This window comes from Ornithorhynchus anatinus, chromosome 21, assembly GCF_004115215.2.
Source record: "Ornithorhynchus anatinus isolate Pmale09 chromosome 21, mOrnAna1.pri.v4, whole genome shotgun sequence".
Lineage (NCBI taxonomy): Eukaryota > Metazoa > Chordata > Mammalia > Monotremata > Ornithorhynchidae > Ornithorhynchus > Ornithorhynchus anatinus.
Genome location: NC_041748.1, coordinates 386,868 through 514,389, shown reverse-complemented (window position 1 = coordinate 514,389; position 127,522 = coordinate 386,868). Strand labels below are relative to the sequence as shown.

At 66.0% G+C, this 127,522-nt stretch overlaps 7 protein-coding genes and 1 long non-coding RNA gene across 14 annotated transcripts; 4 read left to right on the top strand and 4 right to left on the bottom strand.

Moving 5' to 3' along the window:
- Positions 1–11,671: 11,671 nt before the first annotated feature.
- On the top strand, positions 11,672–30,820 carry RBM39 (RNA binding motif protein 39). Of its 2 annotated transcripts, none has more exons than XM_029049005.2 (17): positions 11,672–11,954; positions 13,275–13,338; positions 15,353–15,402; positions 18,917–19,111; positions 19,923–19,988; positions 20,083–20,133; positions 22,475–22,592; positions 22,706–22,858; positions 23,366–23,503; positions 25,569–25,634; positions 25,822–26,026; positions 26,314–26,391; positions 27,986–28,018; positions 28,486–28,567; positions 28,691–28,796; positions 29,619–29,697; positions 29,796–30,820. In XM_029049005.2, the coding sequence occupies exons 2-17, from the start codon at positions 13,288–13,290 to the stop codon at positions 29,894–29,896; spliced, it is 1,572 nt and encodes a 523-aa protein (XP_028904838.1). In that variant the 5' UTR covers positions 11,672–11,954; positions 13,275–13,287; the 3' UTR covers positions 29,897–30,820. The 2 variants fall into 2 exon arrangements, with proteins under 2 accessions (XP_028904838.1, XP_028904837.1); XM_029049004.2 differs by having other exon boundaries at positions 20,080–20,133.
- A 651-nt stretch (positions 30,821–31,471) lies between these two features.
- ROMO1 (reactive oxygen species modulator 1) lies at positions 31,472–35,907 on the bottom strand. 2 transcript variants are annotated; one of them, XM_029049459.2, is made up of 3 exons: positions 35,826–35,907; positions 34,433–34,563; positions 31,472–31,654 (listed from the first exon to the last, which is right to left on the bottom strand). In XM_029049459.2, the coding sequence occupies exons 2-3, from the start codon at positions 34,561–34,563 to the stop codon at positions 31,546–31,548; spliced, it is 240 nt and encodes a 79-aa protein (XP_028905292.1). In that variant the 5' UTR covers positions 35,826–35,907; the 3' UTR covers positions 31,472–31,545. The 2 variants fall into 2 exon arrangements, with proteins under 2 accessions (XP_028905292.1, XP_028905293.1); XM_029049460.1 differs by having other exon boundaries at positions 35,816–35,872.
- Positions 35,908–35,919: 12 nt separating this feature from the next.
- Positions 35,920–41,492, top strand: NFS1 (NFS1 cysteine desulfurase). 2 transcript variants are annotated; one of them, XR_003754236.2, is made up of 13 exons: positions 35,920–36,094; positions 36,354–36,427; positions 37,030–37,146; positions 37,291–37,374; positions 38,352–38,504; positions 38,601–38,694; positions 38,804–38,938; positions 39,041–39,198; positions 39,682–39,787; positions 40,182–40,263; positions 40,467–40,563; positions 40,681–40,770; positions 40,991–41,492. XR_003754236.2 is itself a non-coding variant. In XM_029049458.2 (13 exons), the coding sequence occupies exons 1-13, from the start codon at positions 36,016–36,018 to the stop codon at positions 41,052–41,054; spliced, it is 1,320 nt and encodes a 439-aa protein (XP_028905291.1). In that variant the 5' UTR covers positions 35,920–36,015; the 3' UTR covers positions 41,055–41,492. The 2 variants fall into 2 exon arrangements, 1 of the variants encoding a protein (XP_028905291.1); XM_029049458.2 differs by having other exon boundaries at positions 40,467–40,550.
- An 8,738-nt stretch (positions 41,493–50,230) lies between these two features.
- On the top strand, positions 50,231–78,542 carry CPNE1 (copine 1). Of its 3 annotated transcripts, XM_029049109.2 has the most exons (19): positions 50,231–50,263; positions 54,094–54,187; positions 56,128–56,505; positions 56,608–58,882; positions 73,770–73,898; positions 74,017–74,196; positions 74,382–74,456; positions 74,668–74,739; positions 75,509–75,592; positions 75,745–75,834; positions 75,977–76,075; positions 76,323–76,409; positions 76,492–76,551; positions 76,836–76,969; positions 77,068–77,122; positions 77,330–77,381; positions 77,725–77,858; positions 77,977–78,213; positions 78,312–78,542. In XM_029049109.2, the coding sequence occupies exons 3-19, from the start codon at positions 56,150–56,152 to the stop codon at positions 78,441–78,443; spliced, it is 4,251 nt and encodes a 1,416-aa protein (XP_028904942.1). In that variant the 5' UTR covers positions 50,231–50,263; positions 54,094–54,187; positions 56,128–56,149; the 3' UTR covers positions 78,444–78,542. The 3 variants fall into 3 exon arrangements, with proteins under 3 accessions (XP_028904942.1, XP_028904941.1, XP_028904940.1); XM_029049108.1 differs by lacking the exons at positions 50,231–50,263; positions 54,094–54,187; positions 56,128–56,505; positions 56,608–58,882 and adding an exon at positions 73,415–73,453 and having other exon boundaries at positions 77,980–78,213; XM_029049107.1 differs by lacking the exons at positions 50,231–50,263; positions 54,094–54,187; positions 56,128–56,505; positions 56,608–58,882 and adding an exon at positions 73,415–73,453.
- Positions 78,543–79,198: 656 nt separating this feature from the next.
- Positions 79,199–85,368, bottom strand: SPAG4 (sperm associated antigen 4). Its single transcript, XM_029048736.2, has 13 exons — positions 85,131–85,368; positions 83,827–83,909; positions 82,781–82,852; positions 82,633–82,699; positions 82,054–82,115; positions 81,722–81,765; positions 81,600–81,625; positions 81,401–81,509; positions 81,168–81,243; positions 80,164–80,279; positions 79,793–79,960; positions 79,571–79,660; positions 79,199–79,475 (listed from the first exon to the last, which is right to left on the bottom strand). Exons 1-13 carry the CDS (start codon positions 85,247–85,249, stop codon positions 79,260–79,262), a joined length of 1,248 nt encoding a protein of 415 aa, XP_028904569.1. The 5' UTR covers positions 85,250–85,368; the 3' UTR covers positions 79,199–79,259.
- A 1,407-nt stretch (positions 85,369–86,775) lies between these two features.
- LOC114806166 (CMP-N-acetylneuraminate-beta-galactosamide-alpha-2,3-sialyltransferase 2-like) lies at positions 86,776–89,714 on the top strand. The gene is made up of 6 exons (XM_029049545.1): positions 86,776–86,997; positions 87,467–87,654; positions 87,861–88,040; positions 88,234–88,279; positions 88,800–88,919; positions 89,266–89,714. Exons 1-6 carry the CDS (start codon positions 86,776–86,778, stop codon positions 89,431–89,433), a joined length of 924 nt encoding a protein of 307 aa, XP_028905378.1. The 3' UTR covers positions 89,434–89,714.
- Positions 89,715–90,503: 789 nt separating this feature from the next.
- Positions 90,504–114,481, bottom strand: CEP250 (centrosomal protein 250). The gene is made up of 27 exons (XM_039910057.1): positions 114,078–114,481; positions 113,791–113,847; positions 113,440–113,519; positions 113,169–113,334; positions 112,708–112,814; positions 111,146–111,355; positions 110,605–110,767; positions 109,655–109,845; positions 109,361–109,543; positions 109,064–109,208; positions 108,648–108,794; positions 108,325–108,555; positions 108,038–108,231; positions 107,806–107,933; positions 107,584–107,696; positions 101,207–107,258; positions 100,515–101,053; positions 98,099–98,248; positions 97,807–97,869; positions 97,148–97,416; positions 95,720–95,807; positions 95,265–95,532; positions 93,277–94,844; positions 92,565–92,702; positions 92,265–92,342; positions 91,996–92,131; positions 90,504–91,373 (listed from the first exon to the last, which is right to left on the bottom strand). The coding sequence occupies exons 1-27, from the start codon at positions 114,240–114,242 to the stop codon at positions 90,766–90,768; spliced, it is 12,237 nt and encodes a 4,078-aa protein (XP_039765991.1). The 5' UTR covers positions 114,243–114,481; the 3' UTR covers positions 90,504–90,765.
- LOC120639063 lies at positions 94,571–97,221 on the bottom strand. Of its 2 annotated transcripts, none has more exons than XR_005661237.1 (4): positions 97,148–97,221; positions 95,720–95,807; positions 94,918–95,532; positions 94,571–94,800 (listed from the first exon to the last, which is right to left on the bottom strand). It is a non-coding gene; the product is annotated as an uncharacterized LOC120639063 (long non-coding RNA). The 2 variants fall into 2 exon arrangements; XR_005661238.1 differs by lacking the exon at positions 97,148–97,221 and adding an exon at positions 96,479–96,773.
- Positions 114,482–127,522: the final 13,041 nt, after the last annotated feature.

The window sequence follows — 127,522 nt, the reverse complement described above, 5'->3', positions numbered from 1 at the left end:
CCCATCGCTTAGTGCAGTGCCGGGCACAGAGTAAGCGCTTGACGAATATCACTGTTGTTATTATCAGCAGCAGCATTATTGTCATTATTATTATTAACGAGCTTTCAGTCTACAGGGGGAGGCAGGCATTAAAATAAATGACAGCTGGGGGAAATGGCGGCGTATAGAGATAGAATAATAATGATAACATTTGTAAGTCATTCATTCAGTCGTATTTATTGAGCGCTTGCTTTGGGCAGAGCGCTGTACTAAAGTCCTTATTATGTGTCAAGCACTGTTCTAAGCGATGTGGTGATTACACGGTAATCAAGACAGACACGGTCGCGGTCCCACATGGGCTTCATAATAACGATGATAATAATAATAATGGTATTTATTAAGTATTATCCCTGCTCTGCCGCTTGTCAGCTGTGTGACTGTGGGCAAGTCACTTCACTTCTCTGGGCCTCAGTTACCTCATCTGTAAAACGGGGATGAAGACTGTGAGCCTCCCGTGGGACCACCTGATGACCCTGTATCTCCCCCAGCGCTTAGAACAGTGCTCTGCACATGGTAAGCGCTTAACAAATACCAACATTATTATTATTATGAAGTGCTTACTCTGGGCCAGGCACTCTTCTAAGCACTGAGGTGGATTCAAGGTGATGGAGTTTGACACAGTCCCTCGCTCACGTGGGGCTCTCGGTATCAATCTCCATTTTACAGATGAGGGGACCGAGTCGCCGAGAAGTGAAATGACTTGCCCAAGGTCACACGGCAGACATGGGCTAAGTAGGCGAGAGAACAGCACGTGTATGTAAGTGCCAGGGTACAGAGGGGAGGGTGGGGAGGAGATATGAGAAGCAGCGTGGCTCAGTGAAAAGAGGCCGGGCTTGGGAGTCCGAGGTCATGGGTTCGAAACCCGGATCTGCCACTTGTCAGCCGTGTGACTGTGCCTCAGTTACCTCATCTGTAAAATGGGGATGAAGACTGTGAGCCTCATGGGGGACAACCTGATTGCCCTGTATCTCCCCCAGCGCTTAGAACAGTGCCCTGCACATAGTAAGTGCTTAACAAATACCAACATTATTATTATTATCATTGTTATCATATGAGTGCTTAGGGAAGGCCTCTTGGAGGAGGTGGGATTTGAGGAGGGTTTTGAAGGTAGTCATCCGTCAGATATCGAGGGGGACGGAATTCCGGGCCCGAGGGAGGATGTGGGGAAGATTGAGAAGCGCAGCATGACTCAGTGGAAAGAGCCCGGGCTTAGGAGTCAGAGGTCGTGGGTTCTAATCCCAGCTCTGCCACTTGTCAGCTGTGTGACTTTGGGCAAGTCACTTCACTTCTCTTGGCCTCAGTTCCCTCATCTGTAAAGTGGGGATGAAAACTGTGAGCCTCCCGTGGGACAATCTGATTAGCCTTTATCGACCCCGGCGCTGAGAACGGTGCTCGGCACATAGTAAGCGCTTAACAAATACCAACGTTATTATTATTATTTTGTTGGCCACAAGAGAGAGGAGATGGAGGTACAGAGTGAGCTGGTGTTCTAGAAGCCAAGGGGGAAGGTTGGGTTGTAGTAGGAGAACTGTGAAGACCCGGAAAAGGATACAAACGGTCAGAAAAGCCTCGTTTGCCCCCCACCCCCCACTTCCACCCCAGGGAGGAACCCCCCTTCCCCAGGCCGACCTCCAAACCCCGGCCCTGGGGACTAATGACGGTCATCTCTGTTGCGGTCATCTCCCCACTTGTTTTGCTGTCTCTCTCCCCCTTTTATTAGTAATAATAATAATAATGTTGGTTTTGTTAAGCGCTTACTATGTGCAGGGCACTGTTCTAAGCGCTGGGGTAGACACAGGGGAATCAGGTGGTCCCACGTGGGGCTCCCGGTCTTAATTCCCATTTTACAGATGAGGTCACTGAGGCCCAGAGAAGTGAAGTGACTTGCCCACAGTCACACAGCTGACAAGTGTCACAGAGAAGCAGCGTGGCTCACTGGAAAGAGCACGGGCTTTGGAGTCAGAGGTCATGGGTTCGAACCCCGGCTCTACCACTTGTCAGCTGTGTGACTGTGGGCAAGTCACTTCACTTCTCGGTGCCTCAGTTACCTCATCTGTAAAATGGGGATGAAGCCTGTGAGCCCCACGTGGGACAACCTGATTCCCCTGTGTCTACCCCAGCGCTTAGAACAGTGCTCGGCACATAGTGAGCGCTTAACAAATACCAACATTATTATTATTATTATTATTAAGTGGCAGAGCCGGGATTCAAACCCGTGACCTCTGACTCCCAAGCTCGGGCTCTTTCCACTGAGCCACGCTGCTTCAAATATAATAATAATAATATGAGTAAGATACCATCAGCACCTTCATTCATTCATTGTCATATTTATTGAGCGCTTACTGTGGGCAGAGCACTGTACTAAGCGCTTGGAATGTACAATTCGGCCACAGATAGAGACAGTCCTCTGCCCAACAACGGGCTCACAGTCCAAAAGGGATATAAGGATGGCATTTGTTAAGCGCTTACTATGCGCCAAGCTCTGTTCTAAGCGCTGGGGGCGATACAAGGTCCTCGGTTTGTCTCCCGTGCGGTCCACGGTCTTCATCCCCATTTGACTGATGAGGTCACTGAGGCCCGGAGAAGTGAAGCGACTCGCCCAAGCTCACACAGCAGACAGGTGGCGGAGTGGGGATTAGAACTCACGACCTCTGACTCCCAAGCCCGGGCTCTTTCCGCTGAGCCGCGCCGCTTCTACTGCGTTGTACTTTCCTAAGCGCTTAGTACAGCGCTCCGGACATAATGTCCAATGAAGACCACTGGTTGAGTGTGAGTCTCCAAGGGATCCACCCTAATCCTCCTCAGCCTCTCATCCCACCTCTGCCACTCGTCAGCTGTGTGACTTTGGGCGAGTCACTTCGCTTCTCTGGGCCTCAGTTCCCTCATCTGTAAAATGGGGATTAAGACTGTGAGCCTCCCCTGGGACAACCTGATGACCCTGTGTCTACCCCAGCGCCTAGGACAGTGCTCTGCACCTAGTAAGCGCTTACCAAATGCCAACATCATTATTATCTGCCTTCGACCCTACTGACCACCCCCTTCTCCCGGAAAAATGATCCAACCTCGGCTTGACCGACGCTGTCCTCCGGGGATTCTCCTCCTATCTCTCTCTCCGCTCCTTCCCGGTCTCCTTCTCCGGCTCCCCCTCTGCCTCCCGTCCCCTTTCTGTGGGATTTCTTCCAGCCTCAGTCCTGGGTTCCACCTCCCCCCACTCTCTTGGAGAACGCATTCCCTTCCCCAACCGACTGACCGTGTGCTGAGCGTCCCGGTGGGAAAACGATCCGGGCAGCAGAGTGAAGCGTGGACCGGAGCGGGGAGAGGCTGGAGGCTGGGAGGTCAGCGAGGAGGCTGACGCGCTCGTCCCGGCGGGAGAGGATGAGTCGCGGTAATGATGTGGGAACGGTTTGGATGGAGAGGAAAGCGCGGATTTTAGCGACGGCGTGTGGGTGGGACTGACGGGATTACGCCCATGTCCGTAATTTCTCTCTCTTAATGTCTGTCTGCCCCTCTGGGCTGTAAACTCTGTAGACTGTAGAGAAGCAGCGTGGCTCAGTGGAAAGAGGCCGGGCTTTGGAATCAGAGGTCATGGGTTCGAATCCCCGCTCTGCCCCTTGTCAGCTGGGTGACTGTGGGCGAGTCACTTCACTTCTCTGGGCCTCAGTGACCTCATCTGTCAAATGGGGATGAAGACTGTGAGCCCCACGTGGGACAACCTGATTCCCTTGTGTCTACCCCAGCGCTTAGAACAGTGCTCTGCACGTCGTAAGCGCTTAACAAATACCAACATTATTATTATTATTATTAACTCGTTGTGGGCAGGGAACCCAAACCATTCCGTTCCCAAACGCTTAGACCAGGGCTCCCCACAGAGTGCGCTCAATAAATACCGTTGACAGATTGATTGATTTCATCTTGACCACTCTATAGCCTCCTCACTGACCTCCCTGCCTCCTCTTCTCTCCCTTCAACGGCCCTTTCTCCGCTCTGCCGCCCAGAGTATTTTTCAAATTAAAAAAGACAAAGGTTCAGTCCATTATCTCTCCACTCCTCAAGACCCTCCAGTGGTCGCTCATCCCCCTCCACATCACCTCCACAGAGGAGCGGCGTGGCTCAGTGGGAAGAGCCCGGGCTTCGGGGGTCGTGGGTTCCGATCCCGGCCCCCCACCTGTCTGCTGTGTGACCTTGGGCAAGTCACTTTACTTCTCTGGGCCTCGGTTCCCTCGTCTGTCAAATGGGAATGAAGACTGTGAGCCCCACGTGGGACAACCTGATGACCCTGCGTCTACCCCGCCGCCTCGAACAGTGCTCGGCACATAGTAAGCGCTTAACAAATACCAACCTTATTATAATCAAACAGAAACTCCTTACCTTTGGCTTTAAGGCACTCAATCAGTTCTCCTCCTCCTACCTCACTCCCTAATCTTCTACAATCCAACCCACACCCTTCGCTCCTCTAATGCCAACCTTGTAACTGAGGCCTAGAGAACTGAAGGTCACACAGGAGACATGTGGTGGAGTCGGAATTAGAACCCAGGTCCTTCTGACTCCGAGGCTCCCGCTCTATCTGTAATAATAATAATTATGGTACTTGTTCATGCAATAGTATTTATTGAGCGCTTACTATGTCTAGAGCACTGTACTAAGCTCTTGGAATGGACAAGTCGGCAACAGAGAGAGACGGTCCCTGCCCTCTGACGGGTTTACGGTCTAATCGGGGGAGACGGCCGGACAAGAACGATGGCAATAAATCGAGTCGAGGGGAAGAACATCTCATAAAAACAGTGGCAACCAAATAGAATCAGGGTGATGTACATCTCATTAAACAAAATAAATAAGGTGATAAAGATATATACAGTTGTATATATGTACTTGTTCAGCGCTTACGACGGGCCAAGCACTCTTCTGAGTGCTGAGGGTAGATACAAATTAATCAGGTTGGACGCCGTCCCTGTCCCCGACGGGGCTCTCGCTCTCAGTCCCCATTTTTTTACAGAGGCAGGTGACTGAGGCCCAGAGAAGTGAAGTGACCTGCCCCAGGTCACACGGCAGATAAGCCGGGATTAGAACCCACGACCTCTGACTCCCGGGCCCGTGCTCTAGCCACTACGCCGCGCTGCTTCTCATCTGTAATTCATGCGATCGTATTTATTGAGCGCTTACTGTGTGCCGAGCGCTGTACTGAGCGCTTATCTAATCTGTACCCCTCAAACCCTTGATAGTCACTCCTCCCCCCCGCACTTCTGTCCACGTCCTTGTACTCTGCCATTTCTCCTAGCTGTAATTAATTTTAATTTCTCTCTCCTCCTGTCACTTCCTTGTGGGCAGGGATCATGCCTACCCACCCGAATTTACTCTCCGGTTCCAAAGTGCGTCGCCTAGTGGGTAGAGCCCAGGTCTGGGAGTCAGAAGGACCTGGGTTCTCAGCTCCGCCACCTTTCTGCTGTGTGACTGTGGGCGAGTCACTTCACTTCTCTGGGCCTCGGTTCCCTCATCTGTAAAATGGGGATGAAGACGGTGGGCCCCATGCGGGACAGAGACTGTGTCCGACCTCGTTAGCTTGTATCTACCCCAGCGCTTAGGACGGTGCCTGGCCCGTGGTATTTAACAAATGCCATAAAGAAAATCTCTTAGTCCAGTGCTCTGCACGCGGTAAGGGCTCAATAAATACCCCTGATGGATCGATGGAAGGGAACGGCCCCTCTCAGCCCCACGGCACTTACGTACATCTCTGTAATTTATTTAGATTAACGTCCGTCACCTCAGACTCTAATGACGCTGTTTGTTAAGCGCTTACTATGTGCCGAGCACTGTTCTAAGCGCTGCCGGGTAATCAGATTGTCCCGCGTGGGGCTAGGCTGTCAACTCCTTGTGGGCAGGGAATGTGTGGGTTTATTATTATATCGTACTCTCCCAAGCGCTCAGTAAACACTGCGGGCAGGGAATACGTCTGTTTATTTATTTTTGTATTGTTCTCTCCCAAGTGCTTAGTGCCGTTCTGTGCGCACAGGAAGCGCTCAATAAATGCGACTGAACGAAATGGAAAACCTGCTTCTTTCCTAACCACAAGGCTCATTACGTGTCCCGTCCACCCTCCTGAAACCCATCTGTGACGGCTGCCTATTGAACTTCTTTCGTTTTGCTGTCTGTCTCCCCTTTTTAGACCGTGAGCCCGTGGTTGGGCAGGGACGGTCGCTATCTGTTGCTGAATTCCAAGCGCTTAGCACAGTGCTCTGCACACGGTAAATACGATTGAATGAATCAGAGCATTGGTGATCTCTTCTGGGTAGGAGTCCAATTCAATTCCCAAGTCCATATGTATGGAAAATTGGCCCCGACACTGAAATCTCCCTATGTATGCATTTTGGGGGGCTATTTGTTAAGCAGTTATTTATCATATTTGTATATATTCTTCATCACTCTATTTATTTTGTTAATGATGCATGTGTATCTATGATTCTATTTATTTGGATGCTATTGACGTCAAACTACTTGTTTTGTTTTATTTTGCTGTTCTGTCTCCCCCTTGTAGACTGTGAGCCCGTCGTTGGGCAGGGATGGTCTCCATCTGTTGCCGAATTGTCCTTTCCAAGCGCTTAGTACAGTGCTCTGCACATGGTAAGCGCTCAATAAATACGATTGAATGAATGAATGAATGGACCAGGCACTGTACTATTGCTTGGCACATAGTAAGTGCTTTATATTTTCCCTAGCGCTTATTACAGTGCCTGGCACGTAGTATGCGCTTAACGAATACCACAAAAAAATAAAACTTGTCTGCTGTGTGACCTCGGGCAAGTCACTTCATTTCTCTGGGCCTCAGTCGCCTCATCTGTAAAATGGGGATTAAGACTGTGAGTTCTAGGTGGGACGTGAGCCCGCCATTGGGCAGGGATGGTCTCTATCTGTGGCCGAATTGTACATTCCAAGGGCTTAGTCCAGTGCTCTGCACATAGTAAGCGCTCAATAAATACTATTGAGTGAATGCATCCGTTTACCTTGTATCTACCCCAGCGCCCAGAACAGTGCCCGGCACATAGTGAGCGCTTAACAAATACCATTAAACACAGAACAAAACCAAAAAACAAGCTTACAATCGAGAGGGGGGAAATGATAATAGTGAGCAGCTACCGTGTGCAGGGCACCGTATCGTAATAATGTTGGTATTTGCTAAGCGCTTACTATGTGCAGAGCACTGTTCTAAGCGCTGGGGGAGATACAGGGTCATCGGGTTGTCCCCCGTGAGGCTCACAGTCTTAATCCCCATTTTACAGATGAGGTAACTGAGGCACAGAGAAGTTAGGTGACTTGCCCATAGTCACACCGCGTCATCGTCACTGGTATTTATTAAGAGCTTACCATGTGCAGAACACTGTACTGAGTGTTTGGGAGAGTACAGGGCAAAAGAGTTGGCAGATACCTTCCCTGCCTACAAGGAGGTTGGAGTCTAGAGGGGGAGACAGACATTATTAGAAATAATTTATAAGGTATTTATTTTATAGATATGTACCTAAGGGCCGTGGGGTGAGTATCAAATGCCCAAAAAGGCCAAAGATCCGCTGAACTGAACGCTTTGCTTTAGTGGTATTTGTCAAGGGCTTACACTGTTCTAAGCACTGGGGTAGATACTAGTTCATCAGTTCAAATTCATTCATTCAGTCGTATTTATTGAGCGCTTACTGTGTTCAGAGCAGTGGGCTAAGCGCTTGCCATTGTTCTCGTCTGCCCGTCTCCCCCGATTAGCCCGTAAGCCCGTCAAACGGCAGGGACCGTCTCGATCTGTTGCCGACTTGTTCATTCCAAGCGCTTAGTACAGTGCTCTGCACCTAGTAAGCGCTCAATAAATACTATTGAATGAATGAATGAACGCTTGGGAAGTACAATTCAGTGACAAAAAGAGACAATCCCTTGTCCCACCCGGCTGACCGTCCAAGTAGGAGCGAGCACGGGGATTGAATTCCCATTTTGCCGATAATATTAATAATTGTGGTATTTGTTAAGCGCTTACTATGAGAGGTAGCGCGGCTCAATGGAAAGGACCCGGGCTTGGGAGTCGGAGGCCACGGGTTCTAATCCTGGCTCCGCCGCTTGCCTGCTGTGTGATGTTGGGCAAGTCACTTCACTTCTCTGTGCCTCAGTGACCTCATCTGTCAAATGGGAATTAAGACTGTGAGCCCCACGTGGGACAACCTGACGGCCTTATATCTACCCCAGCGCTTAGAACAGTGCTTAACACATAGTAAGTGCTTATTTGTGATTCCATTTATCTTGACGATATCTACGCCAGACCACTTGTTTGGTTTGGTTTTGCTGTCTCCCTGTTTAGATTGGGAGCCTGGTACTGGGAAGGGATTGTCTCTATCTGTTGCCGAATTGTACATTCCTAGTGCTCAGCACAGCGCTCTGCACATAGAAAGCGCTCAATAAATACGACTGAAAGAATGAATGAACAAATGCCCTCATCATCGTCGTCGTGTGCCAAGCACTGTTCTAAGCGCTGGGGTGGATACAAGGTAATCATGCTGTCCCACGTGGGCCTCATAGGCTTCATCCCCACTTTACAGATGAGGTAAGTGAGACGGAGAAGTGAAGCGACTCGCCCAAAGTCACCCAGCTGACAAGTGGCAGAGGCGGGATTAGAACCCAGGACCTCTGCCTCCCAAGCCCGAGCTCTTTCCACCAGGCCACGCTGCTTCTCCGATGGGGGAACCGGGGCACAGATTAAAGGAAGTGACTTGGCCAAGGTCGCACGGCGGGACGCGTGTCGGGACTCGAGATCAGACCCCAGGTCCTGCTTGGTTCCCAGGCCCGGGCTCTATCTATTATAATAATCATATTAATAATGATGGCATTTAAGCGCTTACTATCTGCAGAGCACTGTTCTAAGCGCTGGGGAGGATACAAGGTGATCAGGTTGTCCCACGTGGGGCTCACGGTCTTAATCCCCATTTTACAGTTGAGGTCACTGAGGCCCAGAGAAGTGAAGTGACTTGCCCAAAGTCACCCAGCTGACAAGTGGCGGAGCAGGGATTAGAACCCGTGACCCGTGACTCAGAGGCCTGGGCTCTTTCCACTGAGCCACACCCCTTCTCTAAAAATAATGTTGGTATTTGTGCCAAACACTGTTCTAAGCGCTGGGGTAGATCCAAGGTCATCAGGTTGCCCCCCCATGGGGCTCACAGTCTTGACCCCCATTTTCCAGATGAGGTCCCTGAGGCCCAGAGAAGTCGAGTGACTCGTCCCAAGTCCCTCAGCTGATAAGTGGGGCGGGGGAGGGAGGAGGATTAGAACCCACGACCTGTGAGTCCCAAGCCGGGGCTCTTTCCACCGAGCCACGCAGCTCCTCAATTATAATGAATATTATAACTACGATGATCAATTATCTATCGATTGGCCGCTCCAACGTTCAAATGGCAAGATCGAGGGTGTTGTGTCCCCTGGTCTTGCGGTCTGGCTCCCCCGGCTTCTAGACCGTCAGCCCGTTGTTAGAGAAGCAGCGTGGCTCAGTGGAAAGCGCCCGGGCTTGGGAGTCAGAGGTCATGGGTTCGAATCCCTACTCCGCCACTTGTCAGTTGTGTGACCGTGGGCGAGTCACTTCATTTCTCTGTGCCTCACCTGCCTCATCTGGAAAATGGGGATTAACTGTGAGCCTCACCTGGGCCCACCTGATCACCTTGTATCCCCCCGCAGCGCTTCCAACAGTGCTTGGCACATGGTAAGCGCTGGAAGCAGTGTGGCTCAGTGGCAAGAGCTCGGGCTTGGGAGTCAGAGGCCATGGGTTCGAATCCCCTCCCCGCCACTTGTCAGCTGGGTGACTGTGGGCGAGTCACTTCACTTTTCTAGGCCTCCGTTTCCTCATCTGTCAAATGGGGCTGAAGACTGTGAGCCCCACGTGGGACCACCTGATCACCTTGTATCCCCCCACAGCGCTTCGAACAGTGCTTGGCACATAGTAAGCGCTGGAAGCAGTGTGGCTCAGTGGAAAGAGCTCGGGCTTGGGAGGCAGAGGTCCTGGGTTCTAATCCCGCCTCTGCCACTTGTCAGCTGGGTGACTTTGGGCGAGTCACTTCACTTTTCTAGGCCTCAGTTCCCTCGTCTGTCAAATGGGGATTAACTGGGAGCCTCACGTGGGACAACCTGATGACCCTGTATCTCCTCCAGCGCTCAGAACCGTGTAATTAATTAATGTTGGTATTTGTTAAGCGCCTACTATGTGCAGAGCACTGTTCTAAGCGCTGGGGGAGATACAGGGGAATCCCACATGAATCCCCATTTTACCGCTGAGGGAAGTGAAGTGACTCGCCCGCAGTCACTTGACCAGTGGCAGCGCTTAACGCATACCAACATTATTATCATCGTTGGATGGGGATTGTGTCTATCTGTCGCCTGGTTGAGGTTTCGAAGCGTTTGGCCCAGTGTTCTTCACAGAGTCGGGAAGCAGCGTGGCTCAGTGGAAAAGAGCCTGGGCTTCGGAGTCAGAGGTCATGAGTTCGACTCCCGGCTCTGCCACCTGTCAGCCGTGTGACTGTGGGCCAGTCACTTCACTTCTCTGTGCCTCAGTGACCTCATCTGGAAAATGGGGATTTAACTGGGAGCCTCACGTGGGACAACCTGATTCCCCCGTATCTCCTCCAGCGCTTAAAACAGTGCTCTGCACATAGTAAGCGCTTAGAACAGTGCTCTGCACATAGTAAGCGCTTAGAACAGTGCTCTGCACATAGTAAGCGCTTAGAACAGTGCTCTGCACTTAGTAAGCGCTTAGAACAGTGCTCTGCACTTAGTAAGCGCTTAGAACAGTGCTCTGCACTTAGTAAGCGCTTAGAACAGTGCTCTGCACTTAGTAAGCGCTTAAAACAGTGCTCTGCACATAGTAAGCGCTTAGAACAGTGCTCTGCACTTAGTAAGCGCTTAAAACAGTGCTCTGCACATAGTAAGCGCTTAGAACAGTGCTCTGCACTTAGTAAGCGCTTAGAACAGTGCCCTGCACTTAGTAAGCGCTTAGAACAGTGCCCTGCACATAGTAAGCGCTTAGAACAGTGCCCTGCACTTAGTAAGCGCTTAAAACAGTGCTCTGCACATAGTAAGCGCTTAGAACAGTGCCCTGCACTTAGTAAGCGCTTAAAACAGTGCTCTGCACATAGTAAGCGCTTAAAACAGTGCTCTGCACATAGTAAGCGCTTAGAACAGTGCTCTGCACATAGTAAGCGCTTAGAACAGTGCTCTGCACATAGTAAGCTTTTAACAAATACCAATTTTATTATTATTTTATTATAATTCATTATTATTATTATTATGAATGACTGGCGTGTGGGGCCTGAGGAGACTGGAGGCGGCGCGAGGCCTCTCCTCAGCGCCCCGCCCCCCCCCCCCCCGTCCCCCAGCCCAGCGGTTGGCGGCGGCTCGTCGGTCTCGCGAGACTTGGCGCCTGGGGCGGAGCCCGCGAGGCCGGGGTGCGGGTGACGCAATCCTCCCGAGCGGTTGGGCGGGGGGGGGGGGGGAGGGGGCGCCCGATCTCGCGAGATCCGCCGGGGCCGGCGCCGGCGCCGTGGTCCAGATCTCGCGAGAGCCCTTGCTGCGGGGTCGGGGCGGCCCCGTGCGCGTGTGAGGGAGTTGTGTGTGAGGGAGAGAGAGAGAGAGAGAGAGAGAGAGAGGGGGGAGCGGGGAGGCGGCGGCCGCCATTTCAGGGAGTCGCAGGCAGCGTCGCTCGGCCGGACTCCCCCTCCCTTCCCCCGCCCGGTGCGGGCTCGCCGGCCTCCTCCCGCCCGTCAGCCCGCGCCCTCCGCGCCGGCCGTGGGGCCGGCCGGTCACCGCGGCCTAGGTCGGAGCGCCCAACGCTAGCGGCGGCGGTGGCTGCACCGGACCGGACCGGACCGGGACCCCGCGCCCCGAGCTCCCCCCGCGCCTCCGAGCCCTCACAGGTGAGGTCAGCCGAGCCGACGCCCGCCCGACTGACCTCACGCCCAGGGAGGCCCGGGGCACCTCAACATGGCGCGGCCGGAACCGGGCCTCCCCGGCCCTTCCTCTTTCCCCTTTCTTTCCCCCCCTTCCCTCGTTCTCCCTCCTTCCCGGCTCCCCGGAGGGAGGGCGGCCCCCTCCGGCCCCGGGGGAGCCAAAGTCCCCTCGCCCTTGGTGGCACCTTTCCCGGCATCCTCTCCGGCCGCCGCCATGAACAACCCCGGCCTCCTTCCTGAGGGGAAAGGACCGGCCGGGGGGAGGGGGCCCCAACACCGCCCCAAACGCCCCGCCATCGGCCCGTCCCGCTGGGGGCTTCGGCCCCCTTCTCCGTCCGCCCGCCCCCCGTTGTCTCTCTACGCGCCACGCCACGATGTTGGCATTCGTTAGGCGCCGACTACGTGCCCGGCACTGCTCTGAGCGCCGGGGGAGACCCAGGGGAATCGGGTCGGCCCCCGTGGGGCTCCCAGCCTCCCCCCCCCCCCCCCCCCCATTTTCCAGATGAGGGCACTGAGGCCCAGAGGCGTGACTCGCCCACGCGGCGGACAGGTGGCCGAGCCGGGATTCGAACCCACCACCTCCGACTCCAGAGCCCGTGCTTAGGACGGTGCCCTGCACCTTGGACGCGCCCCGCCAAGGCTCTCGAATCGAGGGGCCGAGTGGGGATTAGAACCCACGTCCGGGCTCTTGCTCCTAGGCCACGATGCCCCCCCCCCCCCCCCAACCCCGTCGGTGTTGGTATTGTCCCCTCCCGAGCGCCTAGTACAGTGCTTCGCGCACTTGAGGCAGCGCGGCCCGGTGGACGGAGCTTCGGAGTCGGAGGCCATGGGTTCGACTCCCGGCTCTGCCCCCCCTCCCCCCGTCAGCTGGGTGACTGTGGGCGAGTCACTTCAGGCCTCGGTGACCTCCTCTGTAAAATGGGGATGAACTGGGAGCCTCACGGGGGGACGACCTGATGACCCTGCCTCTCCCCCGGCGCTTAGAACAGTGCTGTGCACATAGTAAGCGCCTAACAGATACCCACCTTATTATTACTTTGGTTTTCTCCCCCCCCCCCTTTAGATTGTGACCCCGTTGGTGGGCAGGGACAGTCCCTCCCTGGCGCCCAGTTGTCCAAGCGCTCAGGACAGTGCTGCGCACACAGGAAGCGCCCAATAAATACCAAACGAACGGGGCGCCCTCCACCCCCCCCCCCCCCCCCAAACCCCACCGACGGATTGGACGGTCGCCCGCCCCCTTCCCCCCAACTAACGGTCCGCTCGGACCCCTCTCCGTCCCCCCCGCAGGTGCGCCGCCGGGATGGCCGACGACATCGACATCGAAGCGATGCTCGAGGCCCCCTACAAGAAGGTGAGAAACCCAACGTCGGTGAGGTTCGGTCTCGTGCCCTAAATTTAGCATTATTCATGAAACTACTGCTGAGTTGTAAGCTAACGTCCCCGGAGCCCTGATGATTGATCTTATCGGAGATGCATTACGTGTAAACTTGCAAAGTAAAATATTTGCTGTTGATGTAAATAATATTGTGCAGTAGTTTCACTTCAGCGTGATGAATAAATGCCCATCTATCTCTCTTTGTAGACTTGCCTAACGATATCTCACCTCTACTCCCATGAATTCACCTTTGATTCCAGTGTGAACTGTCAATCATAAGGTAGTAATTGAGTGACGTATCGCTGTACCGTGGTCCCCTAGGGAAAAAAAAAAATTAAAATTAGAAAAAAAAAATGATTAAGACCTACCTAGCTCCAGTTTGGTAGAGAGAGAGAGAGAGAGAGAGCAACAAGGCGAAACCAGTGGTTTGGGAAAATCGCAGGGGTCCAAGAATAAACCTGGTTCATCCAGTCCCGTGGCAGTTAAAACCTTTTGGAAAGGAGAGCCTTCTCAGCTCAAGAAATGAGTGAGATTTGGACCCTTTTTTCTGTTGTGGTGGTGGACGAAGACCGGTGGTGGCCCATCTTTAAACAGGGCAGGTGGCCATCAGCTGCTGGGTGTTTTTTGGTTTTTTTTTTCTTTTTGGCTTTTTTTCGTTCTCGTTTTTGTGGTTTTTTTAAAAATCCAAAGCACGTACCCGAAATTCTTGGATCCCTGAGAAGCAGTATAGCGAGTTGGAGAGAGGCAGGCTCACGGTGGGCAGTGTCACGTGATAGCCGTTTCCCCCCCCCCTCTTTATTTGATTTAATTTTTTTTAACCGGACGTAGCCTTGTCGTTTGGGATCTGCCGTAACCCCTCGATCCCGCAACCCTCTCCCGAGAACCGTTTCCGCGGAAGCCGGCCAGGGCGGTAGCCCCGGACGGAGAGCCAGTCGGTCCTCTGGCCCGTCCCTCCCCGTTGACGGCAGACGTAGAGCATTCTCTCCCCAGACGGCGGTGAGAGCGTTAACCGAAATTGCATGCGTGGGCACTGGTTTCACAAGTCGTGAACGTTTAGCCTTGTCTCCAGGGGATAACTGGCGTGATGAAAAGTAAAAAAGAAAAAAATCAATAAATAATAATGGAAAAGCAGCTATTTATTTTGGCGCGTAGAGCCTGACCATGTGGTACCAGTTTTGGATGAGTACTTGCTAGCTGTAAACACTGTCTTATTTCGTTTTATGGCCTACTTAAATCTCGAAGAACTACTGTCTTAATTTGTAAATGTTAAGATTCTTGTGCTGTAGATTAACATGGATATTTTCCATGTAAACAGGTATGGAAATAGGGAATGTTTAGGCTGGACTGGTGGATTACCGATGGCTTTCTTGGGAGTCGACGTTACTAAAGCAGTGTGAATCCCTGTTTGCTTCAGGGCGAGATGTGTGACAGAGGTGGCTTCAAGCTCTTACAGTCCCAACCCTGCAACGGAAATGGGCGAAGATCTCAGGACTGGCATCGGTCACAGGAAAATCGATAGTGGCTGGCTGCTAGCGGGCGGGGCCGCTTGGGGCTTAGGCAGAAATAGAGCCGGGGGTGCTGGCCGAAAGAGACCAGAGCACGTGGAACACAAAACACAAACCATAACCCGGAAGCTTCTCTTGTGTTGCGTAGACATTACCCCTAACCGCTCCACCGCTGTAAACCGACAGGATAAACTTAATATCTCGACTGTGTAAGAAAAGCACCTCACACTCCAATTGCCTTACATGCTCCGTGTCATTCCTGCACTTTGTTATTACTGTCCGACCTAACTGTTAAAAACAGCCAAGCGGTTGAACGGACACCCACCTCCATTTTTTTTTTCCCATAGCCCGACACATTAAACCGTAAAGAAGTAATTTAGTTTTAAAATTGTCTTGTATTCTCTTATTCCTGTTCCCTTTACCCTTTGACAACTTGAAATGTTTCCACTTCGTCCTCACGATGTTCTTCTATCGACCCCGCTTAGGATGAGAACAAGTTGAGCAGTGCTAACGGACACGAAGAGCGCAGCAAGAAGTAAGTGTGGGGGTGGGGGTGGGGGGGGAGCGGGTCCCCGGCGGCCTCGAGTAAGACCCCCCTCCCCGAGCAGCGTCCGCAGCGACGCGCGGCCCAGCTCGCCCGGAGACCGTCGGCCCTGAGCGTCGACGCGCCCGAGTTGCGGATCTTGGCTTAGCCGGGTGTGGTTTTTGTTTTTCCACCCCGCCCCCCCCCCCCCGCCCGTCGCGTTCTTTGCCTCTCGTCTAACGCGATCCGTGTGTCGCTCCGCCGTGGCCGGTGGGTCTCGGGGGCCGGGGGGCCGGCTGGTCCGTGGTGCCGGATCCTCTCCGCGTCGCTGCGGGTCCCCGGGGGCGGAGGGGACCCTCGAATTTGGTCCGAGGAGGTCAAAGGAAAGTCAAGCAAGGGCGAGCCGCCCGCTCTCCGGGGCAGCGCCGGGTCCGAGCCGGGGAGACCCGGGGAGGGTCGTCGCCCCGCCCGTACCGGGGGACGGGGGCTCTGGCCGGCGGAGGGGGAAGCGGAGGCCGGAGGGCGGCCGCCGGAGCACTTCCCGTTTCTCGGTTCCGTTGACTCACCCGCGGAAGTTGTCGAGCCCTCTCGGGCCCCGCACCCACCCCCCCGGGCAGCTGAGGTTGGCCGGTCCCCGTGTCCGGCGGGGGCGGTCTGGCATCGCGCCGTGTCACCGCCGGGCCTGCCCTTCTCTTGGTGCCTACCGCGAGGGAGACCCACGGTCGAGAGTTTAACTGGGGGCGATGTTTTTTTGCGCCAAGGGCCCCTCGGAAGCGCTTCCCGATATACGGTCACCTCGCTCTCCCTCTCGGAAGTTCTGTGAGGCAGGGAGTCGCTTCCACAGGCGATCGGCGAGGCCTCGCTGCCGTTGGCCGACGCGCTCGGATGATGGTGGTTCTTCAGCTGGGCAGAGCGGGCCGGAGGGGTGCGTCTCCGTTGCGGGGCCCCGTCTCTGGCGGCCGTGTTTTTCCCGACGGAGGTGGAGCCGGGGGTTAAAACCCCCGGCTCCCGACTCGACCCGTCAGAGCTTTCGCGGGGCAGCCGCAAACCTGGGGCGGAACGGGCGGCGGTTGGATTGACCGATGGTGACGGACCGATTGAGGGGGCCCGGCGAAATGGCGGTGGAAAAAACGGACCGGTGACTCGGGGGGGGGGGGGGGGCCGGCTCTGGCACCTTTCCTCCCCACCCCCAGAAGTCTCTTCTCCCCGGGAGGGGAGCGGAATACCTTTACCCTTGGGGCAGGCCCCTCGGCCAGCTGCTCGCCGCTCCTTCTCCCTCAGGGGCGGCGCGGCTCTGTGGGTCGGATATGGGCCCGGAGGTCGGAAGGGCCGGCCCCGCCCCTCGTCTGCTGTGTGATCTTGGGCAAGTCCCATTACTTCTCCGGGCCTCGGTCCCCTCGTCTGTCAAATGGGGATCAAGACGGGGACTGCATCCAACCCGATTTGCTTATATCCACCCCCAGGGCTTAGTAGAGCGCCTGGCCCGTAGTTGCGCTTAACGGGTGCCACGGTGGTTGTTATTGTCATCCTGTCTGTCCCCGGGAGAGGCCGGCCACCGTGACCTCACACACTCGGGGCCCGGACTGGCGTCGATGCGGCGCGGCCCAGAGGTGGTGGCCTAGCGTGCGGGTGAGCGACTTGCGCACACCGGCCTGGGGTTTCTTTCCGAGAGGAGCCAACTCGGCACGGCCGTAGCAGTAGGCGCCAAGCACTGTACGGAGCGCTGTGGTAGTCAGAGGACGATCGGAGGTTCCCGCTCGGTGCGGGGAGGGAGAGGAGGTATTTCAAACCCATCTTTATGGAGGAGGAAACCGAGGCGCAGAGTGGCTCGGCCGCGGTCACGCAGCGGCAAGGGTCTCGGGCCAGGTCCAACCCTGCCGAGGCTCTGGGGCTGATAGCCTACGTCGGAGCGACGAGAGGAGCGGCCGCCGGGGTCGGGTGTGGCTTTCCTGGGGCTAGACCTCTGTGGAGAGAGTGCGGGGAGGCCTCGTCTCTGGAAAAAATTAGGTGCGAAAATTACGCACCGAGGGGCTCTCCGGACAGAAGTCAGCCAACTCTGTTCCAGCAGATAATCACGTGGCATCTACTGGTGGTTGTTTGCTCTGTGGTATTGGTTAAGCCCTTTCTGAGTAGGTGCCAGGTACATGAAGTCCCGGGGTGGGTACAAGATAGGTTGGACTCGGTCCCTGTCCCATCCGGGGCTCTCTGGCCGAAGCGGAAGGCGGAGTGTTCGATCCTCATTCGACAGATGAGGGAACCGAAGCCCAGAGAAGTCGAGGGGCCCGAGGTCACGGAGCAGCTTGGCAAGTGGGTGGAGCTGGGATCAGAAACTGCCGCCGCACGTCATCGTGGTCCGTGGCCGTCGGACCCGGGCGAGCGCGGCGGGTAGAGGTCCCGGAGGTGGGAATCGGTTTTATGGTTCTGTTGAAACCGGGGGAGGTCACTGCAGCCCAGGCGGGTGGCCGTGCCTGCGGTCGGAGGTTTCCTGCCGCGGGCCGTTTCTCTTCCCGCCCCCCCCCCCCCAACTCGGGGCGGGTGACATTCGAGAGGGGAGGGTCAGGTGAGGCGCGGGGAGGGATGGGGCTTGCCGAGGGACACGTGGGCCCCCCGGGGCTCCTGTTGCGGTTCTACCTTTTCCCCCCCTTGAGCGAAACCCGCCTCGAGAGGCCAGGAAGAAGGGCTATCAAGGGAGTTGGCTGCCTCCCGGCACTCGAGGGGGCCACGGGGGCACCGACACCCGCCCCCCCCTTCCCCCGAGTTCTCCGTGGGCCCCGCCGGGGAGGGGGCCGGGGCTCCATTTGGCCCTATTGGACTACTCACCCCCCCGGGCCTTTGCTTCCGGCTCAGACCCACCGATCGGTCCGGGCAAGCGTCCGGTGTCACCGGCCGCCCTCCCGCTCATCCCCTCGATGACTTCTTTTAGGGGTGATGAGCGAGCGTAGCCGGGAGGTTGCCGGCCGGCGGGTGACGAGCCGCAATCGTCAGCCTCTTAGGTGCTCCCCGGCTCCCTGGAAAGCTCAGCACATCTTTGGGATCAGGGCCTGGGCATCGAGAGTCTGGAAGGTCGGCCTTCTCGCTTCCTATCTTGGGAACCTTGGGGCATCTCCCCCCCCCCCCGCCCACCCGACTCTGCTTTTAGAGTCTCGGCACATAGCAGGAGTAGGGCGCTGTACGAAGTGCTTGGGAGAGTGTAAATATAGCAGAGTCGGTAGAAACGTTCCCTCCCCTTAACGAACCGACAGTCTAGAAGGGGAGGCAGACGTTAGTATTGGATGATATACGACGTCTACCTTATAGACGTTACGTGTACAGGTGGTGCGGGCCTGGGGGGGGGCGGAGGGAGCTTTATCGGGGGATGGGCGTTTTCCCTGACCAGTCGGGCCGTCAGTTCGGGCCACCCCTTCGGTCAACCGCAGTGCGGGTCGTTAAATCGCCGAGCCCGAGAACGGGGAATGGCCCGAGAGGGACGACTGTAAAAGCGAAGCCCCCCGGACCGCGTCAGGTGACGGGTGTCCCCTCTCCTCAGGAGAAAAAAGAGCAAGAGCCGAAGCCACAGTCATGACCGGAAGAGAAGCAAAAGCAAGGAGAGGAAAAGGAGCCGGGACCGCGAGAGGAAAAAAAGCAAAAGCCGCGAAAGGAAGCGCAGTCGGAGCAAAGAACGCAGGCGCAGCCGCTCCCGGAGCCGAGAGCGCCGTTTCCGAGGCCGCTACCGGAGTCCCTAGTACGTCCTTCGGGATCCCGCTCGTCTGACCCCGGGCTGGGGCGGGGGGCGGTGACGGGCGTGCACGGGGGGCCGGTGGAGCTCCGACTGACAAAGAGCGTAACCGGCCCAGCCGTCGAGGAGCTGGCAGGCTAATTAACGGGTCAGGGGGTTTGTGGGGGAGGAGCGGGGGGGGAAGGGCAGAGGGCAGGACTATCTCGCCGCCTTCCAGGCGCATCCCGGCAGCCCCAGGAACCCACGGGCATCCTCGCCCGCCTTCCCTCGGCCCCCTCCGGCCTCTCCGGGGGGCCCGGAACCGAGTCCTGGAGACGGTCGCTTGGAGGAAATCCATATACCCGGCTCGTTTCCTTTGTGCCTTTTAATTTTATTTTACTTTTATGTTCGACGCAGTCAGTTCGACTCAGAGAAAACCAGTCGAGGGAATGAGGTGTTGTGGCTTTAGGAATGTGGATTTTCCGATGACTGACTTGGGGAGGAAAAAAAAAAAGATCCCAAGTTGAGATGTGGAAAGGCCAAAGTGGGTGAAATGCCGCCTTCACCGCGGTGGGGAAGTGACCGAGCTGGGGTTCGAACCCAGGTCTCCAGACACCTGGTCCCAGGCTGCTCTTTGGATGCCGGCCAGATGGCGGGTGCCTTTTGGGGGGGGAGGGTTACTAGGGTTACCGGGAGGGCGTGACCCTCTCCGGGTGGGACCCGAGAGCGTTTCCCTCCAGCCGGGTAATGGGTCTCGGCGGAGTCGGGCTAGAGTCTTCCACCGTCGGCGAGATCAGTTTAGCCTAATGGTTGTGTTTTCTACTTCTTGCCTTTGAAGTTCCGGGCCCAAGTTTAACAGCGCCATCCGAGGAAAGATGGGCTTGCCTCATAGCATCAAATTAAGGTTTGAAGAGACATTTCCGCCGGTTTTTCCCCGGTCTTTTAAACAAGCCGTCGCCGTCCGGTTTGGGTAACTCGGCTTCTTTCTCTTGTAGCAGACGCCGCTCCAGAAGTAAAAGTCCATTCAGAAAAGACAAGAGCCCGGTGAGGTCAGTATTCCTCTTCTTGGATGCGGTGGTCGCCTCCTGAGTTCCCTGTCGTCTCCTGGCCCCGAAAGGAAACAGAGGGAGAGATCCTAACGACTCCAGGGGTGTTGTGCGCCCGTCCCCGTCTACACGTAGGGCCAGTTGGAGGGAGGGAACGCGGGCTCCCGCCTAGGTGACGAGGCTCCGACTGGCCCGGAGACGGAGGTCTACATCCGGAGGGGCAGGGAGCGAAACCCACGTGCGTGTACAGGCCAGAGCGGGTTCCGTACGGAACAGGGCGACGGCCCCTGGCGTCCCCGAGCTCGGGAGAAGCGGGCAGGCCGTGGACCCCAAGGAAGTAGGGAGGGCCGGAGGGGGCTCGGGAGGGTCCGCGCCCTCGTGGCGCGGGAGACCCTCTCTCGCAGTTGCCCGTTGTGGGTCGGTCCGACCCCTCCGGACGATGCGGTCTCTAGGCCTCCCTCGGGCCGCCCCCCCCCCCCACCCCCCCACCCCCAGCAGTGGGGCGAGGCTGACTGGGCCAAAACATTCATTCATTCACTAGTATCTATTGAGCGCTTACTATGTGCAGAGCACTCTACCTAAGCGCTTGGAACGGACAGTTCGGAGCCGGTCGGTCGCCGGCCCGCCTCCTCGTCTCGAGGACCTCGGGCAGCCTCCTTGGCGTCTCTCCTGGAGTGAGAGGGGCTCCGGCCTTTAGCCCAACAGCTCGTGGGCACCCGTGGTTATCGGGCCTCCACCCCGCATCGGGCGCAGCTGGCCGGAGGCGGCCCGCCGCCCGCCCTTACTGACCCCCATTTTGGCCGGCCGCCCCTCCCCCGGGGGCCCGGGAATGAACGTCCTCTCTCACTCGCAGGCTAGGCTGCGCGGCCTTGGGAGGATCAGGCCACCGATGTCCGTCTTCCTTTCCCTGGGTGGGTATCGAGGCCGGGACCCTACGGAGGCCGGGCGGCCCGCCGGGCCCAGCCTCCCGTCGGAGGGTTGGACGGAGGGAGCCCCGGCTCCGCACTGGGTGTCCCTCCTCATGTTAAGGGGCAGCCCCCGGACCGCAGGACCCCCGGGGGGGGTTGGGGGCCGGAGGGCCGGGGCGCGAGTTGCCATCCAGGCTCCCGCTGAGGCTCGCAGTCGTCGTCATCGGGGGTATTTATTGAGAGCTCACTATTTGCAGAGCGCGGTACTAAGCGCTTGGGGGTCCAATAATACAATAATAATAATGATGGTATTTGTCAAGGGCTTACTATGTGCCAAGAAGATTTGGTGGACAGGAACGGGCGAGGGGCAGGCAAGGCATCCGCAGCGGTACGACCCGGCCCAGCAGGCGCTTACCGGCCAGGTTGATGGAAACGGGGAGGCCAAGCAGAGAGGCAGAAGGTGGCGGTTGAGACTCCCCAGAGGGGCTTGGCCCGGGGTCCTGTCACTCTGCCTCGTGGCGGGCCGGGAGCAGCCCGAAGCCGGCCAGGATGGGCACCGCGGACGGGGCTCCGCTGCAGGGATTCAGCGGTGGTTTTTATCGAGCGCTTACTTTGATTCATTCGTCCATTCGGTCATATTTATTAAGCGCTTACTGTGGGCAGAGCGCTCTACTAAGTGCTTGGGAGAGAGCGGTACCACAGGAAGCGGACACGTTCCCTGCCCACGATGAGCTTAGAGTCCACAGCAGGCGGAGACAGACATTAAGGAGCGTGGCTCAGTGGAAAGAGCCCGGTCCTGGGAGTCAGAGGTCATGGGTTTGAATCCCGGCTCCGCCGCTTGTCAGCTGTGGGAAAGTCACTTCACTTCTCTGGGCCTCAGTTACCTCATCTGTGAAATGGGGTTGAAGATTGTGAGCCTTACGAGGGACAACCTGATGACCCTGTATCTCCCCCAGCGCTTAGAACGGTGCTCTGCACATAGTAAGTGCTTAACAAATACCGACATTATTATTATTCTCCTCAGGGGATGGAAAGAGGGCGGGGCAGCAAAGGGCAGGAGGAGTCCTTCCCCAGCCCAGTGCCCTGATTTTCCCATCGGGCCCTTGGCTGCTGAGGGGTCCCTCTCCCTCGACAAACCCTGAAAGGAAGACACTGGGCCGGTCTTTCGGCGGCAACCGCGGTACCCCGACCTCGGCCCCGTGGGTCACCGGATAGGCAGATGGGCAGGGCGGCCGTTGGCCCTCGGATCACCCCCCGAGTGGCAGGCCGGAGTCGCTCCCTCACCCACCCGAACGGACGTGCGTCCGAGGGAGTCGGTGACCCCCCAGAGAAGGGCCGCGAGGGAGAGGAGAAGGTGGTCAAGCCTGGGCGAGGGCTGCGTGTTCCGGCCAACGTGGCGGGACTGGGATCTCAGACCGGGCCTCCTCCCTCCCCAGGGAGCCCATCGATAACCTGACTCCCGAGGAGAGAGATGCCCGCACGGTGTTCTGCATGCAGCTGGCGGCCCGCATTCGGCCGAGAGACCTGGAGGAGTTCTTCTCCACCGTTGGCAAGGTAACGGAGGCGCGCTACGGTCACCCCTCTGGGCCCCGCTCCCCGGACTCCGGAATCGGGCGGCCCGCCCGTCTCGGGCCCCGGCTCTACCGGCAGCTTCTCCGTCGCTCTAGGTCCGGGACGTGAGGATGATTTCCGACCGGAACTCGCGGCGTTCCAAAGGCATCGCGTACGTGGAGTTCGTCGACGTCAGCTCGGTGCCTCTCGCGATCGGCTTAACCGGCCAACGGGTCCTGGGGGTCCCCATCATAGTTCAAGCGTCCCAGGTAATGGTCTCGCCGGCCGGAGGGACTCTCAAAACGGGCCGCTCCCTCTGAGGCCCGGTCTCGGCGAACGGGCGTCTCGGCCGGCGTGTGGGGTTGCCTCGCCGAGCGCGGCGAGGGGGGCGGGGGTCTTACCCGCTCTGGGCTCCGAAACGTGGCCCAAGAAGTTGCCCTCGTGCCGTGGAGCTCGACGTGGCGGTCCGGGCCGTGTGGGGTGGGAGCAGAGCGGGCGGGGAGATTCTGTCCCTGTGAAGTCTTCCGTCCAAAGGCTTGTGGACTAGGTGGAAAGTCAAGGGGGTGCGGTCGGGTGGGCCTCTGTCGTCAGAGGCGCCGGGGAGTTAGCGCTCTGGTAGTCGCGAGTAAGGTTAAGAGCCCCACCAAGCGAACGCCCGCGGCCTGACGGGGGGCTGGGGGGCGAGGGAGGGTCCAGCCGGTTAACTTGGGGCCGTGGGCCTCTGCCAGTGGACGACGGTGGCTGTAACGGGGCACTCCCTCCCTCCCTCCCGCCAGGCCGAGAAGAACCGCGCGGCCGCGATGGCCAACAACCTCCAGAAGGGCAGTGCCGGGCCGATGCGGCTCTACGTGGGCTCGCTCCACTTCAACATCACGGAGGACATGCTGCGGGGCATCTTCGAGCCCTTTGGCAGGGTGAGGCGTGCCGGGGGGATCCTGGGGGACCTGGGGGGTGAAGAGAGCTTCGGCTTCCAGCCCAGCGTCAGCCTCCCGGCCTGCTCCAGTCGTATCACGGACAGGGAGCTGAAGGCCGTCTGACCCCAAGCTGTAAGAAAGCGGCGGGCCGCTGTCGCTTCCCCTCGTCTCCTTAACCTGTGGTTTTCTAAGCACTTCATACGAGCCGGGCACGGTACCGAGCGCCGGGGAAGGTAGAAAGCTAATCAGGGTGGACACAGTGTCCCAAATGGGGCTCGTAATATTACCCCCCCCCCCCCCATTTTACAGATGAGATGACCTGGCCCAGGTCTCGCGGCAGGCAAGTGGCGGAGCCGGGATTAGAACTCAGGTTCTGACTCCCGGGCCCCAGGTTCTATCCGTTAGGCCAAGCTCGCTTTCTTCAAGTGCCCTGTTCCTACTTGGGAGTGGGGGTCGGGTGGTGCTCTGTGAGTTGGTACTGTTGGTCGCCCACAGTAGCGTCCAGGTTCTGAAGCTTGGAAGCGTTCGTCAGTCTTCCTGTGCAGAGCACTGTGCCCAGCACCTAGGAGGGGCTACGCGATTGGGTAGGCCCAATCTCTAGCCTTCGGGAGATGAGTCTGGAGGTTGAGAGCAGTGCCAGAGTAGACGGGGGGCGGGGAGGGTGGGGGATAAGTGGCGGCTCCAAATCACTCTGCGGGCCAGCGGAGCCAGTTCGTCTATTGACGTACTCTCCCAAGCGCTTAGTACAGTGCTCTGCGCACAGTAAGCACTCGATAAATACGGCTGAATTTCCCTGCCCGGCTCTCAGCGCAGATTTCGATTGGTAGCAGGCCCCCTCAAAGGGTTCTTCGCCCCTTCTGCCGAACTGCGCTGCTCAGTCCTTGAACTGTGTATCAGGAAGCTTCCATTTTCCTACTGGTTCCATTTATCGAGTAGCACGGACTCCCGGGGAGCGTTGAAGCCCCAATCACCCGAGGCCCTAACTGTCTTGGAGGAAGTAGTCCTTTTTTGTCCGGCTGCTCCCTGGGGGACAGAAAGGCCTCCACAGCCCCCCCGATCCTTCTCCCCACCCCACGCGTTCTTTGGCGACGCTACCTCGTTTCTTTTCTGCCGGTCGTTAAGGCGGGACGCTGAGGGAAGCCTGCGTTGGGGAACGTAGGCGAAGTGAGGAAGGAAGCCGCGGCTGTGGAGGAGGCTGGGGCGGGGAAACCGAGGTCTGGCCCGTCCCCTTAAGCTCATCGTGGGCAGGGAATGTGCCTGTCTATGGTCGCGTTGCATTCTCCCAGGCGCTTAGTACAGTCTGCGCGCTACGGGCTCGACAGAATTGACCGTCTTGACTCCCCGTGGAGCTGTCGTCCCGGACCGAGGGTCCCCACGCTCTGTCCGTCCTGCCGCCGACCCGCCTGGTCGTTGGCGGGATCCGGCTCTGGATGCCCACTTGCGCCGAGGGAACGGTCGGGTGCCCGCGCCGGGCACCGGACTCCCGCGGAGGCTTCCTATCTCTCAGATCTGCTGCTGGGTCTGGCTGAGGGAGGACGATCAGTCGGTGGAGTTTATGGAGCGCTGCTTGTGTGCCGAGCCCTGTACTAAGCATTTGGGCGAGGGTGACGCAAGGAGCTAATAGGCTAGAAGGGAGACGTGAATATTAAATAAATTACAGATACGGATATGAGCGGCGCGCTGCTCACGGCGGGGTGAAAAGTATTTAAAGAGGGCAGATCAGAGCTGCAAGGGTGATGCAGAAGGGAGGGGGAAAATGAGGGTTTAGGCGGGAAGGGGCTCTTGGGGATGAAAGATGGGTTCCGTTTCCATCTTTAGTTTGTCCAAGGTGAATTGCAAATCCTGCCTTTTAACCCAACACATTTAGCCAGATCGGGTTGGGGGGTTTGGGAGGTGGATTGTCCAACCGGGGTGACGGGGCCTGGTTTTTTTCCACCGACTCCCCGGGCGTCCTGTGGGCCGGCGGGCGCCGCCCGACTGCCCGAGGCCGCTGCGCGCCACGAGATCCTGTGACGGGACCCTTGGCGAGCTGGCTTGTGACGGTTGTCCTGTCCTCTGACTCTAGATCGAGAGCATCCAGCTGATGATGGACAGTGAAACCGGACGTTCCAAGGGATATGGATTTATCACGGTAAGCGTTGCGGGCCGGGGAGACAGGACGGGATCTGCCGGGCGAGGAACAGGTCCCGCGTTGATTCCTGAAGGGCAGAGGGTTACCGCGGGACGTGGGAGCGGTTCCCCTGGTGGCCTCCTTGGCGTGAGTTGGTCTTCACCTGTCTGGTCCGTGTCGTTCTCCCCCCTCCCCGCCCGCCTCCCAGTTTTCCGATTCGGAGTGCGCCAAGAAAGCCCTGGAGCAGCTGAACGGATTCGAGCTGGCGGGGCGGCCCATGAAGGTGGGCCACGTGACAGAGCGCACCGACGCCTCCAGCGCCAGCTCCTTCTTGGACAGCGACGAGTTGGAGAGGACCGGGATCGACCTGGGGACGACGGGCCGCCTGCAGCTCATGGCCAGGCTGGCCGAGGGTGAGTCGGGCCCGGCCGGGAGGTGGCGGGGAGGGCCGGGGAGGGGTCGGCCTTGGCCTCCTCGGGGTGGCGGGGTGGGGGGCGGGATCGGAGAGGGTCAGGCTTCACAGGGGGTCGGGCGCGACCTGGTGGGACCGGGCCTGCGGGTTCGGGGACCCCGACGACGAGCCGAGACGGAGAGACGTGGAGTCCCGGGGGAGGCGGAGGTGGGGGTGCCCCGTGAGCGGAAGAGGGGGGCTCGTCTCGCTCGCTCTCTCACACGGGTCCGCTCTCGATCTCTTTTGCAGGTACTGGCTTACAGATTCCCCCCGCGGCCCAGCAGGCCCTGCAGATGAGCGGATCCTTAGCGTTCGGGGCCGTCGCGGGTAAGCGGTCAACCCCTCGTGTCGGAGCCTTGGATTCGAGGACCCTCCCCTCTCCCTGCCCCCCTCCGGGAGCCCCAGTGCTCCCTTGGCCCCCGGGGAGCGGTTAATCGACGGTGTCGGTCGAGCGCCCACTGCACGGAGAGCACTCTCCCGGGCGCCTGGGAGAGAGTACAGTGTAACGGGCGTAGGCAGACAAGTTCCCTTCCCACAGAGAGCTTGGAGGGAGCAAGGACGTCGAGGGGAATGTCGTGGTCGCTCGGAGACTCTGATCCCTGGCCGCGGGGCTTCCTTTCACAGGACGCTGCCCAAAACGCTTGCCTCTCTCCGAGGGGCTTCTGCCCACTTGTCTTGGATCCGGTCAACGTGGCTGGGGCTGCCCGAATGACACCCTGTAGCTCCTGGGCCCGTTAGTAAACACCGGCGGTGCGTGTTGCCGGCGAAGGACAGCAGCATCGGGAAATGGTTGCCGAGAAGCGGCCCGGCCTCGTGGAAGGAGGCCGGGCCAGGGAGTCAGAGGACCTGGGTCCTGATCCCAGCTCCGTCGCTCGGCAGCTGCGTGACCTTGGGCGAGTTCCTTCGCTTCCCTTAGGACACCAGCGTAGCCCGGCCAGAGGGGCCGCTTTACTCACGTACCTCGGTTCCCTCATCTGCTGGGGATTAGGACCGTGAGCCCTGCGCCCGACCCTGTTAGCTTGTGTCGGCGCTTAGTAGCGCTTGGCACGTAATAGAGGCCCATCAGATATATTCGAAGAAAAAGGGATGCCGTCTCTAAAGTGGCCGCCTGCGGACTGCTCTCTTCAGTAGTTGAGTGCCCAGTCTGTGCGAAACACCCAACTCGGCGTCTTAGCGATAGCAGCTGGTTCGCGGGTTCACGCCTGGGGTCCACGGAAAACAGTCGGGGTAGGGTTTGGGCCGGTGGCGGGGCGTGTTTTAGCTACCCGGTGGCACCTCGGTCATCACGGCGCCTCCCTCGGGGCCTTCCCCGAGACCGCTGAGCCCCGCGGGGGCGGGAAAGGCAGAAAGAAGAGTGGTCGGGTGGAGGCCGTTTCCCCGAGGACCCTCCCGGCTGGCACAGGAGAGTTGGGGGTGGCGAGGACGAGTTGTCAGGTGGCAGACGGGTCGGAAGGCAGAAGCGGCGGGACTAGTAAATAGAGCGCCGTTCGGGGAGTCGGGGGGATCTGGCTTCCGATCCCAGTTCCGTCACTGTCTGCCGTGTGACCTTGGGTGGGCCACTTAACTTGGGGGCCTCGGTTCCCTGGTCTGTAAAATGAGGATTCAGACGGCGAGCCCCATGTGGGACTTGGACCAGTCCCGACTTGATTGGCTTGGGTCCACCCCGGTGTTGAGCACAGTACCTGAGCGCATGACAGAGAGCGTTAAAAAAAAAAAAAAAAAAGGTCGGGTGGGTGTGGCCGGAGATGGTCTGCCATTTTGTCAGAGGTGAGAGGGCTCTGAGATCTCGACAAGAACCTCATCCCCTCGGGGAACCTATCCCTCGGAAAGCTCGGAGCGTTCGTCTCCCCTTTCCCTTAGCACTCGGGAACTGGGGGAGCCCCTGCCCCGAGCTAAATTCTTCATGTTTTCTTTGTTTTAGATTTGCAAACAAGACTCTCCCAGCAGAGTGAAGGTGATTTTTCTTTTCCTCTTCTCATTTAGCATTTCTCAATCCTGGCAATGGGATGCCTTAGCAACACACACCCGCTGGCCTCCCCCGAGGCGGATTGAGATGCGGCCTGCTTTGCCCCCCCCCCCCCCCCCCCCCCCCCCTTGAAAACAGCCCCGAACGTCCCCGTCGCGAAGCGGCCTCGCTTCGGGCTTTACCACCCTGTTGGCTGCTCGTTAGACGCTCGTGGTCGAAGCAGTCGGGGGCGGACCAAGGTCCACTGGTGGTGCGATGGGGGGCGGGGGAGGTTGGGCAGCGCAAGAAGTACAGACATCTTCACCCCGGGGATGGGGGGCCGCTGCTTGACGCCACTGGCGGGAAAGGGGAAGGGCGACGGGAGCCCACGTTTGGCACCGGGGAGACGTGGGCCCGTTGTGGGTCTCGAGAGGACTGATCTGAGTCCCGTCCCGTCCCCCCCCTTCTCTCGTCAGTCACGGCGTTGGCTGCCGCTGCCTCCGTACAACCACTTGCCACTCAGTGTTTCCAGCTGTCCAACATGTTCAACCCACAGACGTAAGTGCAGATCCGTCGTGCGTCCGCGCGTCGGGGAGGGCGGCCCGGGGCGGGCGGCGGGATCCGCCCAGCTGGGCCCCCTTGAGGAGGTGTAGCTGGAGCTCACCTCCCGGCGTCTCCCAGGGAAGACGAGCTGGGCTGGGACACGGAGATTAAGGACGACGTGATCGAAGAGTGTAACAAGCACGGAGGAGTCATCCACATTTACGTCGATAAGAACTCAGCTCAGGTACGTCGGCCCCGTCGCCGGCGGGGGGCCCTGGCACCGAAAGTTGGCGCCGCCGTGGTCCCCGCGATGCCTGCCCTCGGGGGTTTCCGGTCCAGCGGGGGAGACGGGCGCTAAGATGAGTCACCCAGGGCACCCTAAGAGGGGGGCGTCGGGGAAAACCCTCCCGCCTAGCGAGGTGGTAGGCGGGAGGCTGTCCCGAAACTTGGCCTTAAACGAGGGAAGTCACGTCGCATCTGTACCTGAGGTGGTGGTCAACCAGGGGAGCGGTGGGATTCCCCGACTTTAGTGATATACTTATCGGGCGTCGACTCTATGTCGAACACATTTCGAAGCACGCCGGTTAATTTAGGGTGGACCCGGTCCCTGTTCCTCGTGGGCCTCCCGGTGACACTGATTGGGCGCAGATAGAACAATAATAATAATGTTGGTATTGGTTAAGCGCTTACTATGTGCCGAGGACCTTTCTGAGCGCTGGGCTAGATACAGGGTACTCAGGTTGTCCCACGTGGGGCTCGCCGTCTTAATCCCCATCTTCCAGATGAAGTGATTGAGGCACAGAGAAGTTAAGTGGACTTGCCCAAAGTCACACAGCAGAGATGAGAAAGGGCGGGGTCTCGGTCTCGCCGTGAGCTCAGGTCAGAGCGGGAGACAGGGAGGTCTGCCCCATTTCACGGCCGGAGGCAGCGTGGGACCTCTCCGCCTGGGTCCGGGCCTCGAACGAGGGACTCTCGGCCGGAGGGAGGAGACGCTCCTCGCGGAGGCGGCGGGCGGCGGTCCCGGCCCAGCCTCTCCCCGGCCCTGACGGCTGTCGGTGTCCCACAGGGCAACGTGTACGTCAAGTGCCCCTCCATCGCGGCGGCCATCGCGGCGGTCAACGCGTTGCACGGAAGGTGGTTTGCAGGTGAGTCGGCCGGGCCGGCCCTTTGCGGTGGGCGGGTGAGGGGCGGATGGAAGCGGGGACCGCCCGACGCCCCCTCCTTTCCTTTCCTTTCCTTCCAGGTAAGATGATCACCGCCGCCTACGTCCCGCTCCCGACGTATCACAACCTCTTCCCCGACTCCATGACCGCCACACAGTTACTGCTTCCGGTTCGACGATGAAGGAGGAGAGCCTAGTCCCGTTTTTGTACATAGCTTTCTTTTTTTTTTTTTTTTTGGAGGAATATTCATCCCGAGTTATCTTTTATTTAGGTAAAACTAAAGAGGAAAGGGTCTCTTGTCGTTCATGTTCCACTTGCCGTTGACCACGGGAAAAAATTCAGAAACGTCAGCAGGAGCGCCGCGCCCGGGCCAGCGGCCCCGCGGCCGTGTCGCCGCCGGGCCGCGGACGGCGGGGCGGAGGAGTCCCCGGCGCTCGGAGGGGCGGCCCTTCCCCGAGAGGAAGGCGGCGGTGGGGGTGGCGAGACCTTTTTACCGTTTTGACGAGCCTGGACCTGCGGAGCGGCGGTTCCATCTGACCTCTCGACCCAAGCCGCCCGGGCCCTAGGGGCTGGCCGTCGTCCGCCCCGGGGGCCGGCGGGGGGAAGCCCCCGGAACAGGCGACGGACGGTCGGTCCGGCGGGGGCGGCGGGGGGAGACGGCGCGGGCCGGACGGCGATCCTCCCCGCGCGCGGTCCGGAGGCGGGCGCGGCGGCCGGCCGGGAAGGGGAGACGGCCAGGGCCCTGGCTCTCGGTGGTAACTTTTCAATTAACGTATCTCGTACACGTTTCTTTGTAAATACCGTGTGTTCTGGTGTGTCTCCGAGGCCCAAACAAAGCGATCCCTGCCTTTCCTCGGCTCCCGGTCTCGGCGGGCGGGCGGGGCGCCGGCCCCCCGCCCCCTCGGAGCGGGGACCAGGAAGTACAGAAAGGCGTTTTGTCTGGTTGCATATAATCTTTGCTCTTTTTAAGCTCTGTGAGCTCTGAAATCTATTTTTGGGTTACTTCAGTGTGTTGGACAAGACAGCTTGGTATTTCTATCAAATGACTTTCATATTGCAACAATCTTTGTAAGAACCACTCAAAATAAAATTCTCTTAAAAAGGCCTCGAGGAGCGCTCGGTCTCCCCAGCGCGTGGGTCGCGGCGCTCTCCTCCTCCGCCTCGGGGGGCCGGAGTCGGAGGGGAGGACCGGCCGGGGCGCTCGGTCTGGGGGTCCGGGTCGGGGGCGGCGCCAGCCCGGGCCTTGGCGCTCGGGTTTCTGCGGAGGCGGGATGGCCGGGGGCGACGAGGGGACGTCCAGAGGGATGGGGGGGCTCCCTCCCTCACTGGGTTGAGGGGGACGGGGGTCTCGGGGGCCCCCCTCCATGGGGACCGGGGGGAGCGACAGGACCGGAGACGGCCCCCCCGCTCTGCCCCACGCGCGTACACACCCACCGGACACTGGGAAGGAGAAGGGCAGGCGCTCATCTGTGGGCGCGAGCACGACGGACGCGCACGCGCAGACGCTCTCTCCGCCCCCCCCCCCCCGACCCTCCCCCCGGGGCAGGCCTAGGCGACCGAGTCGTGTTCGTGTCCTTGTGTTTGCCGGCCCAAGGTCAGGGGCCAGCGGAGGAGCCCCAGTGGGTGGGCAAAGTCGCGGCCACGTGGGACAAGACCCAAGGGCCTTCCGGCCTCTCCAGGACCTCCTCTCCCGGGGAGGCGGCCCGGTTTCCCCCGAGTCCCCGCCCCGGCCTCCACGCACCACGCGGACCCCCCCCCCGGCTAAGCAAAGACCTTTATTTCATCAGAACGCGAGAGGGGCCGGGGAAGGGGGGCAACATCTCGTTCTGGTCAACAGCGGATGCCCATGCCGATGGCCATGAAGGTGCCGAAGGTGCCGCCGCTCTGCATCATCGTCTTGCCGATCCCGCCCATCAACTCCCGGCCCCGCATGCCGATCCTGGGAGCCCGAGGGACCGGGGGTTGGCGGGGGAGAGAGGTGGAGGGGAAAGAGAGTTGGTGTGAGTTTCTAGGACGGCGGCGAGGCCCAACGCGAAGAGCCCCGACCCGGGTTCTAACCCCACTCGACCACTTGCCGCGGGACCTCGGGCGAGTCGCAAACTTGTGTGCCCCGGTGTCCTGGCCTGCAGAACGGGGATTCGGTCCCCCCCTCCCCGTTCTCCCTCCTGCTTAGATCGCGAGCTCCACGTGGGACCCGGTTATCTGGAAGTCACTCGAGCGCTCGGTACGGTGCCCGACACCTAGTAAGCGCTTAAGAAAAGCCAATTACTTGTGGCGGCCCCGCCTCCGGCAGGGATCGTGAGAAGCGGCGTGGCCCCGTGGACAGAACGCCGGCCTGGGAGTCGGGTTCGAGTCCCAGCTCTGCCACTTCCCCGCTGGGCTACCTTGGGCCAGTCACTTCTCAGTGCCTCGGTTCCCTCATCTCTAAAAGGGGAATCGGGACCGTGAGCCCCAGGTGGTGGAATACGGGCCGCGTCCGACCTCATTAGCTTGTATCCACCCCAGCTCTTGGAACGGTGTCTGGCACAGCGTAAGCGCTTGACAGATATTATTTTAAAAAAAATAAAAGGTGGCAGGAGCCCCGAGGAAAGGTGACCGTGAGCCCCATGTGGAATATGGACCGTGAAGCGGCGTGGCTCGGCGGCGAGAGCCCGGGCTTGGGAGTCCGAGGTCATGGGTTCTAATCCCCGCTCCGCCACTTTGTCAGCGGGGTGACTTTGGGCCGGTCGCTTCACTTCTCTGGGCCTCAGTGATCTCATCTGGAAAATGGGGATGAAGACCGTGAGCCCCTCGTGGGGCAACCTGATCGCCTCGTATTCACCCCGGTGCTTAGAACGGTGCTTGGCGCCTTGAAAGCGCTTGACAAATCCCACTGTAATGATCTGATTGGCCTGTATGTACCTCATAGTAAGCGCTTAAGAAATAACCATTAATATTAATAATGGTGGTATTTGTTAAGCGCTTACTATGTGCCGAGCACTGTTCTAAGCGCTGGGGTAGACATAGGGGAATCAGGTTGTCCCACGTGGGGCTCACAGTCTTAATCCCCATTTTACAGATGAGGGAACTGAGGCACAGAGAAGTTAAGTGACTCGCCCACAGTCACACAGCCGACAAGTGGCAGAGCTGGGATTCGAACTCATGAGCCCTGACTCCAAAGCCCATGCTCTTTCCACTGAGCCACGCTGCTTCTCCATACTGTTGGTATTTGTTAAGCGCTTACTATGTGCAGAGCACCGTTCTAAGCGCTGGGGTAAACACAGGGGAATCAGGTTGTCCCACGTGGGGCTCACAGTCTTCATCCCCATTTTACAGATAAGGGAACTGAGGCCCAGAGAAGTGAAGCGACTTGCCCACAGTCACACAGCTGACAAGTGGCAGAGCTGGGATTCGAACTCATGAGCCCTGACTCCAAAGGCCATGCTCTTTCCACGGCGCCACGATATTATTATCTGATTAGCTTGTACCTATCTTTCCCAGCGCTTAGAACAGAGTCCGGCACACAGTAAGCGCTTAACAAAATACCAGCATCATTATTGTTACCTGATGAGCTTGTATCTATCTCCCCCAGCGCTTAGGACAGAGTCCGGCACATAGTAAGCGCTTAACAAATGCCATCGTTATCTGATTAGCTTGCATCTATCCCAGCGCTTAGAACAGAGTCCGGCACATGGTAAGCGCTTGACCAATGCCATCATTATTATCTGATCAGCTTGTATCTGTCTACCCCAGCGCTTAGAACAGGGTCCGGCACACGGTTGAGCAGCGTGGCTCAGTGGAAAGAGCCCGGGCTTGGGAGTCAGAGGTCGTGGGTTCGAATCCCAGCTCTGCCACTTGGCAGCTGTGTGACCTTGGGCAAGTCACTTAGCTTCTCTGTGCCTCAGTGACCTTATCTGTAAAATGGGGATGAAGACTGTGAGCCTCACGTGGGACAACCTGTTTACCCTGTATCTCCCCCAGCGCTTAGAACAGCGCTCTGCACACAGTAAGCGCTTAACAAATACCAACATTATTATTATTAAGCGCTTGACTTATCCGATCAGCTTGGATCCATCTCCCCCCAGCGCTTAGGACAGAGTCCGGCACATAGTAAGCGCTTAACAAATGCCATCGTTATCTGATTAACTCGGTTCCATCTCCCCCAGCGCTTAGGATAGAGTCCGGCACATAGTAAGCGCTTAACAAATGCCATCGTTATCTGATTAACTCGGTTCCATCTCCCCCAGCGCTTAGGAGAGAGTCCGGCACATAGTAAGCGCTTAACAAATGCCATCGTTATTATCTGATTAACTCGGTTCCATCTCCCCCGGCGCTTAGGACAGAGTCCGGCACATAGTAAGCGCTTAACAACTGCCATCGTTATCTTCTTAGCTTGGATCTATCTACCCCATCGCTCAGAATAGAGTCCGGCGCATAGTAAGCGCTTAACAAATACCTTTTTTTTTTTTTTTAAAAGTTGCAGGAGCAACTCGTATTCACCGTTTCCGGCCCGGCGGGCGGGCCTGGGAGTCAGGGGTCATGGGTTCTAATCTCCGCTCCCGCCCCTTCGCTTCCCTGGGCCTGCGTGGCCTCGGCTGCAAAACGGGGGGCGAGGCTGGGGTGGAGATGGCCCGGCGGCCCCCGCCCGGCACGTAGTGAGCGCTCCCCAGAAGCCGTGAGGGTGATGAGCGTGCCTCCCCCCGGGGGGTGTCCCCCGCCGCCCCCCGGCCCCGGGCACCTGAGGCAGGAGAAGGTTCCGAAGAGGGCCCCGGCGGCCATGCCCACCGCGCAGCCCATGACGAAGCCCATCTTCACCCGGTCGAAGCAGTTGGGCTGCGACTGCCCGTAGGGACCCACGGCCACCGGCATCTACGGGGACACCGAGAACGACGCTGAGACGCGGGGCCCACCCGCCGCCCCGCCAGGCGGAGGGCTTGGGTTCGAATCCCCGCCACCTGTGACACTTCCCTTCTCTGGGCCTCAGTTCCCTCCTCTGTCGAATGGGGGTGAAGACGGGGAGCCCCAGGCGGGACCACCCGATCGATGACCCTGGATCTCCCCCGGCGCTCCGAACGGTGCTCGGCACATAGTGAGCGCTTCACAAATGCCAACATTATCACTGTTACTATCACTACCTTCTCTGGGCCTCAGTTGCCTCCTCTGTCAGATGGGGGTGAATAATAATAATAATAATAATAATGTTGGTATCTGTTAAGCGCTTACCAAGTGCCGAGCACCGTTCTAAGCGCTGGGGTAGACACAGGGGAATCAGGATGTCCCACGTGGGGCTCACAGTCTTAATCCCATTTTCCAGATGAGGGAACTGAGGCCCAGAGAAGTGAAGTGACTTGCCCAAAGTCACACAGCTGACAAATGGCCGAGCCGGGATTCGAACCCATGACCTCTGGCTCCAAAGCCCGTGCTCTTTCCACTGAGCCACGCTGCTTCCCCAAGCCTGGGGGCCTCCCGTGGGACCACCCGATGCCCCCGGATCTCCCCCGGCGCTCAGAACGGTGCTCGGCACATAGTAAGCGCCTACCAAACGCCAACATTATTACGATCCCTAACAGAGAAGCAGCGGGGCTCAGTGGAGAGAGCCCGGGCTGGGGAGTCGGCGGTCACGGGTTCGAATCCCGGCTCCGCCGCTAGTCGGCTGGGTGACCTTGGCCCAGTCACGTCACTTCTCTGGGCCTCGGTCCCCTCATCTGTCAAATGGGGATGAAAACCGTGAGCCCCACGTGGGACCACCTGAGGACCTCGTATCCCCCAGCGCTCGGAACAGTGCTCCGCACGTAGTAAGCGCTTACCAGATACTACAATTTTTCATTTTTATCGCCTCCTCTGGGCCTCACTTCCCTCCTCTGTCTAACGGGGGCGTCGAGCGAGTCCTCCGGGGGTCCCCCCCTTTGCCCCCGGGTCTCCCCCGGCGCTCCGGACGGTGCCGTGCACAGAGGGGGCGCTGAGCAAATACCGCCATCGCCGCTGGGATTATCCCCCCCCTCCTCCGGGCCTCGGTTCCCTCCTCCGTCAAAGGGGTGTGAGGCCGGGGAGCCCCCCCCCCCCCCCCCGATGAGGTCGGGTCTCCCCCGGGCGCTCGGCACCTAATGGGCGTTTAACAGACCGGTTCCCACCTCGGGCCCCCCTCGGCTCGTGCGGCGGCTGCTCGGTGGAGGAGGAGGAGGAGGAGGCGACGACGGCGAGAACCGTTTCCGGACGGGGATCAGTTCCGGGGCGGCCTCGCCTCCTCCTCCTCCTCCTCCTCCTCTTCCTCCTCTTCCTCCTCCTCCTCCCGCTCCTCCTCCCGCTCCTCCCCGCGCCGACATGTTGCGCCTCCTCCTCCTCCGGGCGGCCTCCGCCCCTTCCACCGCCCCCCGGAGCCGGCGGGGGCTGCACGGCCCCGGTACCCACCCTCCTCCCGCTCCTCCTCCTCCTCCTCCCCCCCACGAGGCCGGTGCCCCCCGGTTGCCCCCCCCCCCCCCGCCAGCCTCGGCCGGGGCGGGTCGTCGAGGCCCAGAGGGCTCGACCCACCGGCCTAAAGCGCCCCGAAGGACGATGGCGGGATTAGAACCCAGGGGCCTCCTCCCACCGACCCCCCCCCCCCGACCTCGGCCCTGCGGCCGCCTGACCCTCCTCCTCCTCCTCCTCTCTTGTCCCCGCAGGTGCGACCCCCGGTCCGGACCCCCCTCCGGCCCCGCGACCCCTCTACATGGACGTGCAGGCCACCACCCCGCTGGTGCGAAGGGACCCCGGGGGGGGCGGGGAGGGGGCACGTCGGCGATGGCATCCGTTGAGCGCTCACTACGTCCCAGGCGCCCTTCCGAGCGCCCGGGGGGGATCCGGGGGCGTCAGGTTGGCCCCCTCTGGGGCTCCCGCTCCTCATCCCCGTCCGACGGAGGAGGTCGCCGAGGCCCGGTGACCGAGTCACACTTCGGACAAGGGGCGGAGATGGGATCTCATTCATTCAGTAGTATTTATCGGGCGCTTACTACGTGCAGAGCGCTGATGATGTCGGTATTTCGCCGAGCGCTCGCTGTGCGCCGAGCACTGTTCTAAGCGCCGGGGGAGATGCGGGGCCGTCGGGTGGTCCCGCGTGAGGCTCGCAGTTAATCCCCATTTGACAGATGAGGGAAGCGAGGCACAGAGAAGTGACTCGCCCGCGGTCACACGGCTGACGAGCGGCGGGGCGGGGATCCGAACTCGTGACCTCCCGCTCCCGAGCCCGGCTCTTCGCCCTGAGCCACGCCGCCTCCGGGGGGCCTTCGAGGAGGAGGGCTTCGGGGGAGAGCGGGGCGAGGGGCGGCCGGGCCCGCGGCTGACGGTCCGCCCCGTCCCCAGGACCCCCGGGTGCTGGACGCCATGCTGCCCTACCTGGTCAACCTCTACGGGAACCCGCACTCGCGCACCCACGCCTACGGCTGGGAGAGCGAGGCCGCCGTGGAGCGCGCCCGCCAGGCAAGGACCCGCGGGGTGGGGGGCGTGGGGGGCCTCCCCGAGCGGGGCGAGGGGCGACCTCCCACTAGACGTGCGCGTGAGGGTCTCCGGGACCACCCGCCCGGGATGGGCCGGCGTTGACCGGCCGCCTCCCTCGCCTTCCAGCAAGTGGCCGCGCTGATCGGCGCCGACCCCCGCGAGATCGTCTTCACCAGCGGAGCCACCGAGTCCAACAACCTGGCCGTCAAGGTGAGCCCGGGGCGGGGGCGGAAACCCCGCCGGGGGCCGGGCCCGCGACCCCCCGCTCGGCCGAAAACGCCGTGCCAGAAACGGGCGTCGTGTCAGGCGCCCGCACCCCTCCGCGTCCACGCGTTTAGAGAAGCGCCGCGGCCTGGGAGTCGGGAGGACCCGGGTCCTCCTCCCGGCTCTGCCCCTCGTCTGGCCGCCAGACCTCGGACGAGGCGCTTCGCCTCTCTCCGCCTTAGTTCTCTCGTTCGAGGCGGATTAAGACCGTGAGCCTCGTGCGGAACCGGGACCGTGTCCGACCCGTTTGTCTCGCGCCTCCTCCGGCGGTCAACGAGCGAGCGCTTAACGGGTAGGGCGATTTTTAGCGCCCGTATGACGAGTGTCGAGGACGGGCTGAGCACGGAGGCAGCCGGCGACCTTGGAAAGGGCCGGGCAGGCGGGCGCCGGGAGGGAGAGATCTCCCAAGTGCCATCCCGAGCGGCCCCCGGCGCTGCGGCCCCGGGATTCGGCTTGGCACCGCTGCCCGCCCGCCGGTCCACTCGCCGGCCGGCGGGCCGAGCGCGGCCAACGGCCTCACCGTTTGGTGCCCGGCGCGTTGACCTGTCCGCCCTCAGCAGAGGCCCGTTGCCGGGGGGACAGGTCAGGGGCAGAGGTGAGGTTGGCCGTGACGATGACGCCGATGGCTTTGGTCACGCGCTCACCACGTAGCGGGTGGCGCCCGGGCTTGGGCCTCCGAAGGTCACGGTTTCTAATCCCGGCCGAGCCGCCGGTCTCCTCTGTGACCCCGGGCGAGTCTCTTCGCTTCTCCGGGCCTCAGGTCCCTCACCTGGAAAATGGGGATTGAGCCTCTGAGTCTCGGGTGGCAGAGGATTTGCGTCCATCCCGGTTTGCCCGTGACTAGCCCGGTGTCTTGTTGTGACCGGGGCGGGCCCCGCCCGGGCCCCCCGACCCAGCCGGGTCTCGTGGCGTGTGTCCCCCAGGGCGTGGCCAGGTTCTACAAGTCGCGGAAGAAGCACGTGGTGACCACGCAGACGGAGCACAAGTGCGTGCTGGACTCGTGCCGGGCCCTGGAGGCCGAGGGTTTCCGCGTCACCTACCTGCCCGTCCAGCGCAGCGGGATCGTCGACCTCGAGGTGCGAGGCCCGGCCCGCGGGGACCGCCGGCCCGGGGAGGGGGCGGGGGGCCGGCGCGGGGGGCCGGCCCACACGGCTCTTCCCGTCGCCCCGCAGGAGCTGGAGGCTGCCATCCAGCCCGACACCGGCCTGGTGTCCGTCATGGCCGTCAACAACGAGATCGGCGTCAAGCAGCCCGTCCGGGACATCGGTACGGCCGGCGGGGGCGGGTTCGGCCGGGGCCGCCGGGGGTCGAGGCCCGGCCCGGGGCCGCGCTCCGTCCCGCCGGGCCCGGCCCCCGACCCCCGGCCTCTCCGCAGGGCACATCTGCAGTTCCCGCAAGGTCCACTTCCACACGGACGCCGCTCAGGCGGTGGGGAAGATCCCGCTGGACGTGAACGACATGAAGATCGACCTCATGAGCATCAGCGGCCACAAGCTGTACGGCCCTAAAGGTACCCGGCCCGGGGCGGGGGCGCGGGGGGCGGGGGGGGGCGGGCGCCGGGACCCCCGGGGAGCCCCGCGCCTGAGCCCGCCCCCCGGCGGCCCCGTTTCAGGGGTGGGAGCGGTGTACATCCGGCGTCGCCCCCGGGTCCGCGTGGAGCCCCTGCAGAGCGGCGGCGGGCAAGAGCGGGGCCTGCGTTCCGGGACGGTGCCCACACCCCTCGCCGTGGGACTGGGGGCCGCCTGCGAGGTGGCGCAGCAGGAGATGGAGGTACGGGCGGCGCCCCGGGCTCGGCCGTACTCAAAGCCGGGGTTAGCGAGGGTCCGCCGTTGGCGGAGGCGGGCCCGCGGGCCAGGCTCGGGGGGCCCGGGCGGGGGGCTCCGGGCGTCGACCCGTTGGCCTCGAGCGGGGACCGAGACCCGGTGCCGGGGAGGGAGGGGCGGGGACCGGCGAGCATCCCCGGAGACGGCCCAGTGCCAGCCGTCATTCCCAAAGTGGGGGGCTGGCGCGGGCCCGCCGCGGGCGCCGGACACCCTGCTGAGCGTTCGGGGGCAGTCCGGGAGCGACGATCCCCGCCCTCCGGGAGCGGGACCGTCGCCTCTCCCTCCTCTCTTCCACCGGTCCCGGCCCGGTCGGGCCCGCCGAGGGCAGGGGCGCGGGATGGCCGGACGCGGAGGGGGCCGGTCCCCCCCGCCGGAGCGGGGCGGGCGCGGCGGACCCGGCGGCCGGTCACGGGGCCGTTTGTTCGGCCAGTACGACCACCGGAGGATCTCGACGCTGGCGGAGCGGCTGACGGGGAAGATCCTGAGCGGCCTGCCCGACGTGGTGATCAACGGGGACCCGCAACATCACTACCCAGGTACCGCCGCGAGGGCGCCCGCCCGCCCTCCCCGCCGCACCCGCCAGGCGGAGGGGGAGCAGGGTGGCTCGGTGGTCGGGGCACCGGGCCGGGAGCCGGGAGGACCGGGGTCCCGGCCCCGGCTCTGCCACTTGCCCGCTGGCCGCGTGGCCCCGGCCGGGTCGCCTCGCTTCCGGGCCTCGGATATCTCACCTGCCAAGCCCGTGAGGTGCCCGCGGGCCCCCGTCCGACCCGGTTACCTCGGATCCGTCGCCGCGTTCAGTACGGCGCTCGACCCGTAGTAAGCGCTTAGCGGACACCGCCGGCCGTGCCCGCGCTCCGCCCTCCCCGGCCGCGCACGCCGCCCCCTCGCCCGGTGCCAACGCCCCGCCCGGTCTTGTCCCCTCCCCCTAAGGCTGCATCAACCTGTCCTTCGCCTACGTGGAAGGGGAGAGCCTGCTCATGGCGCTCAAGGACGTGGCCCTGTCCTCCGGCAGGTGCGACCCTTCGCCGAGAGTCGCCGCGTGGGCCCCTCTGCCCCCGCCCGGGCTCGGGGAGGGGACCGGGCCCCCGGGGGCGGCCGGGAGGGTCGGCGGACGAGGAGGGGGTCGGCGGGGCCGACGCGGGCCGGGCCGGGAGGGGAGTCTGCGGCCCCGCCCGGCGAGCGGACGTGAGGACCGCCCGCCGCTCCTCCCCCCAGCGCCTGCACGTCCGCCTCCCTGGAGCCGTCCTACGTCCTGAGGGCCATCGGCACGGACGAGGATCTGGCCCACTCCTCCATCAGGTCCGGGCGGGGGGTGCGTACGTTTATGCGCGTGTGCGGGCCCGCTCCCGGTGGCCGTGTCTCCCCCCCGCCCCCGTCCCCGTGTGCCCCCCTCACGTGGCTCAGGGTCGGGGTCTCTCGGGGGTTGCAGGTTTGGCATCGGCCGCTTCACCACTGAGGAAGAAGTGGATTTCACCGCCGACAAGTGCATCCATCACGTGCGGCGCCTGCGGGAGATGAGGTGGCCGGGACGGGGGTCGGTGGGGAGGAGAGGCCCGGACCCCGCCCCCCGAGCCCCCCAGGTCTCCCAGCCCCTCTGCCCTCTCCTTAATCTGGCTGCCGAGACACCGAGCTCCTGGGGCCGGGGCCGGGGCGGGCGGGCCGGCCGGCGTCTCCCCGCCCCGGCCGGACCCCCTGAGCTCTCCCTCCTTCCCTCCCCCGCTCCCTCCTGCCTTCGGCAGCCCCCTGTGGGAGATGGTGCAGGACGGCGTGGACCTGAAAAGCATCAAGTGGACGCAGCACTAGAGCGGACGCGTGCCGGGGGCCCGGCCCGGGGCTCCGGCTCCTGTGGAGAAACGGACTGGCCCCGGGCGACGCCGGGTGCGGGGCCCGCGGAGAAATCCCCCCCGATCCTTGACTTCCCTCCCCAACCCCCTCCCACTCTGCTGGACAGAGCCGGCCGGGCCGCCCGGTCGGTCAGGGGCTCCGGCCTCCGGGTCCCCGCTCCGGTTCCTCGGGGCCCGGAGCAGTCGGGTCCCCGCCCGGCCGGGCCCCCGCCGACCGGCGCCTCGTCCGGGACCCTCTGCTCGCGGCCCGGGACCGAGTCGCGCCCCTTGGGCGAGCCGCCGGGGCCCAGCCGGCGGCGGGGCCGGGCGGTCGGCGGCCGTGGCTCGGCACGGCGGCCCCCGAGGGAGCCGTCTGTTTCCGTGCGGGTCTTCGAAATAAACGACGTCTCTGCCGGGCGGTCGGGTCAGTCCGCTGTCTGGGGACCTCGGGAAGGCGCGGGGGCTGACGCCGGGCGATCCCGGGTCCCGGGGCTTACGGGGCCGGGGGGTGGCCGCAGCCACGCGGGCCCGTCCGTGCCCCGGGGCGGGGGGCTGCCCGTCCGCTTAAGGACCCCCACCGGCCCGGCCTCGCGGCCCCCTCCCCGTCCGGACCCCCTGCAGTGTGGGATTGGAGGGGAGGGTCGGAGGGGGGAGGCCCCAGAGGGCGGGAGTGGGGGGGGACACAGCTGGACCCCTGGCTCCCGAGAGCCCCAGTGGGGGGGCCGCCCGCGCCCCCTCCATCGCCGCCCTGGCGGCCGCCCCTCCTCCCCACGAGCGAGCTCGGTCGGAGCGGATTTGGGTGCGGGTCTCTGAAGCTGGGGCGAGCCCGGCCTCCGGCCCCCACCCCTTGCCGGGGAGACGGGCTCAGCGTGGCCCTCGGGGGTCCTCCCGCGGAGAGGAGGCCCACCCCCAGCCCCCGGTGAGGGTCACCGATCAGAGGCGTCGGGGAGCCGCCGTCCCTCCCCCCCCCCCGGCGCCTCTGACCCGGTGGGGTGTCGGGGGGCCCGGGGCGGCCCGTCGTCTCAGGGCCACGGGGGCCAGCGCAGCCCCCGAGGGCCGGCGGCGGCGGCCCGGACGGGGAGCAAGCGGAGCCCGTTTGTGGATGGGGTGCGGAGATTGTTAGTCGCGGGGTCCCGCTCCTCCCCGCCTCGCCACGGGGCCGGCGGCAGCGATGGATTCAGAAGCGCCCCCTCCCACCCGGCAACCGCGGGGGCCGGTGTGACTGCTGAGCTCAGAGGGAAAGGATGGGAAGGCAGGGAGTGAGTGAGTGGCGAGAAATGCAAAATGCAGTTGACATCACTGCTGCCCCTTGACAACACCAGGCCCACAGCTAGTTGTGGACAGGGCGTGTGTCTGCTATATAATAATAACTTTGGCATTTGTTAAGCGCTTACTGTGTGCCGAGCACTTTTCTAAACGCTGGGGTGGTTACAGGGTTAATCAGGGTGTCCCACGTGAGACTCACGGTCTTTATCCCCATTTTCCAGATGAGGGAACCGAGGCCCAGAGAAGTGAAGTGACTTTGCCCACAGTCCCCCAGCTGACAAGTGGCAGAGTCGGGATTCAAACCCATGACCTCTGACTCCCAAGCCCGGCCTCTTTCCACTGAGCCACGCTACGTTGTTCTAGTGGACTCTCCCGAGCACTTAGTAAAGTGCTCTGCATAGCGTAAGCGCTCAGTAAATACCAGTTGACCGACACTATCTTGTTGACGATTCCAACTGATGGGTGGTCTTCATTGAGTGCTTACCGTGTGCAGAGTATTCATTCATTCAATAGTATTTATTGATCGCTTTCTATGTGCGGAGCACTGTACTCAGCGCTTGGAATGGACAAATCGGCAACAGATAGAGACAGTCCCTGCTACCGTATTCAGCGCTTGGAAAATACAATAGACCAGTGTTGACAGACACAATCCCTGCCTGTAAGGAGCTTCCACTCTCCAGGGAGTGTATTTTTAAAATGTTTACCGCCATTACCGTGTTTAACCGCTTACTACGTCACGCAATGTATCGAGGGCCCGGAGAGATACAGGTCGATCGGGTTAGACAGGGTCCCCGTCCCACGTGGGGCTCAGTCTTAATCCCCATTTTTCAGATGAGAGAACGATGGCCCCAGGCCCAGAGAAGTGAGGTGATGTGCTCGGGGTCACACGGCAGACGGGCCGCAGAGTCGGGATGAGAGGCCAGGTCCTTGCGACCGCCGGGCCCGGGCTCTGCCCGCTGGGCCACGCCGCTTCTCTCTATGTTACGAAAGGCTTCACGGCTGACATGCGCTCTCCCCGGTCCCGGCCCCTTAATTTGGCATCCAGCCTTCTTTAATTTATTTTCTCCTGAACCCTTCTGAGCCACCCTGACAAAGTCACCAGGTTAAACTGGCTTCCAATATCGTGATTTTTAATAATAATAATAATAATAATGTTGGTATTTGTTAAGCGCTTACTACGTGCCGAGCACTGTTCTAAGCGCTGGGGTAGACATAGGGGAATCAGGTCGTCCCACGTGGGGCTCACAGTCTTAATCCCCATTTTACAGATGAGGGAACTGAGGCCCAGAGAAGTTAAGTGACTTGCCCACAGTCACACAGCCGACAAGTGGCAGAGCTGGGATTTGAACTCATGAGCCCTGACTCCAAAGCCCGTGCTCTTTCCACTGAGCCAAGCTGCATTTTTGTAGAGCGATTTTATTCCCCCCACATAAGGTGAGACTTATTTTGGTTTTGTCCTCCCATCCCTCTGAGCCCGGGCAACGTCACCACCCTCCCTGTCTCCCGAGCCCTCGGCATTCTCCGCTCGCCTCTCCTTCAGCCCGTTCCCTGCCCACAACGAGCTTCCAGGCTGTATATTCACCCCACCCCGAGATCACTTATTTCCACTTCTTTATACTCCGCCGTTTCCTCTGTCGGTCTCCCCATCTAATTCATTCGTCCGGTCGGATTTAGGGAGCGTTTACTCTGTGCAGACCGTCGTACTAAGCACTTGGGAGAGCACGGTATAGCAACGTGCAGACACGTTCTCTGCCCACGAGAAGCTTACGGTTTAGAACCCGAGCTTAAAGCCTAGAGGATAATAATAAATGCGGTATTTAAGCGCTTAGCGTGGGGCAGGCGCCGTACAAAGAAAGCCCCAGGGCGGATACAAGCAGATCGGGATGGCGGCGGTCCCTGTCCCGCGTAGAACTCACAGTCGTCATCCCCATTTTACAGATGAGGTGACCGAGGCACAGAAAAGTGAAGTGACTTGCCCAAGATGACACAGCAGAGGTGGGGCTCACGGTCTTATTTTTCAGATGAGAGAACGATGTCCTCAGGCCCGGCGATTTGCCCAGGGTCACACGCAGACGAGCCGCGGAGCCGGGATGAGAAGCCGGGTCCTGAGCACTGAGGTCCAAGCGCTAAGCAGACGCGGCGGAGGATTCGAACCCATGGAGGCCTGTGCTCTATCCTCTAATCGAGTCAGAGGTGATAGAAAGTTGGAGGGGAACCGAACTCTGCCCTCGTACCGCCACTGGGGCAGTGGAGAAGAGCGGCCTCCCAGACCAAGGCCTGATGGCACGAGGGGTTGACGGAGAGGCCCGGCTGCACAGACCGATGCCTTGGAGCGTCGTGGGGCCGTCGCGAGGAGCGTGGCTCAGTGGAAAGAGCCCGGGCTCGGGAGTCACAGGTCACGGGTTCTAATCCCCGCTCCGCCGCTTGTCACCTCTGTGACAGGCAAGTCACTTCACTTCTCCGGGCCTCAGTGAACCTCATCTGTAAAATGGGGATGAAGACTGGGAGCCCTAGGGGGGACGACCTGATTACCTTCTATCTACCCCAGCGCTTAGAACAGGGCTTGGCACATTCATTCATTCAATAGTATTTATTGAGCGCTTACTGTGTGCAGAGCACTGGACTAAGCGCTTGGAATGGACAAATCGGTAACAGATAGAGACGGTCCCTGCCCTCTGATGGGCTTACAGTCTAATCGGGGGAGACAGACAAAAACAATAGAAATAAATAGAATCAAGGGGATGAACATCTCATTAAAACAATAGCAAATAAATAGAATCAAAGGGATGTACATCTCAACAAAATAAATAGGGTGATGAAAATATACACAGTTGGGCGGACGAGTACGGCGCTGAGGGGAGGGGAAGGGAGAGGGGGAGGAGCGGAGGGAAAGGGGGAAAAGAGGGTTTAGCTGCGGAGAGGTGAAGGGGGGGCGGTAGAGGGAGTAGAGGGAGAAGAGGAGCTCGGTCTGGGAAGGCCTCTCGGAGGAGGTGAGTTTTAAGTAGGGTTTCGAAGAGGGGAAGAGAATCGGTTCGGCGGAGGTGAGGAGGGAGGGCGTTCCGGGACCGCGGGAGGACGCGGCCCGGGGGTCGACGGCGGGATAGGCGAGAACGGGGGACGGCGAGGAGGTGGGCGGCGGAGGAGCGGAGCTTGCGGGGTGGGCGGTGGAAAGAGAGGAGGGAGGAGAGGTAGGAGGGGGCGCGGGGATGGACGGCCTCGAAGCCTAGAGTGAGAAGTTTTTGTTTCGTGCGGAGGTCGATAGGCAACCACTGGAGGTTTTTAAGGAGGGGAGTGACAGGCCCAGACCGTTTCTGCGGGAAGATGAGCCGGGCGGCGGAGTGAAGATTAGACCGGAGCGGGGAGAGACGGGAGGAAGGGAGATGGGAGAGAAGGCCGCCACGATAATCCAGCCGGGATATTATGGGAGCCCGTAACAGTACGATAGCCGTTGGGGTGGAGAGGGAAGGGCGGATCCTGGCGATATTCTAAAGGTGAGACCGGCAGGTTTTGGTGACGGATCGGATGTGTGGGGTGAACGAGAGAGCCGAGTCGAAGATGACACCGAGGTCGCGGGCCTGAGAGACGGGAAGGGTGGTCGTACCATCCACGGCGATAGGGAAGTCAAGAAGAGGACAGGGCTTGGGAGGGAAGACGAGCTCAGTTTGGGGCACATAGTAAGTGCCTGACAGGTACCGTCGTGATGATGCTGATGATAATGATTATTACTATTATTAACATCCCATAACTAGCCTACTGCTGTAGACACTGAGTCCCTTTCTGTTTCTGTGAGCCCGTCGTTGGGGAGGGATTGTCTCTATCCGTTGCCGAATTGTATATTCCAAGCACTTAGTCCAGTGCTCTGCACACAGAAAGCGCTCGATAAATACCACTGAATGAATGAGGGGGATCACGTTTGCCAACCGTGTTATAAAAGGTTCCCCCAGTTGCTTAGTACAGTGCTCCGCACACAGCTAGCACTCAATGAATATCGATGGATAGAAAATATAGAAAATATAGAAAATAGGGAAAATGCTTAGGTGTCGTGGAAAACGATGGTCCCCCCGGTGGGCCGGAATCAAGAAGACTGGAAGGACAACGGAAGGCCACGTTTTGTCAGGGTGGAAAGCCGCTGTGGTTCCACAGGTGGGGTGGCGAGGTGGGTTCTATTGAGCGGTCACCTCCTCCAGGTGGCCTTCTCCAGGAGGCCACGGGAAGCAGCGTGGCTCAGTGGAAAGAGCCTGGGCTTCGGAGTCAGAGGTCATGACCCTATTTATTTTGTTAATGAATTGTACATCGCCTTGATTCTATTTAGTCGCCATTGTTTTTACGAGATGTGCTTCCCCTCGACTCTATTTATTGCCATCGTTCTCGTCCGTCCGTCTCCCCCGATTAGACCGTAAGCCCGTCAAACGGCAGGGACCGTCTCTGTCTGTTGCCGACTTGTTCATCCCAAGCGCTTAGTACAGTGCTCTGCACATAGTAAGCGCTCAATAAATACTATTGAATGAATGAATGAATGAGTTCGACTCCCGGCTCTGCCGCTTGTCAGCTGTGTGACTGTGGGCAAGTCACTTCACTTCTTTGGGCCTCAGTCACCTCATCTGTAAAATGGGGATGAACTGTGAGCCTCATGTGGGTCAACCTGATGACCCTGTATCTACCCCAGCGCTTAGAACAGTGCTCTGCACATAGTAAGTGCTTAACAAATACCAACATTATTATTCCCAGACTGAGAATATTCCCTCTGCTCTTGCCCCTTCCCCTCCGCACCGTATCTGTCTCTCTTATTTATTACCCTATTTATTTTGTTAATGAGGTGTATATCTCCATGATTCTTTTTATCCTGATGATTTGTCTTTGTTTTGTCTTGTTTTGTTCTGTTTTGGCACATAGTAAGTTCTTAACAAATACCAACATTATTATTATTATTATTATTATTAGAAGCAAAGTGGCTCAGTGGAAAGAGCCCGGGCTTGGGAGTCAGAGGTCAGGGGTTCTAATCCCGGCCCTGCCGCTTGTCAGCTGGGTGACTTTGGGCAAGTCACTTCACTTGTCTGGGCCTCAGTTACCTCACCTGTAAAATGGGGATGAAGACTGTGAGCCCCACGTGGGACAACCTGATCACTCTGCATACCTCCCCCGAGCTTAGACCAGTGCTTTGCACGTAGTAAGCGCTTAATAAACGCCATCATTGTTATTAACATCCCATAACAAACCTACTGCTGTAGATTCTGTAGTCCCTTAATAGACTGTGAGCCCGTTATTGGGCAGGGATGGTCTCTATCGGTTGGCGAATTGCACATTCCAAGCGCTTAGTACATTGCCCTGCACATAGTAAGCGCTCAATAAATACTATAGAAAGAAAGAAAGAAAGAAAGAAAGAAAGAAAGAAAGAAAGAAAGAAAGAAAGAAAGAAAGAAAGAATGAATGAATGAATGAATGAATGAATGAATGAATGAATGAACGAACGAACGAATGAATGTTCCACGTTCGGCGCCCCCCAGCCTGCGCCCACACGTTTTGCGTCAAAAGGCCACGCCCATACGTTTACGTCACACAGACCACGCCCACACGTTCTGCGTCCCCCAGGTCACGCCCCACGTTGGCCTCACCCAGGCCACGCCCCCACGTCCTGCGCCTGCCAGGCCACGCCCACACGATGACGTCACACAGACCACGCCCACGCGTTCTGCGTCCCTCAGACGACGCCCATGCACGCCTGCGCATCCGAGGCCACGCCCCCACATTCTGCGTCATTCAGGCCCCGCCCCCACGTTCTCTCCTCCCTCCATTCATTCTTTCATTCATTCAATGGTAGTTTTGGAGCGCTTAGTGTGCGCACAACCCTGTGCGGAGCGCTCGGACTATCCAGCAATCCGGAGAGACAATCCCCGCCCACAGCGGGCTCACAATCGAGCAGGGGGAGGAGGTAGATATCCAAACAACTCAACGGGCATTCTTAGCAGCAATGGAGATGAATAGAATCGTAGATGGATATTCATTCAATAGTATTTATTAATAATGTTGGTATTTGCTAAGCGCTTACTCTGTGCAGAGCACTTTTCTAAGCGCTGGGGGAGATACAGGGTCATCAGGTTGTCCCACGTGAGGCTCGCAGTTAATCCCCATTTTCTAGATGAGGGAATTGAGGCACAGCAGCGTGGCTCAGTGGAAGAGCACAGGCTTTGGAGTCAGAGGTCATGAGTTCAAATCCCGCCTCTGCCCCTCGTCAGCTGTGTGACCGTGGGCAAGTCACTTCGCTTCTCTGGGCCTCAGTGACCTCCTCTGTAAAATGGGGATGAACTGTGGGCCTCACGTGGGACCACCTGATGACCCTGTAATAATAATAATGTTGGTATTTGTTAAGCGCTTACTCTGTGCAGAGCCCCGTTCTAAGCGCTGGGGGAGATCCAGGGCCATCAGGTGGTCCCACGGGAGGCTCACAGTTCATCCCCATTTTACAGATGAGGGAACCGAGGCCCAGAGAAGTGAAGTGACTTGCCCACACGCTTAGAACGGGGCTCTGCACAGAGTAAGCGCTTAGCAAATCCCAACACTTATTTTAAAGAGGCGTGAATAGGAAGGAATGGAATTACAGCAGGGTCCTTCAATTCGGTTGCCGCATTGTCCATTCCGAGCGCTCCGTCTGGTGCTCTGCACATAGTAAACGCTCAAGAAATACTTTTGAGTGAATGAATTTTTTGTTAACGAAATGTACATCACCCTGATCCTATTGATTTGCTATTGTTTTAATGAGATGTTCATCCCCTAGATTGTATTTATTGCCATTGTTCTTGTCTGTCCTTCTCCCCCAGTTAGACTGTAAGGCCGTCAGAGGGCAGGGGCGATTTATTCATTCATTCAATAGTATTTATTGAGCGCTTACTATGTGCAGGGCACTGGACTAAGCGCTTGGAATGGACACAGAGTAAGCGCTCAATAAATACTATTGAGCGTGGCTCAGTGGAAAGAGCACGGGCTTTGGAGTCAGGGCTCATGAGTTCGAATCCCAGCTCTGCCACTTGTCGGCTGTGTGACTGGGGGCGAGTCACTTCACTTCTCTGGGCCTCAGTTCCCTCATCTGTAAAATGGGGATTGACTGGGAGCCCCACGTGGGACAACCTGATTCCCCTATGTCTACCCCAGCGCTTAGAACAGTGCTCGGCACATAGTAAGCGCTTAACAAATACCAACATTATTATTATGATGAATGAATGAATGAATACATGAGTGGTGGAGGGCCTCCCTCCCCCCCCCCACGCCCTGTTCCCGCCAAAAGGCGCGGCCATTTTCCCCGCCCCCTCCATTGGCGGGCACCGCCCTCGCGGCGAGGCCCCGCCCATCAAACCATGACAACGCCCCCTGGCATGTGACCACGCCCCCTGTGACGTGCCTTCTCCCTCCAGAGGCGACGGCCACGCCCCCTATGACGTATCCCGCCCCGCCTGAGGCGTAAACCACGCCCCCTATGACGCGACCTCGCCCGTCCCGAGGCAGAAGCCACGCCCCCTATGACGCGTCTCTCCCCTCCCGAGGCGATGACCACGCCCCCTACGACGTGGTCCCGCCCCACCTGAGGCAGAAGCCACGCCCCCTACGACGCGCCTCGCCCCTCCTGGGCGACGACCACGCCCCCTGTGACGTGCCCCCCGCCCTCCCTGAGGGGACGACCACGCCCCCTACGGCGCGTCATCGCCCCTCCCGAGGCGACGGCCCCGCCCCCTCCGAGGCAGAAGCCCCGCCCCCTCCCCGGCGGAGCGCGGCGCCTCAGAGCGGGGCGGCCGCCATTTTGTGCAGCGCCTCGGCGGCGGCGGCGGCGGCGTCGGGGCGTCGGAGGCCGGGAGCCCGGTCGGGGTGGGGCCGGCGGCCTCGGGGCGGGGGGAGTCGGGGCCCGGGCCCGGGGGCCGTGCGGCTCTCTGCCCGGTAAGACTCCCGCGGCCCGGGGACGGACGAGGCAGGGAGGACCCCGGGGGGCTCCGTCCGTGTGTGAGGAGCGTGTGTGAGTGAGGAGCGGGAAGGGCCGGTCCCGGGGAGAGGAGGGGGCGGCCTCATCGTCCTCCCCGGGCTAGCGGGGGCGCGTCTGCGGCGCTCGGACGGGAGGCGCCCGGCCGGTCCTGCGGGGAGGCCCCGGGGCTGCCCACTTCCGGGGCGGCCGCGCCGCTGCCCACTTCCGGTGGGGGGCACGTGGCCGCCCAGGGGTGGCCGAGGGGCTGCAGCAATAAGCCTGCCCCCCCCCCCCCCCCCCCCGGACCCCCCGTCCGGGGCACGGATCCCACGGTCATCCCCGTGAAGCGGCGGGGCTCGGTGGAAAGAGCCCGGGCCGGGGAGTCAGAGGTCGTGGGTTCCAATCCCGCCTCGGCCACCGGGCGGCCGTGGATGAGTCCCTTCCGTGGGCCTCGGCGACCCCCTCCGCAAAAGACCGGGAGCCTCAAGGGGGACGACCCGGGGAACCCGTATCACCCCCCGGCGCCTCACACAGCGTGCGGCGCATCGCGCTTGGCGGATGCCGACGTCGTCATCATTCCCTCCCTCCACGGGCGCACCCCGCCACGCGGACCGGCGTCCTGCGTAGGAGCCGTCCTTCTCCCGCTCTTTCCGGCGGTGTCGCTTCCTTCGACGGCGGCGGCGTCGAACCCACCCCCCCCCCCCCCCCCCGGTCCGGCCGGGGGAGGGAAGGACCCGGACCGGCCGAAAAGGACCGACCCGACGTCGGGTTCGTCCCCGTCTGACGGGGCGGGGGCCGTGGGGCCGGCCCCCGTCTCCCCCCCGAGAGACTCGGGGGCGTCCCCGGCGACGCCGGGTCGGCGGAGGCGGTTTGGAAAGGAGCGCGTGTGTCGGAGGCGACCCTAGGGACGAGCTTTTTTCTCTAGGAGGATGTGGAGTCGTCGGGACGGTTGCAGGACGCGGCCTCGTGGCCGGTCGTCCCGGTCGACGCCGGGTCGGCGGAGGCGGTTTGGAAAGGAGCGCGTGTGTCGGACGTGAACCTAGGGACGGGCTTCTTTCTGTAGGAAGACGCGGAGTCGTCGGCACGCTCGCAGAACGGAGCGGGAGAGGCCTCGTGGCCGGTCGTCCCGGTGGACGCCGGGTCGGCGGAGGCGGTTTGGAAAGGAGCGCGTGTGTCGGAGTCGAACCGAGGAACGGGCTTTTTTTTATAGGAAGACGCGGGTCATCGGGACCGTTGCAGGACGGAGCGGGAGAGGCCTCGTGGCCGGTCGTCCCGGTGGACGCTGGCCCGGCGGAGGCCGTTTGGAAAGGAGCGTGTGTGTCGGAGGCCAACCGAGGGACGGGCTTTTTTCTGTAGGAAGACGCGAGGTCGCCGGGACCGTTGCAGGACGGAGCGGGAGAGGCCTCGTGGCCGGTGGTAACGGTGGCCGCGCTGTCCACCGCGGCGCCCTCCCCTCGCCTCCGCTTCCCACCCCCGCTGCGTTCAGAGCCGCCTGCCGGGACGGGGGCAGGTTGGGATTTCCGACCGGCGACGAGGGCAGGGTCTGCGTTCCGGGGTCTCCCCGTGGCGTTGGTGGACGGAGGTGCCGGGCAGAGGGGCCCGAAGATCGGTGTCGTGGCATGTGGGGGAGGTTTGCCTCGGCTCACCTACCCCGTGGAGCGTTGGAGGCGGCCCGGGGGGGGACTCGGGCGGAGAGAACGGCCGACCGTGGTCCGGCGGTCCTCCTCCCCGCCCTTCGGGAGACCCGGCGGGTCCCCGCCGGGCGTCCGGAAGACCGGGTCCCCTCCTCTCCGTCGTGTGTGTGGCGCTCCCTTCGGATTTTCCGGGCGTCCTGGCTCCCGACGGCCAGGGAGCGGGAGTCGGGGCCGTCGAATTAAGGTCCGGAGCGGCCGGGCCGAGTCGGGGGCTTATTGCCGCCGCGCCCCCCCCCCCCCCCCCCCCCCCCCGGAAGCCCTTTAAGGCGGTGTTTCAGGATGTCTGTGGTTCCCGTCGGCCCTCCTGGGGCGCGGGCGGGAGAGCGGGAAGATTTAGCTCGGAGACCCGCCGGGGGCCGAGGCCGGCCCGGCGGAGTCGCTGGCCCCGGAAGAGGTAGCGGGCGAGGCCCGTCCGAGATTGGTCGTTGAACTTCCTTTCGCCCCGGAGTTTGTTTCTTCTCTGTCCAAAGGCCTCCGGGACCCTTTGCGGAATCGCCGCCCCCCTCCGGTTCGCTCTCTCGGACGCTTGGCGGAGGCGCCCCGGAGATGGTCCGCTTTCCCTCGGGCCGCTTGGGAAGGGGACGTGGCGGGAAGGGGTCTCCGGGGCTCGCCGAGGCCCGGACCGGCCGAGGTGGGGCCTCTGGGTCGGTTTTGTCGCGGCGGCTCGGCCTCGGGGAGGCTCGGCCCGGCGGCGGCTCGGCCCCCGCGGTCCCGCGGCCGGCGGCCGAGCGGAGGCCGGTCTCGCCGCGGTTGGGTCTCGTGGCGGTTTGCCTCGGCTTGCGAGTGTCTCTCCGTCTCATTCTCCCTTTCTCCTGGCGAGCGCTACCCTGTGGGGGCTCCCTTCCTTCCTTCCTTCCTTCCTTCCTTCCTTCCTTCCTTCCTTCCTTCCTTCCTTCCTCGCTTCCGTTAGGGCTCTGCCGGCCGGGCCGCCCCGCGGAGGAGCGCGGCCTCGGCCGGGAGGTCCGCGGCTTCCTCTCCGCCGGTCTTCCTTCGGGGAGCTCCGGGCCGGGATCTGGGGGGGGCTCTTCTCCTCGGGGACCGGGGCCGGGGCCCGCGGCCGGAGTCGGACGTGGCTCCGCGGCCGGCGGCGCGAGCCGTCCGGGCTCTGGCTCTCTCCCGGCCGGCGTGGGAGCGGCGGGGAGGCGCCCGGGGCCCGCCGCTCTGGGGTTCGGGCGAGGTCTCGGCCCGGGAAGGCTCTCGGTCCTCCGGCCCACCCGGGCGGGGGTCGTCGGAGTCCTAGGTCTTTCCTCTTCTCTGCCGGGTCCGTCTTTCTCACGGCCCCTCGATGCCCAGTGGACGAACGGTGGTGTTGCGCGGGCATCGAGGGCGCCGCCGACGTGCGGGGACCGGGCCGGGAGGAGAGCGGCACCGGTCAGTAGTGTCGTCTGGGCAGGGAGCGGCATCGGTCGGTGGTTCGTCTGGGCCGGGAGCGGCGTCTGTCGGTGGTGTCGTCCGGGCAGGGAGCGGCTTTGGTCGATGGTGGTTGCCCGGGGACGGAGTGGCCTCGGCCGGTGGTGTCGTCCGGGCACGGCTTTGGTCGGCGATGCTTGCCCCGGCGGGGAGCGACACCGGCCGGCGGCGGCGTCCGGGGAGGGAGAAGGCCCCGGCCGGTGGTGAGGTTCGGACAGGGAGCGGCGTCGGCCGGTTAGGGAGCGGCGGCGTCTGGGCAGGGAGCGGCCTCGGCCGGCGGTGTGGTCCCGGCAGGGAGCGGGGTCGGCCCGCGGCCCGGCCCCAGCGGTTGTCGCCAAGGGACGGCGGGCGGTTGTCGCGGGGTCCGCCCGTCCGGGTCGGCCCGGGGTCCCTCCGGAGCGGGGGCGGGCCGAGGTCGGAGTCGCTCGGCGTGGGGAAGCGGGTTTGTCTCCGGGGGGGGGCCTTGGAGCGGGCTGGGGGTCGGTCGGCCCTAGATCTCCCGGGGTGCTCGGCGCGGGGCCGGAGGGCGGGGCGGGAGGGCGGGCGGCGGCGGCCCGGAGGCGCCTTCCTCGTTGGGTTTGTTGGGCGGGGGGCCCGGCGCCCCCCCCGGGCCCCTCCCGCGCCCCCACGGCCGGCGGCCCGGCGCGGTTCGTCCGCCGTCTGTGCCCTCATTGATTTTTGCCTCCGTTTATTCTTTATTGCAGTCCTAAAGGTTGGTTTTAATTGGTTGCCCACAGGATTGCCTTGGCCTCTGCTTCTTGTTAAGAACGTTGATTGGTTCGGCTGTGGTTGCCTCAGGTAAGCGCCTCTGATCCGCCGGGTCGTTCGCGGACCCCTCCGAACCCCGGGCCCGGCAGCCAAGAGGCCGGCGCCCCGGCGGGGGCGCGGGCGGGGGGGGGCGGGCGGCGGGACGGCGGGCGCGGCCCCCTGCCCCCCGCGCCCGGGGGTCCCTCGCTGTTTTCCGAGGCGGCGGACTCGTTCGGCGGCCGGGGCGGGCGGCCGGCTTTCCCGAGCCGAGCCCGGAGCGGGCGCGGGGCCCGGCAGGCGACCCCTGGTGACGAGGGGGCTGGGGTCGATGCGGCGCCTACTGCGCGCCGGGCACTGCCCCGACGACCCCACGGGCGAGACCCGGTCCCCGCCTCCCCGGAAGCCCTCTTCCCCTCGCCCCGGGACCGGGCGGCCCGCCGGGAGGAGATCCCGTAGCGGGTCCGTCGTTCCCGAGGTGGCTCTGCCCTCTGGGGCCTCTGGGTCTTGGAGGATTCGGGGCGGGGGGTGGGCGACGATGGGGTCCCGCAGAGCCCCCGGAAGAGGCGGCTCCCCGGGCCGGGGCGAGGCCAGGAGAAATGGGAAGCTGGGCCTGTGGGAACGGCCGGCCGGCCCGAATCCGGGGAGGAGGAGGAGGAAGTGGGAGCGCCACTCGGGCGTTCCTCTAATCCAACCTTTTCACCGGACCTCGCCTGTCTCCGGGCGGAGGCCCGGACCCCCCGGCCCCCGGCCCCCGGCCCCGACCGACCCTCGAGGCGTCTTCTGAAAGAAGGGCATCGGGAGCCCCGGAGGGTTGGCCTCGGTCGGATATTTTGTAGCCCTTATAGAGAGCGCCCACCCTCCCGTCCGTTCGCTCCCTTTCTCCCTCCATTTTTCCATCCTCTTCCCTCCCCCGTCTTCCCTGGTGCGTGTGAGCGTGCGTGGGAGAGAGAGAGAGAATCCGTCGGTCCCCGTGAAAGAGCGAGAGCGCACCGGCGGTCGTCGCCCGGCACGCGGCCGGCCGGCCAAGCTCCGGAAAGGGAATCGGACCGTTCCTTGGGGGAGGAGCCGGGGCCGGCCCGGAGGCCCGAGGAGGTCCCGGCGACCCCGCCGGTCCCGGCTCCCGCACCGGGAGGACGAGCCGTTTAAAAAGCGCCTCCGGGTCCCGGGGGTCTCCCCGGGGGCCGGAGAGCCGGCCGGGTTTGGGCTCCGTTTGTCTCGGGCTCCTCGGGTCTCCCTCGGCGTTCAGAACGGCGCCCGGCACACGGCGCGCGCTCGGCGACCACCACGGGCACCGGCGGCGTTAGGGTCGGGAGCGTCGGCGTGGCGCCCGGCCCGGGGGGGGGGGGCCGGGGTCCCGCCCGCCCCCTTCCCCGGGCCCCCGGACGGCCGCGGGGTCCCGTCCGGGAGAGGCCGGCGGGCGGTCCGCCCCCGGAGGGGACCGACCGCGATGCCGGGGTGGGGGGAGATCCAGGGGGCGGGCGGGCGTCGCGACCGACTCCCGTCAGACCGGCGGCGGTGTAGAACCGCTCGACTCGGCTCGGGGGCCCTCGGCCCGGATGGCTGCCTGGCTCCCGTTTTCGAGGATCCCACGCCGTCCCACCGGGGGCCGTCACCCCTTCGCTCGGGAGAGATAGCCCCCGGCGCGGTGGGCGCGCCCCCTCTCCCGCCCCGGGCCCCGTGCCTTTTTCCGCTTTGAAAACCGCCCCGCTGCCCCTAGCGAGTGGAAGGTGGAGGCCGAGAGGGAGCCCCGCCGGGGAGGCGCGACGGAGTCGGCGTGTGCGCGTGTGCACGTGAAGTTGCGAGCGTGGGTCCCAGCGATCTTCCGGGGCCGAGAGACGAGGCCGGGGGCCGGTCCTCGGGCCCGGGGTGCCCCCCCCCCCCCGCCCCCCCCCGCGACCCCCGCCCCTCGGCCGTGCGCCGGACCGCCCCCGCCCCCAACGCCCCCCGTCCCCCCTCGGTCTGACTTAGCGGTTCCCTCTTGTCGCCCGCAGGTGCGCGTGGTTCCCGGGCAGCATGGCGGTGGTGATCCGCCTGCAGGGCCTCCCCATGGTGGCAGGGACCATGGACATCCGCCACTTCTTCTCTGGACTGACCATCCCCGACGGGGGCGTGCACATTGTGGGGGGCGAACTGGGCGAGGCCTTCATCGTCTTCGCCACGGACGAGGACGCCCGGCTGGGCATGACGCGCACGGGCGGGGCCATCAAGGGCTCCAAGACCACCCTGCTGCTCAGCAGCAAGACGGAAATGCAGACCATGATCGAGCTGAGCCGCCGGCGCTTTGAGACGGCCGGCCTGGACCTGCCCCCGCCGGGGGCCGCCCGCCCGGGCCCGCCCGCCGGCGCGGGGGCGGGCGGCAGGGTGGGCCTGGCGGGGCCGGTGGTGGGGGCCGCCGGGCCCGAGGGCCCCAAGGGCCTCCCGCCCGCCTTCGCGGCGCCGGGGCTGGGGGGCGGCGGGGGCGGCGGCCCCCCGCCCGCCTCGGCCTCGGCCGTCGCCGCCCCGGCCCCCTCCTCCTCGGCCTCCTCGTCGTCGTCCGTGTCGTCGTCCTCCTCGTCGTCCTTCGGCGGCGGCGGCGGGGGCGGGGGCGGCGGCGGCGGCGGCGGGGTCGGGGGCGGCGCCTCCTTCGGCGCCGGGGGCGGGGCGGCCCTGGCGGGCACGGCCTCCCCCATGAGCGCGGTGCCCCCGCCTCCGATCCCGCCCCCGATCCCGGCGCTGCCCGCCCTGCCCGCCCTGCCCTCCATCCCCCCGATCCCGGTGCCGCCCCCGGTGCCCGCCCTGCCGCCGGTGCCCCCGGGGCCCCCCATCCCGCCGGGGCCCCCCGGGCCGCCGCTGGCGCCCCTGCCGCCCCTGGCGGGCCTGCCGCCCCTGAACCCCCCGCCGGGGGCGCCGCTGCCCTCGGGGGTGAACGGGTCCGGCGCCGGGCTGGGCCTGGGCGGCGGGCTGAACCCGCTCTTCCTCGGGGGGCCCCTGACCCCCGGGGCCCCGCTGCCGCTGGCCTCCCCGGGGGCGGCCAAGCCCCCGGCGGTCAACCCGGACGAGCTGTACGTCAGCGTCCACGGCATGCCCTTCTCGGCGGCCGAGGCGGACGTGCGCGACTTCTTCCACGGGCTGCGGGTGGAGGCCGTGCGCCTGCTCAAGGACCACCTGGGCCGGCACAACGGGCACGGGCTGGTGCGGTTCCTGGCCCCGCAGGACGCCTTCGCCGCCCTGAAGCGCAACCGCATGCTGATGATCCAGCGCTACGTGGAGGTGGGCCCGGCCACCGAGCGCCAGTGGGCGGCGGCCGGCCACGCGGCCTTCCGGCCGGGCCCCCCGCGGCCGCCCCCGCCGGGGCCCCCGCCCCCGCCCCCGCCGGGCCTGGCCCGGGCCAAGTCGCCCGGCGGGGGGCCCCGGCGGTCCCGCTCGCGCTCGCCGCACCGGCCGGGCTTCTGCGTCTACCTGAAGGGGCTGCCGTTCGAGGCGGAGAACAAGCACGTGATCGACTTCTTCAAGAAGCTGGACCTGGTGGAGGACAGCATCTACATCGCCTACGGGCCCAGCGGCAAGGCCACCGGCGAGGGCTTCGTCGAGTTCCGCGCCGAGGCGGACTACAAGGCCGCCCTGGGCCGCCACAAGCAGTACATGGGCAGCCGCTTCATCCAGGTGCACCCCATCAGCAAGCAGGGCATGCTGGACAAGATCGACGCCCTGCGCAAGCGGCTGCAGGCCGGCCCGCCGGGGCCCGACCCCCGCCCGGCCCCGCCGGGCCCCGCCCCGGCCCCGCCGGGCCCCGCCCCCAAGCTCTGCGCCCACCTCTCCAACCTGCCCTTCGACGTCACCAAGCCGGACGTCCTGCAGTTCCTGGAGGGGCTGCCCGCCGACGAGGCGGCCGTGCGCATCCTGGTGGACGGCGGCGGCCGGGGCCTGGGCCAGGCCCTGGTCCAGTTCAAGTCGGCCGAGGACGCCCAGAAGGCCGGCCGGCTGCACCGGAAGAAGCTGCACGGGCGCGAGGCCTCGCTGGCCGTCATCTCGCTGGACGACATGCGCGAGCTGGAGAAGAACCCGCCGGGCCCGGGCAAGAAGCCGCCCAAGCTGGCGGGCGGGCCCGGCGAGGAGCCGGCCTTCCTGCCCGGGGGCCCCAAGGGGGCCGGCAACGGCCCCCCCTTCGCCTTCCCCGGCGGCTTCGCGGGGGCCGGCGCCTTCGGCCCCCCGCTGCCGCCCCCCGGCCTCGGGCCGGGCTTCGGGGACGGCCGGCTGGGCCTGCCGGCGGCCGGGGCCGCCGGCGGCCTCCCCGGGCTGCCGGCCGCCGAGGCGCCCGGCTTCGGGGCCGGCCCCGCCCACCTGGGCGGGCCCGCGCCCTTCGGCGCCGGGCCCCAGAACTTCGGCAACGGCCCCGGCGGCCTGACGGTGCCCGCCGGCGGCTTCGCCGGGGGCCCGCCGGGCCTGGGCGGCGTGGCCGGGGGCCCCCCGGGCTTCGGGCCCGGGGCGGCCCTCCACCTGGGCGGGCCCCCCGGCTTCGGCTCCGGCCCCGGCAAGCCCGGCCCCACCGTCATCAAGGTGCAGAACATGCCCTTCACCGTGTCCGTGGACGAGATCCTGGACTTCTTCTACGGCTACCAGGTCATCCCGGGCTCCGTGTGCCTCAAGTACAACGAGAAGGGCATGCCCACCGGGGAGGCCATGGTGGCCTTCGAGTCGCGCGACGAGGCCATGGCCGCCGTGGTCGACCTCAACGACCGGCCCATCGGCTCCAGGAAGGTCAAACTGGTGCTGGGGTAGCCGCCGCCGGCCCCCCCCCCGCCCCCCCGGGGGGCCCTCCCCCACCCGGGCGCCGAGACCCCTCCCCCCGGGCCGCCGCCGGCGGAGACGTCTGCGGCGGGTCCGGGGGGGCGGCCGGGGCCGGGCGGGGGCCCGGGCGCTCCCCGCGGGGCGTCGGCCTCCGAGGCGTCGGCCGGGGCCGGCGGGGGGGTGGCGCGGGGCGGGGCGGGACGGGGAAGGGCCGGCCGAGAGAGGGCGGGCCGGAGAGAGGGGCAGAGACACGCGGGGGCCCGGTGGCTCGGTTCGGATTTGTTTCGGAGCCGGACGGACCCCGCTCCGTTCTGGGCCCGGGCCGCGTCCGGTGCTTTCGTTCTCCTCTGCCTCCGAATAAAGTCTCTCGACCTCCCCTCCGGGGCCGACGGCGGGCGGCCGGCTCGGGTTGGGGGCGGAGGGGCGCTTGGGGCCCCCGTGTACCCCCCTCCGCCCCCCCCCCCCGCCCGGAGGCTGGCCGCCCCGCTCCGTCCGCCCGCGCCGCCCGCACCCTCTGGAGGAACGGTTTCCGTTCGGGGCCCGGCCGGGGAGGCCGGCGGGCGAGAGCCGGGGGCCCGGGGCGGGCCCGGGGGCGGGGGGGGAGGTGTGCGACTAGCCCCTCCCCCCTCCCGAAGCCACGGTGCACCCGGGTCCCGTCCGCCCGCGGGTCCCCCTCTCCTCCCGAAACAGTTTCGAGGTCACGCCCGGGGGCCGTCGACCTCCCTGGATGGCCGTTTTTCCGGCCGGGTGCCAGAGGTGGATTCTCCTCCTCCTCCTCCTCCTCTTTTTCTTTCTCTTCCTCCTCCTCCTCCTCTTTTTCATCCCGTTGGTTTCCTCTCCTTTTTTCCAAGAGCGGTGTTTGGGGGCTGCTTGCTTCTCTCTCTTTCTCTCTCTTTCTCTCTCTCTCTCTCTCTCTCTCCTTCTCTCCCCCCACCCCCCCGCCCAACCCCTTTCTGTCCATCTCATTCCAACACCCGTAGTTGTCGCTGCCGCCCAGGGTAGATGAAAAGTGCCGACGGGGGAGATCCCACGTCCGTTGTTAGCGGAATTAAATGACGCCCGCAGAGAAGGGGGCCGGGGCCCGGTGGGCCGGAAACGTTCCGTCGCGAGGTCGGGCGGCATCCCGGCCGGCCGTTTCCGGCGGTGGAAATCGTCATTAAATCGAATCGCTCCGCCCCTCCGGAATGTGATTTTTTTTTTGTGTGTGTGTGTGTACGAGTCCGTGCTCGAGTGCCCGAGACTGTTCCCATCGGGTGCCTCGCGTTCTCTCCGGATCGGGAGCGGGGGGAGGCCGGGAGGGTCTCCCCGAAACCCCTCTACGGTCTGTTCCGTGCAACTGCCGAAACTCCCGGGGCCCGTGGATTTCCCAGCGATGGAGATTTTTGTTCGGAAATAAGTTCGCCCTCCTCTCCCGACACCTCCCCCCACCCCTTCCCCCACCCCCTCCCGGTGAATTCCAACCGGAAGCTCTGTACCGTGTAAAGGACCCTTGTAAAGTCGGAAAGCTGTGTGCTCCTGTAAAGACGATCACGTTCTTTTCAAACCTCTCTGTGTTGATGGATCATTTCTCGAGGGTCGGGCGTTGGGGGTCTCGCGGAAACCGGGCCGCGGGCCCCCCGGCCTCGGAAGGGGCCGGGGGAGACGTCGGGGGCCGGCGCCTCGCCGCGTGAGCGAGGCGGGTCTCGTGGGGGCGTGGGGTTTCCCGGGCCCGAGTACGGCGTTGTGGCGGGGGCGGGGCCGCTCCCGCCGACGGTGATGGCGGCGGCGATGATGATGATGATGATGATGATGATGATGATGATGGCTGGTTTTTTCGATGGGCGCCAACCCCGAGCCTGGCACCGGGGGCGGGTACGGGGGCAGTGAGATGGGAGAGGGTCCGCGGCCCACGCGGAGCTCACCGCCATCCGGCCGGGGGAGGGACGACGGGCCACGGGTCCCCGTTTGACGGAGAAGTCGAGCGACTTGCCCGAGGTCACGCAGACGCCCGGGGAAGGAGCGGGAATAGCGGGGGGGGGTCCCGATCCCGGGCTGTCTCCACAAGGCCTCGCTGCCCACCGCCCCCCTCGAGCCACGCGGCCCGGTTCCTTGTGGAAGAGGGGCCGCGGACGGGGCGGGGAGGAGGCCGAAGCCGGCACCGCCCCGCCCTCTCGGGGAGCCCGGTCCGGTGCGCGTAGGCCGCACGCGGCCCCGACGGTCGTTACCGTGCCGGGGGCGTGGGAGGTGACGGTCGGATCGGACGCGGCCTCCGGCCCACGCGGGGCTCCCTGTCCTTAGGGGAGGGGGAAAGGTAGCCGGCCCTCATTTTCCTCACGCGGAAACCGAGGCCCGGGAAACCACGGTCGGCGCCGGGGGCGGGGAGACGGGACGATCGGGTCGGACGCGGTCCCCGTCCCTCACGGGGGGTCACGGTCCCGGGAGGAGGGAGAACGGGTATCGGATCCCCGTTTGCCCGGTGAGGGGACTGTGGCCCGGAGGAGTTAGGCGGCTCGTCCCAAGTCACCCAGCAGGTGAGTGGCGGAGTTGGGATCGGAACCCAGGTCCTCCGGCTGCCAGGCCCGCCCGTCGGTCGGTGGCGTTCGTCGCGTGCTTTTGCTGCGTGCGGGGCAGTCGGGAGAGCGCCGGGGAGCAGGCGGATGCGGGGCCCGCCCAGTGCGGGGGGTGGGTTCGGGCCGCCCGGTCCTCCGGGGCGGCGCTCGCGGCGGGCAGGGCCGCCTCGGTCATCCGGGTTGTTCGGTGGAAGGCTTGGGTTCCGAGACGCGATTCAGTAAAATCGCTCCCCCGGACGCCCGACCGCTGACGCTCCCCGCTGCTTTGATTGGCCCCAGGTAACTGCACTGCCGGCCGGGGGCGCTGGGCCGGGGGATGCCCGGGGGGCCGCCCCGCGCCCACCCCCCCCCCCAGCTTCCTCCTGTTGGCGGGCGGGGGGAGGGGCCGGAGGTCCGGGCTCGGACAGTGCCAAGTTGCCGGGCAACTTCCAACTGTGAAGACTTGAGAGACAATCCGATGCCCCCGTCTCTCCCCCGGCGCTTCGAACAGTGCTCCGCACCTAGTAAGCGCTTAACAAATACCGACGTTAATGCTTACGATGACTGAGAAGCCGCGGGGCTCAGTGGAAAGAGCCCGGGCTTGGGAGTGGGAGGTCGTGGGTTCGGATCCCGGCTCCGCCACCCGGCAGCCGCGTGACCGTGGGCGAGTCGCTTAACCTCTCTGTGCCGCGGTGACCTCATCCGTAAAATGGGGATGAAGACCGTGAGCCTCACACGGGACAACCCGATGACCCCGTATCCACCCCGGTGCTTAGAACAGTGCTGTGCACGTAGTAAGCGCTTAACGAATACCAACATTATTATCTGCAAAATGGGGATTGACCGTGAGCCTCGCGGGGGCCAACCCGATGACCCCGTATCTTTCCCAGCGCTTAGAGCAGTGCTCTGCACGTAGTAAGCGCTTAACAGGCACCAACGTTATTACCATCGACCCCACCTGGGGCCCCGGCCAGGTCCCCCCGTAGACGGGCGGTGCCCTGGCCTAGGGAGGGGGGCTTTCCGGTTGCCCGGCGTCCCCCGGGACCGGGGCTGGGATCTCCTGGGGGGGGGGGGGCCGTCCGCCCGCGGGGCTGACCCGCTGACCGTCCGTCCGTCCTCTCGTCCGTCTGTCTCTCTGCCCGCCGCTCTGGATTTTTGCGTGTTAGACTGGCTTGGGGCCCGCGACCGACCGTTGGGACCGTTGGCGTGCGAGCCCGTCAAGTCGGTTGAAGTTATCGAGCGCTTCCGGTGTGCGGAGCGCTGTGCCGAGTGCTCGGGACAGTACAGTATCACGATAGAATAGACGCATTCCCCCGCCCGCCGTGAGCTCCCGGTCCAGAGGGGGAGACGGACGCTAACGGAAGTAAATAAATCACCGCTGCGCACGTATACGCCGTGGGGCCCGGAGCGGGGATGAATCAAGGGAGCGAGTCGGGGCGACGCGGAAGGGTTGGGAGGAGGGGAAGGCGAGGCTTAGGGATGGATTTTTGGAAATGTGCCTCCGGTAAGTGTTTGAAGCCGGGGAGGGTAATTGGCGCGTGTTAGGAGGGAGGGCGTTCCAGGCCGGAGGCCGGACGGGGGCCGGAGGCCGTCGGGGAGCTAGACAGGCTGGAGGTGTAGCGAGAAGCTTGGCGTTATTCATTCAGTAGTATTTATCGAGCGCTTACTGGGTGCAGCGCGCCGTACTTAGCGCTTGGAAGGTACAGTTGGGCGAGAGAGAGACCGTCCCCGCCTCGCGACGGGTTCGCGGTCTAAACGGGGGAGGCGGACGGCGAAGCAGGACAGAGCCAAATGAAAGCGAGACGTCGTCGTCAAGATACATAGAATCAAGGAGCTAAACACCTCGTTACCGAAATCAATAGGGAAATAGATAATATATATGAACGAGCACAGTGCTGAGGGGAGAGGAGTGGGCGGGCTGGGGTTGGAAGAGGAGAGCGGCGAGGTGAGGTAAGGAGGGAGCGAGGAAGCTGATGGAGGAGTTTCTGTTTAATAATAATAACGATAATAATATTGTTGGCATTTGTTAAGCGCTCACTGCGTGCCAAGCACCGTTCCAAGCGCTGGGATAGATACAAGGTCGTCAGGACGTCCCACGTCGGGCTCACAGTCTCCATCCCCATTTTACAGATGAGGGATGTCGGTAGCCGTTAAGCGCTCGCTACGTGCCGAGCGCCGTTCTAAGCTCTGGGGGAGATACGGGGTCGTCGGGTCGTCCCACGCGAGGCTCACAGCCTCCATCCCCGTTTTAGAGGAGGTCACCGAGGCACAGAGACGTGAAGCGACTCGCCCACAGTCACAGAGCTGACGAGTGGCGGAGCCGGGCTCGGGACCCACGACCTCCGACTCCTAAGCCCGGGCTCTTCCCACTGAGCCACGCCGCCTCCCGTTTGATGCGGAGATCTGTGGGTGAGATCGCCTCTCTGGCTGTGCGGCCGCCTGTCGGGGCGGCCGCCGCACTGGCCGAGCCTCGGCGGGACGTCTGGCCGCAGGGTGCCGGGGTCGGGGGCGCTTGCTTGGTACGTGTCCGGACCCCGCATCCCTTCCCGGGCCCGTCCGGGAGGTCGGCCGGAGACGGCATCGCCGGGCTCCTAGGGGTCGGCCCCCCTCGGCGTCCGCCGGTCGCCGGCCCTGATGGAGGCCGAGGGAGAGGCCCGCCCCGGAGATGCCGTCTAGGAGACGGGCGGCGTGCCGGGGGCAGCGGGAGATGAGCTTCGGCCCGCCGGCCGGGTGGTTTTACGGTTGGGCCCGTTAAGCGCTCACCGCGTGCCCAGCGCTGTTCCGAGCGCTGGGCTAGATGCGGGTTGATCGGGTTGGAAAAGGTCCCTGTCGCCCGGGGGGACCCAGGCTCTTAATCCCCGCTTTACGGTCGAGGTAGCCGGCCGAGAAACGAAGCGACTTGTCCGAGGGTCTCGCGGCAGACCTGTGGCGGGGCTGGGATCAGAACCCGCTTCCTTCTGCCTCCCAGGCCCGCGTCCTGTCCACTCAGCCTCGCTGCTGCTTAAAGCCCCGGGAGATGTCCGTCCGTCCCGCCGGAGGGCCCCGCGGTCCCACGCCCGGCCGAACGTCGAAAACCCCGCCCGGGGCGGTGCCGGGCTCTGCCGAGCCCGCGCCGAACGCTAGGGAAAGCACAGCTGAACCCCGAGATCCTTTCCCTCCCCCGCGGGAGCCGGCACTGCGATAGGGGTTGGGGGACCCCACCCCGATCGTCCCAGAGTGGGCCGGCCTCCGTCTCGGGGGGGGGATCCCGGAGCCGCAACCCGGGACTCGGGGGGGTCCAGGGCCCGTCCCTCCGGGGCCGGGGGGGGGCCCTCGGCAGCCCGAGGGGACTGGTGGGCTGGGGTTGGGTCGTCATTTCCCTGATTTCCCTCCGCCGTCTCCGGTGGCCGCCTCTAAGGCCGATGGGCCGTGGGGGTCCTGGCTGACGAGGCCCCCGGCCCTCGAGGACTCCTTCCCGCCCCTCCCCCAGGGCGCCTGGAACGGACAATTCAGCAACTTGCAGACCATCCCCGTGACGCTCGGACTCCTCCCTGCCCTTCGGCGAGGGCTTCCCTGGGAGAGCCGAGGGAGGGTCCTCGCCCGTACCGGGGGCCCGACCGGCCCCCTGCCGAAGGACCGGTCCAGCGCGCCCCTCGGTAGCCACGGCTCGCGGGTAGCCGCCCGCGGCGAGTTGTCGGCCGGGTGCCGGGCGCGGGACCGAGCGTTCGGGAAGAGGGCCGGAGAGGCGAACGACGCGTCCCCCCCGCCCGCCGGGAGCTCGCCGCTCCGAGCGGGGAGGCGGACGTAGAAGTCGCTGCGGACGGAAGGCCGGGAATAAATCACCGCAGGCGCGATGGGGTAAAGGTCTACGTAGGTGCTCTCTCGGGGAGGGTAGAAGTAGGTACGCGAAGGCGGGGGGCGGCTGACGGGGCCTAGGTATCTTGCGGTGCGGGAATCCTTCGGAGGGAGCCCGTTGGAGGAGGTGGGCTTTCAGGAGGGGTCCGGGCGGGGGAGGCGGTCCCGCGGTCAGGTCCCGACGCGGGGAGCGGGAGGGAGGGAGGGAGGCTCCGGGCCCGGAGGAAAGCACCGGGGAAGGGCTGGAGGCCGGAGGGCCGGCTAGAAGGCGAGCCGGGGGGGGGGAACGGAGCCAGCGGGCGGGGCCCGGGAGCCAACGGGGAGACTTTGCGCGGCGCCGAGGGGCACGGGGAGCCGCCAGAGGGACGTGGGCCGGGCGACGGTCGGGGAAGATGACCCGAGCGGCGGCGGGGCCGAGTGTGGATCGGGGGGAGAGGGGCCGGAGGCGGGGAGACGGGCGAGGAGGCCGGGGCGCCAGTCGGGCCGAGGTCCCGCACGCGGTGAGCACGGAGTGGACAGCACTGATGGACAGCCGTGGCGGGGGTCTGGCAGCAGCCTCGGGGCGGGGCCGAAGCTGGCAGTTGTGCGGGAAGGAAGGGCGGAGTTATTCTTCTGCTTTATTAGTACCAGTAATGGCGGTGTTTCCGAAACGCTCGGTATGCGCCGGGCACTGTACTAAGCGGTGGGGTGGATAGATACAGACGGGGCTGGGCCCAGTCCCCGTCCCACGGGGCTCACAGTCTTCAGCCCCCGCTGTACAGACGAGGTAACCGAGGCACAGAAAAGTGAAGCGATTTGGTCAGGGTCACTGGGCAGACGAGCGGCGGAGCCGGGACTAGAACCCCCGTCCTTCTGACGGCCGGGGCCGCTGGCCCACTTGGGGATTGTGCCACCGGAGTCCGTAAAGACCGCCCCCGCCCCCCCCAGCCCTCGCTCCCCCCCCCAAAAGCCCTGGGGTCACCGCCCTGAGCGTTCCCTGTCTCGCCGTGCCCCCATCCGAGGAGCGTGGAAGCAGAAAAAGCAGCGCGGCTCAGTGGCGAGAGCCCGGGCTTAGGAGTCAGAGGTCACGGGTTCTAATCCCGGCTCCTCCACCTGTCAGCCGGGTGACTTGGGGCAAGTGGCTTGACTTTTCGGTGCCTCCGTGACCTCATCCGGAAAACGGGGATGAAGACTGTGAGCCCCACGTGGGACGACCTGATTAAATCTTGTACCTACCCAAGCGCTTAGGACAGCGCTCGGAACGTGCCGGGCGCTCAACAGTATCGTATTATCTAATCGCGTTGGCCGTTAGGCCCATCTGGGTCAGCGCCGGGACCTCTGCGGGTGTGGAGATTTCACGGCCCGTTCGTCCCGGGCCACTCGGGAGTAGGTAAAACAAATTGGGGTGTTTGTTAAGCGCTCACCGTGTGCAGAGCACTGTTCTAAGCGCTGGGGATAGAAGGCGATCGGGTTGTCCCACGTGGGGCTCACCGTTGTAACCCCCCTTTCCCGGACGAGGTCACTGAGGCCCAGAGAAGTGAAGCGACCTGCCCAAAGTCGCCCGGCTGGCAAGGGACGGAGCCGGGATTAGAACCCACGACCTCTGACTCCCAAGCCCGGGCTCTTGCCGCTGAGCCACGCTGCCCCTCCCCACCTGTCAGGGGGGCCGCTTCACCGTCGCCGTGCGCACACGGTCCCGGGGCCCCGTGCGCTTTCGCCCGTGGAGGTCAGCGCTCGGCCTCCAGGCTGCCTCCCGTGAGTGAGGACGGTCCGATGGCGTGTTTTGGACCCATCGTCAGGAGGGCTGATCCTCTGGAGAAGACGCTAATGCTAGGAAAAGCCCGGGGAAAGCGCGGAGGAGGCAGCTAGGTGGCTAGAGACCGTAGCGGTGAGAACGGAAGAACCGTTAGGGTGCGGATGGTGGCGGAGGACGGGACGTTCTGGAGAAAATACGCCCCTAGAGTCGCTGTGAACCGGGAAAGACTCGACGGCCCTCGGTCTCTATAAGAATGCGTTAAGCGCTCGCTGCGTGCCCGGCGCTGTCCTGTGACGGTCGGGCTCGCTGGGAGCGGGGAACGCGTCTGTTTCTTGTTACGTCGTTCCCGTCCCGTCCCCGTCCCCCCCCCCCCCCAGCGCTTGGTACGGTCCTTTGCCCGCGGCGCTCAATAAATACGATGCATTGATCGATCGCCGCCGGATCGATGGATCGCCACCGCGGAGGACTCCCTCCGATCCCCCGCCTCCCGGTCCTTCTTGGTTCGTCACCGGCCCACCGGTGGGGTCCGTTGTCGTATCGTACTCTCCCCGGCGCTTGGTACAGTGCTCTGCGCGCAGCACTCACTAAATACGCTTGAATGAATGAATCGGTTCACGGACCTGCGAAAACCACAGTCCTTCGGAGGGGGACACCGGCCACGTTTTGTTGACCGTTGGGTGACGCCCCCTCCTCTCCACCCCACCCGCCCCATCTTGCGTCCTAGGGAGCCCCCCGGCCTGAGTCGGTCGGCTGACGGGCGGACGGGGGGGCAGGTGGAGGGGTCCGGCCGTCCCTTTGGTTCCGAAGCCGCGGGGCTCCCCTCGAGGGTTAGGTGACTGATGGGGGCAGCCGGGGGGGGGGTGGCTCGGTCTCCCCTCCATTCCTCGCTTCTCCCCAACCCCCGGCCCGCCCACCGACACCAGCCCCGGGGGGCGGGACGACATCCCGGCTCGGCCAGCGGTACGTCCGGGGGCCTGGTCTTCCCGGGAAATCCTCCCATCCGCCCCCGGGGACCGTCCCGCTCGGCCTCACCCGGCAGCCTGTCGACCAGCGGTATCTGTCGAGCACCTACCGTGTGCGGAGCGTCGTAGACCGAGAGGTCGGGAGAACCCGCCGGGGTTACCGTCCACAGGTTCACGGCCGGTCGGTCAATCCGAAGCGTTGGTTGAGGGGCTGCCGCGCACGGGACGCTGCGGTCGGAGCCCGGCGGGGGTCGTCGGCCTGCCGTTGTGGGGCTGACAGTCTACCGGAGGAGAGAGAACGCTGGAGTGAGTTACAGGCGAAGGGAGGAAGCAATGAAGTACAAAGGGCTGGACGGGAAGAGCTCCCGGGGGTCAGGCCACCCGCCAGTTCCGGAAGCGGTGGGTGGGCGGATTCGGGGTGGGGAGAGGAAAGGCCAGTCGGGGAAGGCCTCCTGGCAGAGGCGGGCTCTCAGGAGGACTTAAGCGGGCGTGCCCTTCCCCGGGGCGCAGGGCTTCACCCAGGTGGGGGCCTCCGAAGAAGCCCAGGGCTGCGACCCCAGGGTCCCAGCAGCGGACGGGAGGGACCCGAGACCCACCTCCCCGTCTCGGCGCTGGCCCCGGATGGCGGCGAGTCCTCGGGCCGGACGGCGGGCCGCTTTCGGTCCGCCGTTCCTTTCCTCTAAAACGGGACCGGATCCCCGCCCGCCTTCCCCCTCGGCCCGCGAGCCTCGGGTGGGGCAGGATGCTCCGGTCTGATGCTCGCGTGCCCATCCCGGCACCCGACGCGGCGCTTAACCCAGAGTCTGTGCCGGAACAATGTCGACGGTGACTGCGGTGGTTTTTTAAGCGCTCGTTACGTGCCAGGCACCGTACCGAGCGCTGGGGGAGATTGAAGATAATCGGGTTGGACAGAGTCGCCCGTCCCACGTGGGGCTCCCCGTCGGTCCCCATTTTACAGACGAGGGAACTGAAGCGCAGAGAAGTGAAGTGACTTGTTCGAGGTCGCACGGCAGATGATCGGCATGTCCGGGATCAGAACCCAGGTCCTTACGGCTCCCGGGCGCAGGCTCCGTCCACGAGGCTACGCTGCTTCGTCGCCGTGGCTTCTCCTCTCAGGGTCGAGCGGGTCGACGGGGGCGGGCCCAGCGTTGGGGGGCCCAGCTGGGGAAGCCAAGCCCTGGGAGCCCCAGGGAGACCCAGCGATCCGTCAGTGGGATTTACCGAGCGCTTAAGCGTGTGTGCGCACAGCGCTGTAATAAGCACCGGGGAGAGGGCCCTGCCCTCACGGAGCCTACGGTCTAAGCGAGGGAGAGAGATCTAAGAAATTGCAGATGGGGGAGCAGTGAAATACGGAGGGGCCGGGAGCGTGAGCGCGGTCGAGGTGGGAGTGGATCCGTCGTGTGGGTCTCGGTTAGTGAGCCGGGCCCCCCGAGATCAGTCGATCGTATTTATTGAGCGCTCACCGTGTGCAGAGCACTGGACTGGTGCTTGGGAGAGCACGGGATACAGACTGTGTTGACGCTTTCCCTGTTAGAGTCTAGAGGGGTAGGCAATATAAATCACTCTGGCTGCGTACACGGGCCGTGGAGCCGAGGGACGGGGGAATAAAGGGAGCCGATCCACGTGCGAGGGCAACCCACAAGGGGACGGGAGAAGGGGAAAGGAGGGCCGAGTCGGGGACGATCCCCGGGGAGGAGACGGGCCCCCGTTAGGGCTTTTGACGGCGAGGAGAGTAATCGTCTGAAGCGGGAGGGCGTTCCAGGCCGGGGGCAGGCCGTGGCGAGGGGTCGGCGGCGAGATGAGCGAGATCGAGGGACGAGGACCGGGCGGCCTGGCAGCCGGGCGTGCGGGCCGGTTCGGAGTAGAGGAGGGGGCGAGGGGATCGAGGGCCCCAAAGCCGACGGTGACGGGTTTCTGCTGGATGGGCGACCCCTGGAGGTTCTCGGGGAGCGGGGAGGCGAGGCCCGAACGTCTTCGTAGGCAGATGATCCGGACAGCAGAGTCAAGTCCGGACGGAGCGGGGAGAGGCGGGAGGCCGGGAGGGAGGTCAGCGAGGAGGCCGACGCGGTAGGCGAGGCAGGGTAGGAGAAGTGCTCGGATTAACGCGGCGCCGTTTGGACGGAGAGGCGAGGGTGGATTCGAGTGATGTTCCGAAGTCGGAACCGGCGGGACCCGGGGGCGGATCGAAGGAGAGGGGTCGAGAATAAAGCCAAGGTTTCGGGCTTGTGAGACGGGAAGGGTGGCGGTGCTGTGCACGGGGCCGGAAAAATGGGCGAGGATGGGGTTTGGGTGGGAAGATGAGGGGTTCTCTTTCGGACCCGTTAAGTTTAAGGCCACGGCAGACCGTCCCAGCAGAGACGTCCGGAAGGCGGGATGAGGTTCGAGTCGTCAGAGAGAGAGATCGGGGCCGGAGATGGAGACAGGGGAATCGTCCGCATAGAGATGGTCGTCGAAACCGTGGGGGTGAATGAGTTCTCCGTGGGGGTAGACGGAGAATAGAAGAGGACCCGGACCTGAACCTGGAGGGAACCCCCCCCCCCCCCAAAGGTTCGGGGGATGGAGGCAGAGGAGGAGCCCGTGAAAGAGACCGAGAACGAGCGGACAGAGAGAGGAGGAGAACCGGGAGGGGACAGGGTCAGCGAAGCAGAGATCGGATAATATTTCCGGGAGAGGGGGGCGGCGGACGGTGTCAGAGGCAGCCGAGCGGTCCGGGGGGACTGGGATGGAGTAGAGGCCGTTGGATCTGGCAAGGGGGAAATCAGCGGTGATCTCTGAGAGGGAGGTTTCCGTGAAGCGGAGGAGGCGGAAAGCGGATGGGAGGGGGGCAAGGAGAGAATTGGAGGAGAGGAACTCGAGTCCTCCCTCAGGAGTTTGGAGAGGAATGGTAGGAGGGAGATGAGTGGAGGAAGCCGTGGGGTCAGGGGAGGAATTTTTTTTTAGGATGGGGAGACATGAGGGTGTGGGAAGGCAGCGGGGAAAAAGCCACTGGAGAGGGAACAGTGGAAGATGGCGGGTCAGGGGAAGAACGGAGGGGACGAGGTGCGAAGGAAAGGGGTGGATTTTGAGAGAAGGTCGGAGATCTCCTCTAGAGATACTGCTGGGAAACATGGGAGAGTGGAAACATTTAGGAGTAAATGGGAGGCGGGGTTGACTTAAAGGCAGGCAAGCCACTGATTTGTAAAAGGTTGATACCACCGGGGCGGGCGTCAGACAGCCACAGCTGTCGCGGGGTTCTCCATCGCGGGTTCGGGCTGGGCCGGGCCGCAGGGACGGGGAAGAGGAAGGAATGAATGGTCCCTTCTCAGCTGGGGAGCGAAATCTCTGCGTCCTCAAGGCAGTTATTCTGATGTTCGATGACCCGGGCCAGTCGGGGCAGCTCGGCAGAGGGATCTCCGCACCCTCGGGCAGGTCTCCGATCCCCGCCAAAGCCGCCGGCAGAAAGATCTCCGTCTCCACGGGCAGGTCCCTGTCCCCCGTCGTTCGATGGGCCGCGCTGCCCCGGGGAAGTACGGGAGAGAGACCTCCGCGTCCTCGGGCGGGGCCCGGACCTCCGGGTTCCTCGCCGCCCGGTAGAGTTCGATGGGTTCGAATCCCGGCTCTGCCACCCGTCAGCTCTGTGACCGTGGGCGAGTCGCTTCACTTCTCTGGGCCTCAGTTCCCTCATCTGGAAAACGGGGATTAACTGTGAGCCTCACGTGGGACAACCCGTTGACCCTGGATCTCCCCCAGCGCTTAGAACGGTGCTGTGCACACAGTAAGCGCTTAACGAATACCAGCGTTATTAGAGGCGCTTCCGGTCCAGGGGGCTCACGGCGAGAAGCGGCACGGCTCGGATTCACGAGGACCTGGGTTCCGGGCCCAGCTCCGCCTCGTGCCTGCTCTGTGACCTTGGGCAAGTAACTTGACTTCCCTGGGCCTCAGTCACCTCATCTGTAAAATGGGGATTAAGAGGGTGAGCCCCATGTGGGACGGGGACTGGGTCCCACCTGGTTAACTCGTGTCTGCCCCAGCGCTTAGAACAGTGTTTGGCAGGTGGTAAACGCTTAACATGTGCCGTGATTATTATCATTACGTGGACTGTCCAACCTGATCATCTTGGGTGTACTCCGGGGCTCAGAACAGCGCGTGGCACGTCGTGAGTAACGCAGATGCTCTTAAAAGGGGGGAAAAGAAGCTCCTCCCCAGGTTATTACCCCCACCCCGGGCGGGGCGAGGCGGTAACGGGGGCGTTCAGCGGGCGCTCCCCAAGGCGGGAGGCGAAGGGGCCGCTCGTCGCACCGGGCCGGGAGCAGCGGGGGTCAGTGAGCTCCTGGCCCGGCCCCCCACCCCCCCCCGGGACAGCTAGCCAGGCTCCCCCACCCCCCGGACCAGGCGGCGCGGGACGACAAGCCGTGTCCGGCCGGCGGCCGCGGCGGCCGCGGCGGCCGCCGGTGAGGGTGTCGGGCTGGCGGCGGCATCCGGGCGGCGATACGGAGAACGTCCCGTGAGGACGTCCGGCCGGTGGTGCCGCCGGGTGGTGTCTGGCTAACGAGCGCAACGGCAGGCCGGTGGCGGTCGGGCCAACGGAGGTGTCGGGTCGGTGGCGGCGTCCGGTCGGTGAGTTTATCGGGCCAGTGGCGACGTCCCCCCGGCGAGGGTGTCGGGCCGCCGCCGGCGGGGTCTGGCCGGCCAGGGCGTCGGGCCGGCGGCGGTGGCCGGCCAGTCGGGGCCGTCGCGTCGGCGGTAGCGTCCGGTCGGGCCGAGGTCATTTGGAAGAGGAGGAGGCTGAGCCGGAACGGCGAAAGCTACACTGGCCTGCGGGGTTGTGGCCAGCGGCGGCTCGTGCCGGGGAGGCCCCGGGGTCGGTCCCGGTCCGACTCCGCTCGGCGGGGACGTCCCCTGTGATTCGGCGGTTCGCGGGGCTCCGAGACCGGCGGGGTCGGGGCGGCGGGCGGGTGTGGGTGTGGATGCGAGTGTGTGGATGCACGCTGAGCCACCCGGGGTCCAGGCGGGGAGCCGTGGGGCGGTCGGGCAGGTCAGAGCCGCTCCCAGAGGGCAGTTGGGGCGCCCCAGGGCGTCGGGGAGGGGCCCGGAGAGGGCCCGGCCTCAGCGGGTCGGGGGTCAGCGCCAGGGCCGCCGTCACCGTGAGGTCGGGGTCAGGAGGGAGCTGGGTCGCTACGGGGAGGGGTGGTGTCAGAGGAGGTCTAGGGTCGAACGACCGCGCCGGGCGGTGACGGATGCGGGGCCGTTGGGGTCGGAAATGCTCTCGCCCACCGCCCCGCCCCTCTCTCCTTCTCGTGCGGTCTTCGTTCAACGCTGACCGTGTGCCGGCCGCTGGGTCGGGGGCCGTGTAGATCCGAGGTCACGAGGCCGGACCCAGTCCCTGTCCCCCACGGGGCTCATCGTCTCAATCTCCACCTTACAGACGGCGTAACGGAGGCCCGGAGAAGTCAAGCGACTCGCCCGAGGTCACACGCGGCGGACGGGTGGCGGAGCCGGGATTAGAATCCAGGTCCCTCTGACTTCACGCGGGCCCCCCCCCGTCCGCTTCCTGCCCCTCCCCGCTTTTTCCCAGCCCTTCCCTGCCCCGTCCTGCCCTCTCCCTCCCTGAGCCTTCCTGCCTCCTCCCCGTCCCCGAGATGCCCGTGACGGGGGAGGTGAGGGGAGGCAGGTTTCGGGGTCCCAGGCCGTCGAGGGATGGAGGGGAGAGGCGGGCGTCGAAAGAGAGCCCGCGGCCGTCCGGAAGGAGGGCCGAGTCCCCCGGGGTCGGGGGGGGGCGGGGGGGCGGTCCCCGCGGCCCTCTGACCCCGGACCCCGTCTCCCTCCAGATGGCCCGCTGCGTGACCACCGTGCATCTGACCGTCTCCTGCCGCGACCTCCTGGACGGGGACGTCGGCTCCCAGTCGGACCCCCTGTGCGTCCTGCTGCAGGACCTGGGGGCCGGGGGCTGGGCCGAGGTGAGGGGGCGGGGGTGGGGCGCCCCCGCACGCGGGCGAGCCGGGGGCGAGGGGGCTCGGGTTGACGCGGGGCGGCGCCCGGGCCCCCCGCCTTCAGATCCTGCCGCCCCCTCCGCAGCTGGGCCGCACCGAGCGGATCCGGAACTGCTCCAGCCCGGACTTCTCCCGGCCGTTACGTGTGGACTACCGCTTCGAGACCGTCCAGCGGCTCAGATTCGACATCTACGACATCGACAACCGGTCCCCGGAGTTGAGCGATGACGACTTCCTGGGCGGGGCCGAGTGCTCCCTGGGGCAGGTGCCCGGGGTGACGGTGGGGGACCTGGGCGGGGGGGCGGTCTCCCCCGAGGGGCGGGGCCCCGGACGCGCCGCCCCTCTGCCCCCCGGTCCCGAGCGAAGAGCCCGGTCGGGGGGCGGCCGGTTGCCCCGCCTCCGGGCCTCACCGTCCCGTCCCCCACCCCCCCGCTTCGGTTCCGCTCCCAGATCGTGTCCGGCCGAACCCTGACCCTGCCCCTGATGCTGAAGCCGGGAAAGCCGGCCGGAAAGGGCACCGTTACGGTGAGAGGGTGGGCTGCGCGGGGGGGGGCGGAGACGGCGGCGGTGGGGGCCGGGGGTCTCGACCGAGGGCTCTCGGCTCTGCGCCGGCCCGGGCCCCCGCGGCGAGAGGAGGCCCCCGGCCGCCGAGAGCTCTGGGGGCCACGGGCTAGACCCCCCCGACGCCCCCCGCGGAGTCCCGACCTCCGATCCCCGTTTCCTTCCCCGGGCTTAGATCTCGGCGGAGGAAATCAAAGATGCCCAAGTGGTCGCTCTGGAGATGGAGGCCAGGAATCTGGACAAGAAGGTAGTGGGCGGGGGTGAGGCGGAGCGGGGACGGGCGGGACTCGGGGGACGGCGGGTGGGATCTGTGGTCCCGAAGTATGTACGCGGGAGGGGCGGTGGGGAGAAGAATAAAGGTCAGGAGGGGGACGCGGGGGTCCCCAGAAGGCTCCGGGTGGGGGGACGTGGGCGTCCCGCAGGCTTACAGGGGGAGGTAAGTGGGGGTCCCAAGAGGTTATGGGGAGAACTTGTGAGAGGCAGCGTGGGAGAAGTCATGAGAAGCAGCGTGGCTCAGTGGAAAGAGCACGGGCTTTGGAGCCCGAGGGCATGGGTTCGAATCCCGGCTCTGCCACTCGTCAGCTGTGTGCCCGTGGGCGAGTCACTTCTCTGTGCCTCAGTTGCCTCATCTGTAAAATGGGCATTCAAACCGCGAGCCCCCCGTGGGACGACCTGATTCCCCCGTGTCTCCCCCAGCGCTTAGAACAGTGCTCTGCCCATAGTAAGCGCTTCACGGCTACCGACGTTATTCACCTGGGGGCTCCGTGAGGTTCAGGAGGGTTTGGGGAGGTCCTGGGAGGTCCACGGGGGTGGGATTGTCCCGAGATTGTGGGAGGCCCAGGCCGGTCCGGGGTCCAAAACCCCGGTAGTGGTTTGGGGCCTCGGGTCCCTCTTGGTCCATCCAGAACGTGCGGGCCCGGCCCGGGGGCGGCGGCGGGCGGGGCCGGGGGAGGCCGCGGTCCGGGCGGCCCCCCCCCCCCCCCCCCCCAGCGTCGACTCCCCCCGGGCCGCGGCAGGACTTCCTGGGCAAATCGGACCCGTTCCTGGAACTGTACCGGCAGTGGGACGAGCAGCAGTGGCGGCTGGTCTATCGATCCGAGGTCTGGACCCCCTGCGCCCCCGACTCCCTTCCCGACGGGGGGCGGGGCGGCCCGCTGGAGAGCCCCGTGGGGATGGGGGGACCGGGCGGGGGACGGGAGGCGCCGTGGCGGCCGGCCCGTCCGACCACCCCCCGCCGCGCTCCCCCCCGCAGGTGATCAAGAACGATCTAAACCCCTCCTGGCGCAAGTTCAGCACCCCCCTGCAGAGCCTCTGCGGGGGCGACGCCAATGCCCCGATCCAGGTGAGGCGGGGGACTGGCCGACTGCCCTCCCCGGGGTCCCGGCCCACCCTCCGCTCCCGTCCCGGGCCCGATGGAGCCAGGGGAGGAAGACGACCCCTGACCCGGGCCGGCCGCCGGCCCCCCCGGTCCCCTCCCCGCACAGGTGCGCTGCCTGGACTACGACGGGGACGGCTCCCACGACCTCATCGGCGCCTTCCAGACCACCTTGGCCCAGCTGCAGGGGTCCGGCGCGGGCCTCCCCGTGAGTCGTCCCCGGGGCTCGGACCGCGTCCCGCTCGCCGTCAAGGGTGTCGGTCGAGCGCCGGCTACGTGCGGGGGGCCGGGCCGGGTCCCCGGGAGGGCCCGGTACCGCAGATTAGGCGGCCACGTCCCCCGCCCAGAGCGGGGGTTACGGTCTAGAGACGAGCCTCCGGTCTCGGGGCCCGGGACCGCGTGCGGCGGTGGCCCGGGGCGTCGGCTCCAGCGCGGCCCTCCGCCCCATCCCCCAGGCGGAGTTCGAGTGCGTCCACCCCGAGAAGCAGAAGAAGAAGAAGAGCTACAGGAATTCCGGGATCGTCCGGGTCAAGGCGTGCCGGGTACGAGACCCTCCGACCCGTCGTCCCCGACCTCCGTCCGCCCCCCGCCTCGCCCCGGCCTGACCCGTGCCCTCGTTCCTAGATCGAGACCGAGTTCTCCTTCCTGGATTACGTGATGGGCGGCTGCCAGATCAACTTCACCGTGAGCGTGGGCGGCGGCGGGGCGGGGGGGAGGCAGACGGCGGGACGGACGGAGCGCCGTCGGTCGTACCTAGGGAGCGCCTGCCGAGCGCTTGGGAGCGGACGGTAGAACGGAGTCGGTGGGCGCGGTCCCTGCCCACCGAGAGCTTACGGTCCAGAGAGGGGGAGGCGGCCGTTACGGTAGATTAATAAATGACGGATGCGGACACGGGGCAGGCGCTTAGCACAGGTCTCTGCTCGCGGTGAGCGCTCGACGGAGGCGATGGATACGATCCGCGTCCCCAGGTGGGCGTGGACTTCACCGGCTCCAACGGGGACCCCTCCTCCCCCGACTCCCTGCACTACCTGAGCCCGTCGGGGGTCAACGAGTACCTGACGGCCCTGTGGAGCGTGGGCAGCGTGGTGCAGGACTACGACGCGTGAGCCCGCCGCCCCCCCCCCCGGCCCCGCGCCTCCCCTCCTCTTCTCCCCCGCCCCCCGCCCCCCCCAGCCGGTGACTCTCTCTCTCCCTCTTTAGGGACAAGCTGTTCCCCGCGTTTGGATTTGGGGCCCAGGTGCCCCCAGACTGGCAGGTGGGCTCCCTCCGCCCGTTCCCCGGCGGGACCGAGGGGGAGGCGGGGAGGGGGCCGGGGCCGCGGGGGTATCCCTCCCCGGGGTCCCGGCTCTCGGAAGCAGGTCGTCCGGGGCCGCGGCGTACGCGTCTCGGCCCGTCCCCCGGGTACGGGGCGCCGGGCGGAGGAGCGAAGGGAGGCGGCGATGGGCATCCTTGTCCCCTCTAGGTGTCCCACGAGTTTGCCCTGAACTTCAACCCTGGAAACCCCTACTGCAAAGGTGAGACCTGTCGATCACCCCCGCCGCCCCGGGGCGGACCGACCCCCCTCACCCCGCCGCCCGGGCGGACGGACGCTCGCCGTTCTGCCGCCCGGCTGAGGGCGGCACCCCCGACCCGATCCCGCCGCCCGTCCCCTCCCCGTGTACCCCCCGCCCCTACTGGGCCGCCCCGGGCGGACCAGCTCGACCCCGGGCCCCGCCGCCCGCGTCAGCCCGGCACCCCCGTCCTACCCCGCCGCCCAGGGCGGGGCGACACCCCGTCGCGTGGACCGGGACGGCCCGCGGCCGCCCCGGGGGAGACCCCCGTCTCTCAAGCGGCCCCCCCCCCCCCCCCCGCCCGCAGGCATCCAGGGGATCGTGGACGCCTACCGCCTGGCCCTGCCCCAGCTCCGGCTCTACGGCCCCACCAACTTCGCCCCCATCATCGACCACGTGGCGCGGTTCGCCGAGGAGGCCGCCCGGCAGGGCGAGGCCGCGGTGAGGGCGGGATCCCGGCCGGGGAGCGGGGAGGGCGCGGCGCGGCGGGGAGGCGGCGGGGCTCCCCGGGCCGCCCGTCCCCGCCCCTCAGCGGCCCCCGACCCCTCTCCCCCGGCAGCAGTACTTCGTGCTGCTGCTGCTGACGGACGGCGCGGTGACCGACGAGGAGGCCACGCGGGCGGCCGTGGTCCGGGCCTCCCGGCTGCCCGTGTCCGTCATCGTCGTGGGCGTCGGCGGCGCCGACTTCGAGGCCATGGAGCGGCTGGACGGGGACGGGGGACTCCTGCGCTCCCGGACCGGAGACGCCGCCGCCCGCGACGTCGTCCAGTTCGTGCCCTTCCGCCGCTTCCAGAACGTGAGTCGGGGCGCCGGGGCGGGCCCGGGGCCGGCGGGGAGGGACCCGGAGGGACCCCGGAGGAGCCGTGAGTCAGGGGCCCCTCCGATGCGTTGCAGGCTCCCCGCGAAGCCCTGGCCCGGGCCGTGCTGGCCGAGGTCCCGCAGCAGCTGGTGTCTTACTACAGGATGCGGGGCTGGGCCCCCTGCCGCCGCCCGCCGCCCGCCCCCGCCCCGTCCCCTCAGCCGTGAGCCCCCCGCCGGCCTCCCCCCGGCCACGAAGCGCCCTAGCCCCCGACGCCACGCGCTCCGTTTACGTTCTGATACCGCTTTGCCCCCGCCCGCTTGGCTCAGGCCCCGGGGGGGTGAGAGGGCACCTCCTGTGCCGCTCCCGGATGCCGTTTTGTATTTTTGTACTTTTTTCACCGCCGACGCCGCACTGGAGCGGGGAGCGAGGCCCGGAGCCCCTCCTGCCCCACCCCCTTCCCCCGTCCCACCCCATCAATAAAGGCTCTCGGTCATCTGAGGAGGAGGCGGCCTCTTGGGTCAACGCCGGTTAGCGCCCGGCTCACCGGGGCCAAGGGGGGGGTGGAAGCTCAGAGGGCCCCCCCCCTCCCGCGAGGGCTCCACCCACCCCTCCCCGCGTCCCGGATGACCTGGGGACCCCGCGGGGACGGGAGGGGCGGGGACCGCGATCCGGACGGACCGTCGTCCGGGTTTGCTCCGACGGGGGCCCGAGGCGGCGTCACGGTGCCAAGGGCGACTTGAGCGGAGCCAGGGAGGGAAGAGGAGCAGGGATGGGCGGGGGCGCCCTACTCCGGGGAGGGAGGGCCCTGGTTGCCCGCGCCGGAGGGGCGAGCGGAGGGCGCCGACGCGGAACGCGGGGAGGGGGAGAGCCGGATGCCGTTGCCGCCTCGGGGCGGCCGCCCGCCCCCCCCCCCCCCGGCCCACACCCGGCGGCACCTACCGCTCCCCTTGCCCCCCGCGGCCCCCAGGCACGAGCCGCGGACACCGTAGCGGGTTTATTGAGGCTCCCCGCGGCTCCCGGGCCGGCGGGCGGCCGGGCTCTCACCCCCGCGGGCCGTCTGCCCGCCCCGCCGCCTCCTGCTCGGCCGGGCCCCCGGGGGTCACGGCCGAGTGGTCGGGGCCCGGCGCGCCGTCGCCCTCGCCCTCCGCCACCCGCGTCCCGTGCGCCCGCACGCGGTACAGGCAGGTGAAGCGCGGGTGCCCCCAGTTGCTGAGGATCTGGATCTTCACCTTGGGGAAGGCCGCGGGAGGCCGGTTCTGCGGGCGCGGAGAGAGGCGGCTGAGGCCCCGGCTCCCCTCCCGGCGCCGCCCGGGCGCCCGCCCCTCCCCGCCCCGGCCCAACACGCACACACCTGCAGGCGGAAGGTCTGGATCTCGGATTTCTCCACGTCGAAGGTGAACCTTCCCAGGAAAACCTCCTCGTGATCACCCGGCAGCAGCCCCTGGAGGGGTCGGGGGGGAGAGAAGGCGACGGACCGAGGGGGTCGCCTGGGACCCCCTCCTCCGCGCCCGCCCCCCCCCCCCCCAAATAGCCGGTCCCGGCGGCCCCACCCCCCTCCCCGCGCCGGGCTCACGTAGACGACGAAGTCGCGCGGGGCGCTGGCCGTGCTGCCCCTGTGGGCCACGCTGGGCGGGGGGTGCTGCAGGGTGATGTCGCTCAGCTGGACGCGGCCCGGCAGGCGGATGACCACGTGGCCCCGGGCCCCCCGGAAGGCCCAGCAGTTCCCGGGAAACACGTCCGGCTGAAGGGAGAGGCGGGGTCGGCGGCCACGGGGCGGGGGGGGGGCCGCCCACCGGACCCCCACCTCCCCCACCCCTCCTTCGGACGGGACCGGGGGGTGCGGCCCGCGAGGTCTCGGGGGAGGCGCGGCGAGACGGGGGTGGGGGGGGGGTCCGCGGGCACCCACGCTCCCGCTCCCCCCAGCCTGCCCGCGTGCCCTCCCACCTCCAGGATGACGCTGGGTGACTTGGCGTAGTTCCAGAAGCTGAGGCGGTTCCAGAAATAGGTGGCCAATCCGTCCTCGTAGTCCTGAGACGTCCTGTCCAGGTCAATGGAGGCGCCTGCGCGAGAGCCGGGGCGGGGGACGCTGTCCGTGTCCGCGTCTCTGTCCGCCCCTCCCTCCCTCCCTCCCTCCCTCCCTCCCTCTCCGGGCTGCCTCCCCCACTCTCGGTCCGTCTCTGCCTCTCCCTGTCCGGGTCTCTGTCCGTCCCTTCATCTCTCGCCGTCCCTCCGGGCGCTTCCCGCCGCCTCTCCGTCCATCCCTGACTCGGTCCGCGTCTCCGTCCTCCGCCCGTCCGTATCCACGTCTGTCCGCGCCTCCGTCTCGGAACGCCTCTGTCGTTGGGTCGGTCGTATCGAGCGCTTACTGGGTGCGGAGCGCTCTACCCAACGCTCGGGAAAGGAAAACGCGACGGTACAACCGTGGCGTGATTCCCTGCCGACAGTCTGCACGCAGTCGAGAGGAGGGGGGAGACCCCGGATCCGCCTCAGTGCTTAGAACGGTGCTCTGCACAGAGTAAGTGCTTAACGAATACCAGCATTATTATATCAACATAAAAATCGTAGAGATAGCGTTGGGCGGAGGGAGGGGAGGGAGAGTCTCCAACTCTGCCCTTCCCCTCTCTGAGCAGTGGTCCTTTTCTCCGGACCGTATCCCCGTCCATCTCTGAGGAGCCCTAGGTGGGTCGGTCTCCCTCTCCGTCAGTCGACTGACGGCGTCGGTACTCGTTAAGCGCTTACGACGGGCCGAGCGCTGTCCTGAGCACGGGGGAGGATAGAAGGTAACGAGGTCGTCCCACCTAGGGCTCCGTCTTCACCCCCCTTTTACGGGTGAGGTCAGGGACGCGAAGTGACTCGCCCGAGGTCACGCGGCAGCCCGGTTTCCCCCCTCCTCGTGTCGCCCCTCCCCGTCCCCCGTCCCCTCTCGGCGTCTCCGCGCGGACCCTCACCCACGGAGCTCAGGGCGAAGTCCGGCTTCCTCACCACGTCCTCGTTCAGCCGCTGGAACACCAGCTTGGCCACTTGCTGGGGGGGGGGGACACGCGAGTCGGCCGGGGTGGGGGCGGGGGCGGGGGGGCCCGGGCCCCCAGGGCCACCCCTCGAGGCTGGGGGGTCAAACGAGGCCCGGGCCGGGGGAGGCCGGGCCGGGGAGAGGCGGGTCCGGCGGCGGGGGGCCGCTGACCTGCGTGTTGGCCGCCCGCAGGGCCGTGACCTCGCCGTGCAGCCGCGCCAGCTCGGCCCGGAGCAGCTTCAGCTGGTGCCCGTGGGCGCGCACGTCGCGGTGGTATTGGCTGCCGGGGACGGGCACCGGGTGGGCCGGGGCGGCCGGGCCCGGCCGTCTCCCCGCCGACCCGTGCGGCCACCCCTCCCCTCCTCCTCACCTCAGGGTCAGGAACTCGTCCGCCTCCTGGACGGGAGAGGGAAGCGGGGGACGGATGAGGCCCCGGCCCCCCGGTCCACCGTCCGCGCCGCCCCCCGGCACGCGGCCCCCGCGCCCGCTGACCTGTCCGGGCCCGGGGAGCCGGTCGGGGACCCCGAGGTATCCAGCTGAGGGGGGAAAGGGGAGAGGAAGGGGGACGGAGCGCCCCGGCCGCACCCGGGGGGTGGTCCCCGGAGGCCTGCCGGGGACCCCCCCCCCGGGCCGCCCCCCAGCGCGGAGATGCCCGTTCCCTCCCCGGAGCGTGGGGACGAGTAGGAATCTGGGGGGGATCCCTGCCCTCTAGGTCCCGCTTCCCCCCTCCCCCTGGGAGAGGGGAGGTGGGGCGAGTTGGGGTGCGGCTCCCAGAAACGCGGGCCCCGGGAACGGGGATGGGGTCACCCCCCCGGCCCTCTCACCTGCCAGGACGACGCCCAGCAGCGTGAAGACGGTGAGGGCGAAGCGCAGGGACCGCACCGCCCTGCGGGGGGGGGGGACCGAGCCGGGAGGGACCCTCGGACTCCGTGACCTCCGGCGGGGGCGCGAGGCGCGAGGGTCCCCGCCAGGGGGCGGTGTCGGGAGCGGGAGACTCGCGGTGGGCGGGGCCAGAGCGGGTCCCGCCCATTTGGGGGCGGGGTCACGTGTCCACCCAGTGGGCGGAGCCAGGAGAGCGGCGCCTCCCGCCCATCGGGCGGAGTCGCAGTGGCCCCGCCCTTGGGGGGGCGTGGCCAGAAGGCGGCTCCTCCCTTCCCCCCCGCCCGGGGGGGGGGCAGGTGAGCGCATGCGCACGGCGCCCAGGGTGGAGCCGCCCATTCGAGCGGGCGCGCGCGGGTCGTACCACGGAGGCGCGCGGGAGGGGGGAGCCGGGCTGCGCCACCGGAACGGCCTTCGGGGGGGAGCGCGGCGGGGCTCCCTCGGGCTTTCCCTGGCCCCCGCGTCGTCGCCCCCGGGGGAGAAGCCCCCCCCCCTTCCCCCCGCATCCCGCCAACGGTTCTCACCTGCTGACACTGCACAGCGCTTCGCCCAGCGCCCTGGGCAGGACGCTCGCCGCCCGGCCCAGCTGGCCTGCGGGGGGAGGGGCGGCGTTGGGGGGGAGCGCGGGGGGCGGGGGGGGGGGGAGGGGGAACGGGGTGGGGGGGCTCCTACCCAAGTTTTTGGGGGGCAGCGGGGCGCTGGGGCCGCCTGGGGTCTGCTCCGAGAGGCCGCGGGGGTCGGGACCTGCAGGGGAACAGAGATCCGACCCTCTTCCTCCCGCCCTCACTCTGTGCAAAACACTGTGGTTCGAAGCGCTGGGGAGGTGATGAGGGGGTGCCCCGTGGGGCTCCCCGTCTTCATCCCCATTTTGCAGAGGGGGTCACCGAGGCCCAGAGAAGTCAAGTGACTCGGCCCCCGGGCCCCCAGCTGCCAAGTGGCGGAGGGGGGGATGTAATAATAATGTCGGGATCTGTTGAGCGCTTACTACGTGCCGCGCACCGTTCTAAGCGCTGGGGGGAGACACGGGGGAATCGGGTCGTCCCACGTGGGGCTCCCAGTCTTCATCCCCATTTGACAGATGAGGGAACTGAGGCCTAGAGAAGTGAAGTGACTCGCCCCCAGTCACACGGCTGACAAGTGGCAGAGCGGGGATTCGAACCCATGACCACTGACTCCAAAGCCCGTGCTCTTTCCACAGAGCCACGCTGCTTGAACCCAGGACCTCTGACTCCCCAGCCCTGGCTAATAATAATAACAACGTTGGTATCTGTTAAGCGCTCACTAGGTGCCGAGCGCCGTTCTGAGCGCCGGGGTCGACCCAGGGGAATCGGGTCGCCCCACGTGGGGCTCACGGTCTTCATCCCCATTTTACAGACGAGGGAACTGAGGCGCAGAGAATAATAGTGTTGGTATTTGCTAAGCGCTCACTAGGTGCCGCGCGCCGCTCTGAGCGCCGGGGTCGACCCAGGGGAATCGGGTCGGCCCACGTGGGGCTCACGGTCTTCATCCCCATTTTACAGATGAGGGACCCGAGGCACCGAGAAGTGACTCGTCCGAAGTCACACAACGGACAAGTGGGGATTCGAACCCGGGACCTCTGACCCCAAAGCCCGCGCTCTTTCCACTGAGCCGCACTGCTCGCCCCTTGCCCTCGCCCCCGAGCCGCACTGCCGGCCCCCCTCGCCCCCGGCCCCCGGCCCGCCCCGCGGGACCCTCACAGTGGGCGAAGGAGGCGCAGGCCTCGTCGGCGGGCCCGGGCTGGTCCGGGCTGAGTTTCCAGGCCGCGGCGCCGGACCGGCTCCTGCCCGGGCGGGAAGAGAGACGTCGGTGTTGGTTAAGCGCTCGCCACGTGCGGAGCGATGGGGAGAGGAGAGGGTGGGCGGCGGGCGCCCACCGTCCCGCGCCGCCCTCGTCCCACGGTCGCCTCGGCACCCTGGGCCCGCTCGCTACTACCGACGACGGTGTCCGTTGATGATGATAACGTCGGTATTCGTTAAGCGCTTACTACGCGCAGAGCGCCGTACTAAGCGCTGGGGGATACAAAGGCGATCGGGTGGTCCCACGTGGGGCTCCCAGTCTCCAGCCCCGTTTGACAGAGGAGGGAACTGAGGCCCGGGGAAGCGACGTGACTCGCCCACAGGCACACAGCGGACGAGTGGCGGAGGCAGGATTCGAACCCGCGACCTCCGACTCCCAAGGCCGGGCTCTCCCCGCCGAGCCGCGCGGCTTCTCTATCGGGCCGGCCCGCGTGGGGCTCCCGCTTTTCATCCCCTCTTTACGGGTGAGGTCACTGAGGCGCGGGGAAGTTCAGTGACTTGCCCGAGGTCATTCCTTCGGTAGTATTTAGCGGGCGCTTATTATGCGCGGAGCCCTGTACCGAGCGCTTGTAATGGACAATCGGGCAACGGGGAGAGAGCGTCCCTGCCCGACGACGGGCTCACGTGTATGAGGGTCGCAGCGGGCAAGTGGCGGGGTCGGGATTAGAACCCGGGACCTCTGACTCCAGAGCCCTGGCTTCTAGCGTAGTGACCGGGGGCCCGAGTGTCCCCGGTAATAATAATGACGACGAGGGTATTCGTTGAGCGCTTCCTATGTGCCGAGCACCGTTCTAAGCTTGGGACGGGGGCGATACGAGGTCATCGGGTTATCCCACGTGGGGCTCCCGGTCTTCATCCCCGTTTCACAGATGAGGGAACTGAGGCCCAGAGAAGTGACTCGCCCCAAGTCACACGGCTGACGGGTGGCGGAGCGGGGATTAGAACCCAGGACCTCTGACTCCCGGGCCCGGGCTCTTACCGCTGAGCCGCGCCGCTTCTCTATAGGATACAGGGTTTGGGGCGGGGGTCCCTGGAACTCACGCACGTCTGCCCCCCCCCCCCTAGTTTTCGGGGAAATGGGGTCTCGAGGCGAGGCAGCGTGGGGTCCGGCCCGCCTCCCGGCCCCCCCCCCCCCGGTTAGGACCACCCCCCCGCCGAGCCGGGCCGTCCCCCCCCGGAGGAGGGGGTCCCCGGGGGCCCCTCACCGCCGGGACCCGCTGTCCACCGACGTGCCGCTTTCGGAGCTGTTGCTGTGGTCGCTGAAGAAAGCCGGGTTGGGTTTATGGGAGGGGGCCGCCGAGCTGGGCCGGGGAACCCGCCTCATCCTGGCCGCCGGGCGCGGGGACGGGGACCCCCGCGTTCCTGCCGACCCCCACCCTCCGGGACCCCAGACCGCGATCGACCGCCAGGCCGGCCGCGCCCCAGTGTCTGGGGGGGTCGTCGGGCCGACGTCACAGGGGCGCCCGGCTGATGTCACAATAAGGGAGGGGGTCGGGGGCCAGCGTTGGGGCCCGGGGGGGGGGGGGGGGGGCGGTTGGGAGTCAGGAGTCGATAACGATGTCGGTATCTGTTAAGCGCCCACTACGTGCCGTTCCGAGCGCCGGCGGAGATGCGGGGTCGTCGGGTCGCCCCACGTGGCGCTGCCGGTCTTCATCCCCATTTGACGGAGGAGGTGACCGAGGCCCGGAGAGGCGAAGCGACCCGCCCGAGTCACCGGCTGACAAGCGGGATTAGAACCCCCGACCCCCCCGACTCCCAGGCCCGCGCTCCGGCCGCCGGGGCCGCGCCGCTTCCGGGGAAGATCGGGGGAACGGGGGGCGGCGAAGGTCGGGGCCGGGCCGGCGGTCGACGGAGAGGACCCGTCGGGCGCGGAGCGCCCGGGAGAGCGCGACGACGGCGGCGGCGCCGGCGGTATCCGTCGGGCGCTCGACTACGTGCCGGGCGCCCTACCGAGCGTCGGGGTGGATTCGCGCGATCCCCGACCCCCCGAGAGGTTCGGCGGAGGAGACGGACCCCCCGAGTCGGTCGCTCGACGGTATCGACGGAGGGCCTGGCGAGCGCCGGGGACCGGACCGAGCGCCCGGGGGGCCACGGTAGCCCAGGGTGGTGGACGCCTTTCCCGCCCGCCTGGAGTTTCCGGCCCAGAGGAATTAAGTCCATCTGTAAAACATCGAAATTACGGATGAGGGAGCGGCGGAGTCTCAGGCCGTGGCCAGAAGGCCGGGTGGGGTGTCGGGAGACGGCGGGGGCGGGGAGCGCTCAGCACGGCGCCCTGCGCGTGGTGAGCGCTCAGTAGATACTACGGAGTGAAGGAGGGGCCGCAGGAGCGAGGAGCCGCCCGCCGGCCGCGAATTAGGGACCGCGGGAGGAGGTTCGAGCCGAGACCGGGAAGGGCCTCGGTCGTACCGACGCCGGCGGCGTCCGTTAAACGCTTCCTGGGCGGCGGGCGGCGTACTAAGCGCCGGGGTGGGTAGGATCGGATCGGGTCGGACGCGGCCCCCGCCCCACGTGGGGCCCGCGGCCTTCGACCCCACTTGGCGGGGGAGGTCGCCGAGGCCCGGGGAGGCTTAGGGCCTAGGCCGGGGTCACCCGGCGGGCGGACGGCGGGGCCCGGAGCTCGGCCCCCCGCCCTCCCCGGCCCCGTCCGGGGGTCCCGGTCCCCTCCCCCGGTCGCCGGGGTCCGCCCGGCGGTCGCCCCCGCCCCCGGCCCCCGGGGCCCTGCCCCTTCCCCCCACTTCCTCTTCCTGCCGGGCCGGAGGCCGAGCGCCGCCGGGCGGAGCGAGGCCGGGGGCCCGGAGGCGGGCGGGGGTCGGGGGTCCGGGGCAGGGGCCCCCCCCGGGGTCCCCCCGGATGCGGCGGCAGCGGCGGGTGCCGGGGGCGCTGTGCCTGGGGGCGGCCGTGCTCTGCCTCTGGCTGGCGGCCCGGCGCCGCCCGCCTGGGCCCCGGCCCTGCCCCTGCCCCTGCCTCCGCCAGCCGGGCTCCCCCTGGTTCGACGCCCGGTTCGAGCCGGCCGCGGAGCCGCTGCTGGCGCCGGACGCCTCCCTGCCCGCTTCCGTGCTGCGCTGGTGGTCGGTGAGGGTCGGGCCCCGGGCCCCGGGCCCCTCGCCGTGCGCCCTCCTCCCCGCACCCCCAGCTCTCCGTGCCCCCTTCCTCCCGGAACTCCCTGCTGTCCGTGTCCCCTTCCTCCCGGGACCCCCAGCTCTCCGTGCCCCTTCCACCCCGTCCCCCTCCTTCCAAGCCCTCCCTTATCTTCGCTTCCCAGGACCCCCAGATCCCCATGCTCCCTTCCACCCTACCCCCCTCCTCCCAAGCCCCCCCCCGTAGCTTCTCCTCCCGGGACCCCCCCAGCTCGCCACGCCCCCTCGCTCCCGGAACCCCCGGCTCTCCATGCCTCCACCTCCCGGGACCCCCAGCTCCCCGTGTCCTCGGGTTTAGGCCTCCCCCCCCCCCCGCATCCTAGTGGGGCAGTGGTCGGGGGGTGGGCAGCGGGGGCGAGTGTCCGAGAGTTGGGCCCAGCCGGCCCCCCTCGCCCCCTGGCCAGCGTCTGCAGGGCCGGGGCAACAGGACGGAGTTCGAGGAGGCCAAGCGCAGGCTGTTCGCGGTCATCCCCGCCCCGCGCCTCCCGGACGTCAGCCCCGCCTGCCACACCTGCGCCGTCGTGGGCAACTCGGGGAACCTGCTGGGCTCCGGACACGGGCCCGCCATCGACCGGCACCGCTCCGTCTTCAGGTGGGCGACCGTCCCCGGCCCCCCCCCCCATCCCCTCGTCCGCCCCTTCCCGTCCCCCGATTCCCCCACGTGCCACCCCGTCACCCCGTCTGCCGTCTCCGTTCCCTCGTCTGCCCCCCCCGTTGATCCCCCTCCCCTCGCCCGCCGCCGCCCGGGCCCCTGCGTCCTCGGGCCGCGGCCCCGCTGACCCCCGGCCCCCCCCGCAGGATGAACCGGGCGCCCGTGCGGGGCTTCGAGCGGGACGTGGGGCAGAGGACGTCTGTGCTGCTGCTCTACCCCGAGAGCGCCCGGGACCTGCCCCCGGATGCCCGCTTGCTGCTGCTGCCCCTCAAGTCTCAGGACCTCACGTGGGCCGCGGGCGCGCTGACCACGGGAGGGCTCCAGCGGTGGGTCGGGGCCCGCTCGCGCGCGCGCGGCCACGGCGGTGGGGTGGGAACGGCGGCTCGGCGCGCGAGCGGCCGCCGGGCTCGGGGTCAGAGGGCACCGGCCTTGCCCCCTTTGAGGGCGGGTTCTCGGGAGGAGGCTGGGGGGCGGGGCCGGGCCCGGATGGCCGACCACCCTCCCTCTCCCCTCCCCCAGCACCTACAGGAGAGTCCGGAGCCGAATCCGTGCGGACAAGGAGAAGGTAGGGGTCCAGGGCCAACGGCGGCCCTCGGGGAGACTCGGATGGCGGCGCGGGCCCACCGCTCGTTCGGCAGCTTCCCCCGGTGGGGTGGGCGCCGTTTCCTGCTCGATCCTTCTTCCTCCTCCTCCTCCTCCTCCTCCGCCTTTTGCAATCCGTAAATCACGGGGGGCCGGTCGGGAAACGGGGACCTGGGTCCGCCCGCTCTCATCCCCAGCCGGCCGGCGGGGCCTGGGGGCGGCCCGCTCCCGTCCCCGCGCCGCTTACGTCCAGTATCCGTACTTTATTCCTACTGGGGTCTGTCTCCCCCTCTGGACCCTAAGCTCGCGGTGGGCGGGGACCGTGTCTGTCACACCTTCGCGTTGTCCTCCCCCAAGGGACTCGTCGAGCGCTCCGCACCCCGTCAGCACTCGATAAATACACTCGGCCGACCGACCGGACGACCGCAGCCGCCCCGGCCCGAGGGGCGGACCCGCCCCGCTCCCCTCCTCACCTCGCCCCCCGTGGCGTGTCCGTCCCGCAGGCCCTGGTCCTGAGCCCCGCCTTCCTCAAGTACATCCACGATCGCTGGGTGGAGCGGCAGGGACGATACCCCTCCACGGGCCTCGTGGCCCTGCTCTTCGCCCTGCACACCTGTGACCAGGTAAGAGGAGACCTGATATCAGGACTAGACAGGCAGCTTGGCTCAGCGGCGAGAGCCCGGCTGGAGTCGGAGGACGGGGATTCTCGTCCCCGCCCCGCCGCTCGTCGCCGGGTGACCTCGGGCGGGCCGCTTCGCTCCTCCGCGCCTCCGTCTCCTCATCTGACAAATGGGGGTGCGGACCTGGGAGCCCCACGGGGGACGACCCGATGACCTCCTCTCCAGCCAGCGCTCGGAACGGGGCTCGGCACGCGCCAGGCGCTCGACCGACGCCGTCGTCGTCAGCCGGGAGGGAGGGGGTCCGGGTCCGTCGGCCCCGGACGAGCCCTCGGCCTTCCCCCTCCCGCAGGTGTCGGTGTTCGGGTTCGGGGCCGACCCCCACGGAAACTGGCACCACTACTGGGAGAAGAACCGTCACGCCGGGGCCTTCCGCCGCACCGGGGTGCACAGCGCCACGGCCGAAGCCGGACTCATCCGGCGGCTGCGGCGGGAGGGCAAGGTCACGGTGTTCGCCTGAAGCGGGCGGGGGCGGGGGGGGTCTCGTCCCCCCGTCCCTCCTCTCCACCCCCACCCCCCGCGCACCCCGTGGGGGAGCGATAACGGCTATTCCGTCACTCTGGGCCCAGCCGGGTCGGGGGGCACCCGCCAGGGAGGCCGGAGAGTCGTGCTTGTGTTGGGGGAGAGGGCGGTGGGTGTGCGGGGGAGGACGGGCGGACCCCTCAGAGGGGCGTGGAGGTCTCTCGGCGTCCCCTCCGTCCCCCCGGGGGGCTCAATAAACGCCTTCGCCTCTCCCCCTTCCGCGGCCCGGCCTCGTGTGTTGCGGTGAGTCTCGTTTCGGAGTGCGGGGTGGGCCCGGGGGGTCCGCCGCGGCTCCTCCCGGCTCCGGCTCCCGGGGGCTCCGGCCTGCGACGGGGGCCTCGGGCTCGGGGGGCCCCCCGGAGCCGAGAGAACGGGGCGCCGGCCGCGACAGTGGCAGAGGGGCCTCCGCCCGGACGTCCGGCCCGCGGGAACCGTTCCCGCGCTCCCCGCCGTCGCCGGGACGTCCGGCCTGAAGGAACCTAGGCCTAGGCTTCCCGTCGCCGCCGGTACCTCCGTGAGGTCGGGGGTCGCTGATTCTCAGGCGCCCAGCCCCCCTCCCCCGGAGCCAGCGGGGCCGACCCGGGCCCGGGCGGGACCGAGGCACGGTGTGGGCCGGGGGCCGGCTGAGGGCGGGCCACGCGCGGGGCGGGGGTCTTAGCCGGCCGGGGCCGCCGGGGAGGTGGGCGAATCGGGCCCGGCGTCCGATTCCACGGTCCCCCCTCCCCAGCCGCGGGGGGTCCCGTGGGGCGACCCAGGGGCTCAACTCCCCCCCCGCCGGCCCCCTCCCCCTCGGACCGCACCGGAGCGGCCGGGAGGCGCCGCACGTAGTAAGCGCCTCTCGCCCGGCGCTGCCTCGGCGCGCCTCCGAGACCGGTTGGGGGAGGCGGGGCGGGGAGGCGGCGGGAGGGGACCGGCGCCCCGCGGGGGTGACGCTCAACCCCCGTCCCCGACGCACACCCACCTCCCGGGGGGCCGCTTCCGCAGCCGGAGACTGGGGGGCGACGCGCACCCTGGAAAAGTGAGGACGCTTTATTCTCAAAGTGGGGAGCGGAGCTCCCAAGGCACAAGAAGTAGGGGAGGCCCGAGGGCCGAGGGCTTGCCCCTTCCGGCCCGGCCCTGTCCGTCCAGCCAGTCCCTCCCCGAGGGGCTCCGGCACCGGGCGTGGGGCGGCGCGGGGCCGGGACGGGAGCCGACGCTCAGCCGGTCCAGGGGTCCCGGGGGGCCGGGCCGGGCCCCGACCCCCGCGGCTGCCCCGAGGCCCAGCGGGGCCTCACGCCAACGTCTCCTGGCCCCTGGAGGGGGAGAAGCGGGGGCTTAAGAGGGGCGCGGAGGGCAGCGAGGCGGAGGGTCCCGCTCGAGCACCGGGCCGGGCCCCGCCGGGGGGCCGGGACGCGGGCCCGGGCGGCCCCGGGCCGGGGGAAGGCGGCGCGGGGCTCGGGAGGGAGGGCCCCGGGGAGGCGGTGCCGAGGGTCAGCGACTCGTCCAGCTCGCGGGTCTGGGCCTCGAGCACGGTGGCGTCGGGGGCCCGGGCCACGGCGGCCAGGGAGCGGGCCAGCTGGTGGTGGAGGCCGGCGAGCTCCCGGCTGGTCCGCGCGCAGCGGGCCACGTAGGCCCCCTTCTGCTGCCGCTCCAGCGCCAGCTGCCTCCGCAGTTGTGTCACCTGCCGGACGGGGACGTGGGCGGGGAGGAGGGACACGGACGGACAGGCGACCCTCAGAGGGGGGATCCCCACCCCGGGCCGGCCCGCCCCGCGGGGCGCGCCGGCCGGAGACCCCGACCGACGACGGCTACGGCGTCCGTGAGGTGCTCGCTGGGGGCCGGGCGCCGGGGCGGATGCGGGCAGGCGAGGTTGGACACGACCCGCCGTCCCGCGTGAGGCTCACGCTCTTAATCCCCGTTTTACAGACGAGGTAAAGCGAGACATAGAGGAAGCGAAATGGCCCGCCTCCAGGTCGCGAGGCAGACACGCGGCGGAGCCGGATTTAGAACCCGGGCCCTAGATGACGATGATAATGACGACGGTGATATCCGTCGAGCGCTTAGGCTGCGGGTCCCGATCCCGGCCCCGCCACTCATCGGCTGTGCGACTCGGGGCGGGTCACTTCACCTCCGCTGGGCCTCGGTGAACCTCATCGGGAAAACGGGGATCGAGACCGGGAGCCCCACGTGGGACGACCCGATCAGCCCGCACCTACCCCGGCGCTTGGGACGGCGCTCGGCACGTAGTAAGCGCTTAAGGAGCACCGCCGTTATCGTGATCGCTTTGGGTCGGCCGCCCTTCTGAGCGCTGGGGTAGACACGAGCCAATGAGGCCGGACCCGATCGCCGTCCCCCGTGGGGCTCACGGTTTTCATCCCCGTTTTACAGTCGCGGCAACGGAGGCAGGTGAGTTGCCCGACGTCACACGGCAGATGCACGGCGGGGCCGAGGTTAGGACCCGGGTCCTCCTGATTCCCGGGCCCCCGACGTAGCCGCTGGCCCGGGCCGGGTTTTCAACCACCCTGCTTCTTCCGGAGTTCGGGGGAGGGAGTGGGGGACGGACCCCCGCCGGCTCCCCGGACCCCCGCGGCCCTTACCTGTCTGCAGAGGGCCGCCACCTGAGCCGAGCCCGGCGTGACCGTCCCCCCCTCTTCTTCCTGCCGAGAAAACCCCCCGATCCAGCTCTGGGCGGAGCGGCCAGGCTCCGGGCCCCCCGCACACCACCTCCCTCCGTCTGCCCCCTCCCCGGCCTCCCACCCCGGGGACGGGGTCAGAGAGCGAAAGAACGACCTGCGGGGCGGCCGGCCGGGCGTCCTCCGCGGGGCGGCGTGAGGAACTCCTCTTCAGCCTCCTCCGTTCCCTCTCCACCTGTGGCCCCCGCCGGGGCCCGGGGAAGAGGCGGCGTTCAGCTCCCCCGGGCCCCGGAGTCGGGGAGGGGGGCGGGGAGGGTCCGGCACCCCCGAGCCGCCCCTTCCCCCCGCCACCCCCGGCTCCCCGAAGGTCGGCGGGGCCCGGGCACGGCAGGGAGAGGGCGGCGGGTGGGTGTCGGGAGTAGGTCCTGGGTAGCCGTGGCGGGCTGGCAGTGCCCACCTCCTCCAAAGTGGCTCTGAGCTGGGCATTGTGCCGCTGCAGCCGGTCCCGTTCCTGCTCTAGCCCGGCCACCGCTCGTCGCGGGCCGTCCGCTCGCCGCCCCTCTTCCGGCCTAGGCCCGCGTTCCACTCCCGGGGCCTGGGGACCGAGCGGAGAGAGCGGGAGGCTCGCCGGGTCCCGCCCGGGAGCGGAGGGCGAGGCAGCGGCCCCCCGGGGGTCCCGGGCTTCGGGGTCCCGTGCCCGGGGAGGGCGTGGGGGACGCCGGTAGGCCCAGGCCCGGGGGGGGGGGGGGGGGGGGGGGCGGGGCGGAGGGATCTCGGTCCACTCGGCGGGCCCGGTCACCTCCTCGTAGAGGCCCACCCGCGCTCCCCCTGCCCTGGGAGGACTTCCCGGGGGCGTGGATTTCCTTGAGAGCGGCCCCCCCCGGTGGGAGAACCCCCCTTTGTTTCTTCGACATAGCATCCATTAAGCACTTCCTACGTGTCAGGCGCCGTGCCGAGCGCCGGGACGGATTCAAGCCAATCGACCTGGACACCGTCCCACTCGGGGCTCGCGGTCTTGATTTCCATCTCAAGTGAGGTCGCTGAGGCACAGAGAGGTTAAGTGACTCGGCCAAGGCCGCACGGCCTCCGCGACCCCTGGGAAGCTCGCCGCCCCCGCGCCCTCGGGAAAGGGGCCTCTCCGGGCCCCCGGGACGCTTCCGGGGACGTACCCGCCGCGGGTCCGGCTGCCGGTCCTCCCCCGACGGGGAGTCCCCTGGGAGCGTGGCCGCGGCCAGGGTGCGGGCCAGGGTGCGGGCCCTCTCCCTCCACTCGATCTCTCGGGCCTCGGTCCGCCTCAGGCAGGTCCTCATCCGCTCCAGCTCCCGCCTCAGCCCGGCGGCCTCCGCCTCCTCCCCTCCGGTCTGGGGGCTTGGAAATCTCCTCTCCCTCGGGGCCTCCGGCGGCCACCCGGGCCGCTTGGCCCGCTGGGCCGGGACCCACTGGGGGGGACCGGGCGTCCCCTCCGGCGGCTCCCCGTCCCCCCGGGGGTCCCGTCCCGTCCCCTCCGGCTGCCGCGACGGCCCCCGGCCGGGCCCCGGCTCCTCCCGGCGGAGGAGGGCCCGCTGGCGCTCCGGCTCGTCCGGGCCCCGCCGGGGAGGGTCGAGCTGGTCCCGTGGGGCCTCCTCCTCATCCGGCTCTCGCTGCGGCTCCGATTCCCACAGCCCGGCCCCGCCGCCCCGCCCGCCGTCCTCCTCGCGCTCCGCCGGCTGGGCTCCCCCCGGGCTTCTCTCGAGGCCCGGCTCCTCGCCGCCGGGCCCGGCCGGCTCCGCGGCTCCGGGCGGCCCCCGGCGCCCCGCCGGAGCCGCCCCGGGGGCCCGGTGCCGCGGGAGCCGGGCCGGCTCGGACGCTCGCCCCCGCAGGTCCCGGACCTCCGGCCGACCCCGCGGCTCCTCCTCCTCCTCCTCCTCCTCTTCGCGGGGCGGGTCCGTCGGCGCACGCCCCGGGCCGTGCGGTGCCGGGGCCCCCGGGGCCCTCGAGCCGTCGCCCTCCTGCGGCCTCCCCCCGGGCGGCGCGGGAGCCGGGCCGTCCGGCCGGCGGGGCGGCTCTCTCTGGGATCGGATCTCGCGGGGCCTCTCCTCCGGCTCCAGGGTCCCGGGGCCCGGCTCGCCCCCTCGCCTTCCTCCCTGATGTCCGGGTTTCCGGCCGTGGGCTCCCCGGGCCTCGGCCTCCCGACGCCTCTCTTCCCATTCCGGGGACGGGCGCTCTAGAGTCGAGCGTCCCGGAGAGGCCGGCCGGGTCGCTCCCTGCTTTTCCAGAGCACGGATGTCTTCCTCCTGGGCCCCGCTGACTCGGTCTCTCTCCTCCGTGCCGGCGGCTGGGGGGGCCCGTTGGGCCCTCTCAGCTCCCCGCGGTTCCGGCGGACGGCGGGTCTGCTCTCCCGGGGACGTTCCTTCCCGCCGCCCGCCCCCGGCCCGGGCCCCGCCGCCCTCCGCTCTCTCCCCGAGGGCGCTGGGCGGGGGGCTCGGCTCTGCCTCCGGCGCGGTGGTCCCGGGGGCGACATCTGGCCGCGGCCGGGCCGGCGGGCCCCGCGCCCGCCTCCGCTCGTCCGCCTCGATCCCCTCGTCCCCCTGGTCCGGGACCCGGCCGGCCGCCCGCCGGTTCCTCTCCGGGGCCCGGCTTGGTTCTGCCGCCGAGGGCCGCCGCCCCTCCGACGCCGGGCTCCGTCCCGCGGCCCCTGGCGCCTCCGGCTCCCTCTGGAAGGACAGGGCGGGGCCGGCTCGAAAACCCCTCTCCCGTCCTTGGCCACCGTGGCTCCCCGGACGGCCCCCGGAGGTGGGGTCGGGGTGGGGAGGGGACGGGGCCAGCCTCACCCAAGCCTCCGCTCCCCGCGGCCCTGCACCAGCTAGGCGATGCGGCGGGGTGGCCGCCGCCGCCGCCTCCTCCTCTTCGTCCTCCTCCTCCTCCTCCTCGGGCAGGCCGGTCCTCGCTCCCTCCCGGGAGCCCGATCTCTGCTTCGCAAGGCCTGGGCCAGCCGGAAGGGAAAGACGGAGACGGGAGCGGGGACGCTGAGGGCGAGGCCGCCCATTTGGCCAAGAAATTCGAAAGCTTCGTTCGGCCCTTCACACCTGCCCGACCTCCCTCCGGCCTCCGGCCCCGGCGGGCGAGCGGAAGGCTCCCTCGCCCAACCTGGCCGCGCGTCTCTAAGTGAGCGACTCACCTGCCCCGACGGGAAGGGGGAGACGGGGGTCCCCGCCACGGTGGAGCTCGGGCCCGGCCGCCCCAGAGGCCCCCGGGGGTCGGCGTGGGGCGGAGCGGGGCCCGGGCGGCCGGGTCTGCGGCGGGCGGCCTCGCCGCTCCCGGTCCGAGACGGCGGCCCGGCTCTCCGCGTCGAGCGGCCGCCGGTCCGGACGGAGCCCCGCCGTGGCGAGCGAGGTCTGCGGGTCCCCGACGGCCACCTCCCGCGGCGTCCCGGCGGGCACCCGCACCTGCGACGACGACCGGGCCGCCACCGTCGGCGGGAGGACGGGGCGGACCGGGGCCACCCAGTGTGAGCTCAAGAGGCCCACCCCTTGGACCCGAGGGGAGAGATGGGGGGTCGGGGAGGGGCTCTGTCTCGGGAGGAAGGGCGATGGGGGCCCGGGGGGAGAGGCGGGGTCCCCAGGGGGTGGATACCTGGGCCCCGCCATCCCCGGGCTGTGGCCCGTGGCTCCGCAGGCTGCTAGGGTCCCGCTGCTCCCGCTCCTCCGGGGCCGGAGCCGAGCTGGGGGACAGGGAGGGGGGATGCGGGGGCCTGGGGGCTGCTGGCGGGAGGAGACCCGCTCCGTCCTCTAGACCCCTCACCCTCCTCCCCTGCCAATTCCGAACCGTAGCGGTGGGAACCCCTGGAGGGCGGCAGCCCCCCCCACCCCCTGCCCCGCAGAGTCCGTCCGAGGGGATTCCAGGGTGCGGAGAATGGCGGAGCCACAGAGAGACCGGGACGAGGGGTCCACCCCGGTTTCATCTCCCGGTCCGACAGGGGCGGGGGATTGGCCGTGTCCTGGGTCCCGGAGGCGGGTCGTTGACCGGAGGGTGCTATTCACGGTATTTCATAACCCACGTCCCTCTCCTCCGTGTCTTCCTCCTCGACCGCTCCTCGAGGACAGGGATCGTATCTAGTGACTCGACCGGACTCCCCCAGATGCTTAATCCAGTGCACCGCACACAGTAAGCGCTCAGTAAATGCTATCGACCGATATATTTCACTGAATTCATTCATTCGCCCAGTCGGACGTGCCGAGCGCCTACTGCGTGCAGGGCACTGTACCGAGCGCTCGGAAAGTACGGTTTGGCAACGGACGGTGCCGATCCCTATCCGACGACGGGGCTCGCGGTCTAGAAGGGGGAGGGGCGATTGAATGAATGGAATGAACGAACGCAAGAGAGGCCATTTACCCGGGAGGGCCGTGGATGGCTCCCGGCTCCCACCTGGGAAGCTCCGTTACGGGACCGTCACCTGAAGCCCATCGGAGTGGGAGACCGAGGGGCCAGCGGGGGAGGAGCTCTGGGAGCAAGCGGGCAGGAGAGGAGGTGATTTAAAGGAGAGGAGGAGGAAGAGGTGGTGGTGAGGAGGAGGAAAGGAGAAGAGGAGAAGGCCAAGGTGAGGATGGAGGGTGGTCCCAAGGGCTCCGTGGGAAAGGCAGGGGCTGGGTGGGCGCCGGCGGCGAAGCCGCATCCCCCCCCCCCCCCCCACCCCGGGGCTCCAGACTCCCAAGGAGCCGGGCTACGGCTCGGGGGACGCCACGGCGGGCCGGGGACGCAGGGTGATTGGCCCCGTGGGGAGAGGTCCCCGGGGAGGCCCAGGGAGGCCGGCCGGCGGCAGGGGGAGGAGACCGTCCGCACCGCCGAGGCCCCACCTTCAAGGGATCGGAGGCGGTTGGGGGGGCAGCCGCTGGGGGAGGGAGGAGCGGGCGGGGCTCCCAGGTCTCTGGGAGGAAGGGAAGGAGCCTGAGGAGGATGCTCCCGGGGTCCTCCCGACTGCCGGGGGGGCCCCGGGGGCGGCGGGAGAGGAGGTGGCCCATCCCCGACCCGGGCTCTCCCGGGGGTCCCCCGGACATCGCCTACCCGAAGCGCTCCCTCTCCGTGGCCCGGAGCCGCGTGACCCCGGGCTCGGCCTCCCCGGGTCGGCCCCGCCCGGCCTCCGGCTCCTCTGGCCTCCGCTGGGTGGCCTCCGCCAGCCGCTCCTGGGCCCCCCTGGACCGCCGCCGGGCCTCCTGGGCCTCCGCCAGCCGCCGCCGAGCTTCCCGGGCCTCCTCCCGCCACCGCTGGGCCTCGGGCTCCAGCGGGGACGCTGCCTCCGGCCCGCGGGGGAGCCGGCAGCGCCACTCCTCTCCCTGGGGAGAGGCTGGGTGAGCCCACCCCCGGGCCTCCCCGCCGGGGCGCTCACGGGATTCTGCCACCGCGGCCGGGTCCTCCCCTCCCCGGCGGGTGCCGGGCCGTGCCACGGGGGGAGGGGGAGGGCGGGCGGGGCGGGAGTCCCGGGGGGTCGGCCGGCCCGGTGGGGGCGGGCAGGGGCCCCGAGGCCGGGGCCGGCTCCGCGGCGTGGGGGGCCGGCCGCCCTCCCCGCCACCCTCCGGGACCTGGGGCCGCCGCTCCTCCCTGCCCCGCGGCCGTGCCCGCCCTTCCTCCCACGGGTGGCACCGCCGCCCGGAGCCGAGCTCTGGGGCCCCGCGGGGTTGCCCGCCCGTACCCCGCCCCGCCCCGGTCCGCCCCCGCCTTAGCACCTGCTGGGCTCTCAGGTCCTGCCTCAGGCCCCGCAGCAGCTGGCCGGCGGCGGTCAGCTCGCCCTGATGGGGACGACGACGGTGAGGATAATTACTATCGTTATTAGAGGCGACGCCATCGGTTAAGTGCTCGCTCCGGGCCAAGCGTCGGGGTAGGTACGAGACCGTCGGGTTGGACGCGGTCGGTCCCCGTCCCGCCCGGGGCCCCCGCTCTAGGCGGGAGGGAGCACGGGGACCGACTGCCCGTCATACAGACGAGGAAACCGAGGCCCGGAGAAGGGAAGCGACTCGCCTGGGTGAGCAGGAGGGCCTCCAGCAGGGACAGTCGCTCCGTCTCCGCGTCCGGCAGGGACGGTCGCTCCGTCTCCGCGTCCGGCAGGGTCGGCCGCCCCGTCTCCTCCGCGTCCGGCAGGGCCGGCCTCCCCTGCTCTGCGTCCACCTGCTAGGGTCGAGGGAAGGGGAGAGGGTCAGCGGGCCCGGGGGAAGGGGTACGCGGCCTCCACCGGACCAGCACGTCGCCCCCACCGAACCAGTCCTCCCACGGTGGGCTGGCTCCGGACCCTCTTCCCACTCTTTTTTTTGTGTGTGTGTGGGTGTGGTATTTGTTAGTTCCAGGCACTGTTCTAAGCGCTGGGGTAGATCCAACTGAGCTCCTTATCTTCGCTCCCAAACCGCGTCCTCTCCCTGACTTCCCCGTCACCGTGGACGGCACCACCGTCCTTCCCTTCTCACGGGTCCGCGACCTCGGTGTCGTCCTCGACCCGTCTCTCTCGTTCACCCCACACGGCCAATCCGTCACCGAGACCTGCCGGTCTCACTTTTAGAATATCGCCGAGATCCGCCCTTTCCTCTCCACCCTAACGACTATCTTACCGGTACGGGCTCTCGTGATACCCCGGCTGGATTATCGGTGTCGGCCTCCTCTCCCATCTCCCTTCCTCCCGTCTCTCCCCGCTCCGGTCCATTCCTCGCTCCGCCGCCCGGCTCATCTTCCGGCAGAAACGGTCTGGGCCCGTCACCCCCCTCCTTAAAAACCTCCCGTGGTTGCCCATCGACCTCCGCGCCGAACAGAAACTCCTCGCTCTGGGTTTCGAGGCCGGCCGTCCCCTCGGCCCCTCCTACCTCTCCTCCCTGCTCTCTTTCCACCGCCCGCCCCGCACGCTCCGCTCCTCCGCCGCCCGCCTCCTCGCCGTCCCCCGTCCTCGCCCGTCCCGCCGTCGACCCCCGGCCCGCGTCCTCCCGCCTTCCCGGAACGCCCTCCCTCCTCACCTCCGCCAAACTCGCTCTCTTCCCCTCTTCGAAACCCTCCTGAGAGCTCACCTCCTCCGGGAGGCCTTCCCAGACTGAGCCCCCCCTTTCCCTCTGCTTCCCCCCTGCTCTTCCCCCTTCCCCTCCCCTCCGCACTGTGCTCATTTGTATATATTATTTATTACCCTATTTATTTTGTTAATGAGGTGTGTATCCCCTCGATTCTATCTCCATGACGTTGTCTGGTTTTGTTTCGTTCTGTCTTGTGTTGTGGTCTGTCTCCCCCGTTTAGACCGTGAGCCCGTCACTGGGCCGGGATGGTCTCTATCCGTTGCCCAGTTGTACTTTCCAAGCGCTCAGTACAGTGCTCTGCACACAGTAAGCGCTCAATAAATACGATTGAATGAATCCAAGTTAATCAGGTTGGACGCGGTCCCCGTCCCACATGGGGCTCACGGTCTTCATGCCCGTGTTACGGAAGAGGTAACAGGCCCAGTGAAGCGATTTACTAATCGTAACGATAACGGTTTTCGTTAAGTGCTTATTAGCGATGATAATGTTGGTGTCCGTTAAGCGCTCACTACGTGCCGAGCACCGTTCTAAGCGCTGGGGTAGATTCGGGGTAATCGGGTTGTCCCACGTGAGGCTCACCGTCTTCACCCCCGTTTTACAGATGAGGAAATTGAGGCACCGAGAAGTCGAGTGACTTGCCCAGAGTCACACGGGGGACAGGTGGCCGAGCGGGGATTAGAACCCGTGACTCCTGAGCCCGGGCTCTTCCCACTGCGCCACGTCGCTTCTCTCGTTACGTGTCAAGCACCGTTCTAAGCACTGGGGGAGACCCAAGCTGACCAGGCCGGACCCGGTCCCTGTCCCACGTGGGGCTCGCGGTCTTCATCCCCATCTTACAGGCGAGGGAACCGAGGCCCAGGGAAGTGAGGTGACTCGCCCAGGGTCACACGGCAGTCAAACGGCGGAGCGGGGCTCGGACCCCGGTCCGTCCGAGGCCCGGGCTCTATGTGCTGGGCCGCGCTGCTTCGCAGACAGCGTCACGGCCTCGCCGGGGAGAGGGGACGGGAGGGAAGGGGACCGGAGAGCAAGTGAAGCAGCGTGGCTCAGTGGAAAGTGCACGGGTTTTGGAGTCAGGACTCAGGAGTTCGAATCCCAGCTCTGCCACTTGTCGGCTGTGTGACTGTGGGCGAGTCACTTCACCTCTCGGTGCCTCAGTTCCCTCATCTGTAGAATGGGGATGAAGACTGTGAGCCCCACGTGGCACAACCTGATTCCCCCGTGTCTACCCCAGCGCTTAGAACAGTGCTCGGCACATAGTAAGCGCTTAACAAATACCAATATTATTATTATTAAGTGCCAGGGAGGGGAGACCATGTCCCAGGCAAATCCCGCCGACCCCCGACGTGGCCCTCGGGGGCCCCCCGGCCCGGCCCGGCGGGGCGGCCTACCTGGTGGCTGGCTGTCCGGGCCAGGTCGCGATCCTCTCCCCGGGTCCCCGCCGCCGCAGCGGCCTCCTGCAGCTCCTCATAGGCCTCCCGCAGTTGGTTCCGCTCCTTTCTCGCTCGCTGCAGTTCCTCCTGCATCTCGGCCTGCTCCCGGCCTGCCCGCTGCAGTGCCTCCCGCGGTTCGGCCTTCTCCCGCTCGGCTCGCTGCAGAGCCTCCTGGACCTCGGCCTTCTCCCCCGCCGCCTGCTGCGGCCCGCCGTGCTCCCGCGGGGCTTGCTGCAGGACCGGCTGCGGCTCGGTCTTCTCCTTGTCCGCCCGTCGCGATGCCTGCTCCGGCCCGGTCTTCTCCGGGCTCGTGTCCCGCGGCCCGGCCCTCTCCCCGCCCGCCCGCCGCAGCGTCTCCTGCGTCCCAGCCTTCTCCTTGTCGGCTAACCGCGGCGGCTCCTGGGCTCGGGCCTTCTCCCGGCTCACTCGCTGCAACGCCCGCTGCGGGTCGCTCTGCTCCCGGCCCGCTTGCCGCACGAGCTCCGACGGCTCCCGGGCTGTGGGTTGCGACGCCCCCTGCAACTCCACCTTTTCCTTGTCGGCTCGTTGCGGCGCCGGCCGCGGCTCAGTCCTCTCTCCGCCCATCTGCCGCGACGCTTGCCGCGGCTCCCCCTGCTCCCGGCCCGCCCGCCGCCCGGCCCGCTCCCCGCCGGCCTCCCGCCACGCCTCCTGCAGCCCAGTCTTCTCCTCGCCCGCTTGCTCCGAGACCCGCTCTAGCTCGGCCGGCTCCAGGCCCGCTGGCCGTGAGGCCTCCCGCGGTTGGGCCCCACCGGGGTCGGCTTGCTGCTGCGGCGCCTGCTGCAGGGCGGACTCGTCTCTGTCCATTTGCTGCAACGCCCGCCGCAGCTCAGCTCTCTCCTCGTCTGCCCGCCGGAATGCCCCCTGCGCCTCGGCCTTCTCCGAGTCCACTCGTTGCAGCGCCTGCTGCGGCTCGCGCCGCTCCCCCCCTGCTCGTTGCAACGCTCGCTGCGGCTCCGTCATCTCGCTACCCACTTGCTGCAAGGCCCCCCGCAACTCAGTCTGTTCCCCGTCCGCCTGCCGCAAGGCTGCCTGGTGGTTGTGCCGCTCGCCGTCGGCTTGCTGCAATGCCCGCTGCAGCCGGCTCTGCTCCCGCCCGGCTTGCTCTAAAGCCTCCTGCAGTTCGGCCTTCTCCTCGCCTGCTTGCCGCAGCAGCTGCTGCAGCCTGCTCTGCTCCTGGCTTGCTCGTCGCAACGCTTCTTGCAGCTCACCCCGCTCCCGGTTAGCTCGCTGCGAGTTTCGCTGGGCCTCGGCTTGCTCCAGACCTGCCCGCCGTAAGGCTTCCCGCAGCCGAGCCTTCTCTTCGTCAGCTTCCTGCAGCGCTTGTTGCAGCTCCTTCCGCTCCCGGTCTGCCTGCTCTGACGCCTCCCGCAGCTTGGTCTTTTCCTCGTCTGCTTGCCGCAGCGCTTCCCGCGTCGCTGCCTGGTCCCGGCTTGCCCGGTGCAGCGTCTCTTGCAGCTCCGCCTTATCCCCGTCTGCTCCCTGCAGCGCCTCCCGAATCTCTGTCTTTTCCCAGCCCGCCCGCCGCGGCTCGCTCTGCGCCTCGCTGGCTTGCCGCAGCGCCTCCTGCAGCTTGGCCTTCTCCTCGTCCGCTTGCCTTAACGCCTCCTGCCGTGTGGCCTGCTCCCTGCCAACTTGTTGCAGGGTCTCCCGCAGCTCGGAGTTCTCTCGGTCCGCCCGCTGCAACGTCTCCTGCAGTTGGGCCTCTGCCTCGCCGGCTCCCCGCAACGCCTCCCGCAGCTCGCCCCGCTCCCGGCCGGCTTGCTGCAGGGCCTCCCGCAGCCTGGCCTGCTCCCCGACTGCTTCCCGCAGGGCTAACTGCTGCTCGGTTTTCTCCCCGTCCGTTTGCCGCAGCGCTTTCTCCAGCTCACTCCGCGCCCGGCCCGCCTGCCGTAACGCCTCTTGCAGCTCGGACCTTTCCCGGTCAGCGCGTCGCACCGCCTCCTGCAGCTCGCTCTTCTCCCCACCCGCCTGCTGCAACGCCTCCTGCAGCTTGGCTTTCTCCTGGGTCGCTCGCCGCAACGCTACCTGCAGCTCGTCCTGCTCCCTGCCCGCTCCCTGCAGCGCCTCCTGGAGCTCGGTCTTCTCCCCATCTGCTAGCTGCAAAGCCTCCTGCAGCTTGGCATTCTCCCGATCCGCTCGCCGCAAAGCCGCCTGCAGCTCCTTCTGCTCGCTGCCCGCTCGCTGCAGCGCCTCATGAAACTCGGTTTTCTCCCGGCCCGCTTCCTGCAATGCCGCCTGCAGCTCGCTCCGCTCCCTGCCTGCTCGCCGGAAATCCTCCTGCAGCTCGCTCTGCTCCTTGCCCGCCCGCTGCAACGCCTCCTGCAGCTTGGTCTTATCCCGATGTGCCTGCTGCAATGCCTCCTGCAGTTCGGCTTTCTCCCGACCCGCCTGCTGCAACGCCTCATGCAACTCGGTTTTCTCCCGGCCCGCTTCCTGCAATGCCGCCTGCAGCTCGCTCCGTTCCCTGCCGGCTCGCTGCAGATCTTCCTGCAGCTCACTCTGCGCTCTGCCCGCTCGCTGCGACGTCTCCTGCAGCTCGGTCTTTTCCTGATCTGCCAGCTGCAATGCCTCCTGCAGTTTGGCCTTCTCCTGACCTGCCTGCTGCAGTGCCTCGTGAAATGTAGTTTTCTCCCTGCCCGCTTCCTGCAATGCCGCCTGCAGCTCGTTCTGCTCCCTGCCCGCACGCTGCAAAGCCTCCTGCAACTCGGTCCTCTCCCCGTCTGCTCGCTGCAAATCCTCCTGCAGCTTGGCTTTCTCCCGATCCGCTCGCTGCAACGCCGCCTGCAACTCAGTCTGCTCCCTGCCCGCTCGCTGCAACGCCTCACGGAACTCGGTTTTCTCCCTGCCGGTTTCCTGCAATGCCACCTGCAGCTCGCTCCGCTCCCTGCCTGCTCGCTGGAAATCCTCCTGCAGTTTGCGCTGCTCCTTGCCCGCTCGTTGCAACGTCTCCTGCAGCGCGGTCTTTTCCTGATCTGCCAGCTGCAACGCCTCCTGCAGTTTGGCCTTCTCCTGACCGGCCTGCTGCAGTGCCTCGTGAAATGTAGTCGTCTCCCTGCCTGCTTCCTGCAATGCCGCTTGCAGCTTGTTCTGCTCCCTGCCCGCTCGCTGCAACGCCTCCTGCAACTCGGTCTTCTCCCCATCTGCTCGCTGCAAATCCTCCTGCAGTCTGGCTTTCTCCCGATCCGCTCGCCGCAACGCCGCCTGCAACGCATTCTGCTCCCTGCCCGCTCGCTGCAGCGCCTCATGAAACTCGGTTTTCTCCCTGTCCGCTTCCTGCAATGCCGCCTGCAGCTCGCTCCGCTCCCTGCCTGCTCGATGGAAATCCTCCTGGAGCTCGCTCTGCTCCTTGCCCGCTCGCTGCAACGCCTCCTGCAGCTCGGTCTTTTCTTGATCTGCCTGCTGAAATGCCTCCTGGAGTTTGGCTTTCTCCTGACCTGCCTGCTGCAGTGCCTCATGAAATGTAGTCTTCTCCCTGCCCGCTTCCTGCAATGCTTCACGCAGCTTGCTCTGCTCCCCGTTGGCTCGCTGCAACACCTCCTGCAAGTGGGTCTTCTCCCGATCTGCTAGCTGCAAAACCTCCTGCAGTCTGGCATTCTCCCGATCCGCTCGCCGCAAAGCCGCCTGCAGCTCATTCTGCTCCCTGCCCGCTCGCTGCAGCGCCTCATGAAACTCGGTTTTCTCCCGACCCGCTTCCTGCAATGCCGCCTGCAGCTCGCTCCGCTCCCTGCCTGCTCGCTGCAGATCCTCCCGCATCTCGCTCTGCTCCTTGTCCGCTCGCTGCAACGCCTCCTGCAGCTTGGTCTTTTCCCGACGTGCCTGCTGCAATGCCTCCTGCAGTTTGGCCTTCTCCCGACCAGCCTGCTGCAACGCCTCATGAAACTCACTTCTCTCCCGGCCCGCTTCCTGCAATGCCGTCTGCAGCTCACTCCGCTCCCTGCCCGCTCGCTGCAACGTCTCCTGCAGCTCGCTCTGCTCCCTGCCCGCTCGCTGCAACGTCTCCTGCACCTTGGTCGTTTCCTGATCTGCCCGCTGCAGTGCCTCCTGCAGTTTGGCTTTCTCCTCATCCGCTTGCCGCAGTGCCTCGTGAAGTGCGGTTTTCTCCCTGCCCGCTTCATTCAGTGCTTTACGCAGCTCGATCTCCTCCCTGCGTGCTTCCTGCAATGCCGCTTGCAGCTCGTTCTGCTCCCTGCCCGCTTCCCGAAACGCCTCCTGCAACTCGGTCTTCTCCCGATCTGCTCGCTGCAAAGCCTCCTGCAGTCTGGCTTTCTCCTGATCCCCTCGTTGCAACGCCGTCTGCAACTCATCCTGCTCCCTGCCCGCTCGCTGCAACGCCTCGTGGAACTCGATTTTCTCCCTGCCCGCTTCCTGTAATGCCGCCTGCAGCTCGCTCCGCTCCCTGTCCGCGTGCTGCAGATCCTCCTGCAGCTCGCTCTGCTCCCTGCCGGTTCGCTGCAACGCCTCCTGCAGCTCGGTCTTTTCCTGATCTGCCTGCTGCAATGCCTCCTGCAGTTTGGCTCTCTCCCGATCTGCCTGCCGCAGCGCCTCACAAAATGCAGTTTTCTCCCTGCCCGCCTCATGCAATGCTTCGTGCAGCTTGCTCTGCTCCCTGCCCTCTTCCTGCAGTGCTGCTTGCAGCTCGTTCAGCTGCCTGCCCGCTCGCTGCAACGCCTCCTGCAAGTCGGTCTTCTCCCTGTCGGCTAGCCGCAACGCCTCCTGCAGCTCGGTCTTCTCCCGGTCCGCTCGCTGCAACGCCGCCTGCAGCTCGTCCCGCTCCCTGCCTGCTCGCTGCGATGCCTCATGAAATTCGGTTTTCTCCCGGCCCGCCTCCTGCAATGCCGCCTGCAGCTCGCTCCGCTCTCTGCCCTCTCGCTGCAGCGCCTCCTGCAGCTTATTCTTCTCCCGGTCTGCTAGCTGCAGAGCCGCCTGAAAATTGGCTTTCTCCTGATCCACTCGCTGCAACGCCGCCTGCAGCTCACTCTGCTCCTGGCCTGCTTCCTGCAATGCCTCCCGTAGCTTGCTCTGCTCCCTGCCCGCTTGTTGCAACGCCTCCTGCAACTCACTCTCCTCCCTGCCCGCTCGCTGCAACGCCTCCTTAAACTCGGTCTTCTCCCGATCTGCTCGCTGCAAAGCCTCCTGCAGTCTGGCTTTCTCCCGATCCGCTCGCTGCAAAGCCTCCTGCAGCTCATTCTGCGCCCTGCCCGCTCGCTCCAACGCCTCGTGAAACTCAGTTTTCTCCCGACCCGCTTCCTGCAATGCCGCCTGCAGCTCGCTCTGCTCCCTGCCGGCTCGCCGCAATGCCTCCTTCAACTCGGTCTTCTCCCGATCTGCCAGCTGCAAAGCCTCCTGCAGTCTGGCTTTCTCCCGGCCCGCTTCCTGCAATGCCGCCTGCAGCTCATTCTGCTCCCTGCCCGCTCGCTGCAGCGCCTCATGAAATTCGGTTTTCTCCCGGCCCGCTTCCTGCAATGCCGCCTGCAGCTCCTTCTGCTCCCTGCCCGCTCGCTGCAGCGCCTCATGAAACTCGGTTTTCTCCCGGCCCGCTTCCTGCAATGCCGCCTGCAGCTCGCTCCGTTCCCTGCCTGCTCGCCGGAAATCCTCCTGCAGCTCGCTCTGCTCCTTGCCCGCCCGCTGCAACGCCTCCTGCAGCTTGGTCTTTTCCCGATGTGCCTGCTGCAATGCCTCCTGCAGTTCGGCTTTCTCCCGACCCGCCTGCTGCAACGCCTCATGCAACTCGGTTTTCTCCCGGCCCGCTTCCTGCAATGCCGCCTGCAGCTCGCTCCGTTCCCTGCCGGCTCGCTGCAGATCTTCCTGCAGCTCACTCTGCTCTCTGCCCGCTCGCTGCGACGTCTCCTGCAGCTCGGTCTTTTCCTGATCTGCCAGCTGCAATGCCTCCTGCAGTTTGGCCTTCTCCTGACCTGCCTGCTGCAGTGCCTCGTGAAATGTAGTTTTCTCCCTGCCCGCTTCCTGCAATGCCGCCCGCAGCTCGTTCTGCTCCCCGCCCGCTCGCTTCAACGCTTCCCGCATCTCGGTCTTCTCCCGATCCGCGAGCTGCAAAGCCTCCCGCAGTCGGGCGTTCTCCCGATCCGCTTCCCGCAATACTGTTTGCAGCTCGATCTGCTCCCTGCCCGCTCGCTGCAAATCGTCCTGCAGCTCGTTCTGCACCCCGCCCGCTCGCTTCAACGCTTCCCGCAACTCGATCTTCTCCCGATCCGCGAGCTGCAAAGCCTCCCGCAGTCCGGCGTTCTCCTGATCTGCTTGCTGCAATACTGCTTGCAGCTCGATCTGCTCCCTGCCTGCTCGCTGCAGTGCCTCCTGAAACTCGGTTTTCTCCTTACCCGCTTGCTCCAATGCCTCCTGCAACTCACTCTTCTCCTCGCCTGCCAGCCTCAACGCCTTCTGCAACTCGGTTTGCTCCCTGCCTGCTTGCCGCAGTGCCTCCTGAAAATCGGCCTTCTCGCTACCCGTTTGCAGCAAGGCCTCCTGCAGCTGGCTCTGCTCCCTGCCTGCTAGTTGCAACGCCTCCTGAAGTTCGCTCTGCTCCCCGCTCGCTTGCTGCAACGCCTCCCGCAGCTCGGTCTTCTCCCGGTCCGCCCGTTGCAACGCCTCCCGCAGCTCGGTCTTCTCCCGGTCCGCTCGCTGCAACGCAGCCTGCAGCTCCTGTTGGTGCCGAGCCAGGGCAGAGGCCTGGCCGGGAAGAGGAGAACCGTCGGCACGGACCGGGGGGGAGCTGGGAAGCCCAAGACCCGCCAACGGGGAGCCAAGGGGTCTGGGAGGAGTCTCGTCGGGGGTCCCTCTCTCCACGGCTCCCGCCGGTCCTGGAGGGGGGCGGAGCCCCTCGCCGGGCGGTCCGGGCGCCGGAGGCGAGAGGACCCGGCGCCGGGGGGGCGGATCTGTCTCCCCCCCCCGCTGGGCGTGGCCACGGTGAGCACCCAGGCGCCGGGGGTCGGGGGGTCCGGGCTGACCGTGTCGGAGACGAGGCCCGGGGCTGCCCACCCCCACGCCCACCCACCTGCTGGTCCCGGAGCCGGCACACCTCCTGCTCTCGGGCGGCCTGGGCTTCCCGCTCCTGCTCCGTCCGCTTCCGCTCGGCCTCCAGCTCCGCCTGCAGACACCTCACTTCCCCTGGGCCCCGGGGGCGAGAGGGTGGGGCGGGGGGGACGTCTCGGGGACCGCTCCTGGCTCCCCCGCCGCGCCCCCAGAGCCCCCACCCCGCCCCCCGGGGGCCCCTCACCTCGGATGACCTCCTTGGCCTGGGTGACGGTCTGTAGCTGGATCTGCAGTTGCCCCGCGCTGACCCCCAGCAGCGAACTCTGCTGCTGCGCCTCAAACAGGTGGGCCTCCAGGGCCTCCTGCGCCGAGCTGCGGGGACGGGAAGGGGGTAGGCGGGTCCCCCCTCCGCCCCCACCCTCCCATGCCGGGGTCCGCCGGGGCGGAGGGGCGGGGGGGCCGGGCGGGACCACTACCTGCGCTCCAGCAGCCGCTCGGAGAGGAGGAGGTGCTGGCGTTCGGCGGCCTGCAGTCGCACCTGCAGCTGGGCCCGCGCCCGCACCGCGGCCTCCCTGTCGCGCGCCTCGCGGGCCACGGCCTCCCCGTGGCGCCGGGCCTCGTCCCGCAGGCGCTCCAGCTCCCGGGCGGTCTCCTCCCGCCGGCGCCGCTCCTGCGGGCGCACGCAAGGGGCCGGTCGGGGCCGCGCCTCCCGGCCGCGGCGCCCGGGGTCGGTGGTTCCGCCGCGGCCTCCCCGGGCTCTCACCTGCTCGAGCCGCTCTCGGGCCCGGTCTCTGTCCCGGCCGGCGGCCCCCAGGTCCTCCCGCAGCCGGGCCAGGGCCTCCTCGGCCCCCCGGAGGCGCGACTCGAGGTCCGACCTCTCGGCCCGCAGGGCCTCCGCGCTCCTCTCGGCCTCCCGCAGCCGGGCCCGCGCGGCCCCGCTCTCCCGCTCCGCCTCGGCCGCCGCCCGTCCCGCCGCCTGGTTTTCCCGCTCCAGCTGTCGGGGGGGGGGGGACGGAGGGAGCGGGTGGGCGGGCGGGCGGGGGCGCGGCCGGCCCCCCGGCCCCCGGGCCCCCCGGCCCCGCTGACCTGCAGGAGCTGCCGGCCGAGGTCCAGCTTGTCGCGGGCCAGGGCCTCGTTCAGGTCGCCGACCTTGGCCACGGCGTCCCGCAGGTCGGCCGCCTCGGCCCGCAGACGGCGTTCGGCTCCCGCCAGCTCGGCCACCGACCCCTCCGCCTGCCGACGCCGGGGGCGCGTTCGGGGGGGGTGACCGGCCGTCCCTCCGGCCGAGCGCCCTCCCCTCCTGCCCCTGGTCCCCCAACCCCGCCGCGCCGCCCGGTCGGGCCTGTTCCCGAGGCCCGAGGGCGGTCCTCCTCTCTCCTCGCCAGGGTCGCCGCTTCCCCCCTCGACCCACCCTCCCCGGAAGGGTGAGCGGGTGGGGTGCGTGGGGGGGAGCCGGGGCCGTCGCGGAAGGCAGGCGGGGAGAGGGGGCTCGAGCCGCGTACCCGGGCCAGGGCCTTGGCCGTCTCCTCCGCCTCCTGCCTCAGCAGCTCTCCCTCCAGCCGGCTCTTGTCCAGGGCCTGGCTCAGGGCCACCACCTCGCTCCGCGCCCCCGAGAGTTGGGCTTCCAGGGAGCCCAGCTCGCCCTGCCTGTTGAGGGGGGAGCGGGGAGGGCCGCGGGGGCCGGTGACGGGCCCCCTCCTCGCCCTCCCTCCCCACGCTCCGGGGGAGGACCGCGGGCTGCCGGGGAAGCCCCCTCCCAGCCCCCGCCCCGGCCCCCCACCCCGCGCCGGGCCACTCACAGCCGCTCGGCCTCCCTCAGGGCCTGCGCCAAGTCGCGCTGGTGCTGCTCCTCGAGGCTCTGGGCGGCATCCCCCCGCAGCTGCAGGTCGGTGTTGAGCGCGCGAAGGCGCCGGGCCTCCTGCTCCAGGACCTCCAGCCGCTGCCGGACCGCCCCCCGCGCCTCCTCCAGCCGCGCGCACTCCCTGCGCGGAGGGGTCGGAGAGGAGCGGGGTGAAGCCGTGGCGTCGAGGGGAGAGGGGGCCGCGGGACCGACTGGGGGCCGGGGAACCGGGGAGCCGGAGGGGCACGGGCACCTGCTGAGGGCGTCCCTTTCTTCCCGGAGGCCCTGGGCTCGTGCGGCCAGAACGGCCCGCTCTTCCTGCAGCTGCCGCAGCTCCCGCCGCCGGGCCCGCTCCTCCTCCTCCCGTTCCCCCTCTTCACCGTCCGGCCGCCGCGGCTCTCTCGGCCCGGAGGCCTCGGGCTCCGCCCGCTGCTGCGGCGGGGGCTGGGGACGGAGGGGGAAGGTGGGGGGACGGCAGGAGCGTGAGGGAAGCGGGGGCACCCCCTTCCTGCCGTAGGCCGGGGCGGGCGGCCCCGCGCGAGCCCGGCGCCGCCCCGGGGCCGAGCGGGCGGCCAGAGGAGGCGAGGGGCCCTGGGGCTGAGGGACCGTACCCAGCCGACGACCCGACCCCTAGTCCTCGTCTTACGGGTAACCGAGGCACGGAGAAGTGAAGCGACTGGCCCAAGGCCGCGCGGCAGACCAGCGGTGGAGCCTGGATCAGAACCCACGCCCTTCTGACTCCCAGGCCCGGGCTCTAGCCACTAGGCCATGCCGCCACCCATGGGGGGGGGCACAGACAGGTGGACGGACGGACGGACGGACGGACGGAGGGATGCGCGAGCCCTTCCCGGGAAGGTAAGTCCTCCTCTCGGAGAAGACGGGAGGGGCCGGGGATTCCTAAACGGGGGCCCCGGCCCCCTGCCCGGGCCTGGGGGACGTCCGGGAGCATCGGCCGCCCGGGCGGTCTTCTCCCTAGATGTTTTGGGCCGCGGCCCCGAGGCACCGCGGGGTCTCGGGTGCGGGAGGAGGGGAGGCCGAGCAGGAGGCTCCCCAGCCCGAGCGGGGCCCCCCGACCGCCCCCCAGCCCGCTCGCGGTCCGGACCGGGTGGTCGGACGGGGCCCGGCCGCGGGACCCCTGGGAGGCCGCTCCCGGCTTGGAGTCGAGGATCCTCCCGGAAACCGAGGAGGCCCCCCGCCCCCGACCCCCTCACCCTCCGCCCCCCGACCGAGCGGCCCGAGGCCCGTCCGCGCCCCGTCCGCACTGACCGGCCCCGGTGCCACGGTGGCCCCGGGCCTCATCGCTTCCCGCTCCCGCTCTTCACTCCGCTTCTGAGCCCGGGCCAGGAGCGCCGACAGCTCGGACGCCCTGCGGGACGACAGCACGCCACGGCGGGCCCCCTCGGTCCCCGGGACGCCCTCTCCCCCCGCCCCAGGACCTCTGCACCCCCGTCCCCCGCGGCCCCTCCGCCGCCTCTGGGTACCCAGCCGCCCGGTTCCCCCCAGACCCGCCCCCCGAGGGTCCCCCGGGGTCTGGAGCTGAACTCCCGGAGGCAGGACCAGCTGGCCGGGGGCAAGGGCGCCCACCGTCCCCCTCGCTGCGTGGGCCGCGGGAACCCCCGGAGGGGGAGGACGAGGAGAACGAGGAGGACGTTACGCTCTTCCGAAGCTGGGGTCTAACCTTCTCTCTTCCCCGCCGCCCCAATACCCCACTAGCGTTCCCACCCGCTCGGTGTCCCCTCCCCACCTGTCCCGAAGCTCCGTTTTCTCCACGTCCTCTTGGGTCTCCGTACCCGGCCCCTCTGGGCTCTCCTTTCCTGTTTCGCTCGGCGGGGACTGGGCCGGCCGCTCCTCTCCGGTGGGCCTCCGGGCCCGCGCCCCGGCGGTCAGGCCCCGGCAGCTGGCCAGCAGGGAGCCAGAGAGTCGCACTTGTTCGGCCCTGAGCACGGAGAGGTCCCTGGACGAGAAGAGAAGAGCAGAGTGAGGCCGGGCCTCTTCCCGTCTCTGGCTCTCCCCCTGCCGTCCGCTCTCTTCTCCCACCACACCCCGGCTTGCGCTCTCGGCCCCTCTGAAGCTCGCCTACTCTCTCTGCCTCGCTCTCGTCCCTCCCGCCTCCCAGCCCTCGCTCACCCCCCCGCCTGGAACTCCCTCCCGCTTCGTACCTCCACCTTCCGATCCCTCCTAGAATCCCGCCTCTCCGCAACGCGGCTAAAATCCGCCCTTCCCTTCCGGCGAAGCCGCTGGCACGTCAATCCAAGCCCTTATCCTATCCTGCCTCGATCGCTGCGTCGGCCTCCTCTCTCCCCCCTCCGGTCCGTCCTTCACCCTGCCGTCGGGATCGTTTCCCCACAGAGACGTTGAAGCCCCGCTGCCCCGCTCCTCGAGGACTCGGCGTCGGAGACTCCTCGCCGTCGAGGCAGGAATCACGTCTACTAACTCTCTTGTCCTCTCCTAAGCCCCAGGGTTACTGCTCTGCTCACGGTGGTCACTCTGTCAGTGCCACTGCTGACGGCGTTTAGTAGGTGCTTAGTCCCTGCCAAGCGCTGGGCGAAACGCTGACGGAGACCCGTGATATTCAGATCGGACGCAATCCCCGTCCCGCGTGGGGCGCACGATCCAAGAGGGGAGACGGGTGTTTAATTCCCAGTGCGTCGGTGAGGAAACTGAGGCGCGGAGAGGGTTAGCGACCGCCCACGGTCACACGGCAGAGGTCCTGTGCCTTTTCTGTCGTCGTTTTATAGTGGCACCGGTTAAGCGTTTACTCTGGGCCAAGCACCGAACCGAGTACCGGGGCGGATGCTAGCTGTTCTGGTCGGACTTGTCGCACTTGGGGCTCACGGTCTAAAGGAGAGGCGGGACAGGCGTCGGTTCCCCATTTCACAGGTGGGATAACCGAGGCCAGGGGTGAAGTGATTTGCCCAAGGCCACACAGCGGGTAGACGGCGGAGCTAGGATCGGAACCCACGTCCTCTGACTCCCAGGTCTGTGGTCTTTCCACCGGGGCATAATGCCGGGGGTTGGGGAGGGGGCGTGGGGGGGTGCGTGTGGTCTCTTCTGGTGCGCTGTCCCGATCTCTCTCCCTGCCCCATCCCGAGCGCCTGAAAACCCGGGAGCTCCGTCCGAGGATCGGGTCCCGGCCCGGGCCACCGTGGGGTGTCACGACGGACCGCCCCGGGTCAGCCCCACGCTGAGCCGCGGGGCTTCCTCCGACTCCCGGCGGCCCGGGTGGCCGGACCCCCCGGGGGCCGCCGGCCTGTCTTCTCCTCAGCCCCGCGCCCGCCCCCCCTCCGCCCCCCGCCCTCCCCGGACCTGTCGGTCGCCGTCTTCATCTCCAAGAAATGGCGCCGAAAGGTCACGACCTCCCGCCACAGGCCGAGCAGGCGTCCGCGCTCCCCCTTGAGGTAGCCCTCGAAGAACTGGGGGTCAGAAGGCGGAGGTCCCGGTCGGAGGGGGGCCCCCCTTCCGGGGCCCGGCACCCAAGGACCCCTCTCCCGAGCCCTTGCCACAGTAAGGGCTGGATACCCCCCGGCCCATCGATCGGTTTTGTTTCTCCCGCCTTTCCCGGTCGGGGCTCGGACGCCACCGGGCCTGGACCCCCAAGGCCCGGGAGGATCGCCCCACTTCTGAGGGGAGGCCCCGGGGCTCTCCCGTGGGGAGGGGAGACGGGAGACCGTCCCCGTCAGGCCTCCGGAATAGGCCCGGCCGTCGGCGGCGAGCGCCGGGGCCGGCCGGGGGGCCCCAGACCGTGAGGACCCCTCGGCGGCCCCCACCTCCTGCTCCATCCGCCGCTCGCTCTCCCTCCTGGCCAGCTGATCGCGGGCCCGGCTCCAGTCGGCGCTCAGTTTCCCCAGGTCCTGGCGCAGGGCCCGGTTAACCACGCCGGCTTCCTCCAGGTGCTGCCGCAGCTGGGTGTTGAGGTCGGCCAGGCCTTGGCACCTGCGTCGCGGCGGCACCGGCGGTGGGCGGGAGAGCCCCGGCCCCGGGGCCCCCCGCCCACCCCCGGTCCCCTCCCCTCCCCGGGCAGGCCCGCTGGGTTGGCACCTCTGTTGCTCCTCCTCCAGGCGGGTCAGCAGCTGCTCCGGCCTCAGCTCCTCCTCCTCCCACTTGCGGGCGCCGGGTCCCTCCGCCGGGCAGAGCCAGAAATCCGGGTCACCCGGGTGGCCCCCAGCCCGGCTCCCCTGGGCCCCGGGTCGGCCTTCTCCCCCGCCCCGCCCCGGGGGCCTCGGGGCGGCCCGGCCCCCAGCACTCCCGAGGGGTCCGGGGGCTCCAGGACCAAGCCTCTCCGGGCTGGGCGGTGGGCGGGGGCGAGCGGGGGCCGGAGGGGAGGGGGCTCTCGCTCCGGGTGGGCCGGACCCTGCCGGCGGCCGCCCCCCCGGGGTGCCCTCCGCTCACCTCCACGGCCTCCAGACGCTGCTCCAGCTCCCGGGACCACGACCGGTACTGCAGCACCTGCGGCCGAGGATCCGGACGCCCGTCAGCGGACCGCGGCCGCCGCCCTCCCCGCGCCTCAGGGGCCGGACGCCGGGAGACACCCTCCGTTAGAGAGAGAGAGGGGGTTCGGGACCCCCCCCCTCCGCCCGCTGCCCCTCAAGGAGCAGGTGCGGGGCCCGGTCCCCTTCCTCCCCCCGGCCCCGCGGCCCTCTGCCCGGCCCATCCCCAGCCCCCTGGGTCGGGCCGACCTTGGCCTGCAGCTTCCTGACGAGCTTCGCCTGTCTCCGTTGAGCCTCGTGCGCACCGTGCAGCTCGCGGAGGGAGGCGGCCCGGCCGTCGGCCGTCGGCTCCTCCGCCGCCGGCCGCGGCTGGGGGGGCTTCATGGTGGGCAGCCCGGGGTCTCCTGCCTCCATGGGGCGGGGGGAGGGGGCAGAAGGGAGGGCCGGAGGCCGGGCCCGTCACGGGACTCCTACCCGGAGCGAGAAGCCGAGCCCGCGCTCAGTCGGTGTCTTTCGTGGAGCCCGGCGGCCGGCCCGGCCCGGATGGCTTCCTCAACTCCGGGGCGGATTCGGGGAAGGCCCGGTCCCTCGCCGGGGAGCCGCCGCGGGGCACGAGGGCATCCGGCAGCCGTGGCGGCATAAGGGGGGGCCTGTTGGAAAGAGTCCAGGGCGGGGAGTCAGAGGACCGGGGCCGGTCGACGGGTCGGTCGTATTTATCGAGCATAGGAGGGGCCCGATCCCGGCTCCGCCGCTAGCCTGCCGTGTGACTGGGCCAAGTCACTTCATTTCTCTGGGCCTGTTGCCTCCTCTGTAAGAGCCTTTTCTCCCATCTCAATAATAAATCGTGGTATTGGTTAAGCGCTTACTATGAGCCGCCCGCCGTACTGAGCACGGGGGTAGATACGAGCTAGGCCGGACACGGTCCCTCTCTCACGCGGGGCTCCCAGTCTCAATCCCCGCTTTACGCTCTACCGAGGAGGGAACTGAGGCCCGGAGAGGTAAAGTGACCTGCCCAGGGTCACGCGGCAGACAAGTGGCGGAGTCGGGATCGGAACCCATGACCTCCCGACTCCCAGGCCCCGGTCAGGCTGCTCCTTAGACCGGGAGCCCCCTATGGGGCAGGGACTGCGTCCGTCCTGGTGAACTGGTACCCGCCCCGGTGCTTGGCAGCGTGCTCGGCACCCGGTAGACGGTACTCTAAACCGGAAGCTCACGGGGGGCAGGGATCGTGTCCGTTACGCTGTCGTAGTGTACTCTCCCGAGAGCTTAGGACAGTGCTCTGACGGTTAACTGAGAAGCAGCGTGGCTCAGTGGAAGGAGCCCGGGCTTTGGAGTCAGAGGTCATGGGTTCGAATGCCCCCTCTGCCACTTGTCAGCCGTGTGACCGTGGGCGAGTCACTCCTCTACGCCTCGGTTCCCTCATCTGGAAAATGGGGATGAAGACTGGGAGCCCCGCGTGGGACAACCCGATTCCCCTGTGTCTACCCCGGCGCTTAGAACGGTGCTCTGCACAGAGTAAGCGCTTAACAGATACCCACATTATTATTAGTTAACGGCATTATTGAGCCCTTACTGCGTACAGAGTCCTGTCCTAAGCATTCGGGAGATTACGACGTAACGATAAACGGACGCATTCCCCGCCCGCCGTGAGCTTACAGTCTAGAGGGGGAGATGGCTATTAATAGAGATAAATAAATGACAGATATGGACTTAAGTGCTGAGGGGCTGGGACGGGGGATGAATCGAAGGGAGCGAGTCCGGGCGACGCAGAAGGGAAAGGGAGAGGGGGAAGGGGGGGCGGGAGTGGGGAGGGTCCTAATCAGGGAAGGCCTCTTGGAGGAGATTTCCTTCAATAAGGCTTTGAAGGAGGGGGAAGAGAAATCGTCCGTCGGGTACGAGGAGGGAGGGCGTTCCGGGCCAGGGGCGGGACGTGGCCGAGCGGTCGGCGGTGAGATGGACGGGACGGAGGGACGGCGAGGAGGTTGGCGTTAGAGGAGCCAAGCGTGCGGGCCGGGCTGGAGGAGAGTGGCGAGGTGACGTAGGAGGGGGGGAGGGGATTGAGGGCTTTAAAGGCGCCGAGTTTCTGGTCGATGCGATGGTGGACGGGCGACCACCGGAGGTTCTCGAGGAGGGGGGAGTCACGGACTGATCATTTCTGAAGAAAAATGATCCGGGCAGCAGCGTGAAGTCTGGAGCGGGGAGAGACGGGAGGCAGGGAGGTCAGCAAGGAGGCTGATAGTCATCGAGGTGGGAGAGGATAAATACTCGGATTAACGCGGCGGCGGTTCGGATGGAGAGGAGAGGACGGATTTTAGCGACGTCGTGATGGTGGTGCCGACAGGATTTAGCGATGGTTGGGTTACGCGGGTCGAACGAGAGAGAAGAGGATAAGGCCAAGGTTACAGGCTGCAGACAGCCCATAACCTGCACGCCTGTAGCCTGCACACGGTGAGCGCTCAATAATTAGCCTAGGGGCTAGAGCCCGGGCCCGGGAGTCCGAAGGACCTGGGTTCTAATCTCCACTCTGCCTCTTGTCGGCCGTGTGATCCCGGGCAAGTCGCCTCACTTCTCCGGGCCTCAGTTACCTCATCTGTGAGACGGGGAATAAGAATGTGTGCCCCGCGTGGGACGGGGACTGCGTCGAATCTTCTAATCTTCCCCGGCGCCGAGTTCGGTGCCTGGCACAGAGTGAGCGCTCAACAGATAATATCAAAAAATACGATCAGTAGCGCTCGACAGCTCAATTATTATTCCTAACGGGACCCGGGCCGTTGGATGCCTGGCACAGCTGCTGTCTGCTCTTGCGGTCACGCATCCACTCTGCCCTGCCCCCGTCGGTCGGTCGGTCATACTCACTGAGCGCTCACCGTGCGCGGAGCACTCGGCTAAGCTCTTGTACTCTCGTACGACCGCTAGCGGGAATGATGCCTGCTCCCGAGAAGCTTAGTCTAGCGGGGGTGACAGGCATGAGAAGCAGCCGGAGGGAGAAGTTAGCGCTAAAGTAATAAGACGTGACACACGTGGCAGATATATCTTCCTGGGAGGGAGGCGATTCCCAAGGGCGAGGGGTGTAAAGAGGTGTCGAGGGAGGGCGTAGCCAGGAAAGATGGAACTTTAATCAGAGGCGAACCGTTGGAGATGTGATTTCAGAAAGGCTTCGAATCAGTCAATCAATCATTCCATCGGCAGCATTTATTGCATTTTTACTCGGTACAGAGCACCGTACTGAACACTCGGGAGAGTCCAACGGAGTTGGCGGGTGTGTCCTAAGGGACGGTCTGGGCGCGAAAGCCACAGGACCCGGGCTCTAATCCCAGCTCTGTCATTTCTCTGCTGGTTGACGTTGGATAAATCACTTCTCTGGCCCTCAGTTCCCCCATCCGTAAAGTGGGGATTAAATTCTCCCTCCAGTGTAGACCGTGAGTCCCATCTGGACGGGGATCGGGTCTGACTGGATAAGCCTGTACCTACCCCTGCGCTTAGAATGGCGCTTGATACGCAGTGAGCGCTTAACAGATATCCGAAATAATAATAATGATAAAGGCCCCCGCTCTTGAGGAATTTACAATCTAGCGGGCGGGGCCGACGTTAAAATAAATTACAGGTGCAAGTAACAGAGTGTAAAGAAAGATGGGGACATAGCCGGAAATGGGGGTGTGAGTATCCAAGTGTTGAAGAGAGGAGGGAGTGGCAGTAAGGTGAGAAGATGAGCGATTAATCGGGGAAGGCCTCCTGGGGGAGACCCGGTGGGACCAGGGCCGGGAAGATGGGGAGGACGGCGGTCCGTCAGATAGTCGCGGCGGGAAGGAGGCCGCGAGCAAGGGTGGGCGGCAAGCGAGCCGAGGGCGAGGCACCGAGGGGAGGTAGGTGTGACGGGAACCGGGCGTGCGAGCTGGGGTGGAGCTGGGGTGCAGCGGGAGCGGAGAGGAGATGACCATCAGGGGGAGGGACGACCGAGCGCCTTAAAAGGGAGGGGGCGGAGGTTCTGCTCGGGGCAGGGGAGGTTTAGAGGAGGGGGAAAACGCGGGCCGAACCACCTCGGAGAAAACCCACGCGGGGCGGGCCGCGGGGGGAGGTCCTGGAGTAGGGGAAAGCCGGAGGCGGGGAGGGCGGCGGGGAGGCTGAGGCAGAAGTCTCAGTGGAGAAGCCTCACGGAGAAGCAGCGTGGCTCAGTGGAAAGAGCACGGGCTTGGGAGTCAGAGGTCATGAGTTCGAATCCCAGCTCTGCCACCTGACAGCTGTGTGACTGTGGGCGAGTCACTTAACTTCTCTGGGCCTCAGTTACCTCATCCGTCAAATGGGGATGAACTGTGAGCCTCACGTGGGACAACCCGATTACCCTGTATCTACCCCAGCGCTTAGAACGGTGCTCGGCACCTAGTAAGCGCTTAACAAATACCAACAACAACAACAACAACAAAAAAGTCACGGTGGCGGCCGACGAGTGTCTGAGCTGGCAGGGGGCCGGTGGGGGGGAGGGCTCGGGGTATGGAGGAGGGGGACGAGATGAAAACAGTTGCACTTCTGCAGCCCAGTCGGGCCCCAGGCAGCCCGGCCCCTCCCCGGGGACTGGTCCGGGATCCCCTGAACGGGCAGGGGCCGGTCCTGCCCTGCCCGGCCCCTCCCTGGGGGACCGGTCCAGGGCCCCTGAACAGGTAGGGGTTGGTCCTGCCCTGGCCCGGCCCGGCCCCTATCTAGAGGACTGGTCCAGGCTCCCCGGGACAGGCAGGGGCCGGTCCTGCCCTGCCCGGCTCCTCCCCGGGGGACCGATCCAGGGTTCCCTGAAGAGGCAGGGGCTGATCCTGCCCTGGCCTGGCCTGGCCTGGCACGCCCAGCCCCTATCTAGAGGCCCGGACCAGGGTCCCCTGAGGAGGCAGGGGCTGGTCCTGCCCTGCCCCTCCCCGAGGGACCGGGTCCAGGGTCCCCTGAAGAGGCAGGGCTGGTCCTGCCCTGCCCGGCTCCATCCCTGGGGAATTGGTCCAGGGTGCCCCGAAGAGGCGGGGGCTGATCGTGCCCGGCCCTGCCCAGATCCTGCCCGGGGGACCGGTCCAGGGTTCCCTGAAGAAGCAGGGGCAGGTCCCGCCCTGCCCTGCCCTGCCCTGCCCTGCCCAGCCCCTCCCCGGGGGACCGATCCAGGGTCCCCCGAAGAGGCGGGGGCTGGTCCCGCCCTGCCCTGCTCCTCCCCGGGGAACTGGTCCAGCGTTTCCTGATGAGGCAGGGGCTGGTCCTGCCCTGCTCCTCCCCGGGAAACCGGTCCAGGATTCCCCGAAAAAGCAGGGGCCGGTCCCGGCCTGTCCGGTCCAGGGATGGAGGCCCGCAGACGGCTCGGGTCCCTTTCCCCAGGAGACGGAGAGGGTCGGGGGTGTGGGATGGGGGGGGGGGGGTCGTCCCCTCGGCGTCCGGCGGGCCGCCGGGGAGGGATGCGGGGCTCGGGGCGGGACCCTCCCCCCATCCCTCCCGCCCCCTCCCAGCCCGGGACCGGACCGTTACCGCGCAGGCTCCCGCCGGCTCCACGGATTCCCGCGCGGGCAAGGACAGGACGGGACCCCGGACCCGGGGGGGAGGGGAGGGGAGGGGAGGGGAGGGGAGGGGAGGGGCCCGGGGCAAAGCACAAACCCCGCCCCCCGTCTCCCGCTCTTTTGGCCGGAGGAGGAGGAGGAGGAGGCATGTTGACCTTTGACCCCCCGCGGCGGCATTGAGCGGGACCGGGAGGCGGAGGGGCCGCTCTCCTTTCCGCGCAGGCGCAGCGAGGCCTCGCCTCCCGTCCGCCATGTTGGAGTCGGGCAGGGCGGCGGCGTCACGGCGGCCCCTCCTTGGGCGGCGAAGCGGCGGGGATGGGGACGGAGCGGCCGCCGGGAGCCCCGCCGGCGGGTCCCGCGCCAAGGTCGGTGGCGAGGGACGGGCTGGGCGGGCGGGGAGGCGGGGAAGCGGGAAAGGGACGGGGTCGGGCCCCCGGCCGCCGCCCTCAGGCCTTCGGGCTCGCTCGTGCGCATGCGCCGCCCGCGGAGTCTGCGCAGAGACGCCCCGCTCCGGAGCGGGGCCTCACGGGAGGGGGGAGGGGGCGGGGGGAGGCCGTCTCCATGGCAACGCTGGGGCCTGGCGGACGGGCCCGAGCCTGGCATCCCATTCGATCGTATTGACTATTAGTAGCCGTCCTCGTTATCATGAGTAGGGGATTTGTTAAGCGCTCGCTAGGTTCACTCATTCAATATTTTGAATCAAGAGAAGCAGCGGGGCTCAGTGGCAAGAGCCCGGGCTTGGGAGTCAGAGGTCATGGGTTCGAATCCCCCCTCTGCCACTCGTCAGCTGTGGGACCGTGGCCGAGTCGCTTCACTTCTCCGGGCCTCGGTGACCTCATCTGTCAAATGGGGATGAAGACTGTGAGGCTCAAGTGGGACGATCTGATTACCCTGTATCTGCCCCAGCGCTTAGAACGGTGCTCTAATAATAATGTTAATAATGTTGGTATTCGTTAAGCGCCTACTATGCGCCGAGCACCGTTCTAAGCGCTGGGGGAGACACAGGGGAATCAGGATGTCCCACGTGGGGCTCACCGTCTTCATCCCCGTTTTACAGATGAGGTCACTGAGGCCCAGAGAAGTGACTGGCCCACAGTCACACAGCTGACAAGTGGCAGAGCTGGGATTCGAACTCATGACCTCTGACTCCAGAGCCCGGGCTCTTGCCACTGAGCCACGCTGCTCCTCCTATGTGCTCTGCACCTAGTAAGCGCTTAACCAATAATAATAATGTTGGTATTTGTTAAGCGCTTACTAGGTGCAGAGCACTGCTCTAAAGCGCTGGGGGAGATACAGGGGAATCAGGTTGTCCCCCCGTGAGGCTCACGGTCTTCATCCCCATTTTACAGATGAGGTCACCGAGGCCCAGAGGAGTGAAGTGACTCGCCCACAGTCACACAGCTGACGAGTGGCAGAGCCGGGGTTCGAACCCATGATCTCCGACTCCACAGCCCGGGCTCTTTCCACTGAGCCGCGCTGCTTCTCATGACGTTACTATTACCAGCTTACCCCACCACCCTCCGACCGTTTTACAGACCCGTTACCTCGTCGTTATCGATCGATCGTTTCTATTTATCGAGTGCCTACTGTGTGCTGAGCACTGTACTAAGCATTTAGGAGAGCACCATGAGTCGGTAGACGTGATCCCTGCCCGCACCAAGCTTCCAGTCTAAGAACTGTGGTTCTCATTAAGCGCTTACTCTGTGCCAAGCACCGTTCTAAGCGTCGGGGTGTTTACAAGTGAATCGGGCTGGTTGCAGTCCCTGTCCCACATGGGGCTCACGGGCTTCATCCCCATTTACAGATGCGGAAATCGAGGCGCAGCGTGTATAGATCGCTACTTCTATTGATTTATACTGATGCCTGTTTGCTTGTTTCGATTTGTATATATCTATAATATATATACAATATATATACAATAGATATAAGATATCTCCTATATCTAGGAGAAGCAGCGTGGCTCAGTGGAAAGAGCACGGGCTTTGGAGTCAGGGCTCATGAGTTCGAATCCCAGATCTGCCACTTGTCGGCTGTGTGACTGTGGGCGAGTCACTTAACTTCTCTGTGCCTCAGTTCCCTCATCTGTAAAATGGGGATTAAGACTGTGAGCCCCACGTGGGACGACCCGATTCCCCTGTGTCTACCCCAGCGCTTAGAACAGTGCTCGGCACATAGTAAGCGCTTAATAAATACCAACATTATTATTATTATTATTATTATTATTATAATTCTACTTATGGATACTGATGCCTGTTTGTTTCGTTGTCTGTCTTCCCCCTTCTAGATTGTAAACCCAGCGTGGGCAGGGATTGTCTCTCTTTAGTGCTGAATTGTACTTTCCCAGCGCTTAGTACAGTGGTCTGCATGTAATAAGCGCTCAAGAAATACGATCGAATGAACGAACGAACCCCCCGCGCTGCCGCACCCGGGCCAGGACGGGCCCCCGGGACCTCGCACGCCCACCCCTCGCCCTCAGCCTTGCATCCGGCCGCCGGCCGTAGCCGCCGAACCGGGCCTCTTGCCCTGTCCTCCGCTTCCATCACAGGTCCGCTCTGGAACGATAACCGTGGTATTTGCTGAGCGCTTAGCGGGGGCCAGGCGCCGTCCTAAGCGCCGGGTGCGAGATCGTGGACGTAATCCCTGTCCCTCTGGGTCGTACGGTCCAAGTAGGACTCCGTGCCTCTCTTGGACCCTCCCCAGCCCTTTGCGCGGGGCTCTGCACGCAGCATGTACCCGATAAGCGCTATTGATTGATTGGCTGAGTGGGCCTTGGCCTGGGGCGGACACCCCCCCCCCCCCACGTAATAATAATAAAAAGTAAAGTCTTTGTGAAGCGCTTACTATGTGGCAAGCACTGTTCTGAGAGCTGGGGTAGATACAGGCTATCGCTAACCCTCTCGCTATTGAGAAGCAGCGTGGCTCAGTGGAAAGAGCCCGGGCTTGGGAGTCAGAGGTCATGGGTTCCAATCCCGGTTCTGCCACTTGTCAGCGGGGTGACTGAGGGCAAGTCACTTCACTTCTCTGGGCCTCGGTGACCTCGTCTGTAAAATGGGGATTAACCGTGAGCCTCGCGTGGGACAACCCGATGACCTTGTATCTCCCCCGGCGCTTAGAACGGTGCCCTGCAATAGTGAGCACCTAACGCATACCAACATTATTATGATGCTGATGCCTCGATTAGCCCGGGCTTGGGAGTCAGGGGTCATGGGTTCGAATCCCGGCTCCGCCACTTGTCAGCTGGGTGACTGTGGGCAAGTCACTTCACTTCTCCGTGTCTCAGTTCCCTCATCTGTAAAATGGGGATTAAGACCGTGAGCCCCAGGTGGGACAACCTGCTGACCCTGTATCTCCCCCAGCGCTTAGAACAGTGCTCGGCACATAGTAAGCGCTTAACAGATGCCAACGTTATTGTTATTATTACGCCTCGATTTCACCTATCGCGCCTCCGACCCCTCACCCGCGTCCCGCCTCTGGCCCGGAACGGCCGCCCTCCTCACGTCGGTCAGACGACGGCCTTCTCCCGCCCCGCTTCAAAGCCTTATCGAAGGCCCGCCTCCTCCGAGAGGCCTTCTCTGACTAAGCCCCGCTTTCCCCTTCTCCCACTCCCCTCTGCGTCCCCCCGACTTGCTCCCTTTGTTCTCCCCCCCCACCCCCCCCCCAGCCCATATCTGTCATTCACTGATTGATATTCACGTCCGTCTCTCCCTCTCTAGACCGTAAGCTCGTCGTGGACAGGGAGCGTGTCTGCTCATGGTCGTATTGGACTCTCCCCATCGCTCTGTCCGGGACTCGGTATCCGCTCAACCAACGCGTGGCAGAAAGTGGGCGAGAGGTCAGGCGGGAGATAGGCGATCAGGTCGGACGCAGTCCCTGTCCCGCACGAGGCTCACCGTCTTAATCCCCGTTTTACAGATGAGGCGACTGAGGCCCGGAGAAGGGAAGCGACGCCGTGCCCAAGCTCACCCAGCAGCCGAGCCCGGGTTAGAACCCACGTCCTCCGACTCCCGGGTCGGGGCTCGGTCGGCCGGGCCGCGATCCCGGGCCCGGGTTCCTGGGCCGAGGGCGGTTTCGCCAAGCTCCCGGTGCGGGGCGAGCTGGCGAGGGGGCGGCCGGGGAGGTGGGGGCTGGGGACCCTACTTCCTGGCCATTAAAGATGTCGACCGTGAGGCACTGCCAGGCGCGGCATCTGGTTGCAATTACCGAAGGGGACAGGAGCAATTAGTCACAGTTTACTGAGGGCTAACGAGTCCCCCGGGTCCCGCCCCCTCCCCGCCCCCCGTGCTGGCCTAGGCCCGGGCCTGGGAACACTTGGCCCCCCGAGAACGCCCACCCCCCCACCCCGAGCCTCGCTCCCCGCCACCACCCCCATCTCGGGGCGCTTGCGCCTGCAGAGACGGGGCCTGTGCAGCCGGGCCCGTCTCCACTGACTGTAAGCTCGCCGTGGGCGGGGAATGTGTCCTATTATCGTTCTATTGTAATGATGATGATGATGATGATGATGATGATATCTGTGAAGCGCTTACTACGTGTGGAGCGCCGTTCTAAACCCTGGGAGAGATGATAATAATAATAGCGTTGGTATCTGTTAAGCGCTTACTATGTGCCGAGCCCTGTTCTAAGGGCTGGGGTGGACACCGGGGATTCGGGTCGTCCCACCTGGGGCTCACGGTCTTCATCCCCATTTTACAGATGAGGGAACCGAGGCACAGAGAAGTGAAGTGACTCGCCCAAAGTCACACAGCTGACGAGTGGCCGAGCCGGGATTCGAGCCCATGACCTCTGACTCCGAAGCCCGTGCTCTTTCCGCTGAGCCGCGCTGCTCCGTTAAGTGCTTACTATGTGGCAAGCACTGTCTCGGTAGCGTGGCCCAGTGGCTAGAGCCCGGGCCCGGAAGCCACAGGGGCATGGGTTCTAATCCCGGCTCCGCCAGTTGTCTGCTGTATAACCTTGGGCAAGTCGCTTGGCTTCCCCAGGCCTCAGTTCCCTCACCTGTAAAATGGGGATTAAGACCGTGAGCCCCGACGTGGGACCACCCGATGACCGTGTACGTACCCCAGTGCTTAGAACGGTGCTTGGCACGTAGCGGCGCTTATTGTCATTACAGGTAATCAGATGGGACACAGTCCCTGTCCCGCGTAGGGCCCACGCTCTTGATCCCCATTTTACAGCTGAGGTAACTGAGACTCAGAGAAGTGAAGTGACACGCAACAGGCAAGTGGCAGAGTCCAGGATTAGAACCCATGACCTGCTGACTCCCAGGCCCAGGCTCTATCCACTTTCGCTGCTTCCCCTTGTACTCTCCCGAGCGCCTGGCACAATGTTCCGCACACAGTAAGGCTGGAAAGGGAGGTGGGAATCAATCGGAGAAAGCCTCCCGGAGGAGGCGGTTTTGTAGACGGCGTTAGAAGGTGAGGGAGGTGGCTTGGCGGGTTCGAGGGGAGAACGGCGTTTTCCAGGCCGGGGGAACGACAAGACCAATCGATCGACCAATCGTATTCATTGAGCGTTTACCGTGTGCGGAGACTGTACTCAGCGCCTGGGGTGGGGGGAGGACACCAGGGTAGTGTAATGGACACATTCCCTGCTCACAGTGGTCTAGAGGGGGAGACAGTCACGAATATAAATAAGTCAATTACGGCTATTTACGGAAGTGTCTGGGGGCAGTCGGGGGGGTGATGAGCGAAGGGAGCAATTCAGAGTGAGAGAGAAGGGGGTGGGAAAAGAGGAAACGAGGCCTCGGTCAGGGAAGACCTCTTGGAGATGAGCCTTCAAAAAGGCTCCGAAGGTGGGGAGTGTAATCGTCGGATCGGAAAGGGGAGGGCCTTCCAGGCCGGAGGCGGGACGTGGGCGGGACGTCGGGCGTGAGACAGAAGAGATCGAAGTACGTCGAGTAAATTGGCGTTAGAGGAGAGCAACGTGAGGGCTGGATTGTAGTAGGAGAGCAGCGAGGCGAGATGGGCCGGAGCAAGGGGATCGAGCGCTGGAAAGCCGACCGGGCGGAGTTTCTGTCTGACGTGGAGGTGGATGGGCAGCCACGGGAGGTTCTTGAGGAGTAGGGAGACGCGGACCCAACGTTCCTGGAGAACGATGATCCAGGCAGGAGAGTGAAGTATGAACTGGAAGTGGGGAGAGACGGGAGGCAGGGAGGTCAGCAACGAGGCGGATTCGGTAATCAAGGCGGGAGAGGACCTTGGATCGGTGTGGCGATAGCTTGGATGGAGAGGAAAGGCGGATTTCAGCCGTGTGGTGAAGGTGTCGGACCAACGGGATTTAGGGATGGGTTGAATATGCGGCTCGGACGAGTGAGATTAGACCGTAAGCCCGTCAAACGGCAGGGACCGTCTCTATCTGTTGCCGACTGGTTCATTCCAAGCGCTTAGTACAGTGCTCTGCACCTAGTAAGCGCTCAATGAATACTACTGAACGAGAGGAGTCAAGGACAACGCCCAGGCTACGGGCCTCGGAGACCGTCTCCAGGGATGGGAAAGTCGCGGGGAGCACAGGGTTTGGGTGGGAAGATGAGGAGTTCTGTTTTGGATCCGTTAAGCTCGAGGTGACGGGAGGACATCCAAGTAGAGGTGTCTTGAAGGCGGGAGGAAACGAGAGGCCGCAGAGAGAGAGAGCGGGGCTGGAGACGTGGACGTGGGTATCGTCCTCATACGGGCGGTAGTCGAAATCTGGGGAGCCCACGAGTTCTCCGAGGGAGCGGCTATAGATGGAGAAGAGAAGGGGACCGGAACTGAACCTAGGGGGTGGGAGGAAGAGGAAGAGCCGGCGAAAGAGACTGAGAATGAGCGGCCGGAGAGAGAGGAGGAGAACCAGGAGGGGACAGCGACGGTGAAGCCGAGGTGGGAGGGCGTCTCCAGGAGAAAGGGGTGGCTGAGAGGCGGAGGAGGATGAGGACGGCGTAGAGGCCGCCGGACCCGGCGAGAAGGAGAGCGTCGGTGACCTCGGGGAGGGCGGTCTCTGTGGGGTAGAGGGGACGGAAACCAGTTTGAGGGGATCGAGGAGGGAACTGGAGGAGGGGGATTTGAGACGGCGGGGGAAGACGACTCGCTCGAGGAGAGGAAGGGTAGGAGGGAGGCGGGGCAATAACTGGAGGGAGCCGTGGGGTCGAGGGGGGTTCCTTTCGGGAAGGGGAGACACGGGCCCGTCGGAAAGAGATGGGAAAGAAGCCACCGCAGAGCGGACAGTTCTCTCGAGGGCAGAGAACGCTAGGAAAGCACGCTGGAGAGTGGTGGGAGAAGGGCGCGGGACAATGAGGAGGGGTCGGCTGGTAGAGGCCTTCCCTGAGCCCTCATCTCCTCTTGTCCCACTCCCTTCCGCCTCACCTCTGACCTTGGATTTGCCCCCTCCATTCACCCCGCCTTCAGCCCCACACCCTTTGCGTACGTATCCGTAATTGATTGTTATTGACGTCCGTCCGGCTGCCGCCTCTGTCCTGGTGTCCTCCCCCAGGCGCCCGGTACGGCGCTCTGCACCGAGTGAGCACCCAGTGAATACCGCCGATCGAGGGGTGGAAAGGCTCGAGGGCGGCGGTCTGGACTTTCCGCCCCGGGCAAGGAGAAGGGGCCCCTCGGAAGTTTCCGAGGAGGCGTCGCCGGTCCGCTCGACGGAGGGGAGGGGCTGGAGACGGGGAGGCCGGAGGGGAGGCTGACGGGGCGCCCGAGATCTCCCCGTCTCTGTGCGCCTCTCTGGGTCTCTGGGTGTCGGTCTCCGGCCCGCCGGGCCGTCCGCGTCCCCGTCGGTCCCCCGGGCCGGCGCGGGCCTCTCCCCCGGGCGGGGCCGGTCCCGGTGCCCGGCCCCGTGCCCCGGCCCCGGGTCGGGCCCGGGCGGCCGGCGGAGCGGCGGCGGTGGCCCGGCACCTCCAGGGGGCGATGCCGCTCCAGGCCCCGGCCCGCCAGGGCCGGGGAGCCCACCGCCCCGCGGGCCGCCGCCCGCCCATCCCCGCGCCTCTGGGGAGGAGCGGGGCCGGACACGGGGACCGCCGGGCCCTGCGCCGCCCACCCTGCCCTAGGCCCTCCCTAGCCCCGTCCGGCCCGGCCCGGCCCGGCTCTGCCCCGTCGGGCCCTCCCCTGTCGGGCCCGGCCCGGCCCGGCCCTGCCCTCCCTGGGTTTGCCTCGTCCAGCCCGGCCCTGGGTGGTCGGCCCGGCCCGGTCCCGCTCCGCCCGACCC

Excerpts from the sequence above, each read along its gene's own strand:
- CEP250 (XM_039910057.1), bottom strand. The coding sequence starts at position 114,242 with ATGGAGGCAGGAGACCCCGGGCTGCCCACCATGAAGCCCCCCCAGCCG. Across the intron at positions 113,848-114,077 it reads TCAGGAAGCTGCAGGCCAAG|GTGCTGCAGTACCGGTCGTG; the intron begins GTCGGCCCGACC and ends CCTCGGCCGCAG. Across the intron at positions 110,768-111,145 it reads AAAACGGAGCTTCGGGACAG|GGCGTCCGAGCTGTCGGCGC; the intron begins GTGGGGAGGGGA and ends GTCGTCCCGCAG.
- NFS1 (XM_029049458.2), top strand. The coding sequence starts at position 36,016 with ATGTTGCGCCTCCTCCTCCTCCGGGCGGCCTCCGCCCCTTCCACCGCC. Across the intron at positions 38,505-38,600 it reads GCGGGATCGTCGACCTCGAG|GAGCTGGAGGCTGCCATCCA; the intron begins GTGCGAGGCCCG and ends GTCGCCCCGCAG. Across the intron at positions 39,788-40,181 it reads CCCGCAACATCACTACCCAG|GCTGCATCAACCTGTCCTTC; the intron begins GTACCGCCGCGA and ends CCTCCCCCTAAG.
- RBM39 (XM_029049004.2), top strand. The coding sequence starts at position 13,288 with ATGGCCGACGACATCGACATCGAAGCGATGCTCGAGGCCCCCTACAAG. Across the intron at positions 15,403-18,916 it reads CACGAAGAGCGCAGCAAGAA|GAGAAAAAAGAGCAAGAGCC; the intron begins GTAAGTGTGGGG and ends CCCTCTCCTCAG. Across the intron at positions 25,635-25,821 it reads AGGGATATGGATTTATCACG|TTTTCCGATTCGGAGTGCGC; the intron begins GTAAGCGTTGCG and ends CCCGCCTCCCAG.
- CPNE1 (XM_029049109.2), top strand. The coding sequence starts at position 56,150 with ATGGCGGTGGTGATCCGCCTGCAGGGCCTCCCCATGGTGGCAGGGACC. Across the intron at positions 73,899-74,016 it reads GGGCCGGGGGCTGGGCCGAG|CTGGGCCGCACCGAGCGGAT; the intron begins GTGAGGGGGCGG and ends CCCCCTCCGCAG. Across the intron at positions 77,123-77,329 it reads AGGTGCCCCCAGACTGGCAG|GTGTCCCACGAGTTTGCCCT; the intron begins GTGGGCTCCCTC and ends TGTCCCCTCTAG.
- SPAG4 (XM_029048736.2), bottom strand. The coding sequence starts at position 85,249 with ATGAGGCGGGTTCCCCGGCCCAGCTCGGCGGCCCCCTCCCATAAACCC. Across the intron at positions 82,853-83,826 it reads CTGCGCCTCCTTCGCCCACT|GTCCCGACCCCCGCGGCCTC; the intron begins GTGAGGGTCCCG and ends GTTCCCCTGCAG. Across the intron at positions 81,626-81,721 it reads GGCTCCCCGGGCCCGGACAG|GAGGCGGACGAGTTCCTGAC; the intron begins GTCAGCGGGCGC and ends TCTCCCGTCCAG.
- ROMO1 (XM_029049459.2), bottom strand. The coding sequence starts at position 34,563 with ATGCCGGTGGCCGTGGGTCCCTACGGGCAGTCGCAGCCCAACTGCTTC. Across the intron at positions 31,655-34,432 it reads GGAACCTTCTCCTGCCTCAG|GATCGGCATGCGGGGCCGGG; the intron begins GTGCCCGGGGCC and ends TCGGGCTCCCAG.
- LOC114806166 (XM_029049545.1), top strand. The coding sequence starts at position 86,776 with ATGCGGCGGCAGCGGCGGGTGCCGGGGGCGCTGTGCCTGGGGGCGGCC. Across the intron at positions 86,998-87,466 it reads CCGTGCTGCGCTGGTGGTCG|CGTCTGCAGGGCCGGGGCAA; the intron begins GTGAGGGTCGGG and ends CCCCCTGGCCAG. Across the intron at positions 88,920-89,265 it reads CCCTGCACACCTGTGACCAG|GTGTCGGTGTTCGGGTTCGG; the intron begins GTAAGAGGAGAC and ends CCCCTCCCGCAG.